At 36.5% G+C, this 130,514-nt stretch overlaps 7 protein-coding genes and 2 pseudogenes across 9 annotated transcripts; 3 read left to right on the top strand and 6 right to left on the bottom strand.

The window, feature by feature from the left end:
* Positions 1-12,887: 12,887 nt before the first annotated feature.
* LOC143575381 (cinnamyl alcohol dehydrogenase 1-like) lies at positions 12,888-14,602 on the top strand. Its single transcript, XM_077059782.1, has 5 exons — positions 12,888-13,055; positions 13,143-13,256; positions 13,382-13,609; positions 13,716-14,155; positions 14,276-14,602. Exons 1-5 carry the CDS (start codon positions 12,967-12,969, stop codon positions 14,479-14,481), a joined length of 1,077 nt encoding a protein of 358 aa, XP_076915897.1. The 5' UTR covers positions 12,888-12,966; the 3' UTR covers positions 14,482-14,602.
* A 14,419-nt stretch (positions 14,603-29,021) lies between these two features.
* LOC143575392 (transcription factor MYB73-like) lies at positions 29,022-29,847 on the bottom strand. 2 transcript variants are annotated; one of them, XM_077059789.1, is made up of 2 exons: positions 29,353-29,847; positions 29,022-29,322 (listed from the first exon to the last, which is right to left on the bottom strand). In XM_077059789.1, the coding sequence occupies exons 1-2, from the start codon at positions 29,816-29,818 to the stop codon at positions 29,150-29,152; spliced, it is 639 nt and encodes a 212-aa protein (XP_076915904.1). In that variant the 5' UTR covers positions 29,819-29,847; the 3' UTR covers positions 29,022-29,149. The 2 variants fall into 2 exon arrangements, with proteins under 2 accessions (XP_076915904.1, XP_076915903.1); XM_077059788.1 differs by having other exon boundaries at positions 29,022-29,847.
* Positions 29,848-35,670: 5,823 nt separating this feature from the next.
* Positions 35,671-41,722, bottom strand: LOC143575380 (sodium/proton antiporter 1). Of its 2 annotated transcripts, XM_077059781.1 has the most exons (11): positions 41,691-41,722; positions 41,040-41,197; positions 40,801-40,929; positions 39,768-39,944; positions 39,409-39,515; positions 38,864-38,984; positions 38,683-38,744; positions 37,793-38,095; positions 36,588-36,882; positions 36,378-36,510; positions 35,671-35,903 (listed from the first exon to the last, which is right to left on the bottom strand). In XM_077059781.1, the coding sequence occupies exons 3-10, from the start codon at positions 40,918-40,920 to the stop codon at positions 36,394-36,396; spliced, it is 1,302 nt and encodes a 433-aa protein (XP_076915896.1). In that variant the 5' UTR covers positions 40,921-40,929; positions 41,040-41,197; positions 41,691-41,722; the 3' UTR covers positions 35,671-35,903; positions 36,378-36,393. The 2 variants fall into 2 exon arrangements, with proteins under 2 accessions (XP_076915896.1, XP_076915895.1); XM_077059780.1 differs by lacking the exon at positions 35,671-35,903 and having other exon boundaries at positions 36,238-36,510.
* A 13,959-nt stretch (positions 41,723-55,681) lies between these two features.
* Positions 55,682-57,943, bottom strand: LOC143575391 (cyclin-D3-1-like). The gene is made up of 4 exons (XM_077059787.1): positions 57,409-57,943; positions 57,117-57,321; positions 56,644-56,774; positions 55,682-56,322 (listed from the first exon to the last, which is right to left on the bottom strand). The coding sequence occupies exons 1-4, from the start codon at positions 57,889-57,891 to the stop codon at positions 56,149-56,151; spliced, it is 993 nt and encodes a 330-aa protein (XP_076915902.1). The 5' UTR covers positions 57,892-57,943; the 3' UTR covers positions 55,682-56,148.
* Positions 57,944-60,755: 2,812 nt separating this feature from the next.
* Positions 60,756-67,960, bottom strand: LOC143575379 (phosphatidylinositol 3,4,5-trisphosphate 3-phosphatase and protein-tyrosine-phosphatase PTEN2A-like). The gene is made up of 13 exons (XM_077059779.1): positions 67,841-67,960; positions 65,224-65,647; positions 64,534-64,635; positions 64,367-64,423; positions 63,651-63,716; positions 63,145-63,321; positions 62,980-63,066; positions 62,819-62,883; positions 62,582-62,658; positions 62,003-62,049; positions 61,788-61,918; positions 61,622-61,691; positions 60,756-61,421 (listed from the first exon to the last, which is right to left on the bottom strand). The coding sequence occupies exons 2-13, from the start codon at positions 65,629-65,631 to the stop codon at positions 61,047-61,049; spliced, it is 1,662 nt and encodes a 553-aa protein (XP_076915894.1). The 5' UTR covers positions 65,632-65,647; positions 67,841-67,960; the 3' UTR covers positions 60,756-61,046.
* Positions 67,961-76,178: 8,218 nt separating this feature from the next.
* LOC143575390 (F-box protein CPR1-like) lies at positions 76,179-77,398 on the top strand (annotated as a pseudogene).
* A 2,178-nt stretch (positions 77,399-79,576) lies between these two features.
* Positions 79,577-84,664, top strand: LOC143575378 (polyadenylate-binding protein 2-like). The gene is made up of 9 exons (XM_077059778.1): positions 79,577-79,823; positions 81,428-81,546; positions 81,687-82,343; positions 82,461-82,538; positions 82,789-82,878; positions 83,509-83,643; positions 83,735-83,902; positions 83,979-84,164; positions 84,316-84,664. Exons 1-9 carry the CDS (start codon positions 79,598-79,600, stop codon positions 84,544-84,546), a joined length of 1,890 nt encoding a protein of 629 aa, XP_076915893.1. The 5' UTR covers positions 79,577-79,597; the 3' UTR covers positions 84,547-84,664.
* A 1,464-nt stretch (positions 84,665-86,128) lies between these two features.
* On the bottom strand, positions 86,129-90,754 carry LOC143575389 (wax ester synthase/diacylglycerol acyltransferase 4-like). Its single transcript, XM_077059786.1, has 6 exons — positions 89,448-90,754; positions 87,499-87,571; positions 87,355-87,422; positions 86,772-86,984; positions 86,455-86,592; positions 86,129-86,391 (listed from the first exon to the last, which is right to left on the bottom strand). The coding sequence occupies exons 1-6, from the start codon at positions 90,192-90,194 to the stop codon at positions 86,245-86,247; spliced, it is 1,386 nt and encodes a 461-aa protein (XP_076915901.1). The 5' UTR covers positions 90,195-90,754; the 3' UTR covers positions 86,129-86,244.
* A 37,560-nt stretch (positions 90,755-128,314) lies between these two features.
* The window catches only part of LOC143575384 (putative inactive receptor kinase At5g58300 pseudogene), a 7,468-nt pseudogene continuing 5,268 nt past the window's right edge, over positions 128,315-130,514 (bottom strand).

Below are 130,514 nucleotides of genomic sequence, written 5' to 3'. Positions count from 1 at the left end.
ACAAAAATCATAATGATTCTTGTCAAATTAACTAGCTACCTTGTTTTTATAGTCGTGTTTGCTCTATATTGATCTAGTTTGTTTATATAATTCATTATTCACCCAACACAGGAGACTCTGTATGTAGAGGTGCACAAATCGGGTTTTTCCAATACCCGGGTTCGGGTATGATAGAAATCGGGTATTGGTAAAAACCGGGTCGGGTTCGGGTCCGGGTATTGCCTCTAAAAACCATACCCTATGCATCGGGTTCGGGTAGGGTATAGAACCGGGTATTTGAATACCCTATTTTCGGGTATGGAAAAAACCCTATTTGTGGGTTTTTTCGTGCTTTTTTCCGGGTATTTTTCGCGTATAGATTGGATTTTTTTAAATGTTGCACTTTTTAGTGGTATTTTTCGGGTATTTTTAAGGTATTTTCCGGGTATACATTGGGTATTTGAAATACCCTGTTTCGGGTATTGGAAAAACCCGGTTTCGGGTATGGAACCGGTTCGGGTTTTCGGGTATTACCGGGTACAAATCGGGTTCGGGTTTTAGTGTCGAAATGCATACCCTATCCGTACCCTACGGGTAGGGTACGGGTATTAAAAACCCGGGTATTAAAAAAACCGGTTCCGAGTTTTTATTTCGAGTCCGGTTCCGAGTTCGGGTTTTTTGTGCACCTCTATCTGTATGCGATCTGCCTTTTTCAGTCTTCTGTTCTTCATGTCGGATTGTGATGGCCCAAGTGCACAACACGTCATTTACTTTTCAGCCCAACATAACATTCCAGATTTATTGAAGCCCACGTGATTTACTAACTTGATGTCCCACTTTATTATTTGCATTCAATCGTAAATATTAATCACGCTTTAATTCTTCTTTCCTGCACCACCGATTACATTGATTACATAGAGGTACACTATCATTTTGTCAGTGAGAAGGTGTTAAGTAGAGATTAGAGAGATCGATCTTAAGCATGTTGACACAAATAATAAAGTTGCGGGTATTCTAACCAAAAGTTTGTCCTGACCGAAAATAGCAAGTTTATGCCAAAGCCGAAGGATGAACATAAGGACATGGTTGTTGTCGACGTTATCACCATTACTCATCGGCAGTGGCGGATCCATGAATTTTTTTTCAGGTGGTACACTACTTTTAGATGCTTCAATTTCATAAGTCGGGTATAAAAATTTCCGGTTCAGTTCAAGGTTTGGAAAAAATTTATTATATGATAAAAACACAATAAAATAATAAAAAAGACACCGTCGTTATAAATTAAAAAACACATAATATAAATACAATAGTCTTTACAATAACCACGAAAAGCTAACGAACCATTCAACAATGCTTTAGTAAGTCTAGTCGAAGCATGTAATCGGATTCTATATTGTTTTTTCGTATATCAGTTCTTTTATCAACAATTACAAACCAACAAATTATAACTAACCAACTAACAAATTAAAACTAAAATTTGACAAATAACTTAACAATTAAAAACATCAAGAACAATTATATAGTATAATTGATATAAAGCTGATTTTGAAAAAAAGTTCAAAAAAACCGCTGGTATACGAAGTCGAACCCGTAAACTTCACCTTCAGTTTACAAAACTAACAGCTTACCAACTAGACCAGCACTCATATAGTTAATAGAGTGGTTACTTTCGAATTTATAAGGTGGTTCCCTTTAATAATTTTTACATATCGTGCACTATAAATTCGAAACTCGAATGCCATTTGTTATGTAAATCCGCCATTGCTCATTGTGTCGGCACCACCAATCCATATGCGATTATAAAAACAAATTTAGTGAGTGAAATTATTTTAATATGTTTTTTCTCATATAATTTAACACGTCTAAATTTTTTATTATAACTTGCCTTTACGCAAATCAAAATAATAGCATAATTTGTTATTGCCAAAACCTGCTTTAACCTATCACCAACCCGACTCGCTCATTTACCAAAATTACTTTTTTATGAATAAATTTATCAACTAAACTGAAAGTAAGAAGCATATAGGATAGCCTTTTTAGCCAGTAGAGAGCTTTTTTACAAAAAAATTCAAGAGCAACAAAGGATGCTAGACTACTTTCACTATAAGTTGTCGTTTACCTACAAAATTGATTATTAACATTATGTGTTATGAGAGGCGTAGAAGGTGAGATGTGAGTTCTTCACGTAGGTGACACATAGACAATATATATAACATTCAAGAACATGTTTTATGTTAGGATGAAATGTGAAATGTAGTTGTAAGATGGGAAAGAAATAAACGTTTGGTCAATATGTTAATCAAAAGTTAAAAATGCCCTTGATGCTTGCTAGCCCTCTCACCCTCACACCCCCAAATCCCAATATCGTGGTGTTTTACGCCCTATCACCAAGATGGCAAGGGCTTACACACCTTTCACATTTCTAGAATATTTATCGTAAATAGAGACCTTAAATTTCTTATCACGTCTCGTGTTTTGTATCTCTCTCTCTTTATATATTGTATACATAATGTGACACACATTTTAACTTTTTAATGCATGTAATAATTAAAAGGAATTATATGAGGCTTGCTTTTATTAAGAACAAATTCACCGACTAAATTGGAAATAATGAGATGCATGGATGGTCTCATTGGTTGGTAAATAGCTTTTTTACTAAAACTTCCAAGAGCACCGAATGGTGGTAGATTACTTTCACTACAAGTGGTCGTTTACCTACAACACCGATGACTAAGAGGAGGCTTGACATTTCTTATCATGCTTAATGTGTTATGTATTTATAAAAAAAAATTAATACTTAAAACTTGCATGGGTACCGTGGTGGTCGATCGGGATTTCGATCAGAAGATGATGTCAGGAGAACTCGACATCGCCCTTTCCAAAGTGTTAGCGACGAACAAAGAAAATGTTGACCATAATCTGCGCACGATTTAGTGGAACACATCGTCACACTTCAACCTAACAATTAAGTCTAGTTTTAATTATTTAAATGTCTTTTTATTTATGGTTTTTTACATTTTTTAATTTTCAGAAGCCACCTGATAGTATTAAAATAACCTTTTATTTGCAATAGTTATAAAATAACGTATTAAAAGAAATTAGGTTTCACGTCACATCTACAACACCACGTTCTTCATCGTAGAGGAATGGAGGTAGGTATTTATTATATTTAATTCTATTTCTTCTACAAATACATAATTAGACATCCAAGTCCATTAAAGGAAACTGGAACTTCAATCATTCGTGTCGACCTAGGGCATCTCCAACGGTGTGTTGTTAGGAGGTTTGAATCCTAGGTGGAAGAGAGAGAGGAGGAGAGAGAGTGAAAAGGGTTTGGAATTTCAATATGGTTTATAAGGTGTGTGTGAGAGGATGAAGGAGTGAGAATGAAATGAAATAGAATTTGAGTGGATGATTAAGATGTTTGAATTTCAAACCATCACCAAGCATTGGAGATGCTCTTATTATTTTTTACTAATTTAAAAATATTTAATATTTAAATGCGTGAACAGTAATCAAGTACATGTGTTATTTTAAAAAATGATAAACCATTATTTCGGTCTCTTTTCCATGTGATGTATGTTTAGTTGGTTACGTTTGTGAGAACGTACACACATGAAATACAACTAATTAATTAAACATTTAAACGAACTATGTGTATGGTAAGGATATATTACATATATTACGTGTCTGGTTTTCACTGTTTGCAATTCATGACGTATAAAACTCTTTTGTTTTCTTCACTAGTAAGCGTTTAAATATTTTAAATTCATATAAAATGATCATTATCATGTTTACTTAAAAAAAAGTATTAGCTTGATGTATTGTCAAAAGTGTACGACTTTCAACCAAAAAGTGTTAAAAAAAATAGTATTCAAGACCCTAACATCTTCTTTCTTCATCGCCAAACCCTGCCTGTTATTCTTCGCCAGATCTGAAATTAAGTTTGGGCTAGGCATTGATTCTGATGGTCACATGAAAAATCCATGCGGTGGTTTGGATAACCCATGTCCAGTTACTAGTCTTTAGCAACGACATAACGAACCATTGGGTGAAATGGTGGACGAGTGCTCACAAAACAAGAAAATTGAAGTTAGATTCACTAGTGTCAATTTATGACACAGACCTGTTAGTATGACACGACACGAGTTTTAAATTGTTTGGGTTTGAGTTTGACAAGTTTCGTGTCTTAAACAGGTCGACATGTTTAAGACATGTTTAAATTCGTGTCATAGCAGGTTATGATATATTATTATTATTATTGCCCATAAACGTTTGCATTACGTTATGATATATTCATATGTATATATATATACATTGTTGGAGCCTTGGAGGCTTAAGAGGGGTCACGGTGACCGTAGGCTGCTATGACTCGGGCTGTGTGATGGCTGGTGGTAGTCAAGGTCTCAAGGAAGGTGTTGTGAACAGTCAAGGGAACCGGACCCACCAAAATTAGGATGACAAGAACTAAACCCATACAGTATCAATTTGATACTCTATATGTTTAAACAAATTACAACCTGAAAGGCTTAGATTAAAATAGAATTGGTCGTGTTTGGTGTGACCTGATTAATCATGACATCATGTATGTTGTGTTTGAGTTGACATGTTTAACCTGTTGAATTATTCAAGTCGAGCACTAATGCGGTTATGCCCCGTTTAATCCATTTCTTTTACAACCCACCAATCTAATTAACATGTAAACAACTTAATTATTGCATGGGAAACCTATTTGACACATTTACAAGTTTTAGATGTACAAATTATGGTTGGTATTTTTACACAAATAAAAATATGGTTTGAATATGGTTGGTGTACATGTTATGCCACAACCCACCAATCATTACCTAGTCAAGCAACTCAAGATGATTGACACACTCACACCCAACCAAATATATGGTAACCAAAGACAACCCCTGCGTTATGGACAATAATGTTTCATCTATTTTATTTGGGTCATTTAATGTCCGATAATGTTCACAACGCTGGAGGTCATCATTCCTCAACATAACCTAGCAGCTTTCCACTCAAATTCTTTTTGCATACTCATTTTACCCGCAACATTACAATAATCATCCTTCCTACATAAAACTTTAGTATTTCCACATCTCCATTTTCGTTTTTATTTAAGTAATATTAAGTGATTAATTTAGGTAATCAAGTAACTATATACTTATATAATTAAGTAATTAAATAGTTATATAATTATATTGCGGCTACTTCTAATAACTATGTTTTATAACAACTATAATGGCTATTTTATATTAACCTTTTAAAGATCAAAATATGATATTCATTTTTTTATCCTTCTCAGATTTCACCTTATAATTATGAAAAAAAGTCAAACAAACCTTCAAAGGATGTACTGAAAATTCTCTAGTACAAGAAAACCCGTTGACGCCTAAAAACCTATCATTTGTTGTCTTGTTGAACCAGTAGTTGATGATGATTATGATTATGATGATGACAGTGATGACATCGATTGGAATTGGGCATTTAGTTATCAATTTTTGGAAGAGGAAAAACGACTGAAGGACAAGTATATTCCTCATGATCCATGGCAAGACTAACACAATACTGTCTTGGATGATCCATGGCATAACCCATGGGAAGACGAGCATGATATCACTTGGTGTCTCATTTTAATTATGTTTTAACTAGTGTTTTTCGCGGTGCATTACGACGGGTAGGTCAATAAAACCCGGGCATTTGTAAATCCCAAGTGTTATAGGTCACGAGCGTTGATGCGGTAAGTCGATGCGAATTCGGTCGGTTTCGATTACGTGCGTCATTGTACCAGAACTAAGACAAAAATATATATAAAAATTGGGGTGGATTAATGGTGTGGCGTGGGTTGGTAAAACTCGATCATTGATAAAACCTAACCGTTATCGATCATGGGCGTTGAAGCGGTTGAGTTTATGCCAACTAAGTTGGTTTTCGTCAGGATTGTTACGGTATTAGAATTAAACAAAATCAAAATCAACATTCGGTCGGTTTTCGTTACGGTACTAAAACTAAAACAAAACGTGGTGAGCCTACGCGAATTCGGTCGGTTTTCATAGTGTTTGTCACGGTACCGTAACTAAAACAAAATAATAATAAAAAAATCAAATCAAAATTCACATTCAGTCAGCTTCATTACGTGCATTACGAACCGTAACTAAAACAAAACATAACAAACAAACTATCACCACTACGGTGTCACAAAGTGACCCAAAGGGGGCTTTGAGACAACAAACTTATAAATTATTATATATAATGATAATAATAGTTATATTTCAATTATGGTTTAAATAATGTTTTAGTAATTTTTACATTAATTAATAATTAATTTTGTATTAAATTATATTTAATTCAAAATATATTACATTTAAAAGTGACATTCAACGCCAATAAATACGAGACTAAACATCTTTACTTCTGGGCTTTTCTAATCACAACAGAGGTGTGGTTAGAAAACCGTTTAAAACGTCACGTATAGCTCTATCTATGGCATATAAATGTTTTTTAAAAAAACGTGTTTTTTTGTCTTTTGTCTAACCATCGCGTATAGCTCTCTATCCATGGCATATAAGTGTTTTAAAAAAAACGTGTTTTTTTGTCTTTATATGTTTAATGTATATTTTAATTTTAATTTAATTTTATTTATTTTGATTATCGTTTTTTATTTTGTTATCTTATTAAAAATATTTTTTACTGATTTTCTTTATCAAGAATTACAACAATTATAACGAAGCAACGTAAATAAACGATATATATACACAAACACACACAACCATTACAACAAATTTGTACAAATAATAACAAAATGTAGAAATCTATCTAAATGCCAGCGTCACTAGCGTGGTAACAGGCGATGCTTAATCGTAGAATTATGTGACGATAAAAAAAACACAAAACCACCGCCATGTTCTGACCATGAAGCGAGCACATCGAGCATTAGGCTTTGGTCGCGAGGACGACGACGACGTTGTGCAATAAAAAACACAAAAACCACCACCATTACAACGAGTTTGTACAAATAATAACATTGTTTCGTTATAATTTTTATAATTGTTGATAAAGAAAATAAAAACAATCTATTTTTATTAAAACAACAAAATAAAAAAACAATAATTAAAAGTAAAAAAATAACACAAAATGACAAAAAAACGTCTTTTAGAAAAGTATCAGTCTATGCTACGGATAGCACTATCCCTGACATATAAGACGGTGTGAGGTGTGGTTTGCAAGACCCTTACTTCTCTACTTTCATCACATTTATCACATACATGATGCATGTTGAATTTAATTATATTTTTGTAATTGATGACTTGATGTAATGTTTATTTTTATTTTACGTAGTTTTTTTAATTAGAAATTTTATTTAACTTATAAATTTTTTTTGCGGTTTTTCCAAAATAAAAAAACCTTTATTGTTGAAAAGAAGGTTTAATAAAAATTAATAATAGGGTATTTTAACTTATAATATTTAATTTAATTTAATTTATTTATTTATCTAAAAAGTTACAGTTGTAAAAAAAAAAAATGTTTTACTTTCCGTTCTTGACTGCGTACGAAAGTCGACAAGCACATTGTTGCCTGCTTGGCTTGACAGGCTCTGTAAGGTTGAGGTAAGGGCGAACCTTAAAAAGAGTCTAACAAGTCACATGTATAGTATTACTTAAAATTAGAAATGAATTATGTAATTACTCAATTTGTTGATCACAAAGTTAAATTATTGAAATTTCCACACTATCAACAAAATTTGTTTTCTCACCTACACCGCAGTAAATATTATGAGATAAAGAGTACAGTAGTAGGTGAGGTAGCAGCTAGTCAACATGTTAGTCCGGTGACATTGTTTTTTAATTACACATGTGACATGTTATACATGTGACATGTGTTTCAATGATTTGTGCCAATATTAAAGAAAGATACACATTTTTTTAGCGGCCAGGGAATTTTTTTTATTAAGCTACCGATTAAATTTATCATGTCAGTTTATACTCGTCTTTTAATTTAAAGAAAACCCTCACATAAGTCAGACGTTTATAAACACTCGCTCGAAGACACGTCCTGAGATAAAACTCGTTCAGTTTAATGACCCAACTAGTGAATTCAATCTACTCGCATAGTCACCCATCATCACCCAGTGCCGCTGAAACTAAGGGGTGGTTGGGATTCCTTATTTTAATTCCTTATAATTTTTCATTAAGTTAATAAGTTACAAAAGTGTAACTTATGGAACTTTTCCTTTTACAATATAAGCAATCCCAAACACCTTATTACTTCTCAAAAAAAGTTTATAAGCCATAAGTTGGTGAATATAAGCAATCCCAAACACCCCCTAAATGATAGGGACAGGAATCAAACCTGGGTCGAGTGAAACACCAAGTCACTCCCTTATCACTCCACCAGCTAGTGTTGTAAGAGAATGGGGCGTCCAGCCGATCGTTCGACAAGAAGTTTGTTTATGTCCATCTGTTTAATGAATGAACCGGAAATGAACAAAAAAATTGTTCGATAAGCTTAATGAACGAACATGGCCAGAGTCCCCATTCGTTCAATAGTGTTCATGAGCGTCCGATAACATCTGCATGATACGTCCATCCGGTAACGTATAATATTTTGATTAATATGTTTTATTTATGTGGTTTTTCTACCAGATTATCTAGCCCTCGTGGCCTCATATAAAAACAAGTGAAAAATAAAACAAACCATAATCGCTTATGTTTTTTTGTTATTAAAGTCATTCGTGTATGACTGTCCATTAGTATATGTGTGTTTGTTTTTTCATTAGTGTCCAATTCATTTAGGTCCGTTAGTGTGTGATTGTCCGTCAGCGTCAGTTTACAATGTTAACAAACGGACATAGACAAACTTAATTCCTTAATAGATGTACACATACACGAATTTTCATTTGGTTGAGCGCTTGTGAATCGTCCATTTATCCGATAAAAGTTTAACGGACGAATACGTACAAAATCTCATCCGATTCAGTTCTATCGGTTTGCAGCCTTATAACCAACAAGTCGTTGGCAAAAAGAAATATACACAACTAATTAGAGTTTTTTTTTTACCAAAATGAGGTAGCACTGTAGGAGGAATAAATATTTACCAAAATGAAGAATTTGAAAATTATTTACCAAAATAAGTAATTTTGTGTAGATTTGTCTTTTCTCACTCGTAATTTTATTGTGTAAACATCATATCTATTAAAAAAAATATATTCAAGATAGACAAAAATATACTGAAATATAATAAACTAACTTTTTTTCTTCCTGTTTTCTTCAAAATAATTTTAAAATAGGTTTGTACAAAATGTAAAAAAAAAATTATACTTAAAACTAAAATACAATATAAAATTTAATATTGTAGAACTGTAGAATCAACATATAGCCAAATACTGAAATTAGTATATATTATTTAAAAAAACTCATTACGTAGAGTAAATTTCTTTTTCTTATTATTTTAAAATTTATTTTTATCATTATGTGTAAAAATTACTTCCGATCGTTAAATTTGAAAAGAAAGTTGAATACGCAGTTGTATTTATTTTTTTATTTTTTTTAAAATTCCGGTATAATTTTTGTTGAGAACAAATTTGAATACGAGTGTCAGTCTCGTACTGGTATTGTTACAAACCAAAACGATTCCAACCGAACAACATCAGTATTGTTATCAATTTTATCAGGATAGGTACCCACATTCGTTCTTATGGTTTTCGCAATCATGTTTATTTTCTCTCTCGACATTCTAGCATAGATTTTACTGAAACGAAATTGTTCAACAAAGTTTTTTTGGATATAGTAAGTTTTCCGAGTGTCGGTGTCGCACTAGTACGGATGGTAAACCAAACATATTCTAACTAAGCAACGTTGATATTAAATCTAATTTTATTTTTGAACACCCTTATTATTAGAAAATACAAGTTGTTGAAAAACTATTATAAACCAATAAATAAACGAACAAAGATTAAAAAAACTCAAAAAATAATTATAATATAAACCTGTAGTTTTAAATAAATTTTATGAAATTAAAAAAAATTAGAAAACAGTTTAAAATGATTATTTTTAATTTCGATCAAAACAGGATAAAAGATAAAAATATAAATTTCATTTATTTTTTTGTTATCTTTATCAAAAAGAATTTTCAATAGAAATCATTAACTTATATGGGAGAGGTAGGGGGATCAAACGTAGAGCACTCATTTTATAAGTGAGATGTAGGGGATCAAACTTCACTACCACTAACTTATATGGGAGATATGAGGGATGACCCTGGCTTGCCAGGGTTCGAGTCCTGATCTCACCCGGTTTTACCGACTCCTCGCTGTCGTGCCGTTTGGCGTGCGTGGGGGTCGTGTAAGGCCCCGTTACCGGTAGCCCTACTTTCGTGTTGGATTTACTCATAAACGCAGTTCTAAATATCAGAGTTAATTAAAACATCCGCGGAATATAAAAGCTTTCATAAAACATTTCATAACAAAACACGTCTTGTCTTAAAACATCATTTTGTCTTTCAAAATAAACGAAACATTAAACTTAAACGTCTTGAGTCTTCCGATGCCAGCCTCTTATTCAGTGCCACGTGTCTCCTCAAGCGAGCTGCCTCATCCTACTCACCTGCGTGCATACTAAAAGTCAGCTACGCTGAGTGAGTTCTAGTTAATCATACACTATACAATACACATAAACTTATATTTTTTCATTCATACTTTCATACTTTCTTTTGTATTAACTTACTTTCATATCTTACGTTATAAAGAGTATTACGCCCTACCTTCCTCGAGTATTATTAGGGCTCGGTACCCTCCTTCCTCGAGTATTATTAGGGCTCGGTACCCTCCTTCCTCGAGTATTATTAGGGCTCGGTACCCTCTTTCCTCGAGTATTATTAGGGCTCGGTCCCTCTTTCCTCGAATATTAGTAGGGTTCGGTTCCCTAGTTCTCGAATATTAGTAGGGTTCGATTCCCTCTTCGTTACCATACAACCATCATTTCCTTCTTTTATTAACTTTATCACATTCATACACATAAGCATACATATCATACTTGCTTTATACTTAGCGTTACAGCCTGACAGTACGTGCAATATCCGAAGATCGTTCACGTACCATCAAGCAATCATTCATACATATCACATCATTCACATAAGGCATACACTTACCTCTTAGGATAAGCATATTAACAAACATATCGAGTATGCACACAGCCCCGAAAACATAACACATAAATGGGGCTAGAAACTCACCTGAACACGGTTACGTTCACCGTTAATCGTAATCCCTTTCTTCAGTTGTGCACGGCTGACTGTATAACAAGTATACATATCAATTAACTATCACTACTCATATCATCTTTCTAGTCTTAATTACTACCCACAACGAACGGGGATCCGGGGGCAGCGCCCCTGGCAGCGGGGTCTAGGGGCGGCAGCCCCTAGCAGGGTCCAAGGGGCAGAGCCCCTGGCTGGGGTCGAGCTGCCAGGTCAGCTTGGAAAAATTTTATTTACATTAACTGTCTTAACACATTTTTCATTAGGTTTTTAATTTATTTTCTAATCGAACTTGACTTTAGGCGAAGTTAAACCTTGGGCGAACTTAGCTTTAGGCGAAGTTAACCTTAGGCGAACTTAGCTTTAGGCGAAGTTGTCATCAGGCGAACTTAGCTTTAGGCGAAGTTAACCTTAGGCGAACTTAGCTTTAGGCGAAGTTGTCATCAGGCGAACTTAGCTTTAGGCGAAGTTAACCTTAGGCGAACTTGGCTTTAGGCGAAGTTGTCATCAGGCGAACTTGGCTTTAGGCGAAGTTGTCATCAGGCGAACTTGGCTTTAGGCGAAGTTGTCATCAGGCGAACTTGGCTTTAGGCGAAGTTGTCATCAGGCGAACTTAGCTTTGCAGGCGAAGTTCATCAGGCGAACTTAGCTTGCAGGCGAAGTTGTCCAGCTGCGGTACTGTTCGTTCTTAAATCACTTAATCATCTTCGTTTCTTAACCAAATAACTCGATTTAGGTATCCACGGAATCGTCTGACCAGCGCCTACAAACCCCAACCATCAAATCGACCTAACATCGATGTTTAAAGGGTGCGATTTAGGCATATAGGTTACGGATTCTTTTATCAATCGATTAACCCATCAAATCATAACCATTTTCAGTAAGTTTAGCTTTGTTGGATTCGTTTTTACCATACAAACACAGATCTATCATTTCTATACTAATCCAAACCTAAACGAACAAGTTCTCGATATAAAAGTACCGTAAATGAGTCAAACTACGAACACGAGCTGGTCTTGCTGCTTTGGTTCGTCACGACGATCTAGCACCAACAAGCTCGGGTCCTCGTCTTTGGATCTTGGTTCGGGTCGTGTGTGTTTTGGAGTGTGTTAGAGAATAAGATGGAAATGAATGATGGTTTAGGGTTTAGGGGATATTTATATCCCTTAAAGCCCATGGACCTAAGGCCCATTCTCATTTAACCCATCTCAATTAATCTAAGTCCATGATCCGTTCTTTACTCGATATTAATTAATTAATAACGCGAAATCACAAAACGTAACTTTCTTTATTCAACATTATAAATTTTAGGATGTTACAGGTCGGGTTTTATCCGGTGAATCCCTCAACAGGTGGACCGCTAGGGGCTCCGTCCGTCTGAACTAGTGGCCGGCTCGGGCTACCTTTAGCCAATGAGGACCGTGTACGGGGTACCCGGCGTTACTTAGTTTGCCGTTCAAAAAAAATATAAATCATTAATTAGGAGTGGAAAAAGAGATATTAACATATTATAAGAAAGTAATAAATGACTTATTTAATAAGAAAAGAATATAAATACATATAAAATTTATTTCCTTATTTTATTCCTATTCACCTGTTTACACATGTATATAAATCCACTTTCCGTTTCATCATCCACCACAAACACACTCACATTCTCTCTCTCTAGAAACTATATCAGTTCTTGTTTCTGTCTGTAACCGCAGCCGGCTGCCGGAATACGAAATGGGAAGCATGAAAGACGAGAGAAAGACCACCGGATGGGCTGCCAGAGATCCCTCCGGCGTCCTTTCACCCTACACCTTCACTCTCCGGTACACCATGCATACATATTACATATACATATACATATAGTGATATACTATTGAGTATTAACTGATATATATCTATGTATCCGACAGAAACACAGGAGCAGAAGATGTGTTAATTAAGGTTATATGTTGTGGAATATGCCATACTGATATTCATCAAATCAAAAATGACCTCGGAATGTCAAATTACCCAATGGTCCCTGGGTCAGTTATTATTCCAATATATATTCATTAATCATTATTCAATCACTTTCCTTTTTGTTTCAGAAAAAAGTTGATAATATTTTAATATTGTTTTTGCCTTTTTGTTTTATTGGTGACGGATGCAGACATGAGGTGGTAGGTGAGGTAGTGGAGGTGGGACCCGAGGTTACTAAATTCGCGGTAGGGGATTGTGTCGGTGTCGGGTGTCTCGTCGGTTGTTGCGGTAGCTGCCGCCCTTGTAACGCGGAGGTTGAGCAGTATTGTAACAAGAAGATATGGTCGTATAATGATGTTTACACCGACGGCCGCCCCACTCAAGGTGGCTTTGCCGGCTCCATGGTCGTCCACCAAAAGTAAGTTTTATTTATATTTTTATGGCTTCTGTTTCGATGTAATCACTCATTTTAATAGCTAGAAAAAAAATACAAGCGATATTCTAATATTCATTTTATATTATAGGTTTGTGGTTAAGATACCGGAGGGAATGTCACCAGAACAGGTGGCGCCACTATTATGCGCCGGGGTGACGGTGTATAGCCCATTGAACCACTTTGAGTTAAAAGGGAGTGGGCTAAAAGGAGGCATACTTGGGCTTGGTGGGGTCGGGCACATGGGTGTCTTGATAGCTAAAGCTATGGGACATCATGTGACGGTTATCTCTTCTTCTGATAAGAAGAAAGAGGAGGCTCTTGATGTCCTTGGAGCTGATGATTATCTCATTAGCTCGGATGTTGGTAGGATGCAAGAGTTGGCTGACTCTTTTGATTATATTATTGATACCGTGCCTGTTCATCATCCCCTGGAGCCTAGTTTATCATTGTTAAAACTTGACGGAAAGTTAATCATCATGGGCGTCATTAATCAGCCATTGCAATTTGTTTCGCCTCTTCTCATGATTGGTTGGATTTTTTTAAATCTTTTTATGATTATTATCATGTTCGTCGTATTTTATCGCATATATTGATTTATGCTCGTGTGGTGTGCTAGTCGATCTAACTTATATTTTTGTGTCTTTAAAGGGAGAAAGTCGATCACAGGAACCTTCATTGGTAGCATGAAGGAGACACAAGAGATGCTTGAATTCTGCAAGGAGAAAGGAGTGAGATCTACAATCGAGGTTGTGAAGATGGATTATGTCAATACCGCGATGGAGAGGTTGGCCAAGAATGATGTTAGATACCGGTTTGTTGTGGATGTTGCCGGTAGCAATCTCGGAAATGAGTAAACTATTGTGTTTGTTGAAAACAAGTAGAAAGATACTGAAACAAATTTTAATCTTGTATTCGCGTGACAGATGAAAGTGACAAATGCTATAAGTTTCTATTATTTTCATGTAACTTACAAATATGGATGTTGAAATGTCGAATTTATATACAACTTTAGTGTGTGATTGACAATACGTGGTACCATATATTGGCAGCCAGTCGTTTTTTTATCCAATTAAATAAATGAATAGATTAATATAAATATCAAATAGATAAAAATTCCCATAAGTTAGCAAGCGTGGCAATAACACGCCGTTACGATACGGTAATAATGTTCTAGAAGATGGATAAACATATTTTCTACATAAAATTTAGAAGATGGCTATAAAGATTATGTAAACTTATATTTTCCTAATGGCTAGAAGAAAGTCGTTAAGAGTTAGCGGGGTGCTTGATCTTAATTAAGTTTTTTCCGTACAAAGAACTGTTTACGATCCTAACAATAATTTAGGGGTTGTTTGGTAGTCTTTTAATGATCATTAAAAGACTACCTCTTAATTATTCATAACCTCTTAATGATTAAAAGTACGTATTCTTAAGTTTGAATGGTTAAACCATTGAAAGATAACATCTTAATGGGGCACCCCCTTGGATAATAATTAGTTATATTACTTGATTAAACATGGGCATTCAATAAGTTTATGAAAAAATGGTTGGGTGGTAATAAGGACTTTAATATTGGGTTATTGACGTATATAAGTTTCGAGATAAATCTAGTTATTTCTTACCAGCAACTGTAATCAAGTCAAGCCGAGTCAATTTGGGCTTGGGGTTGAATTTTAAAGAGCCAATTTGGCTCAACTCATTTATCTTAACAAGCTGATATGTTAAGCTCGACGTAGTTCTTGAAAATCTCAAGTTTACTCGTTTATTTTCAAATTTAAAAAAATGACACTCATTTTGAAAGTACGAGAGGCAGCGGTTGCATCTAATGTGTTAAAAACTTGCAAGATCTAGAAGAAGTTTTGGTTTGTGATGTTTTGATAAGTTTGCCTACAAATGTATAAATAGTTAAATACAACAGGTCAAATTTATAGGTCGGTATAAAGGATTAGTTTGTGTTGACAATATCGGATTGTTTAGTGTTAAATCAAAATTGTTATGTGCATGGATCAAGAAAAGCAGGGGTCGTTGTTCCCAATTGTCTACTTTTGAGTTGAATAATTGGTATCCTTTTAGACTATCCTCATCAACAATCTCACAATCTCAATCTCACATTATAAAATTAATTTCTCTCTCTTCAATCTACAAAATTTAACCCACTTCAATCTTTTACTCCCATTAACAACCCAATCTCATCCTTTTTTTATTAAATAAATTCAATTTATAATTAGTTTTGATTAACTATATAAATATAATTAAATAATTATTTTTTTTAAATATAAAAAACTTTAAATAATTCAATAATGGTTAAAACTAAAATTTTATATAAAAAATACGATTTTTTAAACAAACTCCATTTTTAACGAAATTTATACCGGAATGCACACAAAAAAAAAACTAAGTAAGACTGTGTTTTTAGATTTTTTTAAAAAGTCAAATATAATAAGTTATAAAACAAAAACCAAAAAGTATATATAATTAATTGGTGAGAATTAAAAAGAAAAAATAAAATAAAAGCACATCCAATTACATGCTGACACGTGGCCATTATTGAGAAAAAGAAGGGATTGCAATCCCAATTGGTGGACCGATCGGTTTGCCCCTTTAATACCATTTTTTCTTTTTTTTTTTCTTAATTGTTAGGATTGCAATCCTAGATCATGAATGGGAGTAGTCTTAAGGTTAACATATGGTGAGCAAAATTGGACCGGATCCCTACTAAATAAGGATTACAAATAAAGGAATTGTTACAAGCACACTTTTCTATTTAATTTGTGGGATTCCCCGGAAAGGGTGGTTCATTTGTTTACCTCATGTCGAGTAGCGTCATTATTTTGGCGAGTGAAGAATTGGTGTTGAATGGATGAATTCCTTTAAGAAGTAGGGCCTTTTTTTCAGGTTGGTAATCACTTAGGGGCTGACTTTATCTTTTAATCATAATTGTGACATAGGAATTAGTATTGGCGAATAAGTTTTATTTTAATATGCATAAGTGATGGTTTAAAGAACATAAGAAAGTGTGTCGGTCAAGAACCTTAATTCCATATTGTATTAACGACTAATAAGGGTTTGATTGTAAAAAAGAATACTAAGGTCACCGTTCAAATCACTACCAAGACACTCATGGCCATGAGATATAAAGACTTGTCAAGAAAGTGAAACCTTTGCTAAATTTCAATTGTAATGAATGCATCTCCACGGCTCTACCCACTAAACTTGTATACACAATCATGACGTCTTCCATGATATCATCACCACACTCATTACATAAAAATATAAATATGTCAAGTATTTATAAAAGCAACCATGAAGTGTACTAGTACTAAGGGGTGTTTGGGATTCCTTATTTTACCTCTTTATAATTTTTCATTAAGTTAATAAGTTACAAAAGTGTAACTTAATGAACTTTTTCTCTCACAATATAAGCAATCTCAAACACCTTATCACTTTTCAATAAATTTATAAGTTATAAGTTGGTGAAAATAAGCAATCCCAAACACCCCCTAAGGCTGAAGAGGTAAATGCGTGAACAAAAAAGTAAAAAACATAAAATCAGACTACAAAGACACGCCATGCTAACACACGTTATATGGGGTTGATTCAACACGTACTGAATGGTCGCTTCAATTAGAAGCGCCGTTTAATTGATTACTAATGTTGATGCGCCATTGTACGCATCCGGTTCAAACACTTTCAAAAAGTTTTTTTTTTAACATAAAAATACTTGCATGCATTAAAGATAAAAAATAACTATTTTGATTCTACTATCAAGTATTTAGCGTTTTCTTTTAAAGCGAAACTCCATAAATTCAATAATGGTGGATATTAATTATCTTGAGAACAGTAAAAACAAAATATTTTAAGAGGCTTTTTAAAGACACTTCACACCCTCATATACGCTCCGTATAAGTCTATAGGGGCGGCTCCTTATAGGCTTATACGGGACGTACATGGGATGTCCCTAAGAGGACCCATATTTTAATTTATAAATTATAACTTATGTCCCCCACTTAATTAAAAAGACAGGCCCAAGCGGCACTTCGTGTTTCAATGGCATCACGGTAGCCACAAATTTTTGGACTAGCCCAAACATGTGGTGAAGTGTGAACCCTAAAACAAGATTCGTATGACATTATATTCAAGTATTCAACAAATCAGAATACTCTAACACAAGCCAAATCTTAAAATATGATTTTGTTAAACTTAAAACCCTATTCTGTCCAAAAATGTGGGCCCATATGGGAGAAAAGACTTGTCTTTTGTTATCCTGATGTCACCACATATCCTACTCAGAAATGACAATTACAAATGTATGGTGATCATAGTTTTCCTTTCTGTATACTATTCAAAACTCGTCGTCTATATATCATGACCGTTGACTGAAGCAAACGTTCATCAAGTATCTCGAAGGAGTAAACCCGCTTAACATCACTGGAAAACAAACACGATGATTAATTAAATAAAGAAAACCGAGTTGATAAAGATGAATGTGACACAGATGGGTGCAAATATGATAATAATGCCGATCGGGTATAGAAAGAAATGTTGGAAATCTTGTATTAATAATAACCAGAAAATAAAGAAATAAGAAATAATCGACACAGTAAACCGGGCTTGTGTTTAACACAATTCCCTTAAACAGATTCTCGGTCTGTTCCCAGGGTACTCCGGTTCGAAACAGAATCGGTGTTCTGCCGGACTCGAACACTTGCCTGAAACGAAATCGGAAATAACATTGTTGCAGTAGGAAGAAGATGAAGTGTGTTTGTTTGGTGTGTCTAAACTGAAGAGCTCGTCTTGTTTATATAGCCATACAATCACAATAATGATAATGACCATTAAATAATAATAATATCACATAATGGCCCATTAGTGCGGATTACAAAACTGAAAGACAATAATCATTTTCTTAATGATTATTAATTGTATTGACCAGACCAGCTTTTGAATTTCAAAAACAAATTCAAAAAATCGTCTCACGCGGGCTTGGGTTTTCGGAGTTGCATTCGTGCCCGTGGGACGTGCGGGCACGCACGAGTTCGATAGATTTCTAGTCCAGAAACCCAAATTTGCGCCCCCCCGGCGCGCGTAGAACTTGTGCTAAATCATGTCACAAAGAATTCAAATGGGTGTAAAGGCTCTACCTTATAAATCATTCATTAATTTGTTCCCAAACCGATGTGGGACAAACATTACCACTTCCTTCATTCACACACTTAAAACTTCCACCAATCCCCCATATGAATGGAGGTCGAAACAACAACATTATTCCGATTAGATTTCAGCAGTTGAATTTTGCATACAATAGGCAGGTGTTATCCTTTGAACCTTTGCTTATGAAGCATACTTAGCCCACTGGCTCTGAGTAGACTGTGATGTCTTTGAACTCGTCTGCCGTTTGTGTAGACGACAGTACACTTCACACAAGACTCTCCCTGACAAAGTCAAGTCCTCATAGTTATGTTCGTTATGGCCATGAACATGCGCCTGGTTCTGCAAAAGCTATTAAGTGTTGTGCCCAACAACACCCTTCGAAGCGACCCCACTTCTCTCTCACATAGGTGATTCACCATGTATGACTACTTTGGTCGAATCATTAAAAACCATATGCTTAGCCTCACACTTGTCACTTTTAGGAATGGACTAGGAAGGTTACCTTGCTACGTGGTAAACTCCCTCTTAAAATTGTAGTGACACAATTTATACAATTAGGTTTTCCTATTGAACTCAACTATTGGGATCTCCAGTCTGTTGAGTTAGGTTTCCTTCGCATGAACTTTAATTTTTCAAGGGCTTCAGTCCCATTCCCATGGACGACTTCTGAATTAACTCTCTACTTAGGCCTTTTGTTAGCGGATCCGCAATATTATCCTTTGACTTCACGTAGTCAACAGTGATAATTCCAGTATATTAGTTGTCGTACCGTATTATGTCTACGTCTAATATGTCTATTCTTACCATTATACATTGTGTTATGAGCTCTGCCAATTGCCGATTGGCTATCACAATGTATAAAAATGGCCGATGCCGGCTTAGGCCATCTTGGTATATCCTCAACAAATTGACGTAACCATTCTGCCTCTTCGCCCGCTTTATCTAGGGCAATGAATTCTGATTCCATCGTGGATATAACCGTTTGTTTAGACGATTCCACGATATAGCAGCACCTCCAAGTGTGAATACATACCCACTTGTTGCTCTGGAATCATTCGTGTCAGATATCCAATTTGCATCACAATGTTCTTCGGCAACTGCTGGATATCTGTTATAATGTAACGCGTATTCTCTAGTGTATCTTAGGTACTTAAGCAACCGAATCACACAGTTCTAATGACTTGAACTTAGGTTGCTTGTGTATCTACTTAGTTTGCTTACAGCATATGCTATGTCGGGTCTAGTGCAACTCATAAGATACATTAAACTGCCAATAATTCTTTAGTATTCCAACTGGTTAATGGGTTCATCTCTATTCTTAGCTAGATGTTGACTCGTGTCAATGGGATTTCTAGCTACATTAGAGTCATTCGCATTAAACTTCTCAAGAATTTTGCTCACGTAATGGGATTGACTTAAAACAAGTCAATTTTGGGTTCGTGTGATTTTAACTCCCAAAATCACATCCGCAAGACCCATGTCCTTCATGTCAAATCTTGCTTTTAACATGTTCTTAGTGGACGTTATGATTTTGTCATCACTACCAGCAATGAGCATATCATCTACGTATAGACACAAAATGACATATCCATCGGATGTGTCCTTCACGTATACACATTTGTCACATTCATTGATTTTGAACCCAGCATCAAGCATGACATGATCAATCTTTTGGTGCCTTTGTTTAGGAGCTTGTTTCAATCCATACAAGGATTTCACAAGTTTACATACTTTCTTTTATTGCCCAACGGCTATGAAGCCTTCGGGTTGTTCCATGTAAATCTCTTCCTCTAGATTTTCATTCAAGAAAGCCGTTTTTACATCTATTTGGTGAACTTCCAAGTTTCTAATGGCGGCAATGGCAAGCACCAACCTTATAGATGTTATTCGCGTAACCGGCGAATATGTATCAAAGTAATCTAAACCTTCTCGTTGTTTATATCCTTTGATCACCAACCTTGCCTTATACTTATCGATGGCGCCATCAGGTTTCATCTTCTTCTTGAAGATCCATCGATATCCTAGTGGTTTACACCCTTGAGGAAGATCCACTAGTTTCCACGTATGATTTTGTAAGATAGAATCTATCTCACATTTGATGGCCTCCCTCCACTGAGGTCCTTCAGCGGAGTTCACCGCTTGTTGATACGTTTGAGGTTCCTCTTCTACCATGTAGGTAAGGAAATCAGGGCCGAATGATTTTTCAGTCCTTTGCCGTTTACCGATTTGAGTAACAAATAACTGTTTTTAATCTTATTTACTACATACTGAAAAAAAAGAAGATAATTTTACTGTATTATGAAGTGCATAAAGATATAGATAGGTATTTGATTTTGAAATTTTAGAAGGATATATATGAAAATAATCCATTAAAGGTCAAATGAGATTTTTTCAAACTAAATCTTTGGCTACCAGTCTACCACCAAAGTTAATTACAGTTGCCACTTTTTGAAAGAATTCATATTATATGTAAATATCACCTGTATATATTGTGAATATTCAATGGTAGCTATATATTTACCCTGTTTTTTCAACTCGTGTTGACAAGAATGGTGCAGAAATGTTGGCAAGTTTCATAAAAGAAACAAAGATAATAAAATATATTTCAAAATTTTGAAGTTCAAAAGTAGGTTTGAATATTTAAAAGTTAGGTACTTTTTGGTGTCAAGGGAACAGTAAAAAATATGTTGGTTTAGTGTTTTACTTAAAAGCTCAAATCTCCACTCAGCTACATTATTTTAATGGCAAGAAACAAGATTAATGTGTGCTTGTGTGCGCGTGTTTGACCGCTATAGAAAAGTTAATAATCGTTCACATTAATTTAAGAAAACCTGTAGTGTTGAGTTGGTCTTTAAATTCAAACACATTTGATATACTACCATTTAGAGGTGGTAATTTTTGACACGATACGAAAATAGCTGGCATACATAACCCATTTAGTTAAACATGTTGATCCACCAATATGGTTAGTTAAACAAGTCGAGCCACTAACCCATTTTATACAACCCACACATCCGATTAACACGTTTACAACTTGATTATTATCTGCCAATCCATTTGACACATTTAAATAAATAAGTTAAATGAGTCATGTTTGAGTTACACGATTTTAAATGTGTACATGTTAGGGTCAAAACAGGATGATATTAACATACTTTACACTTTTACTTCATTTTAGCAACTAATGTTTAAATTAATTCTTAAAATAGAAACAAACTTTTTATTACATATTTTAGAAACCAACCTCATTTTAATTGATTTTACCTCTAAATTGTTAACGTGACGGTTGTTGATGGCGTGGCATCCGCCACATCAAATGACGCAATGCAAAATATGTTAATAGTAAAAAGTTTTAAAAATGCAACAATAATAATCACAAGAGTAGTATTGGTTGCTAAAATATGGAAAAAGAGAAAAAATAGATTCTAAATCATACCACTGGCCCTATTTTTCATATTAGAGGATTAAGGTTAGATAAAGTACTTAAGGGGCTTTTTGTTTACATCTGATTCATTCAGATTTCAGACTGTTTGGTTTCAAACAGAAAAACATCTGAATGATTAAAATTATGTCTGAATCATTCAGACTTGTTGTTGCTGAATGGGACAGAGACTCATTCAGATCTGGTTCATTCAGATCTGAATGAACCAAACAGCCCCTTAGTTGCTTATTGTCATAACCGAAAATGTTGAGGTAATGATAATAAGATATGGCCGATTGGCCGCCATAGAAATTAGATTTGACAGTAGAAGCGGAACGAATCCATGTGCCACCAGAAGAGGTGATATGAAAAAATGTATCACTGTAGCAAAATCCACAAAAATTATTACTACATGATTATACAAAGAGAAAATTCCAATTTGCCTCCATGGAAAATATCGTCGCGAGATGGATTAACCACTGAAAAAAAAATATGCGCATGTTGTACCATTGGATTTCTCAGGCGGGTTTTTTTACTCCTACCGTCAGTTGACCGTCCCTTGACCGTTAATGGTGAAGGGTAAAGTAGTCATTGTCATAATAATAATAATAATAATAATAATAATAATAATAATAATAATAATCCAAGCATCTATCTATCAATCCCTCTTTGTCTTCCCTGTTAATCATCAAACCCTAGTTGGGCAAAGTACGTATCCGGGAATCACCAAATCGTCGGCCGGCAACCAAAATTAATAATAATATTTGCACTTTTCTCTTCTTCACCAACAAACTCCACGCCTTTATTCAACACTCAGAACCCTAAATTGCATGTTCCTTTCTTTCTCTCTTTCATTTCTACTACCACTTCATCAATCTTTACTTGTATCCGCTATTCGTTTCTTTAATTATCTCTTAAATTGAAATTTGATTTATCAATTCACATTTTGCTTAATCTGGTAGCTTGTGGTGATTACGAAAATTAGCTTTTATCAATTCATCACAATAGAGTAAGCTTGGTAATCAAATTACTTGCTTGATTTATTATTAAACTCATGATTTATTTGTTTTAGTATTGCTTTTTTGCCTTTGTTTAGATGGATTAATTAATAGTATAAATGCTATTGATTTTTACAGAGCATCCATTTTTATGTGATGAGCAGGTTGTTCCTTCTAAGAGACATTTCTAAGAGACTCAAACACCGAGATGGCAATCCACTCATCCTCTCGTTATCCGTCTATCAAAATGGGATCTTAAGGATGAAAATTGACGAAGACCCGGATAATAATACTGGTAATAAACGGATAATAGTACGTGAATTAAGGATCATATTGTTCCTATTTTTTATTTTTTATGTGAATCTATTTTTTTTTTGTGAGTTGTTGAATATATGAAGCTACGACTGTGAATATTAATGTTGAGAAGCTTGAATGTGTATGATGGAATTAGAGATTGATAATAATAATAATAATAATAATAATAATAATAATAATAATAAAACCTAGATATCCATCCATCCAGTTGCCAATTTAGACCACAGATCTCATTCGTTTATGTTTTCCCCAATATTAGGTTAAAACACCAAGAACACACACTGTGTGTGAGAGAAGATGCCAAGAACACCAAGAACAAATTTATAATTTTCCTTTTCTAAATTCTTGTATGTATCACAAATATGCTATAATATTGTAGAACAAGATTTGAAATTAGACTTGTAGATTTTGGACAAGATTTGAGAAAGTCCCAAATTTAAAAAATAGAGTTCTTGAGTTAAATTTCTGGTTTAGATGATGAAGATGAAGACATAGGGGTAAATGGGTCATTTCAACAATTTTTAACAGGTCAAAGGACGGTCAACTGACGGTAGGAGTAAAAAAAACCCGTCCGAGAAATCCAATGGTACAACATGCGCAAATTCTTTTTCAGTGATTACTCCATCTCGCGACGATATTTTCCAAGGAGGCAAATTGGAATTTTCTCTTATACAAATTTAGGATAACGCATGTGAAGAAGCATTTGATGCAGAATACTTACCATACAACACAATGAACAATTGGGAGGAGTTACAGTGCACATCAAATGCGTACAGCCTGCAAAACAAACACTATATTCAAAAGTTTATTTGTCACATTCAAAAAAATCATGAACTTGCCATTCAACACACTGTTCAACCACGTGTCTGTTTGAGGTTTCTTCCCAAAGATACGTATTTGTCACAAATCTTCAAAACAATTTTTGAACAAAATTCACATAGTAAAAAGGGCAATGAATAAAGGTTGTATAACTTCACAAAATTGGAAAAGTATTAATTTCATATACGATTATACGCCCCTCTATATATGTATATATCCATTTGATTACTATAATATAGAATCTATCCTTTTAAAATACTAAAAAAAATATAATATTTAATCATTCTATGGTAAATAAAATAAAAACATTTACGTCTAACAATTAATTTCATTGAATAAACGAACAAGAAACACTTTATTACAACTAAATCAGCAGCATAACTGGTTTTATTTTATTTACAATGAAATGAATAGATATGATATTTTTAGTTGTTTTTTAGCATGGCTAACGATGCTTACCAGAAAAAAGTAGCTAAAACTCTCCTGTTAACAGAAAATGAATACATGTTGCTGATGAAACCACAAAAACTGCATGTTGCTAATTTGCTATGATCATACCTAAAACCATAAAACATAGCGATGTAGTAATTGAAGCATAGTTCCAATATTCAATGCTTAATTAACGTTTGGCACCAAAAAGGCAAAAACCATAGGGATTTATGGGAAAATATTTAATTGAAACCATAATAAAATTCTTGTTATCAAGCCAATTGGTTGACATGCAACTAACGAGATAGCATAACTTACGTGGCAGAATATGCAACAGCTGAAACTGCCAGGAGAATAATGCAAATTACAATAAAAGGTCCTTTGCTTGAGATATTAACAGAAAATAGAAAATAATAATATATGTCATTTTCACATGGTAATCAAATATGTTAATGAAATGACAATGATCCATTCCATTACTCCGTTCATTCATTCACTCGTTTATTCCATTACCCTATATCAAACAGACCCTTAGGTGCAAATGTCTAATTTATCCTCTATACCATACATATATTACGATCATTCATGGGAAGTGAATACCAAAGCTAAAATTTTTTTGTGTTAGTCATGATATTGTAGCGAACGTGACAGAAGCCGGCCGAATTTAAGTAGACTCACCGCCTCAACTTCTGGGATCGACACAGTTCCATTAGTCCACCTCAATTTTCATAAACTTTAATTCATTATTTTATTTATTTATGTTTAATTGAAATAAAAGGCAAACTACAACAAGTTGCGCCAACGAGTCCTTTTTGTATTGCAAAATCTAAGTCTTTCAAAAACTGCATTTACATATTTTGGAGTTGCAACATTATTATGATGATATGTTGGATTTGGCAGAGTAGCTCCACAACTTCAGATACGAGAAAACCAAAAGTATCGAATTCAAATGGTATGAACATGTGTTGATTGTCAAGACACATTTCTCGTGTTTGATCTCTTTGAAACAAATTGTTTAAAATCAAATTGAATTACATATTTGGGCTTTACAACGAAATAAAATTGGTTATTTGGTTTTTAGTTAAAAGTTTAAAAAATCTGAGCTCGGTCAATAATAGGTATTTAAGTTGTGTCGTTTAATTCAATAATAATTTTAGCCTAGGTTCAATACAACATCAAATTAGCTGAGGCCCAACTTTGGTGATGGGTCAAGTTAAATTGCATTACTTATTGGGCTCAGGCTTTACATAAGCTTAGATAGTGGAGTTGGCAAAAGGGTGATCCAGACTAGAGACCAAACGAACAACAATTACAATCAACGTTTTAACATCATCAGATAACATCAAACAACTTAAAAAGAAGTTTAAACAGATAAGTATTTAAGATCAGTATTTGAGGTAAACAAGTTCGGATCATAAAATGTCCACCACGTTAATGACATGATTAAAAACGTATCTTAACGGGTTCAATTTGTTAGACCCATTTATGACACGCATAACACATTAACACGCTTAACTTATAGTGTTAAATAAGTTAACAGGATGTCACGACATTTTATGACTTCTTTTTATCAATATGGCAGTCATATTTCATATAGCTATAATTATACATTGATCAGGGATGAGATCGGTACCGGTACAAAATCACAAATTTTTGGTACCGGTACCGATACCAAACGAGCATTTCGGTACCGGTACCATACTGGTACCAATCAGTACCAGTACTGGATTTTCCCATCCCTAGTATAGATTGCAATTTTTTGTAACTTTTGTTTCAACATATTAATTGCATCTTATTATATCGTAAACATGTTTAGTGAGTTGCTTATATTTAATCATAACGTGTTGTGTTGCATCATTTGTGCTAATGAACCGGTTACATGTAATTCTGTTGAATATGTCGTATCGAGCATCCTACTTCTTCAACATGTCTTAAAAAGAATTGTATGTTTAATTAAATATGTCGTGATCAAGTTTAATAGTTGTGTTAAATTTGTTGTGGAATTGGCATCGATGTTGATCAAGATTCTACAAACTAAGAACACACAATAATTGGTACAACATATCAATTTTTAAACCAACACACAACATTATCTATACATATAGATACCCTGAAGACTATTTGACACACGGTCAATCATTGAATCTTCAATGACACTTAGTCATGCGTAATAGGTTCATCCCAGTTAATCGAGTATATCCTCTACGTTTTACTTTAGGATACTCCTCATAAGGAAGTGTTTCCTCATCTTTATTTTCCGGTGTTATTCTTCTCTCTTCAATGTCTCGTACAAGATCTGTTAACTCCACGGGTGTACCGTTGCTATTGAGCTATGTTGTATGACACTCTTCGTCACAGGATTTGGCAACTTGAAACGGAGTCCCTTCCTCCGTAGCCAGATTTATGTAACACCCGAAATTTAGAGTGTGTCTAATTTATTAAAATATTTTTTTTTGGGATAAATTTCGAGACAAAAGAAACTTGAAAGAGGACTATTTATGAAACGAGTGATATTCGTGTTTTATGACGGTAAGAATTATAACTTGTTCTGGTATTGCCGCCTCCTCTACTCCTCTAGTGTGCACCTCTTCGCATTCATATAAATAAAAGAAAATAATTTATTTTTATCATATTTTAAATATTTTAGAGAGAGAGATAGCTGGGTGTCTCATGGTGCGGTTACTGTGGTACGATGATAGTTGGGGCAGCAGACCACAACCAATACGACAGTTGTAGATGGTTTTTGACTTAATAATAAATGTATCTATTTTAGTTTTGGTATTCACCTCCCATGGAATCATGGATGATTGTCTGGTATTGAAGATGAATTAGACATTTACACCTTAACTCTCTATTTTATCTTAAGGTTAGTTGTGAAAGATGTTTAATGAATGATAATCAAATAGATTAAATGAAATATTTATAGGCGTCAAGACTATGGTAATTGTTGACATTAAATGCCCATATTAAATTTTAGGCATGACTACTACCGTTTCTAGTCCTTTTCAACATGGTGTAAATGTATATTATTTCAGTTAGTATGTACTTCCCTTAGAGAGTATGAGTATCCTAGAGGAAGATCCTTCGTTTATGAGTCTCGTTTCAATTTGGATTAGTGGGAACCATTAGTTGTTGGCTTGTTGCGATGTTTTTGATGGTGCGGGTTGCTTAGTTTGGATTTTGTATGTTCCAACATGTCATCCATTAATGTTTTTTAAGGTCAACCCGAACACAACTCAATTAACTAAGATATTCATTCGAACGACACGTTTTTAAACGCCTTAGATGTACCAATTCAGAACTTGATCATTTTCTCATGTCGTGTAGAAAACCGCCACTTCTAATCATATGTTGTGTATTTTATCTTACATTTGTTTTCTAAGTTGTTAAATTTCTCAATTTTACACTTTACATCGGTAATCTTCTATCTTGTGTGTGTTAATTTTGTGCAATTGTGCTCAACTCCATAGATATAGCAAGTGACGTTGATGAAAAGGTTATTTTGGGATATTAATATTTACATAATAAAGATTAAAGATGAGATCGATACCGTATGAAAAAAATATATACATTGTAAATTAGTGAAAGTACAACAAATACCATACGGGTTTACTTGATTGGCCATACCTGGGGTACTAGATTGTTCAACCCTAACTCCCTAAGGCTGGTTGTTTTGGGTGTGAAAGTGGACTCCAAAAGCCGAGATGACATGGCTTTAAAGCCCCTCACACCGTAGCCGTAAAAGAGGGGATTCAACATGTTATCGAGTGGAAAGGTATATTTTTAATACATGGTGGGGCCTAATTGATAACCGCGTGGGGCTTTAGAGGAGTGGAGTTTTAACATGATGTAACGCTTTTATATGAGCTTTAAAGTTCTTTCAAAACAACTAACGTAAGTAAGATGTAAGATGGGTGACTATTTCTCTTGACCACATTTTACAAATATTAATTTGTTACTAAACGCTACTAGTTTTAATTATAAAACACAGAATTAACGGTTCATTCATTGCAATCTATTCCATCAGGTAACAAACAAAGTGGACGGAATTTAGGGGTATAATGTCAAAAAGAATCCAAGAAAACGTCCAACCTGGAGTCCCGTGCACTATCATATATGACAACTAAGCACGGTACAATCAAATCAGCCTTCAGTACAACTAATCGTACCATCCGTACCACAATCCAATTGTAGATCTTAATAACGGGAACAAACGGCGTCCATAACGTCAGTTAGGATATTATTTTTAAACAACAAACGGAATTCTTTAATCTTTATCCTCCAATATTCAAAACTGTAATCACCTTCTAATCCCCAACTGTACAATCTCATAATTATAATTCAAATTCAACTAATGAACTAATTAATTAATAATTAACGAATTTCGTTCTACATGTATTTCCTCACCTCCATCCTAATCATCTCTTGCATAACAGAAAGCATATCTGCACTAAACGACGTCGCATAAGGTTTCTCATTTGCTTCTTCATCATAACCGTTCGAACTCGTTCCAGAACATCCAGGTAACGACAAAGTCAACGCCGTTGACGGAGGCGATTTGACTACAGCAACCGGAATCTGAACATTATAACCGGAATCGGACACGTCAGATCCAGACGGACTACCGGACATCGCCACCGTGACGTCAACGCTTCCACTCTCCGACCGCCGCAGCACTCTGGCCTCCCGCTCGTCGGAAACATCCACCGCCGTACACTTCCGCTTCAACGTGGAGTTCCAGTGGTTCTTCACCGCGTTGTCCGTACGGCCGTTAAGCAGCCTCGCGATTGTCGCCCACTTGTTTCCAAACCTTGCGTGCGCATCGATGATTAGCTTATCCTCTTCTTCCGTGAAGAACCGGTGCTCCACCTCCGGCGAGAGCTGGTTGCACCACCGTAACCGGCACGATTTGCCAGATCTACCAGTAATGGACTTGCTAATCAACGTCCAGTTACGTGCATCGTGTCGTTCCACGAGCTTACCTAACAATTCGTCTTCTTCGCTGCTCCATGGACCTTTGATCCGATCCAAATCAGTGCGAGAAGATATAGAATCCATAAACAACAATAAAAATAATAATAATAATAATATTAATATTAGTTTGATGAACAGGAAGAAGAGCGGTTAGGGTTTTATATAGGGATGAAGGTGATGGGTAACCGAAGGAGGCGGTGAAGAATTGAACAGGTGAGAAGGCGTTATAGTTACGGGGGTTATGAAGTAGGCGGTTGAGGAAGAACGGATACAGCTGGCAACGTGACACGTGTCAGTAGGTTGCGTCACGAAATTCTCGCCTGTTTTAATCGGTGGGAAGTTAAGTTAGATTACACGCGGCCTAACTTTCAACTTACCGGTTTTGACCCGTACGGTTTTGGAAGTTATTTTATTTTGGTTTGTTTACGTTGCCTTTTCAAATTTCAAGTTTGTAGTCCTTTTTTATAAAAGCTGAATAATTTATTTTTTTTATAATAAATATTAGTATCAAATATACACTAGGGGTGATTGGGGCGTAATGGCATAGTAATATAGTACCAAGATATATAGTTTCTTCCACATAAAAAGATGAGGCAAATTGATGTTTGGGTACAATATGTCAACATGAATAACCTTTTTGGCATAATACACCTGCTGGGTTAATCATGTGCTTATCTCCTACGTAGTTTACTGTAAATTGTTAGTTTCTCGAGTATTTTGGATTTTGGAGTCGTTGATATCTTCATAGCTTTGGCAAATTGCTTTGCTTATGTCCTTTAGGATTGCATCATGTAGAATACACACAAGTCTAATTCTTTCTATTTTGGAGAAGGATTGGCTATGATCAATAGACCCGCATCACGATCACGAAAAAATTTGTGAACTTTGAAGTGGCGTTATTATATGTGAACTTTTGGTATGTCATTGCATGAGATCGATCTGGGCGCAAACAATACTAATATTATCGCCTCGTGTTCTTTGGATGAATTTATGGTATTGAGGGCTTGAGGCCATGTTTGGGATTCCTTATTTGTATCTCCTTTTGACTTATATATTTTGTTTTTTATAAGTCACTCCCTCCTAACTTATAAAAAACTCCTTGTTCCTTCTTTAAAAACTAAAAAAAATCATTGATATCTTCATAGCTTTGGCAAATTGCTTTGCTTATGTCCTTTAGGATTGCATCATGTAGAATACACACAAGTCTAATTCTTTCTATTTTGGAGAAGGATTGGCTATGATCAATAGACCCGCATCACGATCACGAAAAAATTTGTGAACTTTGAAGTGGCGTTATTATATGTGAACTTTTGGTATGTCATTGCATGAGATCGATCTGGGCGCAAACAATACTAATATTATCGCCTCGTGTTCTTTGGATGAATTTATGGTATTGAGGGCTTGAGGCCATGTTTGGGATTCCTTATTTGTATCTCCTTTTGACTTATATATTTTGTTTTTTATAAGTCACTCCCTCCTAACTTATAAAAAACTCCTTGTTCCTTCTTTAAAAACTAAAAAAAATCACATTACTCAAACACCTTTTTAACATATAAAAGTTAATAAGTTATAAGGAGGTAAAAATAAGGAATCCCACCTACCCTATTATTAAATATTAATGTTTTAGAAAAATAGGGAGAGCATAGGTAAATTTGATTTGAGAATGACTTGTGCATGTTGGTTTAGGTTTAGTAGTATTTATAATTGATTTTTTTTTAATATTTTTTTATTTTATGGCAACTACCACAAAAATAAGAATCCACGCTATTTTGGCCGTTTGTCAAGCTTGAAACACAGTGGCCAACAAATCATGCAGAGCTCAAAAATGTCGGAAACACCCCACCCGTAATGGTTTCAACCAATCTATTACTCTAACCAAACTATAGGAGCTAAGACCATCTGTAGTCGCTGCATGTAGTGGCTTTTTAGGCCTAAACTAAAGTGTCCCCCCCCCCCCCCCCCGGCTTTTTGGAGGGAGAGTTGTGTACACAATGTTAGCATCCAGGTGTTTTAGTTTTTTTTTTCTTCTTTTATTCTTTCTTTTTTGTTTGTCCTATTCATTTTGTTTCCTTTAGTTTTATTAATAAAAACAAAAATACAAAACGCCCCTTCCAAACATTTTGACTACACTCTCTTTTTTCAAAAAGTCAAAAGTCTGACTAAGCGCTACATGTCGCAAAATGTCTAAAGATTGAGTTTTTTAACTACACATGGTCTAATCATGTAGTTAATGAAAGTAGTGATCAAATTTGTAATATGACCAAATCACAGTTACAATTTAAGTAATTAACTTGAAATTAAATTTATCAATGATTAACTTGTAATTAACTACACGGGGTTATCATGTATTCATGCGCTTCTTTGCTATGTAGATTAGTGTAAATTGTTAGTTTCTCTTAAGCATTTAGGATTTTGGAGTCGTAAGTGGGATGACATTTTCATAGCTTTGGTAAACTACTTTGCATATGTCCTTTAGGATTGTATCATATAGAATACACACAAGTGTATATAACATTTCTAATTTGTTTTATTTTGGAGAAGGACTGACTATGATCGTTAGCCCCGCTTCATGACACGAAAATATGGGTGAACGTCGAAGAGGCGCTATTATAAGTGAACTTTTGGTATGTCGTTGCATAAGATTGATCTTGGTGCAAACTATACTATCGCCTCGTGTTTTTTGGACGAATTTGATGATATTTGATTAAGTATCGATGTTTTCAGAAAATAGGGAGAGTACAGATAAATCTGATTTGAGAATTATTTGTACATGTTAGGTTTAGTAAAATTTATAATTGATTTTAAAAAATTTATTTTATTTTATGGCAGCGGCCACAAAAATAAGAATCAACGTTATTTTGACCATTTGTCATGCTCATAATCGCCAAGAAATCAAGAAGAGCCCATAAAAAGACGCCGGAAACATCCTACCCGTAGCGGTCTTCATTAAGAGTAATGATTTATCATAACGATGTCAACCAAATCTCTTACTCTAAGCAAACTATAGGGGTTAATCATGTAGTAAACGAAATCACTGATGAAATTTGTAACATGACCAAATCACACTTACAATTTAAGTAATTAACTTTAATTAAAATTTTCAAATATTATATTTAATAATCAAAATTTTTAAATCACAAACATGCCAAGTCACCTAATTATTGAAACAACATATATTTTGTTTTTGTTTTTAAAGTTGAGAATAAGACAAGAGGAGAAAATGAGTATAAAATAAAAGTGGGATTTGAGAAAATGAAAAATGAAAAATGGGAGGATAAGCATTAACCATGAAGATACTGACTATGGAAAGCCAGGCTGGAAGGCACTCTTGTTGCTGATGTGGAAGAAAACGACAAAGATATGGTCGCAACGATTATTACTGACACTCTGGCACCTCCAGCTGTATGGCTGACACATCCTCTAACTACCCTTTTCCTCAACCGGTTACCGGTCACTCTTCCTTTTCCTTTTACGCTTTGCCTTTAGAATACTAAACATTATTATTATTATTATTGATTTATTTCATTTCGATATATATCATATTAGATCATGTATCATTTCGCCGGGTCAAAAAATTTTAAGTGTTGTTGACTTGTTGGTGTAAGTTCGCCCTTATGTGATTTCTTGAGTATTTTGGCGATTACTCTTTCGTGTTTGGTGGAAGGATTCTGCTTCTTTGTATTGATTTGTTGATGATGGATTGTTAAAAGGAAAGAAAGAAGATTAGATCATGCATGTAACACGCAAACATACATTTGGTTTTACATATGTTTATTTTATTAAAATCATTTGTTGTGGTGACAAATGTAGTTTACTCTTTAAATAGTAGTTAGGGGTTCGATCCCCACTAGGGGTGGTTTGTAAATAATATATTGGGTTGTTTAAATAAAATCTAACCTGCTAGTTCGGTTTATTTTCAATATATTTGTCACGACCGTTCTAGAAAATAAAATGAAATTACATACGATATGAGATGAAGTAACATATATCCTACCGATGAGATAAATAAAAAATTCATAATATAAAAAGATAAATTGAAATTTAAAAAGAAGTTCAAACAAGATGTATATAATTTATTATATCAATGAAATTAAAATTCAAACAAGGAAATATAAATAAATTAATGGAATATAACATTACATACAATAACCGGTTTCAAATAATGACAACTAAAGTTTGAAAATCCAATAATAAATAATATAAAGGTACAACTTGTTTTCAGTTTGTCTTTCATTTAGAAATAAATATCACTTTTTAGTAAATAATGTAGTCGAGCTTATAATGTAACTAGAAAAGATATAAAAGAATGACGCACGATTTATATTAACTGATAGTTAACATATAGAACTAATCAATCGATGTTGTTTATCACCCAACGTGTTTTTAATTGAAATCACTATAACAAATTTATACAGAAAAAATATTTGAGAGTTAAATTTTAAAATGTTAGTGTAACACGTTATATACTTGATTAATCTCTTAGAAAATGATTAACACACTTAAAAAGTCGGGTTCCGTATATTCTCTTACACATGCACAAATAACAAAGAATTAAAAATGCTAATTACTGAACAAAATAATCAAAATGTGTAGAATTTAAAAATTATGATATCATTGTTTTGTTTTGGGGAGTGGTGGATCCACTATTTATTTTGCAAGTTGAGTTAGTAAATTGTATTTTTTTAAGGGTTTATGTATTAACAAGTTTAAATATTGAAAAGGTAACAAACATATTCTAAATATAACATTTGTATATTATTAGAGATAACTTTATATATTCACTTCAAAACTCGAATAATAGAATATTATCCAACACATAAGTATTTTTCATATTTATGACAAATATTTTTATAGTGGTTATAACATAAACTATATTTAATATAGTTGATATATTTTTTTAATTAGGTACATATGATATAATATTTGATTTAGTTTATATGAAAATTTATAGACTTGAAGGGTGAAGAAAGTAATGAGTTGAGATTTAGAGGACATATGCTAGGTAAAAGATAAAATAAGAAAAAAGAAAATGATGGAGAGGAGTGAGTTCTTCCTAACTTTAAATTGTGTGTGGTGCTGATCGGGTGCTCATTAACATTATAAAGAGAAATATTAAGAAATGAAGTGACTACATGTTAGATATATAATGTCTACTCAAATATAAAGTGATTACATGTTAGAATAAAGAAGATTTTAGTTGGATATTGTATTAGTATTGGTTGAGTTTGTTAGAAGATAGAATTGGACTTTTAGTTAATATAAATACATAGCTATGTGTTATATTACAAAAGGGGGGAAAAACACGTTTTCAATATACCTTTTCTCTTTGGATTAAGTTATAGTTTAGTTTTAATCTCTTGACGATACTAGAGCCATGTAAATTGACCCGTTAGCAGGGGTGCAAACAAGCCGTGTCGCTTGCTAGCTACTTGAGGTTGAAGCTAAACCATCAAAAAACTCGATATGAGCCTTATATAGTCCGAGATCGAGCCTTGCATGAGAATATTGTTTAGACTCGTCGAGCCTCATATATATAAGATTCAGCCTTTTTGGGCTTTTATATATTGATATCACATTGCACAGTCCAGCCCAAGCCGAGGTTAGGCTCATTTAAGGGAGCATGAGCCTAAGCTTGAAAAAACGACTCACAAAGCCGAGCTCTTGTAAGTGAAAACAAGCCTAGCTTGGGCTCGACTCGGCTCGGCTTGTTAACAAAGTAAGTATATCCCCAAACTACAAATCATGTTGTCTCGTAGATCGATTTTATGCCTGCATGCCTTTCCAGAACACAATTTGATTTGAGACCGTGATTTGTAATGTAATGTATGTTTATAGCGTGCTATGCGGTGGGATATACAGGGCTTGATTGATTGATTGTTTGTGCATCGTTTGATTCAATAGTTGCTGATATATTGCTATGGAATGTACCTAAATGTATTCAGACCTCTGCCTCCTATTCCTCCACCTTTTAAAAGGAGTTAAAACTTGTAAATATAATTCAACTTCTAATGAGATATGACACACTGGGATGGACCCGGACAAAGACATCAAAGTCCAAAACGGGTAGAGTATTCACAACATTGCCAGCATGGCCCAAGTCGGTCGTCTCAAAAGGGTGCAGAGATGGTAAACATCTAACCGGGCGAGGCCTGGCAAAGCAGAGATGGACCTATTCAAATTCAACCCTACCGGACAAAGAATAAAAGACTCCTCTAGACCACATAGATCAAGACCCGGGCTTCAACTACTTATTTACAACGAGGTTATATAATTTTAATCCCGTGTTAATCCATAAGTACTCATGGTCAAACTTTTGTATATACATTTAGGTTTAGCATCAACGAGTTTAATATCAAATACAAGTATGATAAATATCTTATCTAATTAGCTATCGAAATCAATTTGTTAAGAACATAACTTTGATATCTTAAACGTTATTAAAGCTCTTCCAGTGTCTCTTCATGTGGTTTTGCACTTCACCTAATGCTAAAGGTCCGAGTTTAAGCCGAATTTATATTATTTCTAGAAAGGTTGAATCAACTTCTAGACAAACCAACCGGCTCAAGTCAAGCTTTTCTCATACACACAACAAAACTACATACAATTGGGCCAATATTATTAAAACACTTCTATCAACACTTACTCCAAACCATCTTGGTTCATGAACCCGAGATGAATGGAATATTAGCAGCTATTGTAGGAGAGAAATGCAGATTTTGAGATGCTAAATACGCTGCAATCCCCGCAGCATAACCAGCAAAAGCAAAACCACTTGCCTGGAAAACCAATAAAATCTTACATTAATATCAGTTATTGACTATAAGTATATAACCAATGTTCGAATAGAACATACCTTTCTTAAATACCAGAAAAAGTCGACCTTTTCCATTCCCATTAAAGCAACACCAGCCGCAGATCCAATAACAAGCATGGAACCACCAGTGCCGGCACAAAACGCGACTAACTGCCAAAATTGGGAGTCTTGAGGATAAGATGAAAGGTCATACATCCCCATGGCTGCAGCCACCAATGGAACATTATCTATAATCGCTGAAACTACCCCTATCGCGCTTGCAATCAACTCGCTACTGGGAATATGGGCATCAAGGTAATTTGCTATTTCTCTAAGAAGCCCTGCTGCCTCCAAGCTTCAAGATATAAGTTAATAGTCAGAAGTCTGATCCACATTTCTATTTTAACTTGTCCCGAAGAATTGTCCACTTTAAAAAAATAGATAGTTATTAATTTCCCATTATACCCTTAACAACCTTTATCATTAAAGTCTTTCAAGTTCTTTCCTAAAAAGAGGAAGAAAAGCAGAGGTTGTGACAAGTTAAAACAACTTTGTTACGGGTCAGGTTGACCCAGAACACCCTTTGCCTAATCTTTTAAATATATGATTTTCTTTTGGGCTCAAACCTAACCAAAACCGCAAATTTCGGTTTTCCGGATCTCGGTTTTTCGTATGGGTTTATTTCGGTTATGGGCCAGCTTTTGGTTTTACATTTAGGTTTGAAATGTTTGGGCCCAAAAATTTCCCAAAACAATGAACTTGACCCTAAAACTTTTGGCCTAATTTTTCTTGTTGATCACTTGCTTACAAATTTGGGCTTATAAAACTCTTGGCCCAAAATAATGAATTGAGCCATAAATCCAATAAATGCCATTCAAACAAGTTCGGCGCGATTCGGTTTTATAGTTCAGTTTGGTTTTAGAACAAGGCATAACCAAAACCGAACCATAATTTTCGGTTCTAAAAAAATGAACGGTCAGTTATTAGTTTGGGTAAGTTGATCTGTTTTTTTACTCATCCCTAACAACTTAAATAATCTAACTTTTTGAATTAAGTAATTTAGTAGGTTGTATGCATTAACAATACACTTCAGATGATGCTTGACACATCTAACCCATTTCATTTTTAGCTATTTTATTTTATTATTTTACCAATCTGACCCGCTAGAAAAACCCTTAATTTATTTCATCCATTTGGCCCGTTGAGGAAAAAACAAATCGACTCATTTATCACCCCTTATGAAAAAGTGATCTTAAAGGCATTACCTACTAACAGAGAGAAGAATTCCAAGGAAGAAAAGAGCTCCTTGAGTATCGATACGTGATAATGCTTGAGGTACTTTTAAACGTTGTCTTTCTGATTCCCCATAGTGGATTGCATCCGTTAATATCCAAAGAACTCCAAGCCCAAATAGCATGCCCAAATAAGGAGGCAAGCCCGTTAAAGATTTGAAAATTGGAACAAATACTAATGCCCCAATTCCGACTGCAAATACAAGTTGCCCACGTGGCGCCATTTGTTCAGATGCCAAAACATCATCTGTATTCTGTCCCTTTCCATTAACTTCACTAAAAAACATAAAAAAACTTGCTCAGTTAATGTGTTGTACAAGTTATAATCCAGCAAGTAAATCTTGTAGAACCCACTTTTTGTAACTACAAAAACCAAGTTATAAATAGTGAAGTTTTCAAGTTTTATAGATTGGCCAAGAAGTTTTACAGGTCATGAATATTGTAGATATCAATTTTAAAGATTGGCCCCAAAAACAGAAACCAAGTTATGAATAGTAAGTTTTCAAGTTTTACAGGCTGGCCACAAAGTTTTCAAGTTTTATAGATTGGCCGTAAAACTTTTGTATATGGTTTTCAAGTTTTATAGATCAACCACGAAACTTTTCTCCTTAAAAGTTTGGCCACAAAGTTTTTCTATAAATAGCAACTTATGAATAGGATAGTTTTCACCCTTTCTAAACTGATCACAAAACTATTGTAATTTGAAATTTGGCCACAGCTTTTTTTATATAACTTATTTTTTAAAAATCGATCACAAAACTTTAGTACTTTGAAGTTTGGCCACACTTTTTTTAAAGGTCTATTGAGGTGTCTACCATCTCGTTATCTAAGAAAAACCTTTTCTTTTATCAAAAGGTAAGCACCTTGAGAAGGACATGAGGGCCAAAGGAACTGCAAGAGAAACCACACTAGGCACAAATAGGCCCTGTAATTACATAAATAGAACCAAGATTAGTTTTTTTTTTTTTTTTTTTTTGATAAAATAATTAGCTAATTAATTATATGTTCTTCCAAAAAGAAACTAGGTTTAAGAAAAGGAGAGACCGTCATTGTTGGCAATGTGGATATTTGGCCATGTATCCAAAGCATAGTGGTTGTTACATCACCAATAGGAGTCCATGCTCCACCTGCATTTGCTGCTATTACAACTACAGCACCAAGCAACCTGTTATTAAACATCACACTTATCAAATTACATGCATGTGGAAATTCTGAAAAAAAAAAAGAAATAGCATTAGTTTCAAAAATATAATAACTAAAAATCGTGTTCACCCATTCCATAGTAGGTAAAATAATCAGTAACTTATAACAGTTTGTTTCACTGAATAAACAAATAGGAACACTTTATAGTTAAGTTTTAAAAGTTACACGAAATAATCATGCAAAAAAAGAGCAGGGAGTTATCAGTTATGCATGAATTCATCGAAAGCCCATATAGGGCATTCTTGACAATTATCCTTTTTAGTAACTCAAAATATGTCTCTTGCAAAAAAAGTTCTATTTTTTTTTATTTCAAAATAATTCTTGTGCAATTCTTTATTATAGTAGATAGAAAAAAAAACACAGATAATTTAGCTACAATTACATACTTTCGGTATTCTGATGGAGGTACCAATTTCCTCAATAAAGAAACCATAACTATTGTTGATGTGAGGTTATCAAGCACTGAGCTAAGGAAGAAAGTCACAAACCCAACCTGAAATCATCATCAATGTTTATATATGATAAAGAAAATAATGATGATTATGTCATCATTTGGATAAATGGACACATGTTTAAGCATGAATTGGCCTTCAGCTACCAAATACGTTAAGTTTAAACATATATATTTGAAAAATGGAGAGAAATATTTTGAAGGAAGATGGCTACTGTTTGAAATTTTGAATGCTTGAAATGAATATTATAACCGTTTAAAAAATAATAACAATAACAATAACAAATTACTAACCACCCACAGGAGGGAACGTGGTTTACGAGTGGTAATATTGTCAGTAACCAACTTAAATCCTTGATGAGCATCAACTATTTCCACTATTGTCATTGCACCAAGCAAGAAAAACACTATTTCACTAACTTCTGCTGATGCGTGTGTTAACTCTGCTACAGCTATGTCGGTTGAGGGGGCCTGCATGACAAATTTTGCAAGTTTTGGGCAACAAATGTAAATATTATAACGTGAATAAATATATATGTAGGAATAGAACTTAACAAAAATAAATGGGCATTAAATATGTGGAGGTCACACATATATTAAAACAAATTTATAGGCCACCCAAATATGTATTTGGTTTCATTTATACCAAATTTGGTCAAAAACATGAAAATTATACCAAATATTTAGAAAGTGCGAACATACCCTTGTATAAATCTTTCAGAAGTAACGGTTCAATGTAAAAAACTAGTGTGTATTTCTAATTCTCTAATATTCTGGCATTGCTGATTTTGGTATAAATGAAACTGTATATATAGATGATGATAGTGATAAAAGAACAATTTGCATGAAACAAAAACGAACTTTACACTTCCCCAGTTCCCCATGATTTTAGCAACCATTTTTTAAGTTAGGTGGAAAATAGAAACCAACTTATTTGAACAACCAGCATCAATTTAACAGACTACAACTGTAAATTGTTATGTGCCATGTGCCACTAGTTGATGGTATGCCAGATGCCACATAGGCAAAACTATGTTTATGGGAAAAAAATTCAAAAAATCACTCACAAGTTTGAAAACAGGATACCTTTTCTAAATTTTGTATTAAAAACTAACTAGTAAATGTTACATTAGATGCTACATCGTCAATTATTGATAGATCAGCAAAAAATTATAACTTGGTCCCTAAAATCGGTTATAAAAAGTAAGTTGATTCCTATTTTGCACCTAATTTAAAGTTGGTTGCTAAAATCATGAGAAAATTGTAAAGGTTGTTTCTATTGCATAAAGATCAACTAAAATCCAAACTAAGGATGTTAATGTCTTACTCCAATGCTTCTAATGACCCACAAGCTTACAGCCATTAATAAACCTACTCCACTTTTATTAAAGGCAAGTGACTCTTCAAATATTATGCCAGCATACCCTATTCCAAACAACAATGCCATTGCAAGATCCTGCATCAGAAAACATGACAAAACTTATAAAATCAAATCAAATATCAGTTAAATCCGATCATAGTATTATCAAACATGTAACAAGCAATGAGATTATGAAAAGCACACACCTGGTTTGCAGCCACCCATGAATGATTAATCGCAACCGCCCCTGTTGCAGCAGCTCCAAATATAGCCAAAGCTTTTAATAAATCCGTTTTTGGCTGGTAAGTAGCTTCATATTCTTGTGAGCTTGTTTCATCCACTGAACATAAAGGATCACAAGCTCCTGTTGATGTTATATCCTAATGTTGAAAATGAATTAATCATCAATATTTAGCCTAACAATTCCAGAAATCTAACGGTAAATTACTGATACATGTGTGAAAATTGCAGGGCTTGTATTAACCGTAGGTTGATTATTCAAGTTTGCTTTATAGTTCTATTTCAGTCTAATGTTAAGTGGAAGCTGTGTATGTATTTCAGTCTACTCAAGTTTGTTTTACAAATGGACTATTTACTTTCTAACTACATGGATTTTTGAAAGCTCAGACCGTGAAACCAAACCGGAACCAAACTGTTAGTAATAAAAACTGCGAAAACCGAACCGTCAGCAACCGTATTGGTAATTAAACTGTGTTGTACAAAGTTATGATGGAACTTAATGCTGCTAATCATCCATTTTTAAGCTACTCAGTCAATGAGCGAACTGATTAATTACGGATTAAAGATCACAATACAGATCTAGGTTAAGAAATGAGTGGATATTAATTAAGTAAGACCTGAAACTGGTTATCGGCATTAGGTTTAGGCTTAGGTTGAATTGAAGATGAGCTTGTAGTATTATCTCCTCCTCCACCTCCACGTGCCTTATCTTCTGCACGTGCCAGAACTCCATTCTTCCTTTGCTGCGATAATAATAATAATAATTTGGATGTTAAGAGAGGCGGTGGCGGAGGTAACGATGATGATGCGATGTATGAGCCTTGGTGGTTTCTGAATTGGGGATTTAAGGAGTGAGAGACTGTTCTAAGTGGAAGCAGACTGCTACAAGACATTCAGACGGTTGTCTTTATTACCACTACGGCCGGAGGTTACGGTGATGGTGGTGGTTGACGGTGGCTGAGGCGTTGTTGGGATTATCGCACAGTAAGATTTGAGAGGCCAAATTTTGTTTCTAACTAGCTATTAAAAGTACACACGTGTAGGCGGTCAACTTTAAAAAAACTGGTCAACATAATGACTTATTATTTTTTTAAATAAAAATGTGAGTGACTCAAGTGTGTAGAATTAATTGGTTGGAAAAACGTTGGCTCCAAATTCAAAGGGGCTTCTTCTTGTTTTGCGCTCGTGTTGACGGTGATGAATGTCTTGGTTGAGTAGATGTTGGTGAGGTTGCAAGGGCGCACCCTTTACGATTAGTCTTAAGTTAATATATCGTGGTATTGACATAGAGAAATAAATGTAAGCTTTAACCATTCAACTAGAAAACAAAAAGAAACAACTTACTTTTTAGGTATCACAAGTGTACTTGTGGCGAAGCGGATTAAATGCATTATTTGTTCAAAAGCTATCGCAATTACGATGAGTATGCTACGGGAATTGGTCGGTATCATTTCGATTTGTAACTATAAAAGTTTTCATTATCAAAATTGAAAGGACAAAAAGTAAACATGGAAATTGAACCGACAAAATTATCATTACTAAAGTTGATGTGTCAAAAAGTAAAGATGTGATTTGAAAGGGGAAATGTATTATTACAAAAGTTGAGGGGCTTAAAAGTTAATATGCGTGTATTATTCTTGCGCACGAGTCATTTTAATTTTTTTTGCATCGTTGTAGTTTTATATTGGATGCTCGGAGATGTAAGTCCGACGTCGGTTGAGAGGGAGAACAAAGCCCTTATTGTAAGGGGAGAGAACCTTATCTAGCAAGATGTGCTTTGCCCTGACAAATAATTCGTTGCGTGAAAACAAAACCGTTAGTTCTTGTATGGGCAATATAGTGGAGACAAAGCGGACAACATTTTAGCACAATTACTTAATTTGTCACAAATTGTATCGAAACCAGGGGCTGGCTAGTGTGCCATCGAGGACACTGGACTCTAAAAGGGGGTGAAGTGTAAATTTAATATCGGTTGAAAAGGAGAACGAAGGCTTCCTTATAAAGGGGGTGGAAACCTTCTCTAGCAAGATGTGTTTTGCCCAGACGAGGAATTCCTTAAGTAAAAAATAAAACCATGAGCACCTAGATAGACAACCCATAAAAACAAAACAAACCATTTCCTGTCACGGTTTACTTGAGCTTTTACATAGTTATATACTTGAAATATCACGTCCTCACTTTATATTCGTGAATTATGTTCAATGTCTTGAAATACTTTGTACTTATACTTGACAAAACTTTTAAAAAATTTATATAATAATAAAAGTGGGAGGAACATGCATTAGTGTTTTGTACATTATGCATTCAAGTTTGTACCATGTAATATTCTTTTTTTTTACTTTTGGTCCATACACTTTTTCATAGTTTACAAGTATGTCACAAAATATTTTTACAATTTCAACTTTAGTGTCCTATACTTTTCATCTTATACATTTTTTTGTTTAACGTTTACGTTTGAATTTAACGAGTTAACGCGCTGCGACACGTGTGTGGTTGAACGGTATTTCTATTTTCCCGTTTAACAGCCACATCGCAACGCGTAGATGTTAAGTTGACTTAGTTATATCTTTTTTATATTTTATGTTTCGGTCTAATTTTTGTGTGTTAACACGATACAATGAGCGTGTGTGGTTCAACGTTTTTACGTCTACTTTTTGTCCAGTTTTCTTAACGGTTAACGTAAGTTACTGACTGCGGGAGAGGGTATGACAAATGAAGGCGGTGGTGGTGAAAACTTCATGCTTTTAAGTGGAGTGGATATGTAAATACAAGGTTTTACACCTCCGCCGTAACGCGGGGTGTAAATACTAGTTCTATTATAAAAGGCTGACTAAAAATTATGTACTTTTAGAAAAATTGTTAATTGGTCAATATAAAATATACACGTGAAAATTATACGTTATTACATTACTTTATAGGCAAGAAAAACTTACAAGTCATGAACAAACTTATAAATACATCCAGAGAATGACAATGTAATGTGAAATTATTATATGTTAATAGACCTCATTTGTGAATCGAATAATCGTAAACCATCTAAAAGTTTTGAAATATTTTCTCATCATGCATATTAAATTGGACAATGTAGTTTCGTTTACACAATTTCGTAAATTCCATCCTAATATTTTACTCTTTAACATAAATGAAGAAACACTAATCGACCCCGGGCAGATTACGGATAATCTGGGGGTTAAATAGATGTTTCCCACGAGGGGTTAGGTCCGGCAAAGATGGTTCTTCTGATGACCTGCAAAACAGACACCGTGAGCTCGTCACTGAGAAGGGGGGGGTACCTCCTTGTGACCACCCTCCGGCGTGAGAATCAGACTAGATTGCTCTTGAATATAAGTGTATATTAAGAGAATGATTAGAGCAGATATCAGGTAATATATCAAGATATGAGATATGAGATAAGATCCTACCATTCCAAGGTGTTGGAGTATTTATAGCCGAAGGTAGGTTTCCAAGCAGGTACAGCCGGCTGAATAGTGTTCCTGTTCTGCCAACTGTGGGCTACGCACATGCCATGCTGGTGGTTGGTGGGTAGGCAGCGGCTGATAGTGACCAGGGCGGCTGTGTACTATTCCTGTTCCACCAACTGCAGGCTATGCACGTCCTCCGACAGGTTGGTGAGTAGGCAGCGGCTGATAGTGACATACAGTACAAGAGCGTGCTGCTCGTCATACTGTTGTCAGTGAGCTGTCGTATCTTTGGTCAGATCTTTTGTCCATACCTCGTCAGGTACAGTACAAAAGATCCTCCAGTATCGTACGGACTGGCTCATTTGGGCGGGAGTTTTCCCGGCTTTGTGCGGGAGTGTTCCCGGCTTGCTCACTCCTTCTTCAGGTGACATTACTGAATTATTTAAGAGTTAAGTGCCTTGTGCGTGTAGCCTTGCTGCGCGGGTAGCCTTCCCTGATGGCTAGTATCCGTTGCTGCGGGAACAGGCGGAGTACGTCGACCATTGAGAGGCTTTTCCTGCGGGAACAGCTTGCGTACTGCGCGTAAGGACGTCACGTCTCTGAGCATGGTGGGTCCTGCGGATCCAGTTGGTTTCTGCGCAGACGTCTCTCTTCAAGGTGAGTATTTGCGAGTTTAGCCTTTGCGCAGACGTCCCTGTTGCAGGTGAGTCTTGCGGGTTCAACTGCGCAGACGTCCCTCTTTGAGGTGAGTCTTGCGGGTCCAACTGGGCTTTGCTGGGACCTACCTCTTCAATAAAATAATCATCTTGTGTAAAAAAAACAATGATATTAATGAATTGTTTGTATTAAGGTGTGTGTTGTGATGTCAAAAAAGGACTATTCCTCATAAGGGGTTAATTGGTTGCCAACTTGTGATTCACAAGGTCAGGTCCCATGCAATATGTGCTCCACTTTTTTTTTGAGGTTGTACAGTTTGACCTTTCAGAATATATTTACAAATCCATTTAATTTCATGTTATGCAATAACCGAATTTATTACTTGGTCATCAGATTTGTTACATTGTATAGTCCATCGATTTGTCTTTTGTATGAGTTCCTAATTTCTTACCTATATTATGTTTCCTGAATCTTGGAACTGTCACTATCGATTTGTCATGGTCTAACGAGTAAATAGATAGACGATAGTGATAGTGTTAAGTTTCGGTTGACCTCCTTCACAAGTTTCAACAAGCACATCATTAGAGTGTCAAGAAAGCTGGTCGAAAATAATCCATGATCCAAAATAATCTCTATTCAAAATTTTGTATCTCCTTTACTTTTTAATTAACTTTCATTCACTTGAACTATCTATGGGTTTGTGTTATTAATGAGAGCTTTCAGACGAACTAAAATATGTTCAAAATAGAGCAAAATTGAAAGAGACAATGAAGCTCGAAGTAAGGTGTTTGAAATGATTGCACAAGGTGTTTAGTTTATACTTTAGCATCGATATATTGTAATCTTATCGTGTCAAATAAAAACAATTTACTACTCATGAGTCATGAGAGAAGTGGTATGTTTTAAAAGCGATAAGTTACTTTTGGAATTTTGTATGAGAAGAGTTACAACTAAATAGTGCTAGTATTATTCAACTTTAACGAGCTAATATACTGACTGAAGAAACACTAACCAGACCCCGGGCAGATTACTGGTAACCTGGGGGTTGGAGAGCTGTTTCCCACGAGGGGTTAGACCCTTGGAAGATGGTTCTTCTGATAACCTGCAAAACAGACACCGTGAGCTCGTCACTGAGAAGGGGGGGTTCCTCCTTGTGACCACCCTCCGGCGTGAGAATCAGACTAGATTGCTCTTTAAATATAAAAGTATATTAAGAGATTGCTAGAGCAGATATCAGGTATATATGATAAGATAAGATGTTGTAAGATGATCATACCATTGGGGTATTTATAGCCGAATGTAGGTTTCCAAGGGGTTTAGCCGGCCCAACACGCTACCAACTGTAACCTATGCACGTGCCCTGCCTGTGAGTGGTGGATAGGTAGCGGCTGACACAGAGCAGGCGTGTCGTGCACTCTTCCTCTTCTGCCAACTACAGGCTAGGCACGTGGTATGGCAGGAGTTGGTGGGTAGGCGGCGGCTATTGGTCACAGTGCTGTGGCGTGCTGTCTGCCATGCTGCTGTCAGTGAGCTGTCGCATTCTTGGTCAGATCTTTTGTCTGTACCTCGTCAGGTATCACACAAAAGATCCTCCATACGGACTGGCTCATTTAGGCGGGAGTTTTCCCCCTCCCGCCTTTGCTCATTCCTTCAGGTGACACTGGGAGAGTTAAGTGCCTTGTGCGTGTAGCCATGCTGCGCGGGTGGCCTTCCCTAATGGCTTGTATCCGAGGCTGCGGGGACAGGCGGAGTCCTTCACCATTGGGAGGCATTTCCTGCGGGACCAGCTTGCGTACTGCGCGTAAGGACGTTACGTCTCTGAGCATGGTTGGTCCTGCGGATCCAGTTGGTCTCTGCGCAGACGTCCCTGTTTAAGGTGAGTCTTGCGGGTCCAACTGGGCTCTGCTGGGACCTACCTCTTCAAGTCCCCCCAGTCCAATGTTCTTCTCATGAGTGTTTAATAAAATGAGGTGAACTTTTGGACTTGAGCAAAGGGTTTTGAAAAGGGTTTTGTAAGGTTTTCCATGGGGATTCTTTCCGCGGAAGTCCTTGTCACTTGCAGAAATGCCCGAGTTTCCTGCTTGGTCTTTGGGTATGATGCGGGTAGGTCTGTAACCTCCTCGCAAGTCAGGAGCATTGAGTCCCAGTTGTATGTATTTTCCATGAGGTTTTGGTAGTTTTGAACATAGTGATCAATTATGTTAAGACCACCAATTCCATCTTGGAGCTTCAAACAACGTAGTTCTCGACGTTCCCGCTATGCGGGGATGTTATTTCCGTTTCCGCAAGCATTGCCCAGAAGATCCTTCTTGGTTTCAATTCCCAGCGGAGCGCTAGGTATGTGAAGGGTTTTGCCTTAACACTGTACCTGTGCTCGTCTTACGGTTACTTTACTTCCAAGGTATTCCTGGCGTCAATTCCCTGCGGGTGCTAGGTATGTGAAGGGTTTTGCCTTTACACTGTACCCGCACCCGTCTTATAGTTACTTGGTTGCCGAGGTACTTGGCTTCAATTCCCTGCGGGTGCTAGGTATGTGAAGGGTTTTGCCTTAACACTGTACCCGCATCCGTCTTACGGTTACTTGTTCAAGGTTTTCTTGGCTTCAATTCCCTGCGGGTGTTAGGTATGTGAAGGGTTTTGCCTTAACACTGTACCCACAGCCGTCTTACGGTTATTTGTTTGCCAAGGTTTATTTGGCTTCAATTCCCTGCGGGTGCTAGGTATGTGAAGGGTTTTGCCTTTACACTGTACCCGCATCCGTCTTACGGTTACTTGCTTGCCAAGGGGTAAGGGGTATTTTCCCGCTTACTTTTTAATATTTTCGAATTTTGAATTTTGAAATTCGAAGAGTTGGTGAAAAGATAAGTCCAAACCTCTGAAACGTCGTGCGACGGTTTCTTCTGACTGTGTCAGGACGTGCAGGGAGTTATGGTGACGTGACAGAACATGGTCATTCCAGTTGCTTTTTCAGGCGCGTGGGCACGGGATTTCGGGCGCGTAGCCGCGAAATCTCTGGCATACGTCCTTGTGACAGATGTTGCCAGCTTGCTTTTGCCACGCGTCATAGTTTCATTGCACCTTTGATTTCTCTCTCTTCCGTATTAAATTCATCGCATTAATTGCGATTACTATATAAAGGGGGAGAGGGTTATTTGCAATTCACACTTTTCACTTTCATCTCTTCTTCTCAAGTAATTTCCGGCGAATTTTTCTGTTCAGTAAAGCATTACCCTGAAATCTCTTTTCATCTTTCTTCCACCATGTCTTCTCATGATGCTGATGACCAGAAGACTGCTGGCGAATGCCAGTGCTCTCTTCCTGTCGATCTGTACCAGTATATCGTCAGGAAGTTCATGCTCGAGTCTCTCGAGCCTGAGTTTCCTGAACCCCACCATACTGTGTACGATGCCCCTAGTGGCAAGATCGGGGTTTATGCTGCATTCTTTGTCTACGGAAACCTTAGGTTTCCGTTGACAAAGTTTGTGTACCGTGTCCTGGAGAGGCACGGTGTGCACCTGACAGAGGTGCACCCCATGGCCATTGCCAAGGTCCGGCACTTTGAGTGGGTGTGCCGGATACTGGGCCTTGAGCCCCTCGTTGACCGTCTGATGACCTTCTACACTTGGAGGTGCATCCAGGGGTGGTACACTCTTACAACCCGTATCAAGGGTTTAAAGATTTGTACCACCGAGCGGAGTCTTCGCTCATGGAGAAGAGAGTTCTTCTTCATATCCGCTCGCGCCATCCCCATCGCCATGAAGTTCAAGAATGGCCAGGCGCTTCCGAACCTTCCCGCCCTCAACTACGAGGAGGCGGAATGGTTCTCGAAGATATCCCGGGTCCAGTCCCCGGTTTTCCGTTTTCCGGAGTCGGCGATGGTGATGCTGGGGATGAGCCGGGTGTGGAAGGCGGCGAATGCGGATAAGGTTCCGATCGTCCTTGAATATGGTTCGAACTCTGTCCCTTATGGTACGTCTTGTTTCATTTTGCTGACTTCGATTTTTTCTAACTTTCTTGTTGATTTCAGAGGGGAACGATCTTCAGTCGCTCCTGAACCCGCGGGAGGAAGATGGTCCCGCGCGGATGGGTACTCGTGCTCTGGACGAGAACGAGTTGCCCATCTTAGAGCAGACCGCGGGTCGGTTCGTGGAGGTTTACCCGCCAGGCCAAGAGATCCTGAGCCACCGACGGCCAGGTAAGCCTATCTTCTACCCTGAACCTCTCAATGCTGTGCCTGCTGCTGGAGTTGACATTTCTTCTTCTGAGGAATCCGCAGAAGGTCCTCCACTGGTGCGGAAGAAAAAGGCTGCCGTCGGGAAAGGCAAGGAGAAGGTGGCCTCTACGGCCGACCCGGTAGTCCTATCTGACTCGGAGTCAGATAGTGCAGAGGTGGCGGGGAAGCCCGGTGGTGAGGAGACCACCGCTCCGGAGGCTGTAGCTGTTACCTCCGGGGAGGCAGCGACGACGACGGTTACCGGTGTCAAGAGGCCGGCTCCATCGGGTTCGCCCCCGCTCGTCCGTACGTTCAAGCTCAAGAAACCCCGTAAGTACCCCCATAATTCTTGTCTAGATTTGTTGTTTCAAATAAATTTTTCTAACACTTTTGCTTGTGCAGGTGTGGATGTTGACGCATTCCAGGGTGGAGTTGGAGCAAGTATTCCCCCGCCAATGAGGGAAGGCTCGGTCAGCCTTCCCGAGGCATCGACCCAGGCGTCTGCGCCTGCTTCCGTTGGTTCCAGCCTTCCTGAGGCTGTTCCAGCTGAGAAGGTGTCTCCGCCGGCCGTGAGTGCAATTTTTACAGCATCTTTCACGGAGCCGGCGGTTACTGTTGCTGAGGAGGCGACGCCAACAATGGCTACCACAGCGGCTGCCACTATACCTGCGCCACCGGCACCGACGGCCGGACCATCAGATACGCGCCGGGCTTCCCGCCGATCTATGCCACCTTCCCATCTGCCTGACCTGTTGGATGGATTTCCTTTAGGTTCAGGTGATGGGTTTGGCGGCTATCGGCCTGTTATTGACCCTACAGGTACGTAGGGTTCTTTTTCCTTTGTATATTTTTGTCATCTTTTCCTAACTGCCTTTGTTTCTTTTGCAGTGTCGGATTCCAATGAAGTGTATGTTCCAAGATGGAACATACGCCGAGGAACAACCCTTCGCACCCCTGTGGAGTGCGTGGATTGGGCTCGCCACGCTGCTCCTCATGGTGCGTTGGGGGAAGCCATGGCTAGCTACCAGGAGGGTAGGCTAACCAATGAGCTTCGGGTTCTCCAAGCCCGGATGCAGCCCCGCGTCGAGCTGCTTTGTCGTGAAAACGACAAGTTAAAAGCAGCTCGCGCCAAAGAAATATCTGAGACGCGGGCTCTGCGGGAGGAGAACCGGCAGTTGGCCGCTGCCGCCGCCGAGAAGGAGAGAGCATTCAAGGCCCTCGAGGTTGAAGTCCAGGCGCGACTCGAGGCCCGCTCCAAGGCCGCCCAAGCTGTGAATGAACAGCTTCGGCTGGCTAAGGAGACTGCGCGAAACTCAATTGAGAGGGCTGCCAAGGCTGAAGCTGTTGCTGAGCCGCTTCGCGAAGAGAATGAGCAGCTTAAATGCAAATTAAAGGCTCTTCAGCATGCTCATGACGCCTTGGCAATGGAAGATGCCAAGAAGCTGCAGGAGATCCTTGACCAGAGGGGGGTGCTTGACCGCACTGAAAGGAAACTCAAAAGCGTCGAAGAGGCTGCCGCCAAGGAAGTTCAACTTGCCAACCTTGATAAAAGCGGAGCCGAACGTGCTTACAAAGAAAGTCAAGCTACCCTCCAATGGCTGCTTCGAGAAGCGTTGCCTCAGGTATCTTTATCTTTTTCTTTACGCTTTCCGCTCGTAATTAGAAAATGTTCTTTGTATTCTTTTGTAGGTTGTGCGTCGGGTCCTTTCTGAGACCTCTTATGACGATGCGATGAGCGCAGCCCTCAACGCTTCTCATGAGGATGGGGAGAAGACTGGCTTCCTGCTTGGTCTAGGGTTTGCTGAGAGAGGCTTTCCGCCCTCCAACTTCCCTTTATTCAATGTTAATACTGAAGCTGCTTATGACCAAGCTGTGAACCAGTACGCTGCCTTCCCGCATCCAGTGGTGGAGAAGGTGAATGAAGCTGCTGCTGCTGATGATGGGCTAAACATCCTTAAGGCTTTCCTTGGGCAGCCGCTCTCTGACGGTGCTGGTCCAAGCGGAGGTGGCCCTGAAGCCTGATCCTGAAGATCCCTTCCCACTGCTAGGGTAGACTTAGCTTTGTATAGATTTCTTTTAGGCGGGTAGTTACCCGGCCACTGTTGTAATATATCATTGAAATATACGATTGTTATTCCTTTCATTGGATTCTTTGCTTTATAAACTTATGACTTGCATACTTAGTTTAAAATAGCAATTTTCCAAGTGTTTAGAATAAGAACCTTTGAACGTGGTTGATAGTGGGTTAAAGTTTCGCTTCCTCCTTCGTGATTGTGCGGGTAGAACCGTCACTTGCACTTGGTAGGATGGCTAAACTTTAACTTTTATCTAACCTGCGTGTAGGTTTTTCTTACTTTTTGAGGATAAGTTAACCTTTGAACGTGGTTGATAATAGGTATGAAGTTTTGCTTCCTCTTTCGTGATTGCGCGGGTAGAACCGTCACTTGCACTTAGTAGGATGGCAAAACTTTACCCATACCTGACCTGCGTGTAGGTTTTTCTTACCTTTTTAAGAATTTTGTTTTGAACCGTTCGACGCGCGGTTGTCGATAGGTTAGTGTTCATCTTCCTTTCATGATTCGTGCGGATAGACCGGCACTTTCATTTAATGGAATAATTGAACTCTTCTCCTTCAACTGACCTGCGTGAAGGTTTGCCACGTTATTGGGTTCGTGCGGGTAAGACCGCCTTCCCACGCAACGACTTCACGTAATGTGAATGCCGTCACCAGTGTTGGATAGTTTTAACCGTTCGACGCGCGGTTGTTGATAGGTTAGTGTTCATTTTCCTTTCATGATTCATGCGGATAGACCGGCACTTTCATTTAATGGAATAATTGAACTCCTCCTTCAACTGACCTGCGTGAAGGTTTGCCTGTTGAGGATAAGTTAACCTTTGAACGTGGCTGATAATAGGTGTGAAGTTTTGCTTCCTCTTTCGTGATTGTGCGGGTAGACCCGTCACTTGCACTTAGTAGGATGGCATAACTTTACCCATATCTGACCTGCGTATAGGTTTACCTTTTCCTCTTAAGAATTTTGAACCGTCCCACGCGCGGTTGTTGATAGGTTGGTGCAGTTCCCTCGAATGATTCATGCGGATAGACCAGCACTTTCATATGGTAACTTTTTTCCCCTTCAACTGACCTGCGTGAAGGTTTATCATGCTTTTTGGGTTCGTGCGGGTAGGACCGCCTTCCCATGCAATGACGTTTTTTGTAATTATGCGGTGAAAACCGGCATATTAGTGTGTACAAAAGTATAAATGTAAATCATCAGCTTCGACGTTTGAAAGAGAATCATTTCCATTAGAAGTGGCTCTTGGCCTTTTCTGTACAAATTGGAATTGATTACATGCAAACTGTGTAATTGAACTCCCTTCCATGTTGGGACAGGAGTGCCATTGAGCCGACACGCACCTGTTTCGGGATCTCGTTCTTTACGCAGCATGTAGTCTCCATATTGAAGCTGATTTTTTATTCATGTTTACCCCAGCCATGGTTCCACACGCACCTGCCTGCCTGCTTAGCTTTTATTTCGCCACGAGGTGTGCGAGCGTCCCATCTCTGACGAATGTTTCGACCATGTCTTTTACGTCTATGCATTCTTCAGTGTTGTGGCCTTTTGTTCTGTGATAGTCACAGTACTTGCTCCGATCAGCATCGTGACGATGTCGGATTACTGGAGGCTTTGGCCATGGGAGCTCTTCAGTAGCAAATATGTCAGTGACGCTTTTGGTAAGTGGCGTCCATCTGGAGTTCCGGTGCAGCTTTACATTATCCCTTTCACCCAATCGGTGCTGTAAGCCGGATGAGGTGTCAAAGTTTACCCTTGACTGCCAAATGCCTTGCTTCCGTTTTTTGTTCAATCGGGCGGTGAGGACGTTGTCCTCTCTCGTCCTCTGGGTGTAAAGGTTTGTGCTCTGCGGAAGGTCTCTACCCAGTTGCTTCTCCGTTTCCGCATAGCGTTTGGCTGCTGTCATGATGCCATCCCATGTGGATGGCATTCCATCTTTACCCGTTAGGGTGCGGATAAGCTCTGGGTCCTGCGCGCCCTGGATGAAGGCTGCGCGAACAAGATCCTCGCTGATATTGCCCAAACTTAACTTCTTTGAGTTGAAGCGAGTGATGAAGTTTGGCAGAGATTCATCTTCTTCCCGTATGCATTTGAGGATTGTCCATTGCTCCTCGGTATACTTTCGCTGCTGGCTGAAGTGTTGGCTAAACTTCTGCTGGAAGTCTGCCCAGTCGTAAATGTGGTTAACCGGTAAACGATCAAACCAAACCCTAGCAGCCCCCACCAGCGTCATTTGAAACATGTAACACCACGTGGGTTCCGTCCAGTTGCTGACGGTTGCCCCTGCTATGAACCTGTTCAAATGGTCGTCTGGGTCGGACATACCATCATAAGTGCCTATGTTGGGCATTTGTTTGGCACTTTTTGGGGCAATTGCTTCCGCAATGTCCCTTGCAAATTTGGACGTTCCCGCATTTGCAACGTTCGGTCTGAACGTTTTGGAGAAGTCTCGTGAACTTCCACCTGTGCTTTTTGGTTTGAAGGCTTGTCCAAAATGCCTTCTCGGTTGGGAGTCCGTTTCCTTACGCTTCCCTTTTGCCCTATGGCGAGGGTTCGCGTCGGAGTCGGATTCCTCCGAGTCATTGTCCAAGTATTCTTCGAATTCGTCGGCCTGTTGGACGGAACGCAAGCGTTCGTCCAACTCAGCTTGGAATTCCTTTTGTCGTGCCTCCGCCCATGCCTTAACTTCATCGAGAGTTTGGCGGGGGAGTCTTGTTCGTTTTTTAAACTGGGTATCGGTGAATCCCAGTGGGCGATTATTTACTGCACTTGTATGAGAAGAGTTACAACTAAATAGTGCTAGTATTATTCAACTTTAACGAGCTAATATACTGACACTTCTAACTTTTGAAATCACGACACCTTAGCACTCCTTTTCTATTTATATTTTAATATATGGCACATTTTGTATAATAAAATTATTATATATATGTTTATTTTGTTTAAAATGTACGTGTTGGAAGACCTCTTACTATGAATGACCAAGTCAAAATTTAGTTATTACGATCGCCGACATGACAACATCATATAAGTTTACAATTATTGTCGCGGGGGCATATCGTGTCATCTTTTTAATAATATTTTTCTTTTATAAAATTATAAAAAAAATTTTTGGAGGATAGCTGTTTCCGATTTGTATTCAGAAAAATCCATAATATATCCATTACCTAATTGGAAACATAAAAACAAAATGTAGGACCATTTTTTCTTTTAAACATGTCTCCCAATTTCCGTTTTTCAACAAAATTTTCCATTCATTCTTTCCATAAATTAATTATTTATTTTGTAAAAAAAATACTTTTTATAAAGTTTTAAATATAAAAAATAAACCCATTCATCCTTGAATCGATGTTATGTTAGTGTGTGTTTGTTTTGAGAATTTTCCTTGACAAACTGGAATAAATGTTATGTTAAGGTTTTCATTTCGTAGTTGTCATCCCGCATTTCCGTCATCACTACCCTAGCTTTTAGAGTACCACCTTCTATTCATCTACTGGTTGTTGTCATCGTCACCTACACCGCCAATATCATGTGGTGGTGGAGATAGCAACAATGATGGTAGCGGCGACAAGTTTTGGTTGGATATGGACAATAAATCAGGTTATCAAGGCGTAGGTTGCAATGGCGGTTGGTATGAAGGGGGTGGGCATGGTGACAACGGGGCGATGAATACACAACTATGGATCAGAGATTCTACTTCATTTAGTCATTCTTCACAATATGTATAAAAATGCGATTTTGTTAGAGCACTCACGTTAGAGTCTCCATATCTTTCTTCATCTCTCCAAATTTTGGAGATTTCATCAAGTTTTCTTATTTATCTGAATCTCCAATTCCATCTCTGTTTTCAAATTATAAAAATTTTGTAACGGTGATTTTATACAACATTTGCTAATTTATCCGGATTATAACCTTACATACAAGAGTTGATAAACATTCTACACACACTGTCTCTTTAAATCTTTGAAGGCAATTCGCTATTTACCGGTTGCACATATGAAACATGGCCACATAATTACTTTAAGGACATAATATATACTCGCCCTATAGCCCTAGAGTAACAAGTACTATCCTAAAAACATCTTAATTAACTATCAATACACATAGTTATAAGTTATGACTTACAATAACTTGAATTTAGAAACTTGATTTATAAATGGTAAAAAGGTGAGAGGAGCATGCATCACAAAGATAAATATATATATATATATATATATATATATATATATATATATATATATATATATATATAATAATGTATCATGTGCATTAATATAATAAGTCTATAGTATAAACGTTACTTTTTATGGCCTACAAATCTCCCACCTATCAAATAAGATACTTGCTATCCTTGGCATCATCTAATGCGTCGTGCATGGTGTGCACTGCATGCATGACAGCCATAAAAAGTAGCCTGTGGACCATACACAACATAAGCAGATAATTATATATCAATGAAGCTACTCCACCTAGCTTCTTGTTACACTACAAATTTCCCATGACTTTTATTTTCAATATCAACAATAAATATATGTTCGTTGCTTGATAAAGATAACATCACCAAGTTTGATTTATCTCACACTAAAAACGATCTAAAACGATAGAGTAATTGTTTGGCCATAACGACATAATTTGTAGTGGACCGGTTCTCAAACCACCATGCATTGTGTTATATATGGATATCGAGTGCTTGCATGTGATTGAAATCTTACAAGTGAACCAAACGTGATTGTTGATCGATTCTTGTTTTCTTAAGGGAGGAATCGCGAGCATTGGATGCACTATTAGGATAAGTTGCTGTCTCATTTCCATCCCGTTTTCGTTTATTGTGATTATCACAAGATATATCCATAACAAGCTCGTAACACTCGTTTATGTTGTCCTGCGTACAAGTAATTATGTGTGTAAGTACGACTCGAATATGCACACATTTTGATCTTTTGTTAAGTAAGTTGTGTCAAATGCACCACAATAATATTGAACCAAATATCATGCAAATTTGCGGAGGCCTAAGTAGTAACCAACACAAAAAGACAAAATCACCCTTGTTGCCAACACAAATGAAGCAGTGTGTTTACTGTGACTGTTTCAAACATAGTACTTTTGTTACCATTCGTTGCATCACATATGTTGTTTCAAGAGCAGTGGGAGTTGTACATAAAACATGTAGCAAACAATAGTGGAAAGGACAAAGAAGACAAACCTTAGTGGTTTTGAGCAGATCCAGAAGTTGACTTTTGTAACCAATGGAATTGGTCGGATCGATTTTATCTACAACACAAAGCATTGTAGCCGTGGCCAACACAGATGGTTTGTAACTCACAAATCTTGAATCTTGAAACAAAAATAAAACACCAAAATGAAAACAAAATACTTAACTTAGAAATATAGTAGTTGGTTTAGAATTCCTAGTGTAGTTGTATCTTTTAATTTCATAAGTCAATAATTTTTAGCCAAGCGTGAATTGCCTTAGGTTAAAAAAAAGACTCTCTAGTCAATGATGGCGTGTGTTTCTTTTTTTCTTTTAATTGGTAAGCGAACTCCATACAATTTTTCACTAAACTTTATGGAGTTTGCTGTCAAGCGAACTTGCGTTTGCATACAAAACTCTAGAAATAATTACTTAAATCCTAAACCACCTAAATCGAAAAAATTTAAATAAGACATTAACATTACCAGACACTAAGTAAAGAATCATAGCTTCACATTTCTTGAAGAAATCCCAATGAACATGACTTGATAATAATCTAAGCCTTCTTACTATATGATCAAGAAATGAGATTGGTGTCACAGGATTCATCCTCCATTTCAGTGTTGACATCACCAAAAGCTCCATTTTTTGTATGTTCTTGGCCTCAAACAAGAACTTAGTGTCCACTACCTACAATAAAGATCCACGAAAATTAACAAGACCATATAACAAATATGTTTATATGCACAAGGTATATATAATATTAAAGTTTCATACTTGAAGATTTATGAGCAAAGGTACATGAGTTTCTTGAACTTTAGCAGCCAAAGAAAGACAACTAACAGCAACAAGCTGTATCATCCATGGTTTATTATTCTGAAAATGGAGACCAGATAGAAACCTATCTAGATAATCAATGGCTAAAATGGCTGTAAGAGGTGTGAATCCATAACAAGCTTTGACTTTAAGGATCCAGGCAACAGCCTCTTTCCGAGCAAGAAAAAGAGAGGGGCATGTTTTGTCAAAAGAGAAAGTGTAAGGGGTATGCTTATGTTGTTCTTGTTCTTTTTCTTGTTCTTTTGTGAAAAGAGTGACAAGTTCTTCATGTTCCCAGCTCAAGTCTTGTAGGTTCAATGGATGGATATGATGAAGATCAGATGAATCTGTGAGGGTGCTTTGTGTTAACTCATGATCTTCATGTTCTTCATTGCAGAAGAGTGTGTCTAAGAAAGAAGATGAATATGATGATAAAATGGCCATTGGGTTTGGTGATTGATTGCTGATTATTACACTAAAGAGAAAATAAAATAAGTGTGGTTTCATTCATTGGCCTTTGAATTTTTACTATGTTTCTCTATCTATATGTGGGTGTTTCTATATGTATGCATAATTGTTGTTATATCAATCAAATCACACTCTTTTAACTTTTTAATTAATATAGTTTAATTTTAACAATTCCACTTGATCTAACAATTAATTATGACGATTTAGTTAAATAGTTAAACAACGTTAGTTTTAGAGCTTCCAATTAAACCGGGTGCTTAGTTTTGAGTTTTGACGATTTATTACAAGGACATTTAACTCTTTATTTCACCTAAGCATACCATATCAGATTTCAAACTACTTTTAAAAACCTTTAATTTTTTTTATAACACCAAACCTTAATAACTACCATTAAAAAATATGATAGCTATATACTTAATACTGTGTATGTGACAAAGGAATATATATATTTTTTAATAAGTGATTTAACTTGCCTTCCATTTTTTTTACTTCTATAAATTTATACATATCACAAGCAAATCCACTACTCTTGATTACTGAAACCAACTACAAAATTAATCCAGTTTAGTGCTCTTAAACAACTTTCTTTTTGGTCGGCCGGTTATGGTATCAAAACTCAAAATGTTAAGCATGCAAACTGAATTGATGGTTGTACTGAATTTTCAATATTTTCAACATTGTAATTTTTTACAATTATTTATAAAGCCATCCGATATAAAATTTTTCCAAAAATATATCAATAAAATGACCGGTTCATTAACCAGTCCAGTTATAAAAATACTATGTGTCATGAATAAAAAGGTTAAGTTATTTCACTTTTCTTGTCTAGTTGTTATTGTAAATTTGTAATACAATTGTATACAACATATTTCATTACAAAAACAGTTTATTATTTCAACTTACCTTTTAAAAATGGTATAACATAAGAATTAAAAACAAAAAAAGTAAGTAATAATAATGGGTATAGGTTTTAGTGTGCATTTCATTGGCGGGGTGAAACCTACACCTCCATGAAGACCGGACCCCACGATTACTACCTTTCATTTCTTCATACTTACTTTTACTCCATAACCAAAACTTTCATCAATACAGAAACTTGACAAACTTCTATATGTTTAGGTAAGACAGGACTTAATGAACAACAAAACGGGTGCACGAGTCAATCTAACATCGTTTTCGTTCGATATGAATTTGATAGGTCGGATGGGCTAACATCAATCAATTAAGTCAATATGTAACTATAAAGGTCTATAAACGATTTAGAACTCAAGCAAGCTTATATGGTTTTAATATGATCATGGAAATTGAACTTGTACAAGCCGAACTGAGGTTCAAGCTTTAGATGAATAGCACGTCAACTGAATTTCGTTTTCATGAGTAGAGCTTTCAAGTAGGTATGTAAAGGAGACGAGCCGCTCATAAAGCTATTGTTGATAAAGTTTTACACGCCACGCATTATTAGATTCTTGTTTTTTTAAGCTATGTTGATAATAAATCGAATATATTTTATATAAATCTCTCGATATCATAGAAACATCCAAACGATTGACAATATGTAAACATCGTTATAGTGCTAGTTATAATAAAAATATCATATAAACGGATGAGGTGGATCAAAAAATTATATTATAAAAGAGCTAACAACTTTTTATTCCACAGTAGACGGTAAACAATGGGCCTTAATGTGTGCAGTGTGAATCTGTAGAATCATGTATTAAAAGCTTAACTAGATGTGGTTTAATTAATAATTACGTCATCAACGAATCATTGTCTTTCGTAATTTACTCCACGTATATACGTGTGAGTTGTTTTATTTCTAGCTCATAACATATTTATTGTATTCAAAAAATGGTATAAATTAACTTCTAACACGTAAAAAGTTAATCTTGAAATCGATCTTTTCATGGCAAAAAAGTTATTAGTTATATGTATGTTATTTACGGTTGTATATGTTAATATAGAAAAAAATTTAAATAGAAAAAACCGAGAAACAAATGAACACTTATATATTAACGACAATCAAATAAGAAATAAGAATAGAGAAAAAGAGTGGATTAAGCAGTCAACAGAAAATATATTTATATAATTAAGAAAAGGAAAATGTGTCGTAAGAAACTAAACAAAAACAACAGTTACAAAATGACTGGCATCGGAAAATAACATCAATCCAACTACGAGGAAGACCCAAATTTCGCTCTATTCTCAATCCAACTAAACAAAGACAACATTATATCAGACTTCTTCATAGGAGAGCTTGCCTTTTTACGGAACCACCGCACATTATTCCATATCGACCAAATAGTATAACGCAACAAAACAACCAACAATTTCTAATCTTTCTTCGGCTCTATTCTGGCTTCCGATAAGTGAAACCAATTCGGTCCTATTATCCAGTGGTTTACCTTTTAGCTTTCCTAAACTCCACAACCATTTCCAAATTCTACAGCTAGCACTGTTAGTGAGGTTTTGGTTCCTAAACATGTTTTAAGTTCCTTCTACTGTCTTTCACGAGCGCACAAAACATGTTGAGATTGAATGTTATTTTGTTCGTGAACGGGTAGAGTCGCAGGAAGTTGTGCCCCTCTACGTCAATACCAAACAACAAATCGCCAACTTACTCAGTAAGCCTTTGTGAGCTCAAGTCTCTTAACACCTTCATTATTGGTATTCTCTTTTTGCCTTTAAAGTTTAAACCCTTTTAATTGAATGAGACAATCATAAGCTTTGAATAAATTAAGTTTTTGTTGTTTTAAAAATCCAAAACTAACCAGTCAGTTTCACAAGGTAAAGCAAAAGTGCAAAACCGTCATGTTTTGACTTTTGACACCTGAAAGATCATATGAAAACCAAAACAATAAATATCAAAGTTTAAATAACAGGATGAGAATACAAATAAAAGTTCATTTGCAACATAACACGTCCAGCGTTATCCAACTATAAAATCAAACAAACAAACGTATCAAAGATTTTGTTTCGGTTTATGTTCTTCACATACAACACGACCCAACTTGGCCTCACACAGGACATTTGCATGGCAAATATTTAAGCCGTGGATAGGCTAGGATATTTCTAAATAAACCAAAGAAGTCCATCTTATGTACATGGAAGTCACAGGTACATCTTGGAGTCACTTATTCACCGTCACTTTCAAAGTCTTCATCGTCTCCAAAACTAAATACAGATGCATCAGCAGCCATTGCCTTGAAATCACTTACCTCGCCAGCTGGGCTAGACCCTACAAGGCCCGGGCCCGATGTTACAGAACCCGACTTGGGCTCACTTGTGCTATCAGTCTGTTTGGATCCTGACTTTTCTAGAGAAAGATTTTGGGTCTCATTTGATAAGTTTTCAATCTTGCCAGAATCTTTAGGGGTCTCAGAAGGAGGATTTGGTGTTGTACCCTCAGCTGGTTTACTTGTGCTTTCAGTTTGCGGTTTTGATTGAACGGTGGGGTCATAATCAACAACCACAACCTCCACCAGAAATCCTGGAGATGGTAGTTTCCTCTGCAGATACACAATTGAATGCAAATATGTAACTACTTCAAAAAGAGTATTTTGAGTTTGAAAGAGTATTTTAATAAGATTCGAAATTTGAAAAACTGACTGAGATTAACGATATAGTGACACCACAGGGACCATTAGTGCAATTTTATCTACTAGTCTACTTAAGAAGGGGAATAGCACACAAATCTGTTAATGAATACCTTATCAAACCCATCAAGATCATTGGTGGTTAAGATCGTCCGGTTCTCAGTCATTGTTGTGTTTAGCCAACTACAAAATGATAATTAAAAAACAATGAAGATGGCAATACTGTAAATACACAATAATTTCCATTTTTCGTAAAAGTTTACTTGACAATTGGCATACCAGTAGAAGTCCCCTTGACGGTCATGAAAATGAATCTTGAAATCACCAGATAACTCTGTTAAACCTGGCTCCCCGGGTAGCGCAAAGACCATTATACCCTTTCTAGGTGCAGCAAACCAATAGTCTTCAGGCTGCATAGTTAAAACAAATCAAGAATTAACATTATGAATTTATATTAAATAATATATATAAATTGAAGCATTTAAGATACATACTGATAAATCCTTGGTTCTAGGATGTTTTTTGGTAGAAAACAGAACACCTGCATGACAAGAAAGATCACTAGTATAAAATACCATGCATCTTGTTGAAGAATAACACACATAATTATAGTTCAAAAGTCAAAAATGGAATCTATGGACTTCTGCTCAATTTTCACATAAGTCCCCAAACTTGTAAAAATCAACAAAAAGATCCTTAAACTTTATTTCTAACAAATATGTCTTTTTTCCATAATTAAGTTCCTAAAGTTATAAGAACTTTAAAAAAAGGTCCATTTATGCAATAAAAGGATCTATTTGTTGAGTTTTATAACTTTCAGGGATTAGTTATGCAAAAATAACTTCCAGGGACTTGTGGAATAATTCAAAAAAAGTCCATAGTTTTTCCTTTTTTCTACATTTACCCCATAATTATAACCTAAAAGTTTAGAGAAAGTTCATTGTTTTTTTTCTTTTTCTGCAAATACCCAATAATTATAATGTAAAAGTTTCAGAAAAAGTCCATAGGTTTTCTTTTTTCAACATGTACCTCATAACTATAGCCTAAAAAGTTGGATTTACATTATAGCATACCATTATGATCTGATACAGTAATAGACGGTCTGATCCAATAAGGGCACCTATGAAGACGAATTCCTCTAAGCATACACCTACAACCAGTGAGAGAATAGTAACCCATAAACAATCAAGATCAACATCAACTAAATTTTCATCAAAAGTCTAACTCTATGATTTATGACTTTTTAAAGTCTAACATAAAAAATACTTTTATGTACTGTCAAAGTTTCAAAGATAAATTAAAAGCCATACCTGCGCCCAGGCTGATCTTCTCCATTGAACTGTGTTAAAACACGTTCAAAATACTTGACGTACCTCTATACAAAAAGATAAAATTAATAACAGTGAATTTTCAAATGAATTAAAATAAAAAAAATCTGGAATCATTATACAAATCTCTAAACTGAACTTACAATTTGACTTGGGAGAACAAGTCCCTTCCCATCAATACATCTTTTTTGGTTGTAATAATCTATAGATTCCTCAGCAGTGGGGAAAAACTGAAAAAACATATACATTACAGTAGTTATATCTATACATAAGATAAAGAAAATAAGTAATGAGAGACTCAACGATACCTTTAAATATAAAAGCAGACTTGTGATCATTAAGCCTGTTCTTGCCATTCCAGCCTTACAATGAACAACCACAACATTATCTATGTCCTCTTTTAGCCATGCGTATGCACTATGGCAAAATGATATTATGAGTTGTATTGGAGGGCAATTGTGGTCATCAAATGGGAAGCTAGCAAGCTGCAATTAAAAGAAAAACATTTTTCGAGGAGTATTATAAAAATATCTTTTTCATATTTCATCTATACAGTACTAAAATTCTTAATCTTGACTTCTTGAGTGTACCAGGAATTAAGCTAGTTATAGTTTCTAGCTATAGAGGCTGTGAGAAAATGGCTAAATTAATGCTAAGGGCTAGTTATTTGACCAATACAGTTATATATAGCAACAGATGAACAGATGATATTTTATCTTTTATTTTAGAAATATTATAAATTGGTAAAATCGCATAATCTCATCAACAAAAACATGTACATACGAACAGGTTAGCTTGTGAACATTGAACATACCTTTCCTTCAAACAACGATGCATCATATAGCCTTTCAGAGCACAGATTGTACACCTTGTACTTGTCCTGAAATAATTGTTAACGGTCAGGAGTAATCTTGACAAGCGGGGAAAAGTTATCTTTCTTTTGAGACTGTATCTTGGTTGCACTCAGTGGATCATCTAAGCCTAAATAATTTTAATAGCAGCCTTCCAACACCATATCAAACATCTTGGCATCTTAGTAAACCAACTTTTCCTGGTTTATTAAAACTGCTGTCATGGCATTATTTGTCATTTTAGTGCATGTGTATATCCTATGCGGCATCTGATTTCACATTTAAATGTTCTTTTAAACATAATTTTTAAAGAATATACTTGTTTTTCAAACATGTAAAATAAATTTCTTTTAAGCTTTTTATGCAACTGATTTTACATATGTTAAATCTGATGTAGCCAAAGGGATCGTATCAACCAGTGCCACATCAGCAATCTACAAATAAAACGGGTTAAAATGAAATTGATTTCCACAACCAGTAATAAATTGCACGCTGGCTTCTGTTTTGTGCATAATCTATAGTTGGTTGCTAAAATTGAAAAGAAAGTGTAAATTTGTTTCTTTTTCATGCGCTTTGCCCAAATATTATTGAATTTACATAAACCTGGGTTTATTGCAATTATCATAACAATAATACGGCCAGAAATTATATAGAAAGGAAAATAAGAAAATGTTACTACCTTGTGATTGGTTTCAAAGAACTTGATTACTTCCTCCATGTGGTTACGGTAAAATCCCTACAAAAAAATTACCAAACGTTTCAACTAAACTGATTTGAAAAATGGATTTTCAGTTATAATACTATTGATACATTTCACAAAAGTAATGGCAGATGGCGTAAGTTCACCTCAACATATCCAAAAAAACCAGAACTCATGTCGCCTGCAGGAAACCCCATTGCAATTATATTCTCAGTAATGTATGTCATATCCAGATCAAATCCTCCTTCCTGGAACCAAAAATAAAGTGAATTTGAAACCAATAAATTAAATTGTCACACACACACACAGATAACAAAAATTGAAAAATATTCTCTAAGATATATCTTTTCAGAAAACTTAAAACATAAAACGAGATCATATATGTTTATAAAGTAAAACTTATCTACATTTATAGCAACTTTGCAAGAGGTGAATAACAAATCTTCTGTATTTTCCTTTTAACAGCCTAAATCGATATTATCAACTATAAGATCATTTTGTACACCACCTCTTTTACCCGTGCACACTAACTAAATAGTTTTGACCATGCTAACCTTCACCAGTTTGAAATTGTTGAAGAAAGATTTTTATTGGTGAAGGGCATATTAGTAAAAGAAATTTATTTTAGTGGCTAATGGCTGAAATAAGCGGGTGTACAAATTACCTCCCAATTAACTAGGGTGGACCCATGGAGATTTTCGTATATATAATAACACTAGCCTGCTCGGTGACACATCTACAATTTTTCTTGACTTGCTATCTAGAAATCAGTATAACTAAAAGAGTCGACTAACCATAAACATAAATTAATAAATCCAATAACATAAACAAATTACCTGATATCTCCGTTTGTTTTGTGATACGACATGACGAGCCTTTACTTGCACGGCCTTCGCTGCACTTTTAGACGTGTCAACAAAACCTTTAGTAAGGGTCCCAATGAAGCCAGCTTGTGGTGATTTTAAACCTTCAACAGGATCCTCAGTTGGTTGGGAAGCCTTTGGAGATAACCGCAACCCAAGCCCGCCAGTAAAACGTGCAAAAGTTGATTTTCCAGTATCTTCAGACGTGGAGTCAGCTTGTGTGCCCCCCAAAGGTTGAGGAAGTTTAAAACTTTTGGCCCATGTGCTTATACTAGAAGCAGAGAACTTTGATGGTGCATCTTGTCCAACATTGTCATGACCACTATCTACAGCAACAGAAGCTTCTAGATCCGCCTCTGGCTTGGCTGATTTGACATCCATTTTGCCTTTTAAGCCCCTTCAACATAAGCAACAAGCATGGAAAATTGAGTGCATCTTCCTTTCAACAAGGATAAAGTCATCATTTATATAAAAAATACCCTTGTATTTTGACTTTTTGAGAATACATCTAATTCAACCTGTAACATGCTCACACCTAAAGAAAGGTATTGTTTGTCTTTTCAAAACATTTAAGGGTGAGTTCAGCGTCTCACGTGTTATTGGCTATAGTTGATATAAATGAAGCCATATACATACTTAGATGGCCACCATGTATATCATCCAACAATACAGTGATTATTTGTTAGAAGACACTTTTACTTTACTTCTTTAGCAAGTCAAAGCATGAGCAAACAAACAAGTTTAAAATAAGTTAACTTATAAAGCTATCTAAGCGTGCAAAACGTTAAGAGAACAAAAAAAATGCTTTTACAATTCTATGTAAACCCATATTAGCACATACAAAATAGTGTAATTGTGTCTTTACCATGTGGCAGATTAGAGAGAAAACTATAATCTCATCTCCATTAGGCTGTAATATTGTAACATCCCAAAATTCCAATAGTAAAAGCTAATTACAAAATATGTTACAACTTAATTCACTTTGATCGTTATATACTTATATTATAGTGTAAACGGGTTTAAACAATGCGTGGACTGAACGAGAACTTTATGTATTGGCTTCAAGGTCCTTTATCTTTTATTCTTTATACATTGACCCTAAATTTATGATATTTATGCTTGTAGCTTGAATTATTAAAATCCAGTATCACTTTCTATATCTTATCCTATGAATGTAAGTAACATTATCCAGATACATGCTTAGATGGCCACTACGTATATTATCCAACATATAGTGATTATTCATTTATTTGTTATAACACAACTTTACCTTACTTCATTAGGAAATCAAAGCATGAGCAAACAAACAAGGTCATTAAGGTTTGAAACAAATATCCTTATATAGGCAGCTATCTAAGCACACAAGACATTATGAGATTCATTTCCATTAAGCTGGAATATTGTAACATCCCAAATTTCAATAGTATAGTTGATTAGAATATTGGGTAGATGTTATTATGTTAGCATACATGTTTTGAATTACATGGATTTCAAACTTCAAAGGTTGAATTGTTCCACACGTGTTATATCTTAAATGATGAGCTATAGTTTGTAAAATATAATTATTTTGGAACTATTACTTTATTTAATCTTTATTTAATTAAAAGATTGGATGCTGCGAAAAGTAAATTGATTAGATATAAATTGTCTTGAATCAAAATGATAGTAAGTTAGTTATTGTAATCCATTCCTATGTAATAGGCCAACATTTTAGGTATACAAATTCCATAGGTCGTATCACAATTCACAGGTTCACATTCTAATTGGTAAATGGTATAAAAATTTCTTGAAAATCGGTACAAATTTAGGAATACCGAAAAAACGAGTACCGACACCGGCATACCACCTTTTACTGATACCGAAAATGACAAAAAAACAAATATCGATACCGTCTTTTACTGATACTGAAAATGACAAAAAAACAAATACCGATACCAATATTGATACCGTCTTTTACTGATACTGAAAATGACAAAAGATAAATACCGATACGAGTACTGATATCGTCTTTTACTGATACTGAAAATGACAAAAAACAAATTTGATACCGCCTTTTACTGATACCAAAAATGACTAAAAAACAAATACTTTTACTGATACCGAAAATGACAAAAAACAGATACCGGTACCAGTAACGGGACCGGCACGGTACTGGTATTTGGGAAAAAAAAACTCATCCTTAACTTAAAAATATGCTAAACTAATTTCATATTGATTGTTGTATTATAGTGCAAACAAAGTATAGAAATTAAAGTCTTATTGAAGTCAAAATAAGTCAAATCCATCACATGTAACACTTACTCGAAACAAAACCCTAAAATTCCAAGTTACTGTGTTTTAATTGAAACTGATTCCTGAATTGATGCTTGCACCTGCTAATAAACTAATAATAACAGCTTTAATTCATTAACAGGATCAGTAATTTACAGATCTAACCTTATTCTAGCAAATTATGCTTATAAATTTCTACTGATCTACAACCTCTACAATTTAATATGAACGAATATAATAAAACAAACTTATTTCAATACACTAAAAATTGGCATCGTAACTTAATATGTGAAATAGAAAGAGTTAGCTCAAAACTTACTGGATAAAATAGCATCAGATGCCGGAATCTGAAACGGAGAACGGTGGCGATTGGAGGTTTACGGTGGTGTGATTGATTCGATGTGCGAGTGACGACGGACGGGTCTAAACTAAACAATACGTGGACTGATTGAAGACTTTGTGTATTTGCTGCAAGGTCCTTTATCTTTTATTCTTTATATATAGACCCTAAAGTTTTGATTATTTATGCTTATAGACTTATAGTTTGAATGATCAGCCTATAAATATGGGATCCCATCCCTCATACTCACACCAAATTCAATACATCTTTCTCTCTCTCTCTCTAGAAAACTCTCTCTACCTCGTAAAGCGTGTCGACCCTCCTCGTAATCTGTGTCATAAACCGAAGATACCTCGAAATCAAGGTAGGGATAATGCTCGAATAAAATATTATAAAATATTAAAAGGCTTAAAACTCTAAGTCGAGGATATACTTGATACCTCGGGAATAATAAACGAAAACGAATAAAGAAAAATAAATGAAATAATCTTTATTAATAAATAAAGATAAAAGTATTATTTAAAAGTATTTTAAATAAGTAAATGAATATATATATATATATATATTGTTTATATTATTAATATAAACTAAATGATGTATATATATAAGTATACGTTTTTGGGAAAATGTAGGTTGTAGAAAAGAAAACATGTCGGACTAAAGGTCCGAACATAAGAATAAAAGATACATGATTTGAAGTATAGGTTCAAACATGTTAGAAAAAGAAAAGTATTTTGAACTAAAGGTTCAATAAGAAAAGAACGAAGTAAAGAATATGCAAACAAGAGTAAAGATATTGCAAAGTATTATATTGAGGAAAGGAACAAATTGTTAGCATATGTAAGTAAACCTACCAACATCGTGCACTTGACCACCGACACATGGACATCCTCATGTCAACAGGTTAGGTACATTGTTCTGACAGCGCACTTCATTGATGATGATTAGGGAATGCATAAACGAATAATTAATTTTAGACCCATTCATAGTCATAAAGGGGAAGATATTGGTCAAGAGTTATTGCAATGTATTCATGGTTGGGGTACTAAAAATGTTATGACTATGACGGTTGACAACGCGTCTAGTAATGATAAGGCGATTGCTTATTTGTTGAGAAATTGCTTAATTTGTATGATGAGGGAAGACATTTTCATATTAGGTGCATGACACACATACCAAACCTAATTGTCAAAGATGGTTTAACATAAAACATTTATCATGTTGTGTGTATACAAAAAGCAGTCAGGTATATTCGAAACTCAACATAAAGGATAACCAAGTTCAAAAAGTGCATAGAAGACTCATGATTTCGAAACTCAACATAAAGGATAACCAAGTTCAAAAAGTGCATAGAAGACTCATGATTGCTAGATACAAAAGGTAACAGTTTAATTGCTTATTTTTGTTATTATTAGTATTATTGTTGTTGTCTTTGTGTTTATTAAACAATGTTTTTTTAGAGGTATTTCGTGCCGATCATCGCAGAACCTGGTACTAAATTGACTGTTTTGCCCCTGACACGAACTAAAAAAAGGCAAGAAAAGCACAACGTGATGAAAAGAAAGGATGGAGAAGGAACGAAAAATTCAGGTGAAATCTACTTGTTTTTTTCTTTATTTGTAATTTTGTATATTACATAAATATAAGTATTTTTTTTTTCATAAATAGGAAGAGTTATGGGCTGTTTGTTTACATCTGAATGGAACCATTCAGATGTAAACATCTGATTTATTCAGACTTCAGACTATTTGGTTCCAAACAGAAAAACATCTGAATGGTTAAAATTAGGTCTGAATCATTCAGACTTACTGTTTTTGCTGAATGGGAGATCTGAATGAACCAAACAGCCCCTTACTTGAGCTGGAACTGGATGATACATCTGCTGTAGAGGAGTTATTATTGTTAAGTATTTATTGATTATTCTTTAATTGTTTTTTGCTAAAATTTGGTATGTAGGAGGCTTCACTTGAGATTGTTGGTAAGGGTAAGAAGAAGATAAGGATGCTTAATGAGAAACTTAAAAGGATGTCATTCAAATTCTTCTTCAAACTTTGAGCACATATAAAAGGGAAAAAGAAGAGTGATCATGAAATGGTAAAATGTTAACTGAAATGTTTACTTTCAAACAACAAGTTATTACCCATAAATTGAAACGGGACAAAGAGCTATCGAACATGTAATACGTTTTTGTAAGGTGCTGTTTACGCATAATATGATTTTTATAATGCGTTTTATGATGCACTTAATACTCTGCTACAGGGGCCCGTGAACACGGTCCGTTTAACACCGCTAGGAAACTTTTACATTTTTCCGCTTTCTAGAGTGTTTAGATTTAATGGGTTTCTATGTGGTTTGTATATGCATGCGTTGGTTGTTTTAACAGCTACTTTAAAACCTTTGTTGCCATTTATTTTTCTATTTGAGTCTTTTGGTACCACGTGACACGATTTTCGGGTTCAGGTTGCGTACCGGGTCGTATCTAATGATATGCATTTCCTGATTTGCCCTTGATATAATTCTTATCTGTATGCAATATAATGTCCTATTTGACTTTGACCCGGTAACAAACAAGTCTGGCCCGAATTGTTGCTTTTCTATTGTTTTTTTTTTCATGAAAATTCAATAACCCGCAAATATAGATCAAAACACACTGTTGTGTTATGTTGTAAGACACTCTAATAACTCTCCATCATTACTTTGTGATGCAACTTTTGTTGTAACCTGTTTCACACACGGTGTCAACGGGTCAAATGGGTTAAAAGTCAATGGAACCAGTTTTTGTGAAGTTGCTAATTAATTTGCTTTTAGACCAATTGAACACATGAAAACACCACATACCATAACAAATGTCACTAAACTTATTCTCAACGCCAATGATTTCTTGACTGGAGACCCAACGATAAGCATAACCTGAAATTCAAAGCATACGTACATATCGAGAGAGTATCACTCTAAACAATTAAAAGATCTATGTTTGTCACAGTTCACACTTTTTCAATTGTGTCATTGTCAATTATTAGAGCAGCCTGCTAGATTGTTATATAACTTATATTAGTTGGTTTTGGGTTGTACATTTCTGGTAGAGGAGGAGTAAGTTTGAGTTGCACTTTTATCTTTTCTTTTCAGGTTCTTATATTGTAGGTATGATTTTGATTCTAATGAGAACATCCTACATATACCTTCAGACAGAACTAGTAATTCATTTCTTAATCCCACTGAAGTCAAGAATGAATCGGTAATCAGAAAAATAAAAACGTGATTGCCAAACTTGCAAAAATAAGATAATCTCACTCAAAAAAACTATTATAATCAATTTATCATAACTAGCTAACTCCTAGTTATACTCGACTTCAAATACCCTGTCTTTATCTAATACCAAACAAGTTTAAACTATTATCTTATTATTAGACCAAGTGTAATTGACTTCAAATGCTGAACCGGTTGGGCCTGACTCGCCTGGACCGGATTCAAAATTCTCCAACACGAAGACCAATAATCTCCCCACATGAGGCTGATCATCAAAAAACTTTATGGGTGATTTTGTTCATGGTTAACGTGTTAGTTTAGTGATTACAAAAACAACATTGTTATAATATATCATTGAAATCTTGTAATAAAAAGACACCGAGACTTTTACCCCCATTTGACAAGTTCCCTGTTTGATAGAATTCTTTATTTAGCCCATAACCCGTTCGTGGATAAATGGGTTGAAGCTAAAAGTATGTTATCGGAACAAACATTCAGTGAACTATTCGTGAACCGTTTGACGGGAAGTTCGTTTATTTAATAAACAAACGGACACGGACAAATTGCTTTTTGTTAATTTAGTTAAACGAACGAACGTGAATACAGGTCTCGGCCATTCTTTTATTTTCGTGAACATTTGAATACGCTTATGTTCATTTGTTTACATATTCATCCAAATTTTCTAGACTCGTTACAATTTAGTTTATATTTTATAATTTCCATTATAGTTTTGTCTAGTTTTAATAAACTTTTAGGCCAGCCATATTTATGTTCATTTTTACGTGTACCCCATGTTATGTTCCTTCATATATGTTCAGTTATTTTCGTTCATTTACATTCGTGAACCGTTTGTTTATACTATCAACAAACAAACATACACGAACACACGCTCATTTTCTTAACGAGCGAACACGAACTAGAAAACCTTGTATGTATAGAAACGTTGACAAAATAACTATGTCGCAACGGTAATTTTTTTTTCTTTTTTTTTTATTATAATACATAATATCTATATCTATATTATATAGAAAGCATGAGTTAGGGACCTCTTAAATTTTAAGAGGTACCAAACTCATTGTTTTATATACAACACATAATGCATCAAAAATTTAAAAATTATGGGTAATTAAGTCTTTACTCGCAAGTATTTTACTTACAATTTTGGTCCCTCAACTTTATTACCTTTTTTGTAAAGTTTAATAATAGTTACACATATGCCCCCTAATTCAAAACTAACTACCCCACGAATTTTTAACGGCCATAACTTTTTCACACGTTAATACTTTTTCAAAAAAAATATATCATAAAAACGAGCATTTTATTCTCTTTAATTTGGGTATAATATTGCTATAGTTTTTAGTTTAAAAAAAATTAGAATGTTATGCGCTTACCGTTTAGAACCGAGTAACAGATCGAGTCGGACGAGTTCGGGTCATTTGTAAAAGTACAATAGGGTTGGAATGAGTCGATACGAAAAAAATGGTTGTGGTTCGGGTTCAAGTAGAAAGGGGCCAGGTCAGAAGACTCTGAATGCTGTCGAGTCGGAACAGGTTTGAGGCCAAAACGGGTTAGTTTAAAAAAAATAATTTATTTCAAATTACTGTATATTTCAAATTAACGTATATTTCAGATTAATGTATATTGGTTAAGCATGTTTTAATGTCGGTAACACGCATTCCCGTCCGGTCACACGTGTTCAATATTCGATTACACGCAACTGGCTTTGCACGAGTTACGCGTCCAATTTAGGCTACGTGTGCACTGTCATCAGGTGACGTATGTACCGACACAGTGTTCAATGTTGAGTTGCGTGCGTGCGCCGCTGCATAGCGCGGACACCCTGCTAGTGTTAAAAGATATAGAAGAAATAAAACTTTAAATAAAATTGTCAAATAAAAGGGCAAAGATGAGAATTGTATTTGTAACTACTTTTTAAATAAACAAAACATGATTGAAGTGAATGATCATGTTTGTAACTTTTTTTTTAACCAAACAATGTTAACTATATATGAGGTGACTAAAATGCCCCTAAAATCTCATAACTTTATGCATTGTGGATTGTACCTAAAACAATAAGTTTGGTACTTATTAAAATTTAAGAGGTTCATAACTTCTGTTTTATATATAGTAGAATTGTTCTAATACTTATATCCATCTTTCAAGCATTGAAGACGAGCAGGATCATTCCCGTGGCTACACCGCTCGGCGCTCGGGGTGTTATTACTTCGGCCACTAGTCACCGGGGCGGTGTTCCCGTAGGTATAAATGGGACACCTCGAAGGGCACTCCACCCCCCTTTAATTGATTGTTGCTTTACTTTTTTCGAGCGTTTACGTTACGAGGGGAAACGATTATGTTTCTTTATTTTTAGAATTGTACTTTTTTTAAACAAATTCTTTTACTCATATTCTCATTCCATAACCCAAATAACCGATTAATCAGACTTAATAAAACCGACAAAGATGGGGTCCGGTTTCGGATATGATTTTAAAATTTTGAAACATGAATAACCTAACTGAAGAATACACCTACCAAGATGTTAAGATGTGCATTATCAACCAAAACGTTATAGGGGTGCATCTGAGCATTGTCCAGGGACATTCGAAGGGTTCATAATTCAAGGTCATAGTCAAACGAGAAAATATTTCCTAACAATCTCTAAACACAAATTTTGATCATGGAAAAATATCGGAACATTTAATAACGTGTAAATTTTTATACAAGTGCATGTCCTAGTTTATTTTGTTAACATCCATTTTATTTATGAAAACCAAATCTAAACTAATAAAGGGCTAGACTAGAACACAACATTACATCAGGTTCTCTACGACTATAAGTAGGTCTGTAAATGAACCGAATGAACATGAACAAGGGCATGTTCATGTTCGTTTATTTAACTTTAAACGAACACGAACACGGACAATTAATCGAACACAATTGTTGTTCATGCATGTTCGTTGATTTAAAAAAATGAACATGTTCGTGTTCGTTTGTTTAATGTTTAAAGTTTACATGAACAATTTACGAACATAAACAAACACAAATGAAGGTAACTAACCAAAGATAAATAAGCATATAAAAACATATATGAACAAATGTAAGTGAACACAGACAAACATTAATGAACACAGTTAAAATAAACATATATGAACATATACAAAACTATTAAGTCATGAAGTAGATAACTCTTCAAGATAATATTTTATTATTTTCTATTAATATGTGAAGGAACATAAATGAACGAATGAAACACGTGTTCATGTTTGTTCGCTTAATTAAACAAACATAAAAAATTTGTTCATGTTCGTTCATTTATTAAATAAACAAGCTTCTCACCGAACGGTTCACGAACAGTTTATCAAACGTTCGGTTCTTTTAAAGGCCTATCTATAAGTGCATTTCGAAGTTACAAAACATCACTAGTTTCATATTCTTATTATAAACAAGCTTTGTGTTTTTATGACACACATCATCCCCCCCCCCCCCCCCCCCCAATTCATTTGACTCTTACAATTATTCTTGTTTAGGCAATTAGCACTCCTACATACATACTATATACTTGGATCGAATGGGTCATGGGTCGAAATATACATTAGGGTCAAAAATAGGTTATGGTCAGAACATGTCAAATACAAAAATGGTTGTTTGGTTTGGGTCATAACGGGGTTGAATCGGAACGGGTTTCGAGTTTTTTGTTTAACAATAACAACTGATGAAACATTTTAGCTTATAGCTTTTTTAACAAAGCTTATAACTTTTTTAGCTTTTTTTTTTTTACAAAATAAGCTTAATTTGATGTTTGGTTTAGCTTTTTAAGCTTAAGCTTATTAGTGTTTATATAGGCTGATTTGAAGAAGCTTGTTTGAAGATGGTTTTTAACTTTTTTGAAGAAGCTTATTTCTGTAAAGATATAAGCATAAGCTAAAAAATAAAAGCTAGGCCAAACACCCCCGAAGACAATGAATCAACCATAAATGCAAATTACAAGGAAATAATGTTGACTAAATATAACACAATAATAAGTCTATAAGGATGATTAGCATCAATAGTCCCAACATCACAACGAAAACAATCCACCTCTGAAGGCGTTGTCAGATTAGGTTTTGGCTACTCAATCACACTCAATTGAGACGTGGCAACAACATTGTCAGGTTTAATCAAATCACGGTTATCTAAGACACCACTACATAACTAATTCAACCTTGCAGCATTGAAAGTGTCCCATGTGATGAAGTCTGAACTCAAGTGTCAAACATTGAACCACCATAATGGTTCAACAATGAAAGATTCAATGACATAGGGAAATAACTCGTCGCCATAGATCATGTAAAAGAGAAACTACCTTGAGAGATCCGTATGGCAAGATTGGATGAAGTGAAGTGAGGTAATTGTGGATGTTCCCACAAGAGCCTTTCCAAAGCCATCGAGGCTAAAACTCAGTGAGAACACCAGTTGATACGGTTTACTTGATTCCAAACTGGTTTGAAAGATACATGACGCTGCCCTCAACGTACACATTGGTTTTCAATCTCTGGCCAACATTTAATTTGATGAAACCAAACACGACTTAGAGAAACCATATCATGACACAATTTGAAACCATGAACTACAATAATGTATGAGAATCTTGTAGGATTGAATTGTTGGATTGGATGCGAACCGACTTAGTTAATGAGTCATGAAGTACAATACATTCCTTGTTTTGTTAAAACTCATTTGCATCATACGGACAACAACGAACCTAACACTTAGTTCTTTAAATTTATTCAGAGAGGAATTTACAGAAATATTTCAACTTGTAAATGAGAAATATGAATATTAATTAAGATTAATAAATATAAACTTTTAGGAATATATCATTAACAGTTATATTGGAAAGAATATAATAGGATCCTAAAATATATAATATATTTTTTTTTAATTTGGATAATTTAGAACACAACCCTGGGCTTGGGGCTTGGGCTGAGAGTTGTTAATAATTTTTGTTTATGGGATAATAGGATCCTAATATATACATTATATAATATATACGCATTGTTAAGCCTCATGCAATTAGTGAGGCCGGGTTTGAATGGCTGCAGAGCTTGCGTTTGATGTGGTTGAGCAGATACTGTTATGATTGGACGTGGAAGATCTAATTCGATGCAAGAGTGTTTGTAAGTCATGGCTATCTTTTATATCATCTCCTGGTTTTGTTCAAGCTCACTTGAAACGTAATATCAAGAAAGATCATGACAATCTAGTACTTGGACACCGTAGGATGGCTACTTACATGATTAGGTCGGAAGATTGTTGGTTTTACGGCAACTCTTTTCATATGGTTGGTTCTTCTAATGGGGGTATGTTATTCTCCTCAAGATGTTGACTTTGTAGTAATCAATCCTTCAACCCGAGAGAAGAAGAAGCAACTGCCAACGCCGCAATATCGGCCTCAAATGCACAAGATTGGAATGATCAGGCAGGTCGCATGTTGGGGTTTTGGTCATGATTCGTCTATTGATGATTACAAGGTTATCGCAGGCTTCAGTAAGAACTTTCATATAAAGCGGACACGTTTTCATGTGTTAACACTGAAATCTAATGTTTGGAAAGCCGTTGGTGAGGTAGAGTATCATATGCTTTACGGTAGATCCGGTATCTTATGTGGTGGGGCGCTTCACTGGTTTATGGAGGGTAAAAAAACGAGGAAAGTAATCATATCTTTAGATTTATATACGGAGGAACTTAAGAAAATACCCCAGCCATTACCAGACATGTTATATGAATGCGATATAGATCACCGACTCGGGGTTATAGACGAATGTCTATGCATTTATTCATGGCGTTCCCCCTTCTCTAGTAACAAATGGGTATTGAAAAACAACAAGTGGGAGCTATATAATAGTAATGATCATTGTGAGAGCAAGTATGATATTGTTCACGGCTTGACCTTTGTGAAGGAATCACTACCTAGTTTAATCTACCGTCTTGATGATGTTAGACGTGAGCCCAGTGTTGGGGATTATATGCGTGCTAGTATATTTGTCAAGAGCATCGTATCTCCCCATCCCCGTATTAATGAAGGACAAACGAGAAATGCCAAGGTTTGATCTAAATCTGTTTGCTTTTTTTATTACATACAAACACGTAAAGTGCGTGCAGATTCATACTAACATGTGCTATATTTTGTACATGCAATGCAGCAGGGGCAGGAAGGAGGTAATGAGAGTACTGTTGAAAGCGGCAACGTTAGAAAGAGGAAGAGGAGAACGAGGTTTCCGTAAGCATAGCAAGCCGCTCGTATGGATGTAATAACTTTATTTAATTTTATGCAATATAGCTAGTTTTGGTGGTGGTTATTTATATTTATATTAATAAACTCAATAGACATGTGTGTTATTTCTATTAACAAATAGCATTCGTCGCCTTATTATGAAAAGGAGCTTTGTGATTCCAAACATTACATGTTTAATCATCGTCAATATAGACTGGCCTTTAGAATTGTTAATGTTTCAGCAGGCTTGGTGGAAAGTTTTGAATACTCGGGTGGCCTATGCATACATTAACCCTCTAATATTTGTACATGAGGAAAATTGCAAGTGAAGGCCAACAAGAATTCAGCTTTTGTTTTCATTTATATCGATTATGACCAAAAACATGCTTGGATGACGAAGATACTCTTTTTTGTTTTGAGAAAACATTTAATTTCGACCTATAACATGCCCAAAAACTAAAAGCTGATAAAAAAGTTATGGGTGTGTTCATCGTCTCACATGACACATGTTGTGGGCTCTGATTGGCATAAATGAAACCAGATACATACTTAGATGGCCTCCATATATGTTATCCAATAATATTAATATAGTGATTGTTTGTTAATAGACAACTTTAGCAAATCAAAACATGAGCAAATTACAAACAAGGTCAATCAGGGTTGAGACAAATATCCTTAAAAAGCTAATACTTAATTAATCTCGGTTCGTGCATTCATCTGCCAAGATATGTACCAATATGTTTTAATATGCGAAATAGTGTAATCGAGTTTTTACCATATGGCAGAGTGGAGAGAAAATTATAATTGAGGATCTCCAGTCCATTAAGTGGGAATATTGTAGCATCCCAAATTTCAATAGTAATAGTTGATTAGAAACATGCTAAAAATTATTTCATTTTGATGGTTATATTCTGGTGTGAACATATTGTAGAAATTCAAATGTTAAGCAAAAGTCAAACTAAGCTGATCACAGATCCCTTTTCCCCCATTTATAGATTTAACCTTTTTCTTGCAAATTCTGCTTAGAATTTTATGATATACTGAGTCACTGAGAGGCGGATTCAACCTTAAGCTAGGCCCACCCTAGGTTTGTTGTTGGGTAAGCAATTCTTCACTAAGTTTATATATAATTTTAACATTTTAGCTCAAGGCCCACCATAGGTTTGTAAATAGGTATTTGTAAAACACTAAAAGCGGGTAATTCTATGGCCCATAATGTATTAAAGAAACATGGTAATGTTCTAATTTTGACTTCTTTGTTCTATTAACTGATGATATGTAAGTTTTCTAACCTTTTCTTTTAGAAACCAAGAATTTATGTTTTCTAACTTTAGTAACGTTTCTTAACCTTTTTCTTTTAAGTATACATTATGTTATTATGCTATTCGTTGTTCCAGAGTTTAAATTTACATTGTTAACTGCATTCAATTTTTTATTTATTGGGAAGTATGAAAAAATATTAAAAGTATTATTTTCACGTGAAAATCCATTAACTTTTTTGACCCGATCTGTTTTAACCACCCCATATTGCCCCCCCCCCCCCCCCCCCCCCCCCCCCGAAAAGTTTCTGTATCCGCCACTATTAGACATATACAAGTATGCAACGTCAACAATTTAAAATGTACACTTGTGCTATCAGTCTGTTTGGATCCTGACTTTTCTAGAGAAAGATTTTGGGTCTCATTTGATAAGTTTTCAATTTTGCCAGAATCTTTAGGGGTCTCAGGAGGAGGATTTGGTGTTGTACCCTCGGCTGGTTTACTTCTGCTTTCAGTTTGCGGTTTTGATTGAACGGTGGGGTCATAATCAACAACCACAACCTCCACCAGAAATCCTGGAGATGGTAGTTTCCTCTGCAGATACACAACTGAATGCAGGTATGTAACTACTTTAAAGAGAGTATTTTGAGTTTGAAAGAGTATTTTAATAAGGTTCCAAATTTAAAAAACTGACTGAGATTAACGGTGGGGACTTAGCATGCAACCGTCTCACAAATTATCCGAAAATAACTTCCGAAAATAAACTAAAAGTTTCAGAAAAAAACCTTTTTCTGCATATACCCTATAATTATAACATAAAAAATTCAAAAAGAGTCCATAGGTTTTCTTATTTCAACATTTACCTCATAATTATAACCTAAAAAGTTGCATTTACATTATAGCATACCGTTATGATCTGATACATGAGTAATAGACGGTCTGATCCAATAAGGGCACCTATTAAGCTAGGGTTTTGAGATGGCTGCTCAGGCTCAGGTTCAACCTCAGGCGGTGAGTGGTGGTGGTCAGCAGTTTGTGCCGACTTCATTGTATGTGGGTGATCTGGAGTGGAATGTGACGGACTCCCAGCTTTATGATCTCTTTAATCAGTTAGGCCAGGTGGTTTCGGTTAGAGTGTGCCGGGATTTGTCGACTCGGCGCTCGCTTGGTTACGGTTATGTCAACTATGCCAATCCGCAAGACGGTTAGTTTTTTGTTGAAAGTTGGATTTATTAATGTTTTAGATGGAAATAGGATTGTTTGCATGATGGTTTTTAGAGTAATTTATATTAGAATAAAGATTATATGACTTTAGGTACGCTTTATATGCATGCTCAATGAACCAAAAAATTACTTATCTTAGCCATTGCTGTTTGACTGTTAGGTTGTTTATATTTGATTAAGAGTTAAAGATTTAGTATGTACTAGTTATAACACGGGCCTAACTCCTAAGGTTATTTCGCTGAATAAGTGATATTTTAGGTAGGGCTGGCTGGTTTAATGGAATAAATGAAGTTAATAAATATTACATGCTCTTTTTAGGTATTTTTTGAGACCCGAGTCCTTTATAGGAATGGTTACTTGTACTCAAGACCATTTTATCTGCTTAGCATCCACAACGTAACAAATTAACGACACTTTCAGTTTTATTGTTGGTAGGAAAAGTTGTAGATATACAGAGTGGCGCACCTTAAGCTCGCTTAGGCTTAAGCTTGCTTGCTTCTGACTCAAAGAGGTGCCATGCGCACAAAAGTCGTGCGGGACGCAGTCTTGAAGCGCGATTGCTGTACATTGGAAAGTTTTGTGCTTTAAAATTTGTAGTTTTGTGCTCTCAGATGTTGCAACATGAGCCTTTTAGGCTGTACATATAAGTTATCTATATGTCAAACCACATATAAAGCTTATTTATGTTTAAGTTTTGGGTAAGTGATGCTAGAAACCTGTAAAAAATATATAAAAAAACAATATGCATTATTCACGCCTAGCATACCGAAAGCGGTGTGCTTTTGCACTTCGCACCTCAGCCCGGTACTCTATCGCCTTGATGTCCCTCACGCTTTTTAAGACTAAGTGTGCGCCTAGGTGCTCAGGCAAGGTGAGGCGCATCTTAAGCACCTCAAATGCACTTCGGTGCATCATTTGCGCTGAACCTGCCAAAAATGGTCTGGACCGGATTAAGCAGGGCTGCATCAGCCTTGTGGTTCCTTCTCTCGACTTGACTCCCTTTTATAGCCATCTCAAATTTCCTCACATGATGGAATGTGGGATTAGAACCACAAGAAAAGTAAACAGTTTTTTTTACATTGTTATAATTTATAAAGAAAACTAAGTTAGATCTTTATTATATATGTAAATTTATATTAAATTATTAGTATTATATGCGTATACTATTACATTTTTTGTTTTCTTATTATTGCGCCTTTCTTTTCTTGGGTGTGTTTTTTTACGTCTAGGCGACATGGGCGCCTTTTGCACTTTGGGCGCTCCTTGTGCGTCTAAGTGTCTAACTAGTAGTAACTACTATATATATATACCTAAAATGAACCACACCAAGAAGTTACTTATGATTAGGATGCCATGTTTTTGTTGAGCTTTTACTGAAACTAAACATGCGGAAAGGGTGATCCCTGCCATCATTTTGTAAATCTTGCAGTAGACCATGTCATCTTTTGTTGCTACTAACAAAACCCATGTTAGAGAAGAAATTACATCGACGTTTACTGTTGAATGAAACACATTAATCTTTTTTTAATATTAGCTTTTCAAGTCTTAAGCAGCCCCATTTTTTTTTTGTTATGTTGATGACAGCTGCAAGAGCAATGGAGGTGCTGAACTTCACTCCTCTGAATGGCAAGCCAATCAGAATAATGTATTCCCATCGAGACTCTAGTGTACGCAAAAGTAGTTCTGGAAACATATTTATCAAGGTATCTAAATCTTTATTTATGCTCTTTCGAGTTTTTTAGGAAAGAAGAGAGAGGAAAAATAAATATGTATTCTCATCATTGTCTGCATACGTATCGTCTTCTTTACTGACTTTCTTATTTTGAAAATTTGAATAAAACAGAATTTGGATAAGGCGATCGACCAGAAGGCACTACATGACACCTTTTCTACATTTGGAAACATTCTTTCATACAAGATAGCGACAGATATAACTGGTCAATCAAAGGGCTATGGTTTTGTGCAGTATGACAGTGAAGAGGCTGCACAAAAAGCTATTGAGAAGCTCAACGGCATGCTTCTAAATGACAAGCAAGTGTACGTGGGGCCCTTTTTGCGCAAACAAGAAAGAGAAATGGCTGTTGGCAAGGCAAAGTTCACCAATATATATGTCAAAAACTTGTCAGAATCAACAACCGATGAGGATTTGAACAAGATATTTAGTGAATATGGAACTGTCACAAGTGCTGTTGTGATGAAAGATGCTGATGGAAACTCCAAATGTTTTGGATTCGTTAATTTCGAGAATTCTGACGATGCTGCTAAAGCGGTTGATGCTTTAAATGGTCACAAGTTTGATAATAAAGAATGGTATGTTGGAAAAGCGCAGAAAAAACATGAGAGGGAACAAGAACTAAAACAAAAATTTGAGCAGAGTATGAAGGAGGCGGTCGATAAATCACAAGGGCTAAATTTGTACATAAAGAATTTAGATGACACGATTGATGATGAAAACCTGAAGGAATTGTTTTCTTCTTTCGGTACTATAACTTCATACAAGGTTTGTGGGTCCCAAAACGTCTTCTTCCTCATATACATTGTATTCAGTAGGGATGTACCAAACTATTCTATTGATATGGTGATTATGGCTACAGTATATTTTACATATTTTTAACAGGTTATGCGAGATCCTAATGGAGCAAGCAAAGGTTCAGGTTTTGTTGCATTTTCAACTCCTGAAGAAGCTTCTAGAGCAGTAAGTAAATGTAATTTATCATTTTTTTAAGCATATTGTAGTTGAAGGTCACTCAAGTATGCTATTATTTTCATAAAGGCCACCTGTTGATTTAACATAAGTGAAACTGGATACACTACATACTTGGTGGCCAATGAACTAGTTTTAATACATGGGTGGTAAAATAGGCTGAATACTTGGATGGGCCTACATTTATTACATTTTTTAAGTTCAGTGTATATGATTAATGTGAACTTTGTTGTTGTGGTAGCTTTTCGAGATGAATGGAAAGATGGTCGCTAGCAAGCCTCTTTATGTTGCACTTGCACAACGCAAGAAAGATAGAAGGGCAAGGTTGCAGGTATGCTTTCAGTTTTTTTTACCAATATGGCATTGTACTAGGCCAATATAATCTTATCATATTAGTTGAAATATGTTAGAAATTTAATGTAGGGATAATATATTGAGAGTCACCTAAGTATGTGTTTCTTCTACCAAGGCTATCCATATATCGAAACGACTTTATAGACCCACAAGTATGTATCCGTTTTTGTTTATATAAGTTTCGAGGTTGCTTTTTATAATTGAAAGATTCATTCAACTGAAGGGTGTAATTTATCTTTGTAATTATATTAGTATTTAAATTATTTTGTATTATTTATGTTAGGGGGTACCTTTGTCATTTTACAATTTGCCAGCATACATTTAGCCGGAATTGGTCTAAATCAAAACAAATACATATTTGATGACCCATAAAGTAATTTTGATATTATGGGCCTGAATGAAAAAAGTTAAATACTTGGGTAGTTGGGCGGCTGCCAAATACACTCTCTTATCAAGAATTCACCATTAAAAGGCATAATTGTCATTAGCCTATACGATACTGGATGATGATGAATAACAGTTGATGTCCATAAAGTTGATTAATGTTCATTAAGTTTATTGATTTTAAGTTAAATGGCTGATGACAGTTGGACCTTTTTCTATGCAGGCACAATTCTCACAGATGCGCCCAATTGCTATGGCACCTACCGTAGCACCTCGGATGCCAATGTACCCCCCTGGCACTCCAGGTCTTGGTCAACAAATATTCTATGGTCAACAGCCTACATTCATTCCTCCGCAGGTAAAATCCCACTTACTTTATTTATCTTGTCTATAGACTATAGTCTTCAAATGCATATTTTTACTCATTATTTTCTCCTATTTTCGGATAGCCTGGATTTGGGTATCAGCAGCAACTTGTCCCAGGTATGAGACCCGGCGGGGCTCCAGTTCCCAACTTCTTTATGCCAATGGTTCAGCAAGGTCAACGTCCGGGTGGCAGACGTGCTACTGGTCCTGGTCAACAAAACCAGCAGCCTCTTCCACTTATGCATCAGCAGGTTTGTTTCTGATAGCCTGACATGTTGGTGTTCGTTTATTTTTGTGTGTGTGTGTTTAATTGCTGAAAATAAGCAGATGATGCCACGTGGGAGGGTGTACTGGTATCCCCCGGGACGCAATGCAGCTGATCCTTCGATGAGTGGTATTGGAGGTGCTCCGTATGACATGGGTGGAGTCATTCCATCTCCAATCCCGCAACCAATTCCTATTGGTGCTTTAGCTTCTGCACTTGCAAATGCTTCCCCGTCTGAGCAGAGGACGGTATGCATTTTTATACTCTTTTAATATACACATCATTTTATCGGTTGAGTATAGTCACTCAAAAATCACTATTATGTATATGTATATACATACACACGTATATATATATGTTAGTGATGAATTTTAATATTTTAATGTGTCATATATATAGATGTTGGGAGAAAATCTATACCCACTAGTGGAACAGCTGGAGCCCAAGTCGGCAGCAAAGGTAACAGGGATGCTTCTAGAAATGGATCAAACCGAAGTCCTTCACTTGCTGGAATCACCTGATGCTCTCAAGGCAAAGGTTGCAGAGGCTAAAGAGGTTTTGAGGAACGTTGCACAGCAGGCGGCAGCTGGTGGTGCTGCCAACCAGTTGGCGGGCCTCTCACTAGAGTGATGTCAGTGTTCAATTGGAAGCAATGGGATTTGGATGGTTTGTGGTAAGACTTGTTATGTAGTTTGGGTAGTGTGCAAATGATTTGATTTATTTATTTTGGTTTGGGTGTTTTGGATGGATGGATGGATGGTTATGTTTTGAAGATTGTTGTATTGTTAAACTTGGGATTTAAATGATCTATATGTTGGTTTGTTTATTTATTTATTTAAATATTTTTAGTTTATTGTTATTAAGCATGTTTTTTGTGAAAAGTTAATGATAAGACCTTTTTTTATTACATCAAGCTTTTGTTCAGTTACCATTTGATGGAATTGCTTTGTTACAACTAAAGAACTTTTACCTTTTCTTTATTTTCCTATTCTTCATGTAATGTAGGTCTTCATTGTCTAGATAATCTTTCTAAATGCTGCAATCACTTTTAAGATTGAATTGTTTCTAATAGGTTGTTTAAATTCTCAAATCTCAACCAGATAATTTAGAAATCAAAAACCAGTAATTATGTATCCCTAGCATCTAGCTGGAAAAAGACCAAACGCTGTGCTTTTACAAGATGTGACCCGGCACATGTTTTTGATGAAATGACACTTCATGAATCAGTGCGATTGTTGTAGAGGTGCACAAAATAACCGGTATAGGATTTCTCCCCGGAGCCGGTGGAACCGGAACCGGAAATATCCGGTCAAAACCCGAAAAAAACCCGTAGGAACCGGTCAAAACCCGACCCGGAACCGGTCAAAACCCGGTCAAATACCCGACTATACTCGGAACCATTTCCTACCCGAACCTGATTTGACTTTTGTTGACCATACCCGGAACCGGTTCCGGGTTTGAAAAATACCCGATTTTGTGCACGTCTAGTTTGTTGGGCAGGTAAATTAATTAGCGTGAATTTACATATCAACCGACTTTGACATGTTAATTCTGAGGCAGGCCAAAGAAATCGCGTTTCAGAGTACCGCCCCCCTTGAGGCCTTGACCTTGCTATTTTTGTAGCTAGAGATAAGATTAATATCTAAGCAACGTTCAATCCGCACCTCTTAATTGTAGTTGAACCCAAAATCCGCACTTGTAGAGTACAGATCAATGAACAAAAGTATTATGGATTTTCCGGGTTTTGTGAGGTACCGGACTAGACAATATTAAATATGTGTTTTTAAGTAGTTGAGATAACTGAATGTCCTTCTCACATGGAGTGAAAGCTTATATATGAGAGAGAGCCGAAGTGGCCTAGTTCATTTAATGCATTGCATTCACTATGATGGGCCATTGAGGGCTCCCCAGTTGTGTAGCCTTCACAAGTCCCTTTGTTGGGGGATGTCATATATTTTTTTTTTCTAGAATGAATGTTTGATGCCTTGATGGCGTATATCTCATCAGTAACGAAACTTACTCGGATTTCCTTACAATATTTAGTAAATGATTATTATAAAAAATGAATTGATAAAACTAAAATCACCAACACTGGCCCCTACACTTAAATATGTTCACCCATTTTCGAAATTAAATTGCAAAATAAGCCAAAATACATAGGTATAAAGAGTTAGAGACGTTCATTATATAGTAACTCACGCTAATTACACAAATATTTTTGCCAATTGACATACAGAAAACCTACCTTATGTGGATAGCAAAGAATATAGGATCTTTTGCATTCTAAGAACTTGCTTTTATTTACTTATAATTTTGAAAAGAACTTTGTCATATTTGTACCGAGGCTTGTTTCATTTCGAGCAATGCATCTTCAAAACACTTAGCCAAATTTTCAGGGTCAGGAATGAGGTCTTTAGCAACTAAAATCTGCATATCGGCATTTCCGGAGTAACTCACCATATGCATTGTAATTGCCTGCATTCAAATTCAACTCAAAACATTTTACAAATAAATAATGGTATTGATGTTTCTACTAACATGGGATAAGCTTGATGATGTCGTCCTCATGTAAGTAACCGGGATGCCTGCAACCGTGACCTCTTCTCTTGGGCCCACCACATTTGAAATCGTGAAAGTCGTGTTGCAAATTACCCTGTAATTAAGCATGCTCGCAACCTACACATAATAACACCATTAGCTAGAAAATGGAGGCCATGATTTCAAAGACTGAAAAGTAAAATAAAAAACTAACGAACTAAAAGGATTATTTTGGCCAAACTACGAGGACTAAAAGCGTAATTTACTCTAGAATATAAAATAATATTTAATAATAAAAAAAAAGATTGAAATGTGACCTTTACTCCAAAGAACTTCATAACAAAGTATCCAATTTGGTGTGATAGAAAAGCCTCCATGGACAACTTCTTTCTATCAATCATCATTTTGGCTCTCTTCAAATATTGAAGTGAATCAGACACATCTCTATGGTAGTATACTGGTAGCAGCATGATACCAACTTTATTTCCCCACCCTGACACTACATTTTTCTTCATTAATTCTTTTATATCCTGTCAAAATTACAAATTATATTAAGAGTTTGACCATAAAGAAATTAATTTATATTAACCAAAAGTGTAATAAACTTTCATGTTTTTTTTGTCAATGTATGTTACTTTTTTTTTTTCACTCTTTGATGTAACAAACTATGATTTTGTTACCAGAGCGGTAGAAAAGTTGGATTTTTATTTTTCTTTAATATAAGGAAACAACATCATTTAGGCGAGGAACTTGGTTTGAATCATTAACCTAAACATGAGAATACTAAATTTGGTTTCTCTCTTATTTTTATCAAAAAATGCAAATTGATTGTCTTGTTCTCAACTTCCTTTATGGTTCCTAACCAAACATGCTACCGCTATGATGTTCAAGATATGTAACCTGGAGTCCGGGTGACGGTCTCAGATTAACCAAGGCGACACCGGTGATTTGAAGGCCCTCTTGAAGAGCTACAAAACACAAGTAATTGAATAGAGAAACGTTAAAGAAACTTACAGTCTGACAAAAGATGTAAAAGAAACTTACAATCTGACGATCGGTTGCCCAAATATTTTGATAGTCCGAGTGATATTACGCCAAAAAGTACATCATTTATCGTCTGCATTCAATATATAATATGTTAAGTTGTCACGCTTTCATAATCTAATATTTCCAACATGAATGAAAAATAAATGGCATAATAAGTAGATTATGGGTACAGACAATAATGGGTGTGTTGTAAAAAATTGGGCCAAACTGATAGGTACGGTTTCGAAAACGACAAACCAAATCAGCCAAAAGGTTCGGTTTAAATGGTTTAAACATCTTTGAGATCGTGAGTTTGTATTAAACATTTAAAAAATAATAAATATGGTTCATGCATGTTAAAGTACCAAAAAAAAACGTATAATCACTAGCAATATTAGAAAAATATGAATTCTTCAAAAATATCCGAAAACCAACCATAAGAAAATATAAACCATCTAAAAACATTGTCCCATCATCACTACTTTTTTTTTTCCTTTTCTCACCATATAATATATACTATAATAACATGAGGCACACCACCAACTCGTTTTAATGGTTCTTGGCCAAAAACAAGATGGTAAAGCATGCCATCAAAACCAACCACGAGAATGTGAAAAAAATGGAAAAAGTTGGCACATCACCCTATTCCCAACTAAAAGCCGCCTTATTGGCTATAGAAGGTGGACCACGTAAATGGTTTTCTGGCATCCTATATCCTTCACCTACTCATTTATGTAATGTATGCCTTCAGAAAGAAACAATCAATCAATGCCTATATCCAGGTGTCTAAAAAAACGATAATAGTACAAATTTATAAAATAACTTTTATCTTGAATATGTGAACGATTTCGTTTGCACATAATATTTTTCTCACCTTTTAGTTATTTACTTTTGTATATCTAGCTTTCGTTTCTTAATTTGGAGCATACATAGTTGGTTTCATATTTTTACATGTATTGGAAGAAAGGTTAATTTTGTACATTTTCTTACACGAAAATGATCTAACAAAGTAATTAATATTTAGATAACAAGTCATTTAAAAAGCATATAAAGACAATAAAGTAGATAGATAGAGAGATAAACGTATTGGTCATGTTCATTGCCATAGATATTGTCAAAGCCTACACGGTGTCCCTTTGTATTAGATTGAGAGGGACAATTAGGAATTAGGGGTGCAAATGAGTTAAGCTGCTCGCGAACTATTCGAGATCAGCTCATGAAAAAGCTCGGTCGAGCTGATCTTGAGCCTAAAAGTAAGCTCGTTTGATAAATGAGTCAAGCATAAGCTTCACTTATCGAGCTCGAACCGGCTCGTGAGCCTAAATGCGTTTATATAATACTTTAATATATATATATATTTAATAATTATTAATTAATACATATAATGTTACAAAAAATAACTAAATAACACATTATTTTATATATAAAATTATAATTGAAAAAAAAATACAAAATAATTATAAATATATAAGAAATTAATTAATAAATAATAAACGAGCCGAGTTCGAGCTTTGAAAATAGAGCTCGAAACAAGCTGAGGTCAAGCCTAGTCAAGCTCGGGCTCGACTCGTTTCCATCCCTACGAACAATAATATAAACCGAATCTTATATATATTTCGAACCAGTCGATTTATTTTGGTTGGGTCCTCTTTAAAAAAAAAGTTATAAAACACTCTAGATTAAAAGTGTGACGTACTAAATTAGAAATTAATGTTAATAAACAAACAAATAAATTAAAGCTTTAAGTTACCAAAATCCATCTTTTTAGGACGCACTGGCGTTATCCCAAACCCGAAAATACAGTCATATTTGGTAAAGTCACAGAGTGTACCTCACAAATGAACATGCCGTGGTGTTTAGTTGGCCAAACCAATAGGACTACGATTTTAAATGACAACACAACACAACACAACACAACACACCCACCCCCATACCCAATGCATGCATAAAGTTAACGGAAAACTTACCGCCTCTGTAACGGCGTTCTTCACCGTCTTCATATCATCCAAACTAAACTTAGCCGTAGCCAGCTTCCTCGGCCACATCTCCACCCCTTCACCACCTCTGACCACCGTCTTCCCGTCTTTGACCGTCAATCCTCTTATTATAAACTCAAACACGTAAATCAAACTAAACCAAATAACTTTCATCAACTTCCAAATTTCACCTAACGTTCCTAATTTACGTCTCCGTGTTGACGAAACTAACGGTTCAATCAACGGCGTCTGATTTAAATCATCCAGCTTCCTCGTCAACGTTAACATCAACGACATGATGGATATTCCGTCACCGAGCGCGTGATGCACACGCAACACCACACACTTATGCGCAGACAATAAGTGAATCTCCCACAGCGGCTTATCGTTACTCAACGGAGACGATACAGCGAGATCGGACACGTAATCGTTGACTGCTGACTCGTCGTCATCGTCATCATACTCGCCGACCGGTTCGGACCGGAGGATGATGTGCCGGTCGATGTCGAGTTCGATTTGGCGCCAATACTCTCGGCCGTGGTGATCGGTGATGAGGATACTGGAGAACCTAGGGTGCTTGATCATGAGAGAGTTTGTGATGACGTGTCTGGCGGCGGTTAGTTCGATTGGACGTTTGAGGCCGAGTGAGCAGTTGATGATCTGGTGAGTTGCTGGTTGTACGAATAACCGGCCGGCCGGAGATAATGGCTCGTCGTTGTGAATATTAATACTACTCATTTTGGAGGGTGTTGATGGTGGTGTTAATGTTTATATTATATCGGCTTTTATTTATATTTCTTGTTGAAGTATGGATATTTGGTTGAGAAGATGGTTTTTATTTTGTTTGGTTATTTTGTGTGACAAATGTTATTATTTTTTTTAGGAATCATGAATATAGTTGTTTATTTAGTGGCCTTAAAAACATCTAATAAAGTTATTTATTTGTTTGCCTTAAAAACAATAAATAAACACTTTTCAATTAACATCGCGAATGAGGCGGGTAGTCGTTCGGTTAGTAACTGGTGCTAAAGATCATGATAGATGATAGATAGTTAGATACAACTAACGCTTTTAATGAAAGGAGTCAAATGACCAAAGCTTATAAACAATCTCATATCTTTCCTTCCCTATTGTATGTATAAAAAATAAGCCAAAACCGTATAAAACAACTTATTTTGCCTTATTAATGTCAAGCGGTCAATCTTCAATAGTTAAATCAGCATATCGATCTTTTTCCGTCTTATTTGTAACTTTGCATGAGGGCCGATGAAAATGTGATATTGCCTTCTATCTTTAAGTCTTTAACTATCAACTAATATATGAAAGCAAAATTGATAAACATTATGGATATTTAATGATACGTGAAAAAAGAAAAAAGTTTGATTACTTTTATTTTTAAACTAGAACAAAAAGTATTCATTTTTTCTCTATTTAGCTCGTATTTAAAAAATGTCAAATACAAAATTATAAACCTATAATTTATTTAAACTCGAATAAGTTTTCTATATTATTTTCTTATTCAACTTTCATTCACCTTCTAGCGATTTCGTCATTTCAATCGACAAAGCCAATTGTTTTGCTTTATTCATAACCGGTTAATTGGATCTAGCCATCTAGGCCACGTGCCCATACATGTATCGCCTACAATTACCCCAATCAAATACTTTTTTCATTCTTGTTTATGTAGTACACAATACTCATTACATGCAAATATGCAACTAACCTATAAGCACCAAGCCACCAACTAAATGGCACAAAATAAACATGTCAAATAAGTCGTCCTATCATGCGTAGTGTCTGTTTGATAATGGAAGAGACGGGTGATGAAATTAACAATGGAGTTATTTTGATTATTATCATTCTATTGTCATGTTTGATTAGCATATGTGAATGAAATAAATCAATACTTCATGCTGTTCACTTGTTGGTGGACAAACTAAGCTGAGTAGATAAAATACAAATGACAAAAATATGTTTGTTTAAAATAAATCAAAATAAGAAAAATGGTAATGACAGTGGGGTGACGACGATGGTGGCAACAGAGGTGGGTGGTGTTAGTGACGAGAAAGTAGGGTGAAAGAGTGGGTGGATGGAATGAAAAAAAAACGAGTGTGTACGAATGATTTTGATGTGTTTAGACTAAGCGGTAGGCTCATTCCACACCCTTCAAGGGTCCTATGTAGCAAGAAATGATGATGATGAGAACGAGGGAAATGATAACTGCGACCCCTCCCAGCTCCCCCTAATGAAGAATGACGGAGTGCAAATGAGGGCGGTCACGCGAGTTCTTTGACCCCTCATCAAATCATGTTTTTTTTGTTGTTGTTACTTTTCTTTTCATTTCATTTCCATTGTTATTAAATATATAGAATGGTAGAGAATTATGAAATAAGGTATAATACGAGTTGAGTAGTGGAGTTGAATGATGGAGAAAAATCTGAGTTCACACTGAGATGACGAATGATAAAAAATGAGAGAATGAACTATATCACATGATCTTAGAAAATTAGAGTGAATGTAATTTCCTTTGTATATTTAATTTCATTTCACTAACCAACTAAACATCATTTGTTCTATTTTGTCACAATTATATATTCCATTGCATCTATTGTTGTTGCATACCAAACAAGCAAACACTACAAAACTCATTCCTGACTAGGGGGACTGCTGAAACGAACGTACCAGAGAGGTATCCGGATCGATGAGAGAGATACGAATCTTCGAACTTATAGATGCTAAGACTAAAAACACCTTCCACTCTCACCATTTCCACATCACAATTCCCAATCTTCCCTTCAAAAATCACCTCATTTTTCAATCTCTTCATATTATTATTATTCCATAAAAACATTTTGTAACACTTGTAAGTTTGTAATCGATAATAATACACCAAATAAGGGCAAATTAAGACACCCATTTTTAAATAAATTACAATTTTTAGTGCATAAGGTACACCTTATATAGCATGTAAGAGATGGACAAACTTGTCCATTTGAAAATATGTCTTGAAATAGTTACAACATTGCCCCCTCAACTTTACTCAACTTTTGTAAATTGAAAAAATAGTTACTACTTTGGACCTTTATCTTTACCTATATATTCATTTTAATTTTAATTGTTAATAACTTCCCACCAACAATTTTCCGACGGGAATAACTTTTTCATACGTTAATATTTTTTATAAAAAATTGCACCATAAAAATGAGCATTTTATTGTCTTTAATTTGAGTATGGTATTGCTATAATTTTTCAAATAAAAAAAATTAACATATTACATATGGGTGTTCATAATTCGATTTTAACGGTTTCTAAGTTATACAGTGAGACAAACCATTGGTTCGATTTTTTGTTATTGAGAACCAAAACTGAACCATAGAAACTCTAAACTGAATCGTTACTTGGTTTGGTTTCACGCATTGAGCTTCAATAATAAGTTTATCATATGGTCCAGTTTTATACGGCCAATTTTCTGTATAAACCATAAACCAAACCGTTTGCTATGGTTTGAACATTTGGAAACCAGCTGACCAAAAGTGATGATTGGATCAAACGTTTTCAAGGTTTTAAACGAACCTTGAACATCCACAATTTTTACACGATTGCTATGATTTTTGTTCCCCGACGCATCACGGGGGCACCCGTCTAGTAATAATAATAATCATCACCATGACTCAAAAACACTTACACGAGTTACTCAAAGAAGATCAAGATCCATTCCACCTCAAAACCTTCATCACCGGCGTCGGAAAATCGCCACTAGTTGCAAGAAAACCAAAAACCATGATCAATTCTTCATCTTCTACAACCGTACGCAACTTCTGCATCAACCACGTCTGTCATTTCTCCTCAAACGACTCACCGACGTTAAAAAAATCACAGTTTCTTGATTTTCCGGCACCGGAGTCCAAAAATAATAATACGACGTCGTTTTGGGTCTTTGCTCTAGCGGTTGAAGGATCAGAGTGTTCGGGGTGAAATTGAACCGGGTAAAGCTCCGGCGAGTTGTTCGGTGGTGGAAGCTTCGATCGGTTTATGAGTTTAAGGAAAATGTGGGTTTTGGTTCGAACCCCTTTCGATTCTCGTTGCATAAAAGTCCGTCGTCGGCGGAATCTCCCAGTCTCTACTCTGTTTATGTAACACCCTTGGCAAACACAACATCCTCCCACTCTTAGGCTATCCCACATCGGTCGTGGACAAGAGAGATCACTGGTTCATAAGTAATGCGCTTAACATCACCAACGCGTTTTGGGCAACCAAAAACAAATCTGAGCTCTTCGTGGGCAGAGCGGACAATATTGGTGGTACGAGAGGCCAGGGTGTTACAGGTGGTATCAAAGCCACTCTTGTGCCGTTCGGGATGTTGGGACACGCCTCATCGAGGACGATGAGTCCAAAGGGGGGTTGTCTGTAACACCCTTGGCAAACACAACATCGTCCCACTTTTAGGCTATCCCACATCGGCCGTGGACAAAAGAGATCACTGGTTCATAAGTAATGTCTTGCCTCTTAAAATCACCAACGCGTTTTGGGCAACTAAAGACTAATCTGTGAGCTCTTCGTGGGCAGAGCGGACAATATTGGTGGTATGAGAGGCCGGGGTGTTATCTGTAACACCCCGGCTAAAGCGGAAACACCTGAGTGTGACGTACAGATTGCTCAAAACACATGTGACACTGTTAAGTGACAATATTATCATTAATTAATTTAAGCATCAAGTACACAAGTTTGCAACAAGAAATACAAGGGAAATACACGAACAATTAACACTTGTCCATTTATTAATATAACCTAAGTTCTAGTGTCTTCGTCACGACAGCATACTCTACATAAGGTATCTGTAGCATATATATAAAATAAAGGTCAACTATATGACTAGTTGGTGAGTTCACACAAGTTTTGATATAAGTACATAAAAAATCTACAATTCCATGAACAAGTGTAAATGAGCAAGTAAGGTCCTTTCCAGTTGGGATTGTGCACCAATGTACTCGGATAATAGCGCAAGCAAGTGTCATTTCCATTGGTAACAACCAACGTACTCGGATCGGGGGTCCCTATTCCACTCATAACATCGAGGTCCTGAGTGCATAGAGGGGCGTATGATCATACTTAATGAGGAAACCATGAGCACGTAATCTTTGAGCAAGTAAGCAAGTAAACACACAAGTCCATGTAACGAATTGTAGTTTGTAATAATAAATAAACAAAATTGAATTGTTGATAGGACATATATGCTACCCCCAAAATAGTTAAAAAGGGTAAAAAGGGGGTGTGAGAAACTCACCTTGAAGTTGAAGACAAACTTGAAATAAAACCAATAACGTGTAAAAGAAACCAAAGCAATTGAACTTCACGAACTAGAATTGAATATACAAATAAAAAAAATTAACTAACAATTTATAAAAGTAAATAAATCGGGTTGTTTGTCGGGATTTTTATATATTTTTCATCATTTTATAAAGATTGATATTTTAATATTATAATATTATTTTAACGAAATTTTAACGAATTATTAATTTAATATTAGTTTAAATCATGAGATTTATCAAATTTGAATATTATAACGTTTATGGAAATTTTGATGTTAACGGTATATTTTATTTTGAATAACGAATATGTTAACGAATTTTAAAGTTTAACTAATGACATATATATATATATATATATATATATATATATATATATATATATAATATAAATTGAACTAGTTTTAAACGAGCTTGACTCGTTCGAAATCTATAACGTTTATGAAGTTATGGATCTTAACGGAAATTTTAGTTTGAAAATAATTACGTTAGCATGTTATAAAGTTTAACGAAATAATAATTAGTTATATAATATGAACCGGGTTTTGAGAGATTGGTTTTTTTTTGGGTGAAAAGGTTAACGAAATCTAAAACAACATTTGTTAATCTAAAATAATAATTTTATTTATTTTATAAAGATTTATAAATATATATTTGATTTATTATAACCAATAAAACAGTTTTCAAAAAAATGTAAAAGGATCTGTTGTGACCCGGGTTCGAACCCGAGTCTCCATGACCACACACAGCATACCCAACCACTAGACCAGGTTGTTTTCATTATTAACTAATGGAAACAAACACTTATAAACCCCATGCCCAACTTCATCTTCTTCATCCTAACCCTAGGGTTTTCAATTCTCCACAACCATTCCAAGTTTGATTGATTTAGGTTATGGGTTTCGTTATACGGGTCAAAACTAAGAAAATCCATCTGTCAATTATCTCTAATGATGCCGGAATGAAGGCAGACGACGAGTTGGCCGGAACCATGATGATAATAACGAATTGGTGATATTAACGAGTTTGTTTGTGAGATTTTATGTCAGTAGCATGTTTAGAAGAGGATTAGGATGCTATTTATAGTTGTAATTGATACTTTGGATGATTATTTCGAGTTATGGAGATTTTAATATTATTCCGCCGGTTTGGGATTTAAATCCGAACGTTAGAGGTGTTAATACACTTAATAGGTCTTGATTAAGAATTAAGGTAGTGGTGCGACGAGTTTAAATCATTAAAACGAGATTAAAACGAGCGTTTCTGGATGCTTTTAAGGTCGCCGGAAATATTATGCGCCGCCGCCGGCCGGTCGCCGGAAAACCGACGGGAGGGAAGGGGCTGGGGGGGCTGGGTGATGGTTGTTTTATATTTTTTAATTATAATTTAAATAATTTACATATTAAGCCCTTATACTATATAACCATAATAAATTTGATCTTAAACTTTTAACATTTGAACCTTGAACTTTATAGATATAGTTAACTAAGGTAAAACTTGTTATATTTTTAATATCCGTATAGATTTAAACTTTGATTATTTTATCGACTTTTACGGCTCGGAGATTCGTTATTTGAACTAAACGAAATAGAAAGTGAACGAGTAATTACTATAAATTGTTGTACTTTGATTTACATTTATATTAATACATATAAAAACCGAAAACTTAAAATGGGTCGGGTTTTCGGGTTTGAAAAGTAACGAATGTTACAGGACTTACAACTTTTAGAAAATTTCGTCCCGAAATTAAAATAAAAATAAAATTTAAAAGAGAACAACTAATATACAGAGTTTGCTAGAAGTTTTAACAATTATATATATTAAGATAAAATAACGTTGATCTTTGAATAACTCGAGAGAACGCCACAAATATGAAATATGGCAAGGACACTTATGTATAGGATGTACCAGCGTCGTATCCACCATGCCCTTATCATATTGTATTTCCCCGTTCTCCAAAAATCATTCCAAGTTCTGAGTTATTTCACACAACCAGACTTATTATATTTTCCATGCGAGGACTTTGATAATTACTTGTCGACCTATAATTACCTCTATCGTCGGATGGTCCATATAGCTTGCCCTATTGTGTGGTTTTAAGACATAGACATTTGATAAAATAAATATAATTATCATATAGACCGTTGAAAATCAAAACTAATGAATAAAAAGGGTTAAAACATTACAAAAGACATTGATAGACCATTCAGGCCAAGGACAAAGCGAAAACACTAAGTTAAAAAAATAAAGCCATCGTGTCTAAAGCAAGTAAACGATGTTGAAAACGAAATAAACGAGGTAACGAAGTTAAAGAATGAAACATTTAGAATTATGAATATCGTAACATGTAATTGAAATAATGGGATCGAGAATAACGTGGTAAGTAAACGTGGCATTTAACCTACGAAATATGAACATGTAAATTGATAACGCATTGGGTTTGAGAATAGCTTAGATAAACGAAACTTTTAAGTATCAAAATATCATGATGTTTAACAAATGAAAATCTCTAATAAAACGTCGACGTGACCAATGGCAACGTTGAGATGAATAAACAATTATATCTTACCAACATATTAACTTGAAATGAAATGAATAAACGAAATTTTAATATTAAAATATTTAAACCGATTAAGTTTGTGAAAAGAAACATTCCAGTAGTAGCCTTGATTTTATCAAAGTAAAAAATTGAAATTTTGAAATCAAAATAAAGCATTTGTTCTAGACTGATGAAATCAAGAACAACAAAATGGTTTAAACAAAACATCGAGTGAAAGAGAAGTACACGGATAAACAAAACAATTTGTGTAAAAATATAACATAACATAAACTCGGCATGTACATGGAACACAGTCCCGGTTCTAAGTATACTAATTCGTTTGGAGAGAACTGGTCACCGATAGTAAAGTGTAGAAATAAAATGAAAATACGGCTTCTATTAAGTAACTATGCACACATACATGTTTATAGTCCCAATTTCCATTTAACGTTGATGGGAACTTGGTCATAGATCACAAGTTTTGAAATAACAAACGTACACCAATTTAGCAAAGCGAAAAAGTATGATATACGAATTTACGTTTCGTAAAATACGGACGAATATGGATCCAAGATCAATGGACAATCAAAAATAAACTACGTCAACAATATTCTAAACAAGTGGATGTAAAAGTCACTTTGGGTAAGTTCGGAACATACGTGAAAGAGAAAATAAAGAAAAGTAAATGTAGCTTGCGACGCTTGTCTTCTCGAATGTAGGTTTGTTTGTGGCATGAAGGTTGACGTAAGAGGTGATGCCATGTTTCTTAGCCGAAACTCATTGGCGTTAACGAAGGGGAAAGAAGGGAAGAGATATATCATATATTTTAATTTATGAAAATCGGTTGTAAATCGTGGTGTTTTTATATCTCATGGTGAAATAAGATTATTCTATTTTAGTTAGGCAAAACGTTTTTAACTAGCGCTAAAACTTGAGAATTTTATGAAATCCTTTACGTAAAATATATGTTTTCTTTTTGCCAACGGCCTAGGAAAAAGATTGTCAGATAACCTGACTTGTTGAATGAAATATAGTCTCAAAATGACTTAAGATTTGTTTGAAACAAAAAGTTTACTTTAAATACGGTTTGAAATAATAAGTACATTATTATTAGAGGTGACGATAATACTAGTAATAATAATATTACTAATCATAATAATAATAAAAATATTATTGAATAAAAAAAATAGTTTCAAAAGGGCTCAAAACTTGTTTGAAGCAAATATTTTACTTTAAATATTATTATATAATAGTAGTGACGATGATACTAGTAATAATAATATTACTAATATCAATAATAATAAAAAAATACTAACAAGTCTAATAATAACCATATTGATAATTAGCGTAATAATAGTAATGATGATGACGGTGATGGTACTAATAACAATAGTAGTAGTAATATTAATAATGATGGTAATATTAATAACTTTAATAATAATAATAATAATAATAATAGAGGTGATAACTTTTTTTTAAAAGAAAATCCATTTGACTGAAGGTTAAAATAACTAAGGATTTGGGATTAGACGCGAAGTGTTAGTAAAAGAAAAAAATGTAGAAAAGTATGCAAAAGAAAATATAAACGAGTTTGATAAGTTTAGTAAAAATAAAAAAATTCTAAGTATTAAAACCGAAAAATCGTATAGGGTTGACAAAGGATGCGGGGTTAGGATATTGCATGGCGGAAATAAGTTAGGCCTTCCAATGTATGGTGGGTGTGCTAGGGTCACCATAATGATAGTAGGCTTGAAGCATGAGGTCAAACATGTGATTGAGACAAATGATTAGGTATAGGTCTTGCAGAGGGACGAGTGGCGTTAAGTTTGGGTGGGTTTTAGCAATAAGTGGTAATTGAATCTACCACAAATTGAAGTATATCAACGTTTCAGGGAAGTAAAGTGGTGGGATTTACACATACCATACAAAGGGTGTGTTTCAGCGTGAGACCTTTCGGTTGGGTTTAGTTTGCGTTTCCAAGGATGGTGCTGGGTTTGAATTTGAATTAACTATAGCGATGAAGGTAGGTGCGGTCAAACGTGGGGTGATCGGGATTGCAGAGGCTGTTTACTTGATAACTTGGATTGTTATTTCGCCAGTTGAGTGCGACAACTAGGAAAACGAGAAGGCGTGATACGAAACGTGAAGAATTTGCGTGATTTGGGACGTAAGTATGAAAATGACTAATAGATACATCAATGAAAACAAGTAAAGAAAAGAAATCACATGAAACAAATTTGAAATCGAAATTGGAATTCCCATGAAACGTCATGAGTTTTCACCTTTCAATAAACGAAAACCTCATAAATTATTGAATAATCATATGGAAAAAAATATTAAACTTACAATAAATAATGAAATCGAATTGAAAATCGAATGTTTATAAACCACCATGACTTTTTAAATTTTCACTTCTAAAACATAAGGGTAAATTAATTTGGAAATAAGGTAATCGAATTGAAATTCGACCATTCATGTAACACCGTAACTTTTTGAATTTTCAATTCTAAAACATAATAGTAAAATAACAAAGGTATCGTTTGAAATTCGGTTATTACTTTGCAAACTTTTAAAAGTTTAAACCGTAAATGAGTGTATAAATAAAGAAAACGTGTCACAATATTTTTTTTTAAAACTTAACTATTCTCGTAAAAAATACGTAATTAAATCGAACCGAAAGCTGGGTATTCGTGTACAGACTTCCTGTTAAAACACATTGTAAAACATAGAGGAGTGCAACCATATTCTTTTCACAAAGAGAACATGGTTGCATTTGAAAACTTAAAGTTGTTATTCATATGGCGTTGAAAGTGGTATGCTTTGGCTTAATAGAGTTCATGCTCTTTCCTAACTCTCCAGGTAAGTGATGTACATAGAAATATACATCTTTTCGGCATCAAATAATCTCTAAAAACTGCAATTTCTATCTAATAACATAGCATAAAAGACTACTTATCATAATAAAACATAATTTCAGGTGAAACCAAGCCTCAAACAAATAAACAAGCAAAAAGACGAAGAAAAACAGAAGAAAACAAAGAAACACGCCCCCATGCCTCAAGAAACACGCCCCCATGCTTCTGAAACAAGAAAAGACAAAATCTGGAAGCAAAAGCACGGGGCCGTGCTCAGCATGCACGGGGCCGTGGACGGGAATGCAGAAAAGACAAAGAAGAATCGAGCACATGTCACTAAACAACACGGGGCCGTGCCTACTAACCACGGGGCCGTTGCCACCTCACACAAAAGACAAAAAAAATCTGGCACATGTCATAAAAATACACGGGGCCGTGCTCATCATGCACGGGGCCGTGCCACATCGTCTAGATTGCCTATAAATAGTGGCTCATGTTGCATTCATCAAGTGTGCCTTGAAAAGAGTTCTCTCCGGTTTTCACTTATAAAAACACACACTAACACTCACTTTGAAGATCTAGTGAAGAGTTTGAAGGCTTGAAGGTCATCACCACTAATCATCATCATCAACCATCATTACCATCATTAAGAAGAAGGATTCATCTATACTTGGTTAGATTGTTCTAAGTTTAATCATGTATTTGTTGTTATCAGTCATCTTAATGTTCATCATTATGCTCATTATGAGCTAAACTCCTTTTACCATCTAAAATCTATGAAGAAACTTTGTTTTACTTGATAATTAATCAAGACATGTGATGTAGTCTAGTAAAGTACATGGTAATATTACAATTATCTTTTAATGAGAAATGTTTCACCATCTTAAATCACTAAATCAAAGTTGGTGGTTGTCAATATCATTGGCAATCGTTCATGATCGATTCATGTTATTGAAAGATAGAAATACTTTGATACATTATCGAAACATGGATCCTTATATTGCACTTAGAAATGATGAGATATAAGTTATGGTGTATTTTTCTAAACCTTGGTAATCCAAAAATGGCTTTGCTTAGGATATCAAATTAGTTAAAGAAACCATATGTTAACGGAATGTGTAATTATAACATACATAAATCAACCAAGGGGAGGTTGTGTGATGAACTACAACCGCCCGAAGTTGTTAGAATTGGTATTTGAGAAATCGAAGTCAATCCTAATCTTTCTACTTTACGAAACTACTTGTCAACTCAAATCGACATCATTGAGATGGTATGACATTAGGAAATGGTGGACTTTAAAATGCGCATACCATCTCTTTAGTGCTGAAGATGCTCACTTAAGGTTTAAGGAGCCATTTATCATATATTGCTATGGCAAGTCTATCACATGTCTACATATTAATTATCAACGCTAAAAATGGAGTGGATTCTTGATCTTAGATGGTAACCTTCGCATAATTGAATAACTCGTTTAGAATCTCTTGTCTCGGTCACCTATATACTATATATATAAGTATTTATACTTTATAAAAAGTTTAAAAATCAACCCCAAAATGATTAAAACCTCCGATTGAAGTAAAACAACGATTTATTATTAGAAACCTGTGTGTCCACGGATCGATACTTGGTTCTTACCATTACTATTCTACATATACGATAGGTACACTTGCCTATTTTGTGTGTGTTTAATCTTTGTAGAAATCACTTTTATAAATTTAAAACACGATCTTGTGCAAAAGCAAATCATTCCATCCTTTCATATTTTATACCACTAGCACGCACGCATCAAAAGTTTTTGGCGCCGTTGCCGGGGATACACGGTACGTTTCTAAGAATGACCCAAGTTTTAATTTAATCATTGTCTATAAGTGTACAAATTTTTAACTTCTATTTTATCTTATCTTTAATTTTACTGAATATTAAACTATATAATTTTACGGCTAGCCTAATTTTTAACCTTTATTTACCTTACTTTTGAAATAGTTTAACTAACTTAGACATTAGTTTAGTTTAAAATAGCTTAACTTATAGTTTAACCTAAACTAACTTTAACTAACTTTTACTTTAGTATAATTTTGATTTAGCGTCATGTATGTCCTCTACTTTTGAGCGTGAGCTTGTTTCTCTAATTTCTGAACCAGAACGACTCTTTCGTCGACGAACTTGTAAACGGGCTACAGAAACCGCAGAAGCAATCAAAGACGAATCAGTAGACGCCACCACATCAGGAGAAAATCAAACCGAAGAAATGATGGCGGCCCAGAACAATGAGCCGAACATGAGCCAGTATGCCAAGCCGACTCTCGAAGGCTACGGAAATGGATTGGCTCCTCCCGAAATCACCGAAAATTTCGAAATCAAATCTAGCACCATTCATATGATAGAAAATTCAGTTCAATTTCACGGTCTCCTCGACGAAGACCCTCTTTCTCACATATCTCGATTTCTACGAATTTGCGGAACCTTTAAAATTCAAAACTGTTCAGAAGATCAAATCAAGCTTAAACTCTTTCCTTTCTCTCTAAGGGGCCAAGCCCTAGAATGGATAGAATCTCTTTCCTCTGGTTCCATCACCACTTGGGACCAGATGGTTGAACAGTTTCTCCTCAAATATTTTCCACCCGATAAAACTGCCAAATATCGAGCCAGCATTACCGGATTCCGGACCGATGATGATGAATCGCTACACGTAGCATGGGAAAGATACAAAAGTCTTCTAAGAAGGTGCCCACATCATGGACTGAGCGTATGGTTACAAGTCCAAACTTTATTTGACGCACAATTCAGTCAAAACAAACAGGCCATCGACCAGATCACTGGTGGAGACCTGGGATCCAAATCACCTAACGAAGCATTTGAAGTCCTGGAGAAGGCCGCAAATAAGAGTTTCGCTTACAAACCACCAAGATCTACACCTACCCATAAGGGAATACACCCCGTTGACTCCAACACTCTTGTCACAGCCCAGCTTGAAGCCCTTTCTAAAAAATTCGAACAACTTCAAGCCGAACTATCAAAAACCAGACTTACCTGTGACACTTGTGGAGGAAGTCACAAGACGAGTGACTGTAAACAAGTCATTATGGCCATGGAAGAAGTCGATTTCATCGCTTGACAGAACAACTCTTTCAGCAATAACTAAAATCCAGGATGGAGAAACCACCCGAATTTCAGCTGGAAAGACGGAGGTAACACTCAACCTTTATCCGGGTTTGAGAAAAGACCAATGAATCAACCCTTCCAACCTAAACCTCAATTTCAATATCAAAGTTCTAACAGCCATCAAAACCCAAACTACTCGAAGATTGAAGAAATGTTAATCCAATTAATGACTAAAACAAATGAAGCCGAGAAGAAAGCCGACTCAAGAGCTGTTGATATCAGCGGAGCATTACTGAAGCATGAGGCCGATCTCAAAAGTCAACAAGCATCACTTCAGAACCTAGAAACCCAAATCGGGCAAATTGCTCGACAATTATCCGAAAGACCACCTGGCACTCTTCCAAGCAATACAATCACCAATCCGAATGCAACAGCTAACACCGTTACACTCAGGAGTGGTACAACCACTGTTTTTTCACCAACTTTGGAGAAAAAGTCTCCTGATGAAACACAGGAAAGGCTGATCCCAACAAGCACAGTACTGCCTAAGGAGCCAGTTCGAACCTATGTTCCACCTATTCCATACCCTGGAAGACTGAAGCTGGAACGATTGGAAGCCCAGTATAGGAAGTTTCTAGAACTCTTTAAGCAACTCCATATCAACATCCCTTTTGTCGAAGCTATCGCTCAAATGCCTAAATACGCCAAGTTTCTCAAAGAAGTACTGACCAACAAGAGGAAGCTGGAGGAGCTCTCGCATGTCACCTTGAGTGAAGAATGTTCAGCTGTTCTCCAAAGCAAGCTACCAACAAAAATGACCGATCCAGGGAGCTTTACTATCCCTTGTCTCATAGGAAATTTATCTGTTAGCAATGCCCTAGCTGACCTAGGAGCTAGTATTAGTTTAATGCCTTATGCGGTTTTTGCAAAACTAGAGATAGGAGAACCAAAACCCACCCGCATGAGCATTTAGTTAGCTTACCGATCCATTAAATATCCTCGGGGCATTGTTGAAAACATGCTTGTCAAAATTGACAAGTTCGTTTTCCCAGTAGATTTTGTGATTCTAGACATGGAGGAAGACAAAAGCGTACCTCTAATTTTAGGAAGACCCTTTTTAGCCACTGCAAAGGCTATCATTGATGTTTGCACCGGCAAACTCACTCTTAGGGTCAATGACGAGGCAATCACTTTTGATATAGGAAAATCTATGCAATATCCGCAACAACACGATGACACTTTATATTGTGTTGACATCATAGATTCCATCGTAAGTTGCTATATGTGAGATTCCTCCATCAATACTCCACTAGAAACACAAGTCTTAGACAAAACACTATACAAACCCATTTTAGAAAATGAAAATTTCAATAACAACTACCACGAAGAATCAGAAACGATATACGAAGTCATTGAAAACAATGAAAAATCAAAAACATCAATCGAAGAACCACCAGCCTTGGAATTAAAAGAACTACCAAAACATCTCGAATATGCCTTTCTAGAGAAAGATTCTCAACTCCCAGTAATTATTTCATCTCACATTTCTAAAGAAGAGAAAGACGAACTCCTTAAGGTTCTCAAAAACCATAAGAAGGCTATCGCATGGAAGATCAAGGATATCAAGGGCATTAGTCCCTCCTTTTGTACTCACAAAATCCTCATGGAAGAAGAATACAAACCTGTGGTCCAACATCAAAGACGTCTCAACCCCAACATACAAGATGTGGTGAAGAAGGAAGTAATCAAACTGCTTGACGCCGGATTAATCTACCCGATCTCATATTCACCTTGGGTAAGTCCCGTTCAAGTAGTACCCAAGATGGGAGGAATGATAGTCGTAATGAATGAAAAGGACGAACTAATACCAATGAGGACCATCACAGGCTGGCGAGTTTGCATCGATTACCGGAAGCTTAATGATGCCACAAGAAAAGATCATTTTTCACTTCCTTTCATAGATCAAATGCTCGAACGATTATCTGGAAAGATGTTCTACTGTTTTCTTGATGGATTTTCCGGATACTTTCAGATTCCCATTTCCCCTGAAGACCAGGAGAAAACTACTTTTACATGTCCATACGGAACCTTCGCCTACCGAAGAATGCCATTTGGATTATGTAATGCTCCAGCCACCTTCCAACGCTGCATGGTGGCCATCTTTCATGAAATGATCGAAAACTCTATGGAAGTTTTCATGGACGATTTCTCAGTCTTTGGAGACTCCTTCGATCATTGTCTGAAAAACCTAGACAAAATGCTAGCTAGGTCTGAAAAAGTAAATCTAGTGCTCAACTGGGAAAAATGCCATTTTATGGTAAAGGAAGGCATTGTCCTAGGTCACAAGATTTCTCAAAACGGACTAGAAGTCGATAGGGCCAAAATAGAAACCATATCCAAACTCCCACCACCGACTTCAGTCAAAGCAATTAGAAGTTTTCTAGGTCACGCCGGTTTCTACCGCCGCTTCATAAAAGACTTTTCAAAAATTTCAAGACCTATGACCAAACTTCTAGAGAAAGACGCACCATTCGTCTTCTCTGAGGAATGTGTTGAGTCATTCAATACACTGAAAGACAAGCTTGTCAACGCACCAATCATGACCACACCCGACTGGACCCTTCCATTCGAAATCATGCGCGATGCAAGTGACTTTGCAGTTGGGAGGCGTACTCGGACAACGCAAAGAAAGACACTTTCACCCAATCTACTACGCCAGTAAAACTCTTAACGATGCACAAGAAAATTATACCACAACTGAAAAAGAATTACTAGCCGTAGTATTTGCCTTTGAAAAATTTAGATCCTACTTAGTTCTTTCCAAAACCATAGTTTACACCGATCATGCCGCAATACGATACCTATTCAACAAGCACGATGCCAACCCTAGACTCATCCGATGGATCCTACTACTCCAAGAATTTGACATCGAAGTTAAAGAGAAGAAGGGAGTAGAAAATGTAGCCGCAGACCATCTTTCACGTTTAGAATGTCCAACTTCCAAAAGAACTCCACAAGGAAATTATCAATGATAATTTCCCACATGAAGTTCTCATGCACATTCAAGAAGTGATAGAGGAAAAAGACGAAATTCCTTGGTATGCCGACTTTGCTAATTACTTAGCTTGTAGGATCCTCAGAAAAGGACTTACCCATCAACAACGGAAGAAATTTTTCTCCGACCTTAAGTTTTACTTCTGGGAAGATCCATATGTGTTTAGGATAGGTGCGGATCAAATCATTCGTAGGTGCGTAGCAGGCAAGGAGGCCTTAGACATTCTCAAACACTGCCATGAAGGACCAACAGGCGGACACCACGGTACTGCCACCACGGTCAGGAAAGTGTTTGACGCAGGATTTTTCTGGCCAACTATATACAAATATACACATGCTTTGATCCAAGCATGCGATGCTTGTCAAAGAGCCGGGAACATCTCATCGAAAAATGAGATGGCTCAAAAAGGCATTCAAATTTGTGAAATCTTTGATGTATGGGGGATAGATTTCATAGGGCCATTTCCTAACTCATTCGGAAATAAATATATCCTTGTAGCAGTCGACTACGTGTCTAAATGGGTGGACGCACAAGCTCTTCCCACCAACGATGCTCGAGTAGTCGTACGATTTCTGAAAAAGTTATTCTCAAGATTCGGTACTCCAAAAGCCCTCATCAGCGACAAAGGTACTCACTTTTGTAACACCCTGATGGACAAGGTCTTAGCACGATATGGGGTTCGCCACCGACTAGCAACACCATATCACCCACAGACCAGTGGGCAGGTGGAGGTCTCAAACCGAGGAATTAAGAGAATTTTGGAAAGAAATGTGGGGATGAATCGCAAAAATTGGGCAGAAAAGTTAGATGACGCATTGTGGGCCCTCAGGACGGCCTACAAAACTCCCATAGGAACGACACCCTTCAAGCTCGTTTACGGGAAGGCATGTCATCTACCAGTAGAATTAAAACACAAAGCTTATTGGGCTCTCAGAGCAGTGAATTGTGATCTAACGCCCGCAGGAGCAAACCGGGAAGATCAAATTCGTGAGCTCAAGGAACTGAGAGCGATGGCCTACGAAAATTCCTGGTCCTACAAAGAAAAGACTAAACGAATACACGACGCCCATTTAAAAGGAAACAAGAAATTTTAAGTCGGCGATCGTGTACTGTTATACAACGCTCGTTTACGTCTTTTCCCAAGAAAACTGAAATCCCGATGGACAGGTCCATACTTAGTTGAAACAGTTTTTGACTATGGAACCATCGAAATTTCAAGTTCAAACGGCCAAAAGTTCAAAGTCAATGGACATCGATAAAAACCATACATCGACGGTCCACTTAAAGAAGTTTTGGAGGTACTAACCCTCCAAACTTTTTAAATAAGACTTTAAAAAAACAAGGTCTAGCCAAGACCTTCGCATAAATAGGCCTTGTAAATATACTTAAAAAAAAATCAGAAAAACCACGGGGGCGTGCTCCTTAAAGCACGGTCCCGTGCCTAAAATTGCGGGCCGGCATCTACGCTGCAAAAATCTCAGTCATAATGGTTTGTAACAGAATTGTCAGAGCAAAAACACGGGGGCGTGCTTCTAAAAGCACGGTACCGTGCTCGGTCTTCTGTTTGGTTATAAAAGGCACCTTGTGTCATTGCATTCCTTACAACAAACCGAAACCAAAACCAAAAATCTCTGATAATTCAGCATGCCAACTGAAATGAGTGATGCAATTCTCGTTTCCCGATATCCGAGAAATGATGCCCGCCATGTTTCCAAAACCGAGCTTCTCTTGAAACTTCAAGAACTCGTGACAGAACTCACCGAAATGAATGTCCTCGCAGAGATGCGTCTCATGCAACTCACCGAATAAGTGGAAAACATGAAAATGGAACTCTGAGACATTAACGAACAACTCCAGTTTCAAGTTCTTGGTTTCATGTATTTTCCACCACCAGGACCATTTGGAGGAGGAGCACCTTTCGGAGAGCTCTAGGAAACTTAATTTTATGTTTTTATATGTTAAAAAAAAGTGCATTAAGCACAATGTGTTAGGACTTCGGGCTTAACCCGATTATTTTTTTTTCTTAGGAAACCCGGGCTTATCCCGTAACTGTTCTAGGATCTTTATTCAATGAAAAGTAATTTTTAGATGACCAAACTTCCAAATTATTACAATAAACATCACTCTAAAAATTCAGGATCATGAATCATGTTGAAAATTAAAAGAAAAATCACTATGACAAAAAGCACGGGCCGTGCTTCCCTAAGCACGGGGCCGTGGTCACCCAAAATCTTCAGCATGATATGCGCTGACTCCGTACAATTCTCTGAATCAGAAACATTTATTCTTCTAGTAGCACGGGGCCGTGCTTCCAAGAACACGGTGCCGTGTTCAACTTTCCGGTCTCTATATAATGCATGCATAAATTCACTATTCCATTCACATCAAACAAAAACTACCTAAATGGAAGGCAAACGGGTTGAATGGAAACCAGTGAAGAAAGGGAAACAGCATGAATATTCCTTCCTTGAGGAAAATATCATGAGGCTCCAATGCATCGTAAGAGACCAAGTTGAGAGCAACATGCAAACCGAGGCTCGAGTGGTCGAGCTGATTAACAAAGTCGACCTGCTCATGTTCGAGAACTTCCATGTTGTGGATGGCCACCACAAAGATGTGACTTCCAAACTTAACTTTCTCAACCTAGAACTCGTCACGCTCAACAAAAAGCTTGACAAACTTTTGGAAGCCAAACGAGCACCACCACACATCTAGGACTTGTTCGGGGGTGGTAGCCGTTGAAGTTCCGACTTCGTTTCGTGTTGTTTCCGCTAGTACTATGTGTTAGGACCCGAGAATTGTTGTTGTACTTTTCGTTTCATCTATCTTTAATTATGTCTTTAATTTTATGTTTTAATGAAATTTAGGATTTTTAATTACCATGTTAAAATAACCAGAAAATAAATAAAAACCAGTTAAAAACGAACCAAGCTCGACAAATAAACAAAATAAACAAAACAGTACTGTCTTCACTTAGCAGCACGGTACCGTGCTTCCTACTGCACGGGGCCGTGTTTTTGGTCAAACAGCAGTTACGAGTTTTACCTTTAATGAAATTACTTTCTCACACATCCAACCCTAATTTCACTGCGTTCTGAACAAAAAAACCGCCGACCCTCGACCATTTTACGAATTTCTTCATCTAATCTTCGATTCTAAACCTAAGGTATGTTAATTTAACAATTGCATTACTCAGATTCGTCATTCTAGGTTTAGATTAACCCTAAAATTGTTCAAATCGACCAAATCGGGTCAAACCCCGAAAAGGGTATGGGTTATTATGATTGATTATGATGAATAGATTGTAGATTGTTTGATGGTTAAGGATTAATTGAAAGAAACAATTCGGGTTTTGGGTATTAGAATAAATACCCGACAAACCATTAAACCCAATTGATGTAACCGGTTAGAAACGAAGGTTAGAGTCTAAGTAAGTTAGAAATCGGTATTAGGAACACGAGCCGTGCCCAAAAACAACACGAGTGGTGGTCAACAAAAGGTCAAACTTCAAAGAAAACTGAACCAGAAGCAGCAGCACGGGGCCGTGCTTCTGAAAGCACGCCACCGTGCTTTGCTCTCTGTTTCAGCAAATTGGAAATTTTTTATGAATTTGGACTAATTTAGGTTTAAATTGCAGATGGCCGAGTATGGGGAAGAAATTCACGCATTTTTAGTCTTCACCGGACATGATGAAAGAGATAGGCAAGCCAATGCAAGACTAAGCTGCTTGAACAAACGAATCCCTGAACCAAATTTCTATGCTTGCCATAACACACTACGCCTAGTCAATCAGTGGAAGCGATACAACAGGTTTGTGACGGAGCCATGGAAGAGGGTTTTTGAGCAAACAGGAGAGGCCGTGACGGAACTGACAAAGGAATTCTTAGCATCCTTTAATATAATGAACAATTCAGATATGTGGGATGAAGATGCAATTGAATTCAGGTGTGGAGGTGTATGGCGCAAAACGTCTTTCACCCAACTCGGGATTGATATGGGAATTTACAGAAAAGAAGAAACAGAACAATTAATCTTGGCCCACGCAAGGGTAGTGTAGGGGTATGGTACTAAACTCGGCTTACGACCTTAATTTATTATGTCTGGCTTATTTTATTATATGGACTAATACAATATTATTGGGCTGAGGGGGTTTTGTGGAGGTAACCTAATTGGGCTAGGCCCATTAGGGTACCATGATGGTGGCCATGAGGCTCCCTATATAAGGAGGTCTCCACCTCCTTATTAAGGGGTTGTTGTTCTCAATAAGAGCCACCACCATAACCATTTTTGTGTCTGTAAACAAGAGATCCTCGAGATTTCTTAGCAGTCACCTCCACACCCCCAAAAAGCCATTGCAGATCTCAAGCTACTGGAGAAGAAGATCGAGTCGTGGTTCGTTCATCTCGAAGACCGGGGAACATCGTCATGGATCAGGTCAGATTCATTTTCATGTTTCTACATTGGCGCCATCCGTGGGACGGCAACGAGCTACCCTTCGATTTTCGTCTCGGTTCTCAGATCTGTTCATCTAAGAAAAATCCAGATCTGGAAGTTTACAGAAAAATGCTTCAAGATTTGTTCTATTAAAGCTCAAAAAGATCCATAGATCTAAAAGATGCTTCCAGATCTGTGCAAAAATGAAGCTGAAAAAGATTTGTAGATCCAAAAAAGAAACTACCAGATTCGGATGGTCAAGCCTCCGGATCTGTGATGGTTTTAAATTCTCTCCACTCCGAGCTTCAGATCTATCTAGATCTGGTTTACAGATCTAGATCTAGGTTATAGATCTAGCGAACAAGACTCCCGACGCCGTGCATGCGCGCCCGCAAGTCATCACTCCGCCGCCATGCATGCGCTCCCGCGGAAACCAACATGTGGGTTGGAAGACGACTCCATGCCTTTGGTTTTGCGCAGAAGACTCCCGACGCCGTGCATGCGCGCCCGCGAGTCATCACTCCGCCGCCATGCATGCGCTCCCGCGGAAACCAACATGTGGGTTGGAAGACGACTCCATGCCTTTGGCGCAGAAGACTCCATCGCCATGCATGCGCGTCCGCAAAATCCCACCATGCGGGTCGGAAGACAACTCCATGCCTTTGGTTTTGCGCAGAGGACTTCACCGCCATGCATGCGCGCCCGCGAGTCACCACTCCGCCGCTATGCAAGGGCACTACGGAGGATCAAGATTCCGCAGCCATGCATGCGTGCAGCCATGGATCAACACTCCACCGCCCGTGGAAGGTTTCGTCACCATGCATCCGCGCGTCGCGGCGGATGCACCACCATGCATGCGTGCAGCCGCGGATCAACACTCCACCACCTATAAAAGATTCCAACGCCATGCATGTGCATTCAACTCTTCGCCATGCATGCGCACTCAACTCTCCGCCATGCATGCGCACTCAACTTTCAGCCGCTATGCATACGCGCCCGCGGATCACCACTCCGCCACCATGCATGTGTCACATCGGAGGAACACTCCTCGCCATGCATGCGCCGCCTCGGAGGAAGCCGCATTGGAGGAACACTCCGACGCCTTGCATGCGCAACCCCGCGGATCAACAACCCGCCATCATGCATGCGCGCCGCCTCGGATGATGTATTCCGCCGCTATGAACAGGCGCCCTGCGAAACAACTCCCGCCATGCATGCGCGCTCAACTCCCGCCATGCATGCGCGCCCAACCCCAAAAAGACATTCTTAATCGCGGAGAAGGTGACAAGAAGGAAGGCGGTGGAGAGCCTAACAGACCTTTACCAAGAATATGGACTTCCCTCACCAAACTAATATGCATTCTATTACCTTTTGCATACATGTTTCACACTTCCCTTTATTAATTTTGAGCAATATGACAACATTGTATTGACATCAAACTAAAAATAAAACGAAGTAAAACATACATGCGCGAGATCCAAGCTCAGACGCGTTGACGAGTTTTAACTCTAAAACGTCAGGGCCTTAGCCCAATAATATGAGCCTTAGCTCAAATTACTCATAGCATCCATCCTACGTATTGCGCAGCTGGACCATAAAAATACCCAAGCACAACTAAGGCAAAACACATGCCAAAGCATAGTTGTTAAGGTCTCAGGTCGGGGCCGCGCATGGGATTATAATGGATATAGGCAAAGTAACACATACTGACACGTAAAGGCTAAAAAACTCATTCATGATTCCCTATAATAAATGCACGATAATGTCGCGCAAAAGAAGAATAATGAAATGCCAAGGCACGTGTCAGCATATTCAGAATATCGCAAAATAACTTGAAATATGACAACTGTTAAGGATTAAGTAAAAATAATTTCCTTACAACCTTGTTCAAGTTTCAATGTGTAAGCATACCTTACATTCAACAAGCACACGCATGCGCTACCGCGGTTCGATACACCGCCATCACGCATGCGCCACCGCGGTTCGATACACCGCCACCACGCATGCGCCACCGCGGTTCGATACACCGCCATCACGCATGCGCCATCGCGGTACGCATGAGCTACCGCGGTTCGATACACCGCCATCACGCATGCGCCACCGCGGTTCGATACACCGCCACCACGCATGCGCCACCGCGGTTCGATACACCGCCATCACGCATGCGCCACCGCGGTTCGATACACCGCCATCACGCATGCGCCATCGCGGTTCGATACACCGCCACCACGCATGCGCCACCGCGGTTCGATACACCGCCACCACGCATGCGCCACCGCGGTTCGATACACCGCCATCACGCATGCGCCACCGCGATTCGATACGTCGCCACCACGCATGCGCCACCACGGCTCAGTACATCGCCACCACGCATGCGCCACCGTGGTTCAATACATTTTCACCATACATGCGCACAGTCGCGGATTAACATTCCGTCAACATTCATACGCGCCACGATAAGTGAACCTCGCCACCGCGTAATGTCATTGCGCCACCACGCGTACACGCCACCGCGGATAACCATCTGGCCGCCATGGTGCATGCCACCATGCATGAGTTCCACCGCCATGAAGCAGCAGCGCGCCATCACGCATGCGCGCTGGCGCCGAGCACACGAAGGTCTGAACGTCTCCATCTCTGATGCATGTCAACACCAACCAACCACATGCATTGACGATTCGTTTTAACCAAAGGGATGGAATTTCGCGCAACGCGCGTACAAGAAAAGAAAAAGAAAAAAACAAGCCCTATTAAAAAAGCAAACTATTAAGTCTAATATCTATATTACCTCGCTCGCGCGAGACAAGACACATTAGACTGGGGGGGCTTGAAGGGGTATGCACCCTCCTTAACATCGAGTGGGGCGGGTCAACCCACAAGATATAGACAAGAGGCTTGAAATCAGGATGTCATGAAGACACAAAGCCAAAACCTATGCGCGTGGCGCATATCACATATGCTCACGCATCACATATGCTCACGCATATCACATGCTCACGCATCACATATGCTCACGCATATCACATCTGCGCGTGGCGCATATCACATGCTCACGCATATTACATATGCTTACGCATATCACATGCTCACGCATATCACATCTACGCATGAAACATCTGCGCGTGAGAATAAAGAGAAGACCTTGCGCGTCCCCGGGATAGGCGCATAAAGGACAACACAACAAATGAGAATAGTCTAATCCAAATCAGGATAAGGACAACCATGACTGTACTCATCAGACAACCTTCCAGAAGGTATCTTTTAAGGAATAAAGAATGTACCGATGTTGACAGCTGCCAATGAAGGGTGGACTACTCAGCAAAACCCATGTGCCACCACGTGATGGCACATGGGTCAGGTGAAATACCTTGGTCAGAGAATAATCAATGAAAAAGCACCAGGTGTCCTAAGTACACGTGGCGCGAAGCAATAGGAGGAGGCCAAAAAGGCCCTAATTGGGTCTGAGCCCAATCATTGGAAACCCTAATACTATAAATACCACACCACCTCCACAGTTGGAGACAGGCAAGAAAATATATTCTAAGTCCTTTACTCATTTTCACAACACACCGCCATGCATGCGCCCGCGGACCAACACTCCGCCGCCATGCATGCGCACTCACGGATCACAACTCCGACGCCATACAAGTGCGCTGCGGACGAACTCTCCCGGCCACGCATGCGCCGCATCGGAGGAACACCCCGACGCCATGCATGCGCAGTGCTGAGGGTCAAGACTCTAATGCCATGCATGCGCACGCAACCCTTCGCCATGCATGCGCGCTTAACTCCCGCCATGCATGCGCGCTTAACTCCCGCCATGCATGCGCGCTCAACTCCCGCCATGCATGCGCGCTCAACTCCCGCCATGCATGCGCGCTCAACTCCCGCCATGCATGCGCGCTCAACTCCCGCCATGCACGCGCGCTCAACTCCCGCCATGCACGCGAGCTCAACTCTCCGCCATGCATGCGCGCTCAACTCCCGCCATGCATGCGCGCTCAACTCCCGCCATGCATGCGCGCTCAACTCTCCGCCATGCATGCGCGCTCAACTCCCGACATGCATGCGCGCTCAACTTTCAGCCGCTATGCATGCGCGCCCGCGGATCACCACTCCGCCGCCATGCATACGCGACCTTGGATCACCACTCCGCCTCCATGCATGCGCGCACCGCAGATCAACACTCCGTTAGACCAACACCGATCACTAAAGAACGCATACATCTTCGCAACGTAACTTTTTAAAATCGACAAACTGGGGCGGAGGTCTTATTCTGCTCCGACACGGCATCCCTTACAAATTTGTGGGTCTTCGAACAAGAAACAGCTAGCTAAATAAATAATATTATAGCATGTCAGTAGTGCAACGTAAGCATTGTCAGTATCATCACATGTCACATGACAACAAAGTCTTGATGGAGGAATTAATTTCCAAATTTTCAAAACAGCCCCCTCAACTCTTGAGTCATATTTATTATGATAACAAAATAAGGATTTAAGCTGTTGACATTTACCCCCCTCTACAAGTATAACAAGGAAACCTTCCGCGATCTGAAAGAAGTCTCGCGTCAGAGGCGCGGAACACTTGCGTTAGAGGCGTGGAACTCATGGAAAGCGAAAACAATTCTCGCGTCAGAGGCACGGAACACTCGTGTCGGAAGCGTGGAATCCTCGCGGCCAAATCCCAGAACGCTAACAATAGCACATGCTTGGTTACAAATTCCTCAATTTATATGTTTTTGCAGGCTCGGCTACGAGTCGCACAAGCACCTATGACATTATTATTATTATCTGGCCGTTTGTGCCTCCATTATTATTTTGAAGACAAGCCGGGATAGTTATCCTGCGTAGAAGAGGCCCTTGTACATCATATTATAGCTCATAAGCCGCAACTCGCGCATGCTTCATTATTTTATAGCTCGTAAGTCGCCTCGCGCGCAAGCTTCATTATTTTCATAGCTCGTAAGCTGCCTCGCGCGCAAGTTGCATTACATTATTATCGAGATGCGCACTCTATCTTTTATCAGGCCCCGCGCCACTATTGTTATGATGCGTGCTATATCCTATTCATGCCAGTGCACCATCATTATCATAAGGATCACAACATGTCACCATAATGGAGAAACCTCTCAAAACTCAAAGACAATAAAGACAAGGCCGAAGAAAGGGGAAAAAACCGCCTCATATCCTAACACACCTTATGAAGTCCAGCGCTCCACCTAAACGCTTGCACGCCTAGGAGCAACACTGGACTTGGGGGGCTTGTAGGGGTATGGTACTAAACTCGGCTTACGACCTTAATTTATTATGTCTGGCTTATTTTATTATATGGACTAATACAATATTATTGGGCTGAGGGGGTTTTGTGGAGGTAACCCTAATTGGGCTAGGCCCATTAGGGTACCATGATGGTGGCCATGAGGCTCCCTGTATAAGGAGGTCTCCACCTCCTTATTAAGGGGTTGTTGTTCTTAATAAGAGCCACCACCATAACCATTTTTGTGTCTGTAAACAAGAGATCCTCGAGATTTCTTAGCAGTCACCTCCACACCCCCAAAAAGCCATTGCAGATCTCAAGCTATTGGAGAAGAAGATCGAGTCGTGGTTCGTTCATCTCGAAGACCGGGGAACATCGTCATGGATCAGGTCAGATTCATTTTCATGTTTCTACAGGTAGCATTTGAGAAGGAAGACAATAGCTGGTATGGAGATACACAGACACGAGCATGGGAATTGTTGGGTTTCGAGGATGAAACAAACCACATCAACACATCGAAAAGCACAGCCTTACGAGATCCACTGATGAAATATATTCACCAGCTACTAAGCAAGACGCTAACAGCACGTGGCATAAATAAAGGAGTGGTGAATTTACGAGATCTGTGGGCACTTTACTGCATAAGGAATGAAATTGATTGCAACATTACTTATCTCTTCTGTCAACTTTTCAGAACTAATGCAATAGCTATAGATCCTAGGACTCCACTCGTCGGTGGTGCATGGATCTACAAGCTTTACAAAGCTTATGATGTAGATGTGGAAGGGACCGAAAATCCGAAACCTATTGCTCTTGACCTCAACCTCTGTTGCAAGTTGCAGATAGCCCAAATCCTTGGTGTAGAACCAGAAATTTGGAGGTTCGTGAACAGCCGCGGTCACATTTGGGACCCGAAAAGCCAGTCAGAAATGATTATGGAAGACGAACGGAGAAAAAAAAGAGAAGCTGAATACAAACGAACAAGGATCCGCGTGACCTGGACACAGGTAACTGATGACTGACGGCACAGGTAGTTGGGCATGGGCACGAGCATGGGTTGGTGTTACTTCATGAACTTATTATTATTTGTGTTTGAACAATTTACTTTTCGTCGTACTTGTTTATTTGTGTATGTGTTGGTTTGGATACTACGATGGCCATGAGTGCCAAAGACATTTTATTAGGTACTAATTTAGCCCGATAAGGCAAGGGATGGATGATTCCATACCCAATTTTCAATAGTTATGCTTGGTTGTTTGTGGACGTTTGCAGTTTTATATTATACAGGTACAAAAACAGGAAAACGGACGAAAAACAGGGGACCCTCTGTCGAAATTTCGTTAACCCGTAGGGAAGTAACTCTACATTTTACCCATAATACTCAATTAAATTTTTTATATTTCCATGAATCTTATCACATTGAGGACAATGTGAGATTCAAGTGTGGGGAGGGGAATTACTTGACCAATTGTTTGCCCAACTAATAATAAAAAATTCTCTAAAACAAATATTTTTGCAGCAGACAAAGATTATTCTAAACCTAAAAAGAATTCCAAGAAAATTTTTTGCAAATAACCAATCATTTAAAAGTGAAAAAGTAAGAAAAAGTTTTGTAATATTGAAAATAAATTTATGCAGAATATGGCGTTAATACCCAATTCCTCCGTTACTGTGAGACAAACCTCATACCATATAAATATTTTTTTCGGAAGCTTTGAGTGAGTCATATGTTTCGTGTGATTTAGAACTTGTCCCAATTATTCATTTCAAGACCACACGAAGCGTTGTATAAAAAAGAAGGTAATAGTGACACAAACCCATTACCAAAACCACAAACCCAAAAACCCGATCACCCTATCCATTTCCACCGGTAAAATACAACACTGGTCTTTTACCGGCAGACCCTAAAGAACTGGAAATGCATTCTTTCTATTTCAATTTCCTTTGCTGCATACACTTCACAAAACCTAGGTTGCCTCCAGAACTTAGGGAGAGAATATTTCTTTTTAGCAATGAGGTGAGGAAAAAGTGGCGCCAAAACGAACAAAGGCCACCATTCTGTGGAATTTCCAAAAACGCAATGAAGAGAAGAGCAAAAAGATATGAACGATGCTTAGGTTGCGGAAACTGGTCCCACGAAGGAAGATGTAGAAAAAGTCAAACTCAGTCTCAGCATGAATATACCGAACTAATGAGGGTGGGGGCTATTAGGCTCAAATCCGAACGATCCATTAGAGTTGGAAGTTATATTCAGAACAGGATTGAGGAAGAATTGATCCACATCCTCGATAAAACTGGTCTTGACGATCTGAACTTGAAAGAGTCATTAGGCATCTAAAAAAAAGAGCTAACTAATAAAGACATCTCAAACTCCCGAAGAACAGTAGAAGATGTATTTACCATTAACCCTTAAACCACCACAAAATACCAATCCCTACTCACACTAAACCAAAACCCCTTTTTACCTTTTGATCTATGCGACCCTTCAAAAGGTGGAGATTTGAACTTGCTACAAGCTTATTTATCACAGGTTGCATTTTGGCTAAGAGTGTTCACATACCTACATCACAGGTATCATCAGATATAAAACCGAGTGTGAGTGAACATTGTGAGAACGTGACGTTTTGCATAAACGGAAACTCATAAAAACAGAAGTTTTTCTCTTTTATCACTAACATAAAGATTGGTTATTTTGTTTCATCTTCTTGGAGCTCACTTAAGGAATAGCTATAATCTAAATTTGCTGTTTTTAGAGAACATTTATAAGACGATTGCTTGAGGACAAGCAATGCTCAAGTGTGGGGATGTTTGATGACATAGAAATATACATCTTTTCGGCATCAAATAATCTCAAAAAACTGCAATTTCTATATAATAACATAGCATAAAAGACTATTTATCATAATAAAACATAATTTCAGGTGAAACCAAGCCTCAAACGAAAAAACAAGCAAAAAGACGAAGAAAAACAGAAGAAAACACAAGAAAACAAAGAAACACGCCCCCATGCCTCAAGAAACACACCCCCATCCTTCTGAAACAAGAAAAGACAAAATCTGGAAGCAAAAGCACGGGGTCGTGCTCAGCATGCACGGGGCCGTGGATGGGAATGCAGAAAAGACAAATAAGAATTGAGAACATGTCACTAAACAACACGGGGCCACGCCTACTAACCACGGGGCCGTTGCCACATCACACAAAAGACAAAACAAATCTGGCACATGTCATAAAAATACACGGGGCCGTGCTCATCATGCACGGGGTCGTGCCTCATCGTCCAGATTGCCTATAAATAGTGGCTCATGTTGCATTCATCAAGTGTGCCTTGAAAAGAGTTCTCTCCTGTTTTCATTTATAAAAACACACTAACACTCACTTTGAAGATCTAGTGAAGAGTTTGAAGGCTTGGAGGTCATCACCACTAATCATCATCATCAACCATCATTACCATCATTAAGAAGAAGGATTCATCTATACTTGGTTAGATTGTTCTAAGTTTAATCTTGTATTTGTTGTTATCAATCATCTTAATGTTCATCATTATTCTCATTATGAGTTAAACTCCTTTTACCATCTAAAATCTATGAAGAAGCTTTGTGATGTGCGAAAATATATATATAAATAAAACACAAGTCGCAACTAAGCTTTAAAAACCAAACAATCTATCCTAGTTCACACAAACGGCAAGTGTACCGATCGCGTATAGCACAGATAAGGAAAGTCCGGATATCGAACTCGAAGACACGTGAAAACGTTTTTAATTACTAAACTTTAACCAAGACTCACCAAAATATTATTTATATGATTTTTTAATATTTAAAATTGATTAAACTACTTAACTTAATTAAATGAAAACTTTTAACAAAACTTTGAAAACTTTGACTGCAGTGATAAAAACGTCTACCTAGGAATGAATCATGTTGATAGAAATAACAAGACAACGGATTGAAAATATTCAAGACACCGGTTATAAAAGATGACACAACTAAAACTTGTTTAAGAAAGTCAAATTACCTCTCAGTCTCTCTAACAATCTCTAACTTATTTTAGTTGATTTTAAAGAATAAACCGGAAAAACAATTATTAACGTGCTCAAATACCGACTCACCTCTCGGTCTCACCGACACACTAGCCTAATGGAAACGAATACTATGCAACCAAGGATAGAGGAACAATTTAACTTAACCCAAATTAAACCAACTAATTGCACATAAAAACTCAAACTTGACAAGACAAAAACCCGCTCTCGCGCGGTCTAAATTCTAACAAGTAAAAGCAACGAGACAATATTACTTCTTATCACCTCTCGGTCTCAAAGAAGGTGTATTTTAACTGATTTTAGATGATTATATTACCCACTTATCCCTACGGTTGTACACCCTGCAAATAAACCCTAACACCAAGTCAAGAGTCTAACAAGCAATCAATCAATCAAAACTAATTCAATTAACTAATGCAAGAGGATTATAAGTAATAACAAATAAAACACAGCCATCACACACAATCTAATTTATGGTTTAGTTAAACTTTACATCAATAATTCAAGTCTTGAACATTAACAATCCATTAAACAAGTCAAAACCACTCAACAATCATCTATCCTAGGTAGAACAAACAAGTTTAGCTACTCATTGATTTTGGACAGCCATGCATACTCAAGAAAAACATCATAAACATCATCATAAACATAATTAAACTCATTCAAGATCCAAACAATATCAATCACAAGACAAATAATCAATCAATTGCAAAACAATTCAAAGCAAAAGACCAAATCAATAAAGTTAGGGTTCTTGAAAAACAAGTAAAGTTTATGAGTGTTTTACTATCAAGTATGGCTGAGATCTATGCTTATTATTGACCCCTAGCAGCTGCACAATATCACCCTTGATGTTATCCTTCCTCTCCAGCCGTCACAACCCCTCAGCCGCCGTCCTTTTTTCCTTTTTTTCTTGCTGCCCTGCTGTTCCGATCGCAACCTGCCCTAGTTAGGGTTTTAGGTTTTTTTCTTTTGTATTTCGGGATTATGATGGAATAATTGGCTGGTAACTTCACTAATCAACTTAATATAATATTATATAAGGCCTTTAAGATGTGGGCTTGGGTCGGGCCTTGACTTATAAGTTTGAAAGTTGCACAATTAAGCCCCTAAACTCTTCAATTTAACTCTTTTTTCCACCAAACTTCATAACCTACAAGAAAACAATCATCTTTGTAATATCAAGCATAAACAAACCATAAAACTTAATAATTAAACTAAAAAGCAATTTAAACATGATAAAAAATGATACGGAAAGTAAGTGTGTTTCACTACACATCACTTTGTTTTACTTGATAATTAATCAAGACATGTGATGTAGTCTAGTAAAGTACATGGTTATATTACAATTATCTTTTGATGAGAAATGTTTCACCATCTTAAATCACTAAATCAAAGTTGGTGGTTGTCAATATCATTGGCAATCGTTTATGATCGATTCATGTTCTTGAAAGATAGAAATACTTTGATACATTATCGAAACATGGATCCTTATATTGTACTTAGAAATGATGAGATATAAGTTATGGTGTATTTTTCTAAACCTTGGTAATCCGAAAATGGCTTTGCTTAGGATATCAAATTAGTTAAAGAAACCATATGTTAACGGAATGTGTAATTATAACATACATAAATCAACCAAGGGGAGGTTGTGTGATGAACTACAACCACCCGAAGTTGTTAGAATTGGTATTTGAGAAATCGAAGTCAATCCCAATCTTTCTACTTTACGAAACTACTTGTCAACTCAAATCGACATCATTGAGATGGTATGACATTAGGAAATGGTGGACTTTAAAATGCGCATACCATCTCCTTAGTGCCGAAGATGCGCACTTAAGGTTTAAGGAGCCATCTATCATATATTGCTACGGCAAGTCTATCACATGTCTACATATTAATTATCAACGCTAAAAATGAAGTGGATTCTTGATCTTAGATGGTAACCTTCGCATAATTGAACAACTCGTTTAGAATCTCTTGTCTCGGTCACCTATATACTATATATATAAGTATTTATATTTTATAAAAAGTTTAAAATCAACCCCAAAATGATTAAAACCTCCGATTGAAGTAAAAAAACGATTTATTATTAGAAACCTGTGTGTCCACGGATCGATACTTGGTTCTTACCATTACTATTCTACATATACGATAGGTACACTTGCCTATTTTGTGTGTGTTTAGTCTTTGTAGAAGTCACTTTTATAAATTTAAAACACGATCTTGTGCAAAAGCAAATCATTCCATCCTTTCATATTTTATACCACTAGCACGCATACATCAGTAAGAAACCGGGTCCCGCGTCTGATTGGGATTTATACGCATTGCTTATCCTTAGGTTTCAATAACCTTGGTGTCAAGAGTTTCGGAAAACAGGCATGTCCCCCTTACAGTTACTACATACCCGCCATAAAGAACCATCTTTAAGAAGAATAAATACGGAACACCACAATGAAAATCAATAATTGAAAATGTTGGAAAAATATTTGTTTTTAGGCAAAAGCCTTAGACTTGTGTGTGCTTGTGTAATTGAAGTACTTGAATCATCAGTATAATAGTATTTGCGTACATGAGGCATAAACAAATCAATAATAACCAAATAATGTGCGTTGAACAATCAAATTAGGCTCATAAAATTTCTAATCATGCAACCTAAATAATTAAGCAAATAAACTATAACCAAATAGAACACTACGTCTAATGTTCTATCTTATAGTCACGGCTCTGATACCAATCTGTAACATCCCAGCTAAAGCGGAAACGCCTGAGTGTGACGTACAGATTGCTCAAAACACATGTGACACTATTAAGTGACAATATTATCATTAATTAATTTAAGCATCAAGTACACAAGTTTGCAACAATAAATGGACAAGTGTTAATTGTTCTTGTATTTCCCTTGTATTTCTTGTTGCAAACTTGTGTACTTGATGCTTAAATTAATTAATGATAATATTGTCACTTAATAGTGTCACATGTGTTTTGAGCAATCTGTACGTCACACTTAGGCGTTTCCGCTTTAGTCGGGGTGTTACAGTTTAGGGTAAAATTAAAATACAAAGGACAACAAAAATGAGAATAGTGAGAAGGAATTCAGTCCATTGATCTTATATTTGAATGGTTGAAATTAATTTAATAAATAAAATTGATGGAAAGGACATGAAGATAATAACTCACCTTTGTTAGAATTTCTCTCTCCATATGCAAGGCACATGCCAATTCCCCCATCATTTTAAAATGTCCATAAACTTTTCATACGACATTATTTTTTTTGAAAAAAATTCACCATGATAATAAGCGTTTTTTATCTTTAATATGAGTATCATATTGTTATATAAAAATAAAAAAATAATGGATTTTTTTAATTGTGTTTTTTTGTTCATTGTGTAATATGATGTTTCCATTGTATTTTACGTTTCAAATCATTGTGTTATATATATTCACCATTATGTCTTACGTTTTAGATCATTGTGTTATACGTATTCACCATTGTGTCTTACGTTTTAGGTCACTGTGTTATACGTATTCACCATTGTGTTTTACGTTTCAAGTTATTGTGTAACATGTATTAATCATTGTGTTTTATGTATTAGATAATTTGTTGTTATTATATCATTATTTATACATATTATTATTACACAACGGTGTTATTGGTATTTAATAAAACATAATGATGAGTAGAAAGACACAATGACGAAAAAACACAATGACAAAAAAAGACACAATGATAAGCGAAAAGACACAATGGTGTGCGAAAAGACACAATGTCGAAAAAAGACACAATCGTGTGCGAAAAGACACAATGACGAAAAAAGACACAGTGATAAGCGAAAAGACACAATGGTGTGCGAAAAGACACAATGACGAAAAAAGACACAATGATAAGTGAAAAGACCCAATGGTGTGCGAAAATACACAATGACGAAAAAACACAGTGATAAGCGAAAAGACACAATGGTGTGCGAAAAGACACAATGACGGAAAAAAGACACAATGGCGTGCGAAAAGACACAATGACGGAAAACAGACACAATGGCGTGCGAAAAGACACAATGACGTAATTTTTGTTTTAAACTTTATGTAACAAAAATAATACTTATAATAAAGATAAAAAACGTTTGTTATTATGATGATTTTTTTTAAATATCATACGAAAAAGTTATAGACGTTCTAAAATGATGGGGGTATTAACATGTGCCTTGCATTTGGAGAGATAAAATGTGTACAATTACCTCTATACCCTTTTTCTTTTGGTCCCCACTTGACACATGTCAATTATATATGACTTCTCACATTTATCATTTTTGTTACCATTTGTAGAATAACTTGACCTCTTTGTTTATTATATTATTATTATTATTTTGTTCTATTTAAATTTAGGAAAGTTGGCTTTAATATTATGAAATACTAATCCCAACTAAATATTTAAATATGTATTTTTACCGGGGAGGTTCTCTCGACTAGACTAACGGACGGAGTTAACCATCCGTTAGGCGACACATTTAGTTTTTATTAAACATACATGTGGCAGCATTATGTAATAAAAAATTAGTTTTAAATAATCTCAACTATGTAACGGTCTCAACAAAAGGTGTATTTTTTTCAACGATCTATGTAAGCAGCAGGTTAACGGAGTTAACCATTCATTAGCTGTGAGCCTTTGGAAAAAACAAATATACCTTTTGTTTGAACCGCTACCAACTGATGTGCTTGAAGTAGTTATAAAATAAATAACTAAAATTATACTAATCTAGACACTAAGTAATACTCTAGACCCTTAAACTTAACTTAAACTACTAACCGGCAAGTGAATCGGTCGACTCTAGTACAGCTAAGTAAGTCCGGATATCGAACCCACGAGACTCTTTAAATTACGAAACTAGCAAATTAGACTCAACTACAAGACACGACTATTTATTAATAATATTTGAGGGGGATTAAACTAATTATTAAAACTCTAATAATAATTAACTAATGATTACTTAACTATTAAACTAATAATAAACTAATTAAACCTAACTCTAATTAATATAATAATAATAAAACATAATCATTACTTATTAATTAACTAATAAAACTTAAACCCTAATTAGTTTTAACTACTAAACAATTTAGAAAACTTGGATTGATTCAGATGATTAAAATAACTACTCAGGCCGGAATCCCCAAAGTTACGGTTATTAATTTAAATGGAAAGACGCAAGTTATGGAACCAAGATCAAAAGATAGACCCTTGACAGAAAACCCGAACAGGACCCTTGAACTTCAAGAAGACGCCTATGGATTTCTAACAAGTTTTAAGACTCACCAGTTTTATATTAAACTTCCTTACGGCTATTTAATTGCTTATGTCTAAGTATCTTTTATGACGAAAACCTACCTTACAGCGCGGAATTCAAAAGATAGCAAAGCAAACCCAATTAATTTAATAGACTAAGCTGACAATCAAACCTAGACGGACTCCTTACGAAGAACTAAATCTAGCAATCCCGACAAGCAAAGATCTATTAATAGCCTATCACTTTACAGCTTTTTAGACTAGCAACTCAGTTTTATTTGTTTAATTGATTTTATTGTTTCTATGATCTTAATCGATATCAATCATAAACTAGTCAAGAACACACAATAAATGACCTAACAAAACCCTATCCTATGAAACAATCAACAAGGGAAATGTGAAACAATAAATTCAAGTAAACAAAACCAAGCAATCATACGCATCAACTAAATAAAACTCAACCGTTTACTTAGAACATAATATCCATAACGAAAACGAAAATCCAAATAAAATCAAATCGAACTAAGGTTCATCACGACCTAGGTAGCTTATAAAGTTTAGCCTAGCATATTAAAATCTAAATCAAACAAAACAAATAATAACGAAAACATGGTGAAAGTATAAGAAACAGGGAATCGAAGATGATAAAACCCGTAAACTCGAACGTGAACGTGTAGCTCTTCATCGGATGTTCTCTCGCCTTCAAAATCACCGACAAACTCGTAAAATTGCTCCAAGAACTCTCCAAAATTGGCTGGTGGCTTTCAGGTTATGTCAGGTTTAAGCTAAAGGTGTTTAAATAGCGAAAACAAGGCTCGACAATAACCAAAAACGAATTAAAAGCCCATCAGTAGTGCCTAGGCGCCGCGCCAAGGGATTTTTTCCTTTCCCCTAGGCGCGGCGCGGCGTGCTTCTCCAAGGGGGGCAGTCAGACCGGTCCGATCTGACCGGTTCTCTGTTCCGGTTCTTCCTGACACGTTCTGGATCTCCGTTTCGGCTCGTTTTAGCTCGTTTTTCGCCCTTTTTAATCACGATCAAATCCCGGAACCTACGACACACAAAAACGTTAGTAGTATACAAATCTTGACTAAAAACGAACAAAAACAATTAAAATATTAAATAAAATAAACAAGGGAAACATATATATTCAGCATTATATCACTAACAAAATGTGAAGTAAAGACATCTGCCGGTATGACATTTTTGGCATTATTTAAAACTAACTTTTCTTTAATTTAACTGTTCACCATTTGTTTTAATTTATGCAATTCGGTCTGTAGTACAAAGTAAGGATGAACACTTTTTTTAATACCGTTATAAATACCATGTTGAACAATGCAGACTGTTTTTCATGCTTTTGATACCTATACACTTCGATTTTGGTACTTTTTGATATTTTCAATGGTATTGGTACTGAACCGAAATAATCGGTAAGATATTTGTAATCTATAGTTTCAATCGTTTTCTGTATTAGCATATTTAGATTCGTTACCGTTCAGTGTGGTACCAATCTCATCCCTAGTATCCGGTTAGCCAATAAGCATCAACTAAAAGTAACAATCTCCAAGTCTCCAACAATCAATGTAACAAACTTCGTACATACACAAATGCATGATTAATTCTTTTTCCGGCTCATACATAGTAACTTAGTAAGCATCAAGTAAAACTTGTTATTAAAGTCTAGCTTAATAATGTCTGCTCCACGGCATGCTAGTCAATGAAACATGTTTTGAATACGAGATCTCTAGTTGCTGCAAGATAATAATTTAAAACTTCTTCAATTAAATTATCAAAGTGGTTAATGTGTGAGTGTAGATACATCTTTGATAACGAAAACAATATTGTTTCCTTGATGAGTTCTTTGATAACCCGAAATGACCTCAATATTTTAACTTAAATTTGTACTTGAATATTACTCGAAAACCCACATCATCACCACCACCATCATCATCCATCTTGAAGAAAAAAGCCTGTGACAACATGGACAACCGGTGAGCGTATCACATGGACAACCGATTATGAAATCTTTTTCTTATGTATTGTTAAAAATAACTTGAAATGCATAAATCTTAATAACTTCTTACATTTTAGTATATACTTCAAATTTTTATATCGCCATTCTATATTCTTAATAACAAGTCAAGTTGTGGATACTCACATGATATAATTCTTGATAATGTTCATTTTCCAAATTAGTGGGTTTTTTTATTGTGAAAGTACAAGTCATGAATGCATTAAAAAGTAGCTTGGTAATATTTAGTAACCAACTTTTGCACTAAAGTAAATACCATGTGTGACAAGGGAAAAGATATTGAAAGCATGAAGATTGCAAGGCAAGGTTTCACTCATGCTTCAATGATGACATGCCAAAGATGATTTCAATGCTTTCCAAGCCTACTACCCTAACCATGTCGAGTGTTCGGCAACATTCACCACCTCGATTGGTGCCTCTTGATTTCCAGGTTGTTTCCGTCAAGCCTCTGGCCCCTTGACGTGTGGGTGCATGTTGGATATGAGTAAAAAAAATGATTGTCACCTGAAGACGACATTCTGGATATCTATATGTGAAGTCTATGTTTCCTGTTATGCTTTTTTAATTGATTCGATGATTGTACGAAGACCCTTTTCAATTATCGAATAAACTAAGTTGTTGGACAAATATTGTACTCGTTTTCATGTATGATTAGTTAAATTCGACAACATCTCTCACCATGGGTAAGAACGAAAAATGAGTATGTGGGGAGAGTGAGATAAAAAACAGTAACGTTTCGTTTCAACCGTGTGTTATTTCTCTTAATTGTTGGAGTTTGTTATTTTTGTTCCTTGTACGTACGTCAGGGGATACAAACCAAAAGAAAACAATAATTGTTCATATTTGTCATCTGCACATTCAAGATATCATCTGTTCACATCTGAACCTGACCCATTTGCGGATTCAGATCTATCAGTCCCACGCCTTCCAACATATTCACCACTTGATGCATACTAGGCCGCATCAGACGCCTCCGCCACACAATCCATAGCAATACGGAACATCTGTTCCATCTCATCTTGATTTGCCTGATACCTCATCAGCTCTACATCAAACACCTCAGCTAGCCTCCTCCCTTGCTGTGTGTAAGACCCTGTCACCGGTGCCTCACATTTGGACGTTGGATTTACTCATTAACATAGTTCTAATCATCAGAGTTAATAAAAACATTCGCGGAACATTAAACTTTCATTAAATAAACGTAGTAACATTTAAACATCTTGAGTCTTCGGATGCCAGTCTCTTATTCACCCACCATGTGCCCGCTCAAGCTAGCTGCCTCAATTTACTCACCTGCGTGTATACTAAAAGTCAGCTACGCTGAGTGAGTTCTAGTTAATCATACAACATACAATATTCTCATAACTACGTAATTCATATTCTCATACTTGGTTCATAACATACATACTTACCTTCATACTTTATTTTAAATTCTACGTTTCATTATCCTATTCTGCCTCGGATATTATTAGGGTCTGGTCCCTTTTTTTTCTACCTCGGATATTATTAGGGTCCGGTCCCTTTCTGCCTCGAGATTTATAAGGGCTCGATCCCTTTTCTACCTCGGATATTATTAGGGTCCGATCCCTTTCTACCTTGAGTATTATTAGGGCTCAGTCCCTTTCTTCTGTACCTAGCCATCCCTTACATTCATTCATAACATACATACATATCATTCATACATTATACATAGCATTCATATTCATAATTATATGTGTAACCGAGTTCACATGTGATCGAACTCAACATGTAATTGATTACTTCATTGTATTCGAATTCTATGTGTTACCGAGTTCACATGTGATCGAGTCCTTTGTTTGTAATCGAATGAGTATTGTAATCGACCACATTATTGTAATCGAATGAAACCATGTAACCGAACAGAAACGGTGTAACCGAACGATCTGAAGCTCTTTGGTTCGTTTACCACCATTCTTATTGTATTTTGTGACTTTAACACTTTATTAAGGTTTGGTGTTAACCCATTAACATTCCTTTAACCATTTTCGGCCAAAACTTGACTCGAGTGACCATAAAGATGTCCAAAACTAGATCTAGGGTTTCTTTAAACGAGCTGTAACCTAGTTCATTTTAAACATCAAGTTTGCATTTTTATTACATAATAAGTTTCGATTTACAACCCTACTAAGTTTCATGCAAAACCGACTTCGGTTACCCGTTCTTTCCACAAACCGAACACTACTCGTTTTACCCGAAACGAACCAACTAACCCGTTTACTATCAAGTTCATTACTTTATCAATAATCATGACCCGATCTATCACCCTACAAATTTTCATGTAAATCGGTTCATGAAAAGTAAGCTTTTTTAACAAAAACGTACCTTTGAGGTTTTTGTCTGAAATCACTCGAGAGGCTTAAAACCATATCAAACGAACTCCGATTTGAGTGATTCAAGAGGCCACGGGACCGTCTTGTCCCGATCTACAAACCCATCAGCTCACATTCGCCGGAAACCGGCGCTACAGTTGCCGGAATGTTCACTTTTGAGCTGCTATGGTTTTACTGATAAAAACCGGACTTCCTGACCTCTGATAGAAGATCTAATCGGTGGAAATCTTCAGTTATATACCATGAAGTTAAAATTTGAGACCGGCTAGATCTCTGAGATTCTTTGTGTCTTTGTGGGTGGTTTTCTCAAAAACGAGAATTGGAGAAGTGTGTGTTTTTATGGTGTAGGCTATGGTTTAGAGATGTATGAAAATGGAAAGGATTAGGGTTTTAAGGGGTATTTATACTCCTTTAAGCCCATGGACCTAAGGCCCATCTTTCCTTTTTGGTCTATAATAAATTAAATCTAATTAGTCTACCTATCATTCTATCTTTATTATTTTACTATTTTCTATTAACTCAAGTAAATTTTTCCATCTTAAATAAATAATATATTAATTATTTATTCTTAAAAATTTCGGGATATTACACTGTGTCATCGACCGCACCCATTCCGGTAAGTTCTCCACCATTTCCACGTCCGCGTTCATTTGACCTTGCATTGGTAGTTTACCTGTCAGCATTTCCAGCAGAAGGACACTAAAGCTATAGACAACTGATCTTTGGGTGTGTGTTCGGTTTTGTGGGACTTCTGGGGCTTGGTAGCCCACGGGGCAGCGGGAATCGGAGTCGGGGTCTAGGT

Source organism: Bidens hawaiensis, unplaced genomic scaffold (genome assembly GCF_021521415.1).
Source record: "Bidens hawaiensis isolate Kalapana, Puna unplaced genomic scaffold, B.hawaiensis_p1.1 tig00027352_1, whole genome shotgun sequence".
NCBI lineage: Eukaryota > Viridiplantae > Streptophyta > Magnoliopsida > Asterales > Asteraceae > Bidens > Bidens hawaiensis.
Note: the sequence above shows the minus strand (reverse complement) of the source record. Positions and strands in the feature narration are given on the sequence as shown.

Coding starts and splice junctions, on each gene's coding strand:
- LOC143575381 (XM_077059782.1), top strand. CDS start 12,967: ATGGGAAGCATGAAAGACGAGAGAAAGACCACCGGATGGGCTGCCAGA. Junction 13,257..13,381: donor AATTACCCAATGGTCCCTGG/GTCAGTTATTAT, acceptor TGACGGATGCAG/ACATGAGGTGGTAGGTGAGG. Junction 14,156..14,275: donor TTCGCCTCTTCTCATGATTG/GTTGGATTTTTT, acceptor GTGTCTTTAAAG/GGAGAAAGTCGATCACAGGA.
- LOC143575378 (XM_077059778.1), top strand. CDS start 79,598: ATGGCTGCTCAGGCTCAGGTTCAACCTCAGGCGGTGAGTGGTGGTGGT. Junction 79,824..81,427: donor CTATGCCAATCCGCAAGACG/GTTAGTTTTTTG, acceptor TGTTGATGACAG/CTGCAAGAGCAATGGAGGTG. Junction 84,165..84,315: donor CCCCGTCTGAGCAGAGGACG/GTATGCATTTTT, acceptor TCATATATATAG/ATGTTGGGAGAAAATCTATA.
- LOC143575392 (XM_077059788.1), bottom strand. CDS start 29,818: ATGGATTCTATATCTTCTCGCACTGATTTGGATCGGATCAAAGGTCCA.
- LOC143575389 (XM_077059786.1), bottom strand. CDS start 90,194: ATGAGTAGTATTAATATTCACAACGACGAGCCATTATCTCCGGCCGGC. Junction 87,572..89,447: donor AGAACGCCGTTACAGAGGCG/GTAAGTTTTCCG, acceptor TATTGAATGCAG/ACGATAAATGATGTACTTTT. Junction 86,593..86,771: donor TGAAGTTCTTTGGAGTAAAG/GTCACATTTCAA, acceptor TATTATGTGTAG/GTTGCGAGCATGCTTAATTA.
- LOC143575391 (XM_077059787.1), bottom strand. CDS start 57,891: ATGGCCATTTTATCATCATATTCATCTTCTTTCTTAGACACACTCTTC. Junction 56,775..57,116: donor GATTCTTTACTTAGTGTCTG/GTAATGTTAATG, acceptor TTTTGTTTCAAG/ATTCAAGATTTGTGAGTTAC. Junction 56,323..56,643: donor ATCTGCTCAAAACCACTAAG/GTTTGTCTTCTT, acceptor ACTTGTACGCAG/GACAACATAAACGAGTGTTA.
- LOC143575379 (XM_077059779.1), bottom strand. CDS start 65,631: ATGGATGTCAAATCAGCCAAGCCAGAGGCGGATCTAGAAGCTTCTGTT. Junction 64,424..64,533: donor GTTTTTTTGGATATGTTGAG/GTGAACTTACGC, acceptor ATTTTTTTGTAG/GGATTTTACCGTAACCACAT. Junction 63,322..63,650: donor CATCGTTGTTTGAAGGAAAG/GTATGTTCAATG, acceptor TTTTAATTGCAG/CTTGCTAGCTTCCCATTTGA.
- LOC143575380 (XM_077059781.1), bottom strand. CDS start 40,920: ATGGCATTGTTGTTTGGAATAGGGTATGCTGGCATAATATTTGAAGAG. Junction 39,516..39,767: donor CACGTTCCCTCCTGTGGGTG/GTTAGTAATTTG, acceptor TGATGATTTCAG/GTTGGGTTTGTGACTTTCTT. Junction 38,096..38,682: donor GCCCTCATGTCCTTCTCAAG/GTGCTTACCTTT, acceptor TATGTTTTTTAG/TGAAGTTAATGGAAAGGGAC.